The sequence below is a fragment of the Zootoca vivipara genome, chromosome 1 (genome assembly GCF_965207765.1).
Source record: "Zootoca vivipara chromosome 1, rZooViv2.hap1.1, whole genome shotgun sequence".
In the NCBI taxonomy this organism is placed as follows: domain Eukaryota; kingdom Metazoa; phylum Chordata; class Lepidosauria; order Squamata; family Lacertidae; genus Zootoca; species Zootoca vivipara.
Window position 1 is genome coordinate 12,390,199 of NC_142582.1, and position 125,386 is coordinate 12,515,584.

Consider the following 125,386-nt stretch of genomic DNA (forward strand, 5'->3'; position numbering starts at 1 on the left):
AGCTATTTAAATGTGAGTGTTTTAGTAAGGCACTTCTGGCTTCGGTAAACATCATCACAATCATACGGCTTCCAACTTAATAAAAACACAGCAAAACATCACACATTAAAACTTCCCAATACAGGACTGCCTTCACATGTCTTCAGAAAGTTGTTTGTATAGTTTGCACATTGATGGGAGGGCTTTCCACAGGGTGGGCGCCACTGCCGAGAAGGCCCTCTGCCGGCTTCCCCATAACTTCATTTCTCGCAGTGAGGGAACCTCCAGAAGGCCCTCAGAGCTGGACCTCAGTTGTCTGGGCTGGACAATGGGGGGCTGGAGACACTCCTTCAGGGCCGAGGCCATTTAGGGCTTTAAAGGTCAGCATCAACACCTTGAATTGTGCTTGGAAACATACTGGGAGCCAATGTAGACGCTCAGATGACTAGATGACCTTGAAGGGCAATGAAATCCCGTCCCATGTAAGCAATCTCTCTGCCTCTAAATCATATCAGTCACCTACAATATTAGCTTTGATAAGTTACTCAACACTGTGGCGGTATCAGGAATCACCTGAAGGCAGAACTACGCATTGGCACTCCCATCTCAACAAGTAGTCAGTGGATATGAGAAGCAAGTATTTATCTCTATGTACAAAGAAGTCTTAAAAGAATCTGCCTTTAGGCATAACTCTTGAGTGGCAAATACTGATCATATATATATATATAACCATTTATAAAGGAGCAGCACATTTTCTGGTACCTTCTGGTGAAATGTACAGGGCATTAATCCGACAGCAAATGTCGCTCCTCTTGCATTGCACCATAACCTTGGGGAAAAAATATGCAGCCGTTTTGCAAATGTAGCCACTTACCTGCAAGCATAGCTGGTCAGCCTACCTACATAGACACTTGTATATCTCGTTATTTTATTTCTGGTGCATCCATTGCCTTGAGACCTGAGTGCTGATCTTATACGATGGCTCGCTTCCTCTCCCTTTTGTAATCGGGGAAGAGAGCCATTCCTCCGAACCAAGTTAACAGTGTACACATGTCTGTCTTGCCTTTAACCAGTTTGTACCATTCCTGCCTGAAGTGCCTCAGCTAATTCTGGCTTGTATATATAGATATATTAATCATTCAGTTTTCTTGGATGCAAAACCTCTGGATTTAAGAAGAAATTCTTTTAACTGTAGAACTGGTACCACAAGCCTGCTAACAAGTTTAGTGCTTAAAAGCTGTTGTATGAACCATGAAGAGCTTTATAACTAGAACAAGTATTTTAAAACACTCCAGCTAGTTTTATGGTCTCAGTATCCTTACATAATTTTTATCCTATAAAAATTATCTCCTTGCTACTCTTAAGAGAGAAGGCCTTCGGGCAAACAGTACTCTTAATCTCTTGAGATCTAATTTCCAGCTGATTACATGGAATTTAACTTGGTGTGCAAGTGACAAAAATTGAGTTGTTGGTGTACTCTGTGTGTACACCTGTCCCTTGTTAGCTGGATTACTTAACAGGTTGTGCTAGGAGTTACTCCTGATTGCTGAGCAGGGCTTCTTGCTTGCCAGTAGTTGGGGATGTGAAGAGAAGCTACAAGCCCTGTAGGGGCCTTTTTCAATGCAGCCTGGCCTTGAGGGATGCTCTTGTGCCTCTTAATAGCTGTATGCTAGGGAGAATTTTGGCAGAGGTTTTTGCTCTGATGCGATAGAAAAGACGCTTGCCAAATGTTTCGTCGTACCAAGGGCACCACAGTGCTCTTCAAAGCCATGTGTTGGCATGGGTACTTGGAAGCCTGCTGCTTCCAGTCACGATGCTGACAAGAGCTTCTCCTTTATAACAGGTCCAGGTGTTTCTGAATTACCTGGCTTTGCTTCACAGCTTTTATGCTGCAGTTGGGGCAGGGGCAAAGCCACGCCCAGTTCCTAATTAGGTCACAATGGCACTGAATATAAGTTCATCTGTGAAATGGGTGAGTTGACTGCTCTTTGTATTAACTTCATATATGCTGTGTGGGTTATACGTAGTTCAGATACAGAAGTCTTTTTAATTATCTTTTCTATGCGAATCAGTATGTTTGTAGTACTAGATTCTGCAGTGTTGCTTTTGCAATTTGGGTCTCTGATGTTGTTTGCCTTTTTTGCACTTTGGACCGTTTTCTCCAACCCATAAATACCCCCCCCCCTTTTTGGCTTTTTTATTTGGAATTGCTGCTCTTGAATAGCACAAGCCTATTCAAGGAGTTCAGTGTGGTTTACTCCCAGATAAGTCTGCAGGTGTGCATAAGGCTGCTATCCTACGCAGCACTGGGTAGTGAAGGCCTGGACTAGGTGAGTCCTTACGAGGCCACTTAAAGTGGCCTGCCAGTCCCTAGCTTCCTTCCCACTGCAGCACATGGCTGAGAGGAGAGCCTTAAATCTCTGCACCAAGACCAACACTGATGGGGAACGAGTGTGTCTGCATCTACATTTGTGTTTCTGCTCTCTGTACGTGGTGATACATGTGTATGTGCAGAGCATGTACTTCGGCAACAGCCACCGTGTGGCCCTCAAGAGGGTGGGCCCAACCTTAAAAGTGGCCCTCGGCCAAAAAAATATCCGCCTCTGCTTATACAAACTACCCAGGGAGTAAGTCCCATGGAACATCACACACTTCTAAGTAGACATGCATAGTGTTGCACTGTGAAAGGAAATTCTGCGACTGAGTATTTTGTTTAAATGAAAACATCTCTGAACTTTAAGCCACATCCAAAGTAGCATGTGTATGTCTGCCCCCCCCCCTGCTGCCGCCATCACTGCAATTGAACGGCCTTTAGGAAAATGCTCCTCCGAGAACATTTGAATTGCTTTTTATAAGTTTTACAGATTCAGAAAGCAGTTTGGAGAACGATAGCTGCATAAAGACAAATTGGTGGGGGTGTATCTTTTCTCTTATTCCCCCCCTCCCTTTGAACTGTTAGGTATGGGAGGTAGAAAGGGGTGGGGATTTTTTTGATGCCAACCAAGAGGGCCTATCATCCACAACTTTGCATAACTACAGTAGTTCCTTTGGCCCAAAGAGGTACAGTACTTCTTGTCTTAGGTTTCTCAGAAAGCAACCCCTTTTCTCCCACTACTGCATAGCAAACAATTTTTGAAGCTTGGGGAGACGCTTTCAAAAATAAGTTTATGGTGGTTTGAAGCCCTGCTGTTCAAAGGAAGGATGCCTGAGTTCTTAAACATTCCCAGAATAGTTCTTTGGATCCTAGCCTAGGAATCTTTTATTATTATTATTATTATTATTATTATTATTATTATTATTATTATTAACCAAGTTTGAGAATATTGCTTTGCCATTAGATTATATGCCTCAAAATGATTTGTTACCTCCACAAAGAGATGCTATGTATATCTAAGTTCTGATCACAAATTCTGCTCTGGTACCTGTGAACCAATGTCAGAAGTATATGGAAACCATTTTCTGATGATGAAATCACTTTAAGCAAAGTGATGACTTGCTTGCGCACTTGAACCTCAATGTCATTTTATAATGCTAGCATTTCATAAACTTTTCAGTTCTTATGATATGATGTGTGCACTCTGTACTATTGGTACAACAATGCTTTGTCTGCTCGCTGCTATATATGTTATGAACAATTTGAGAACTGTTAGCCACTAAGTAGCCTAAAAAGTTCATTTTGTAATTCATTGATGTTTAATATGATAGATTCTTACTTAGTTTAGTATTAGATTTTTATATCCCTTTTTAGAAAAAAAATATATAGCTAGATCGCAACAGGAATTAGCATTCTCTATAATAACACTATAAAGTTTTCATTTCCTAGAAACTCATGTTTCCATCAATTGCCATCAATTAACATACCTCTGAATATTTTTGCCAATGAACTATGCTTGATAAACACATCTGTACTTTTGAAGCAATGTGGCAAATGGATTCTTTATTCATCCTTACAAGTGTTTGGTATTCTGATACCAGTCTGCGTAATAAGGATTTATGATAGTTCAAATTATCTATAGGAAAACCTTCCTTATGAAGCATCTTGTTTATATACTTGATATAGAGTTTTACAGATCACTTTTATGCATATCTACTTAGAGGGATGCTCCATTAAGTTTAATAGAACTTAATCACAAGTGAGCATCTGTAGGATTTCAGTCTTGGCCCAATTTTACCAAAGGTTTAAATTCAAAATGGCAGCACTTTCCATTTCCCAGATAACGCAAGTCATGTAGAAGCAAATTCTACAGTCTTTCATTAATGTGTGGGGACTGTATGAAAGCCCAGGTACCCTGAGTCCCAGTCCATAGAACTGACAACGTAAGTTTGCACATTCAGACGCACTTTTTAAATAGCAGCTCCTCTTACTGTGCATGGCATACTACTAAAACCAAGTAGCATTTTCATGCATACTACTAAAATCAAGTAGCATTTTCATGCAGAACTGGGAGGCATTTGTAAAGATGGAAAGTCAGAACTACAGCAGCCGTGTGAAGGTGCTGGAGCACACCTTATAAAGCTCTCTCAATTGTAGCCATTATTCCACCAAAATGAGTTGACTGTTCATGTATTTAAGCAAGACACGAGGCTTAATTTAAGGATCGGGGCCCAATTCTGTGCAGCCTTCTATGTAATACAGGCAAGCTTGTTGATGTGACACTTGGAGAATTTGCAACCTTGTCTAAAAGAATTGCTTGTTTTAGAATCTCACTAAAAAGATTCCTTCAGTAGCACCTTAAAGACCAACTAAGTTTATATTTTGGTATGAGCTTTCGTGTGCATGCACACTTCTTCAGATACAGTAGAAACAGAAGCTCATACCAAAATATAAACTTAGTTGGTCTTTAAGGTGCTACTGAAGGAATTTTTTTATTTTGCTTCGACTCAGACCAACACGGCTACCTACCTGTCACTAAAAAGACCTGTCACATTAGGCCTTTGCAACGTGTAATCCGCCAGCCACGTATGGCTGCTTTATTAGGAGCTTGCAAAATTTACTGGTTATGATGCCGGCTTTGTGATAGCAAAAAACCGGGGTGGGAGGAAGTAGTAGCAGGAGCAACAACTGACAAGCCGTAGTGTATAAGTCTTTGCTTTGTTGAGTTTGGACCTGTGTTTTGCTCTTAAACTGGCAATGCTGATAAACCTAATGCGTTTTGTATGAAGAGATAGCTCCACTTCAGTGTGTGGATTCAGAAGTGAAATAAATATATGAGACTACCGTGCAAAACCCTAAAGAGTGAAACCTGATTTAAATTCCCACTTTTCCAGTCAAGAGCATGCCTTAAATTAACTAATTGCATTTGTAACTATCTGTAGCACTAGACTGAATTGCTTGAGCTCAGTTTAAAGCTGAATGTATTGTGCCACCGTTTGGTAATAGGAAACAGGGACTTCATAAATGCCCTGATGCATTATCAAAGTTGGGTCACCCTTTTTCAGCACTTGGGCATGGTCACTTCAGTGCACATACAAACCTACCACGCCCAAAATGTGTTGTTCCTCCTGTGGGTTTTCTGTAGATGGAGTCAATCCATACATGTTTTTCATGGTATGTGCAAATATTTGTCCATCCGTCCCCAACATTGAAAACATTGACGGCTAACATAAACAGGAGATCTGTGTTTACATCTGAAAGGCACAGGTCTCTCGAGGGAAGCAGTTAAACTTCTGAGCCAGTATTGCACAAAGGATGTGTTCCATTATCACAATGAGCTATGGTTTATAGTGAAATGAACAAGCCCAGGCAAGTCTTAGGCTCCCAGCGCCCTCCTTCAGTGCAGTCACAAGTGGGTGATTGGAAGCATTGTGTACAAATCCAGCAAACCAGTTAATCTTAACGATGCTTTGTTTGCAAATAAATCAGCTTCGTAGCACATGGTTTGAAGTTGGCCCGTTTCAAACAAGCCATAGCTTAAGCTCCTCATACTTTGCTGGGTTCAGATGAGATTGTAAACTGCAGTTTATCAAAAATGAACACGGCGGCTTCTGAATTCCTCAGCTGCACCAGAAGGGGAAAGAGCACGGAAGCCCAAGGCTAATTCTTTCTATACTGTCTTTCAATCATAATTTGCAAAAAAATAATAAAACAGTTAAAGTGCCAATACAAAAAGAAAAGCATAAAGCAGGACTAAAATTGCGTCTTAAAAGTTCTGAAAGTAAGAAGGCCTTTGCTTGTTGCCAAATGGACAATAAAGTAGGTGAACCTCTGAGGAGAGCACTCCATAAACAGGGGAGCCTCACTGAGTGCCCACCTCAGATGGCATTGGGCATCTACACAATAGTTGCCAAATACTGCTTTAAAATATTATGTTTAACCTTTCAAGTTCTTCATAAACTTTGTTAACACAGCTGTGTTCTGGGTAAAATGTGGGATGTATTTTTAAAACCCTCTCTCTTATTGCAAATAGTTCCTAAATTTTAAATGTATTGATGTTGATTTCTTTTTCATTTCATCTGTCTGCTTCCAACATTTCTTTAAAATACTAAGCTTATTTATTCTCTTCATTTGTCTCTTTTCTAAAAAACAATCCCTTTAAGTGTTTCAAGGACATCTCTTCTAAGCATCTTTTTTAAAGTAGATATTCACTAAAGTTGTGTGTGTTCATTCTTATAGCTGAAATAATTAAAAGAAATGAATGAACAACCAAAAAAAAAACACTTTTGCCAAACTATAATATCATTCCATTTCATAAACTTGATCATTTTCAATACAAGAATGAATTAAAGATGTATGGTTATTTAGTGGAGCATCCAAGAAAGCCAGGAAAGAGTTGTGGAAGAGATGATCTTGAAACATTTTGATAATAATTTCAATTTTAAAAAGCTGATGTGTAATACCTTTCAATATTTTTCCATTCAATTTAAAGACAATCATTGGCTTGGAAGCAGCAGTGTTCTCATGTGACCAATGGTGTCTTCTACTTGTGTAAGATCCAAGCTCCATTCCACGCCTCCAAATTTCTTCCAGTTCCTCCTCTCTGCAGTCAGCCTTGCGCTGCACCCCACACGGTTGTGTGGAGTCTCTCATGCTCTACTTAACATGGTAGAAGTGACCTGGCTGGGCAGCAGGTCAATCCCAGTAGGCGGTGTAGAATTTGAAACTTGTGGTGATATCAGAGCAGTGTAATTTTGCAAATTTATATTGGGAGTGGGGGAGTTGGTATGAATGTTGATGGAATTGGGCATAGGCACGATCCGTTTGAATGATGTGCACATAACTGTTGGTGAACCTACATGAGATGGTAATGAACACCTTTTTGCACTAGTGGAAAACCGCACATGCGCTTTGACACTGATTTTGGGAGTGAACCGTTCATGTGTTCCGTAACAGGCTTACTTTTACTGTATACATAAACATTCATTTTTAAAGATGTGTATACATTATACAAAATTTTGTACAATCTATTATGTCAAAACATTCATGCTCTCTTTGTACTGTATAGTGATACTTGTCATAAATTATACTGTTTTTATTTGAAAAGTGTCACTCAACTGACCATATGCTGTCGTCTGAATATTATAAACTGTATTTCTACTTTGCTCAAGTGCTTTTGGGTGTCATAATGTACATTTTTTGCCTTCAGTCTTTGCTCAGGTACTTTGTGTTGGAGCATTTTGGTGCTTTTCTTTTTTTCATACGTGGTATTTTGTGTCATGAGGAAATAAAACACCAAAAAGGAAAGAAGTGTGTTAACAGCATTGTTAAACTTTTTAATTTATAAGTTTCTATAGCACACCATAAACAAAGCATCTAGTTGATGAACATGGAACATTCATAAAACAGCATACAAATATTTAATCAGCATTTAGACAGTATAACAGTTTCAAAACTCTGACATTCCCAAGAAATAAATTTCCTCGTATTCGCTAGTGTTAATCTGTTTCCATATCTCCTGTTACTTTTCAAATATGTCTTCTTGCCATCTTTCTTTTTCCAGGGGAAACAAATCTGTTGTGTTGTTGCTTTCTCCTTCTACTCATTCCTTGCAGCAGTCGAGCCAAAAACAGCAAATGTTCTCTGCCCCCTTTCTTTCCCTTCTCACACAGGAATGGTGGGGATGACAGCTTTAATCAGCAAGGCAAGCAATGAAAATAAGGAGCAGGGGAAAACCCACACAGTGTCCTGGTTTACTCTTCTCAGCCCTGTGTATCCCAGTCTCTTCCAGCCATTTCTTGAGGGCCACCTTCTGGTGGTCTGGACAGAAGCAGTAAAGTGTGTCCTCCTTTCCCAGAGGGATGGTGGGATTACATTTACCCTGCCAGCATGGTGATGAAAAATGCTGCCTGGAAGCCACATTGGAACTGATGGGGCGGAAGGCAAGGAGCCCGACAGTAGGTGGCGCCAGAGCCAACGAGAGGCAGAGCCAGCTGATTCTAGCTTTGTCTCCATCCTCCAATATAAGTAGTCCTACAGTGGCAACACAAAGGAGGGGTAAGCTTGACAGGAAGTACGATCATTGGATTAAATGTACAAAAGAAGGCAGGCAGGTGGCTGCTGGCTAAGGACAGACTGAGATTAGTGGGACCGTACTTGCCCTAATGTAGGACACGGGTGGCGCTGTGGTCTAAACCACAGAGCCTAGGGCTTGCTGATCAGAAGGTCAGCAGTTTGAATCCCTGCTACGGGGTAAGCTCCCATGTCAAGTGCAAGTAGATAAATAGGTACCGCTCCAGCGGGAAGGTAAACAGCATTTCCGTGTGCTGCTCTGGTTTGCCAGAAGCGGCTTTGTCATGCTGGCCACATGATCCGGAGGCTGTACGCCGGCTCCCTCAGTAAAGCGAGATAAGCGCTGCATCCCCAGAGTTGTCCGCAACTGGACCTAACAGTCAGGGGTCCCTTTACCTTTACCTTTTTCTTGCCCTAATAGACCAGCCTCCTCTGGGCCCCAACTGAGCATAAGCAGTGGATATCTGCCCCTCTTCTCTCCAGAGGGATGGTGGAGCTACCTGGATCCAGCAAGCAAGGGATGATTTTTGTTCTTGCCCCTATGTGCATCAGGCTTTTTCCAGAGAGCAACTCTATAAACGAGACCCAGGAGTAGGAAGCAGCAGCAGCAGCATCCAAGATGCTACAGCTTCTCAAATGCCCATCCTGGAAGCTGGAGGTTTGGACCTCCCACAGAAGGGATGAAACACTCGCATAGCAAAAGATGAGAGAGAAAAGTCGTACTCTCACCTCTTCCCAAAAGGAAGCTGTTCCATCTGTCCATAGGGAAGAAAATCCATCTCCGGGGAGAATAGGGGAAATGTTTGGTTTTTTCCTTTTAAGCGAGCTCTGGAGACCCTGTGAAACCCAAAAGCTCTGGCCCCACATAGCCACCTGGAGAAAACATAAGGAAGGAAGAAAGGGAGGGAGAAAGGAAGAGGGGAGGGGGACAGAAAGTGGAGAGATGTGGGCGGTTGTTTTACAACTGTACGTAATCATCAAGATCCTCCATCAGCACGTCACCTGAGTGGAAACGAAGAGAATTCAGATTTAATTATACCAGCTTCATTTGACTTAGGAAAATGTTTGGGAGGGGTCCGTATAGATCGTCAACATCATCCCACCCCTTCAAGGAGATCACAAAGGGTAAATTAGGTGGAGAGAGAACGATTGGCCCAAGGTCACCCACAGACTTGACTGGAGATTTGAACCCGGCTCTCCTTGGTTCTAGTCCGAACCTCTAACCAAATGGCCACCGTGGGATTGGTGCTAAAATGTGGACGCATCGGTGATGGGTTGATGTTAGTGGGCATGCGTTTTTATGCACATTTTACCTGAGTGCATACCTTTTTGTACACATTGCGTGGCTAGGAAATGGCACTGCAAAAATTTGGAGAAACTGAATTTCAACTGTGTTTCGTTCCGCATCTTGTTTTGAAAAGTGTGAATTAGATAGATTCGCCTTTAATTGCACACCGAATCTAATTCCTCCCCTATCCGGCTCACACACAATACAACAATAAATGTAGGCAATTTGTGTCTTAAGAGACTGGTTGAAGCTGTGGATAGTGGTCTTTTATAAGTAGATAGTAGTACAGCTTGTAATTATTCTATATCTTTGGTAGTGTTCTCCGTAACTGGAAATAGACATTACCTTTGCATGCAGAGAGACTTTGTACCGCCACAGGCAACTCATTGCAAACTCGAAATTTGTGGAGCTGGTGCCATATTTTTTTCTTTACTTGTTTTTCCTGGAGGGGTGAGGGGAATCCCAAAACAGTCAGAAGTCTTTTTTTTCCCCATCCTGAAAGAAGACTGGTCCTTTATAATATACTTTTTCACAGAAAGCTTAATTTAGTAACTCACCTCCACATCCATTAGTTCTTCTGCATTTCCAAGGATAGAATAAACAAGGAGTATCCCTGCTTCACTGACCCTCAGATTCGGACTATAAATAGCTAACAAAGCTGTTCTTAGAAAGGATCTTCTTTGTTCTTCGTTGAAGAATGTCCCAAACACCTAAAAGGAAAGAAACCAAAATGAAGCAATCTTTGGATTGCTGCATGTTCATTAAATGATCCCTGCTTCTCCCTTCCCTTCCCTTCCCTCTCTCTCTATTATCACAACTTTGACTGTAAGTTCCTTGAGACAGGATGTTGTCTCTTCTGCCCATGATACTGTCAAGGACTGCATTGCAATTATGTCTCTTCACACAATTCTGCAAACAACCCCTTAAGCTGATCCTCGTGTTTCCTGGAGGCAGAGAAAGGTAAAAGAAAGCAACCCACATTTCTCAGGTGGAGCAAGAAATCTATCAAACACTTGAGCGGTTTTGTATTGAAAGGGACTTCTAGCATCGAAGGAACACCTTTACCTCTCCAACTTTCATCATGTTTATGTAAGAGAGCATCTTCTTCTCCTCTTGGTACTTCCTGGACCAGAGTTCTTCGGCATGATTCATGCGTATCCCTGACAGTAAGACACCAGCAGTTAAAAGCTTTATCGTTCCATACATAAAGGTTTGGGGAAGGGATGGGGAACCTGTGCTCCTTCAAGTATTGTTGAGCTACATGTTGCGACTGACCATTGGGCATGCTGGCTGGGGTTCCTGGGGATAGGACTCTTAACAATATCTGGAGAGCCACGGGCTCCCCATCTCTGGTTTAGGGCTTTTCAGACATAATTTATTCTGATGACATTGGAAACATTTTTTAGACTGGAGGAGTTGTATGTTAACGTCCAGCTGGTTCCTTAAAATTCTATTTTTTATTGTATTTTTATGAGCAGTATTCAACAAAGTAGTCTCATTAGAACAAGGATGTCTTGTTGCGCAACAGGACTTCCTCCTCTTTTTCCTGTACGCCCCTTGTGCCCTCTCCAATCTCCTCTGGAGCATTAGGGAAGCCCCCAGAAAGAGATTTAAGGGGCACACAGGTGAGGAAGTCCTATAGTGCAGGCAGAAGACCCTGCAGGAGCACAACTACGTACTTTGATGGAGTACTACGTACTACGTACTGTGCTTACATTTTGTTCCCCACCTTGGGTGCATTTGGTCAAGATTATAAATATTTAAATGAACGAATGGAAATGAATTTAGGCCTTTCTGTTTCCTTTGGGTGATATTCTATCACTTTTTTCTTTTAATGAAGATGTTTGTAAGATCCACCTTGAGAGTTCCCTCCAAGGGAATTTCTCTGGCAACCTCGTGTCTCATTTTGGTATCGGCCTCTGAGGCAAGACTCAAGAAATGAATGTCTTGCATGCTGATCTCCCACCATCTTTGCTCAAAGGGTGGGCTCTCTTACTGGCAAAGGGAGAATATAGCATTGTGAAATACAACTGAACAAGACAACAGCCTCTTTCTTGCTAGTTGAGTCAGCTTTGTGGGAAATGCAACGTTACCAGAGAGTCAACGTAAGACTCGACTGATATTAATGGGAAAACACACTATGAACTGAGACCAGAGGTTCTAATCTTATTTCACTAGCATGTAAAACTAAGATGTTTAATGTATTCCATAATGTTTAAGCACGGAACTGCTGTTGCATCTTTTTCCAGCTTACTTGCCTTTCTGGTGCAGGAGCAGCTCATAGAGACGGAAGATACTCTCCTTGGCATGTCGGCTGACTGCTGGTTGGGGGTCCCCAATACAAATTGCCAGCTCTGCCACATGGTGCCCCAGTTCTGGGAGTTTGCAAGTAGCCTAGCAAGAAGGGAAACCAGCAAGATCTTTGTCCCCACTTCTTTGTCAGATCCTCTCTATCTTTAATGGGTATGCCTATTCTTGAAATCTAAGCCCTTCTCAGGAACTCTTAAAATAATAATTTGCATCTCCAAAATGGGCAGACTAGGTTAGACACATACTTCCAGAGAACATATCCTCCACTCTGTCCTTCGGATGGGATTCTGAGGAGATGGACTTAGGGCCTTCCATGTATTTTGCCAGAACAGCAAATTTCACACAGTTCAAGCCAAAAAAGGAACCCCAATGCACCTATCAACTAGGAATGCCAGAAAGAACTCGGTGGTGTGGATGGGAGCAGAGAGGTAAAAAGGTAAAGGACCCCTGGGACAGATAAGTCCAGTTGAATATGGGGTGAGGCACCCATCTCCACTTTCAGGTAGAGGGAGCCGGTGTTTGTCTACAGACAGCTTTCCGGGTTATATGGCCAGCTGGACTAAACAGCTTCTGGTGCAATGGAACACGGTGACGGAAACCAGAGCGCAAGGAAACGTCATTTACCTTCCCGCCGGAGCAGTACCTATTTATCAACTTGCGCTGGTGTGCTTTCAAACTGCTAGGTTGGCAGGAGCTGGGACAGAGCAACGGGAGCTCACCCCATCGCAGGGATTCGAACCACCGACCTTCTGGTTGACAAGCCCAAGAGGCTCAGTGATTTAGACCCCAGTGCCACCCGCATCCCTGTGAGATACTCAAAGGGACCCAAGAAGAGCATGCTGGTCTCATGCAAACAAGGCCATTCCTAGCTGCCGCCACCCCTTCAATTATTGGCTTTCCCCTCTCCTATTCCTCTCAAATGTAAGGCTAATATACTGAAAATAACATTCAGCTCTCAGTATGAAGCAGCTCTGGAGGGTGGGATAAATCTAAAAATTAGTTGTAGCAACAAAGACCAGCTCTCATGTTTGCTCCCTGGAGCGAAATGGGGCAGTATATGAGGTCACACTTACATCAAAATCTGGCATAAGGACAGCAAAACGTAGGAGCGCAGCACTGCTTTTGATAGCCCGGGTTCTCTCCAGTTTGTATTTCGAGTGTATCCAAAAATGAATGTGCTGTCGGAGGAAGAAACACCTCAGAAATATTGCACTGGTACAATGTATCATGCAACCCTTTTGCTCAAAACAAAGGAAGCAGCAATGATCCATAAACCAAAATCCGCAGGCAGTGGGGTTTTTGTTTTTGTTTTTAGGACCAACCAAAATGGAAGGTTGTGCATCTGACACATGAGTTCTCCAAAGATGAATTGTTCCTCTTCATAGATATGCCTTGGTTCAGGAATGGGCAGAAAGTAGATCAGGATCTACTGTTTTATCTCTGGGCGATTTGTGGTGGACATGCAATGCTTCGAGTCTTGGTTTTGAGGGTGTTTGAGGTAGAATTTGTACTGTTAAAACGGAAAGGGGTGTTGAAATTTTGGGAGGTCGGATAGTTACAATGGAATGGTCTCGGTGGTGGGGTGCACATTTTTATTCTCATTTATGTATGGTTATTACTTTGTCAAAATAAAATAATAAAAATAAATAGAATAGAATAATAAGAAATGACAAACTTTGTTGCCATTCTGTGAAAGCCAAAGCCAGCTGCCTGAGGCTGCTACTTCACTCTGTCTAATGGCAGGGCCAGCTCTGCTAGGGTATAACCCAGGCATCCCCAAACTTCGGCCCTCCAGATGTTTGGACTAGAATTCCCATCTTCCTCGACCACTTGTCCTGTTAGCTAGGGATCATGGGAGTTGTAGGCCAAAACATCTGGAGGGCTGCAGTTTGGGGGATGCCTGGTATAACCTCTCACCTGCACCCTGAAGCTTTACCACCATTTGATTCTGTGAGTGCATAAGTGGCCCTGTGTGCCCAGGAAATAAAACAATGCCTCCCAATAGACTGGAATGGGAGATACTAGTCTCCCAGTTTCTCCCCTGCATCTTTGTTTTGAAACCTGTCTCGGTTCAGTCACTTATTCATGGGCCCAGAAATCACAATATTTTCCCAAACAGCACTGTTGTGAGATAGCTGGCATTCCAGAGCATTCAAACTCTGCCAGTTGGAGGAAAACCTACAATAATGCATGGCAGGTGATTTTGCAGACCAACTGTTGCCTAGTTTGCAATATCTCCCTGCCAGGCCTTCCTTTGCCGCCAAATTTTCTTCGACATACTGTACTTACTTTTAAGATCCTCAACAGATGCTTGGTGGTCGGGTCCTCTGCTAATAATGACCTGAGCAGGATTTCAAGTGTTGCATAAGTTGTTCTATACAGCGCCTGGAAGAAAACGGAAATCGCTGCATGAGAGTTGGATTTTCTCCCCAACAAAGCATGCCTGCAAATGGGCTTCAACCCAGAGCCGTTGAGGTCTGGCTGTCAAAGGGAGAACCTCTCACTAGAAGTGGTTCCACAGATAACATGCAATGTGAGCTATAACCAATACCCTCTTTTCTAGTCTCTCTGTGCCTTGTTGAGGGGCACAGAACTTTGCCCACTGCACCCCGAGGGCAAACTACGAGGGATTCAAATAAGATAAGGAATTTAAAGAAGATTGGACAATGTTTATTTCAAGAGTGTAAATAAGCTTGATGGATGCAATATTGGAATACTGAATGGTTTGGATTATGTAAAATATGCAGGGACGTACGGTACGCAAACTGAACCACGGAAGGAGGAGAAGGGAATACACTGATGTAAGATTGTTTAAAGACGAAAGAATCCCTACCAGAGAGGAATGGCAAAACTGACCGGAAAACTCCGGGACCAAGAAGACAACAAGGATTCATTTACTGGGATATTTTTTTTTTTAAAAAAAAATTACTTAGGAGATCACTGCAAGCAGATGAAAACATCAGCAGCATTTTAATCTCACTTATAACAAATACTATGGACAATATGGACAGATATAAAATACAGATTGATATAATATGCAGTTGAAAATGTTGACATTAGGACCCATGGAGGGGATGGGTGGGGTCGTGAGATTCAGAGTAATCTCTTTATATGGATATGTATTTGGTTTTGTTATAAAATTATATTAGTAAAATGAAATAAAAATGATTTCAAACAAAAAATATTGTTTAAAGGAGTATTTTAAAATGTAAATTAGAAAATTAATAAAATTATTATTAAAAATAATAAGATAAGGAATCAAGTATGTATTTGACATAGTACTGTAGGGGTCACTAGTTCTGGGGGGACACGTGGGTGCAAACGTGAACAGGAGTAACACTTGTGGGAACAACACACACTGCAGCCTATTCTATTGGGTACAATATAATGCTTCTTTCAAGCCTAATTTCAATAAGGGGCCGAGGAGATGACCGTGTGGGTGCCAGGGAATGCCATGCTGGCAACCCCATGGTTCATGGGTTCAACAAGAATTTGCCTACATAAGAACATAAAAAGAACCTGCTGGATCAGGCCAGTGGCCCATCTAGGCCAGTATCCTTGTACTCACTGTGGCCAACCAATTGCCTGTGGGAAACCAGGGAGCAGAATATGAGCACAAGAACACTCTTCCCCTTTCCAGCAGTTGGTATTTAGCAGCATGGCTGCCTCCAGCTGGGGAGGCAGAGCACAGCCGTCACGGCTGGCAGCAGTTGACAGCCCTCTCCTCTGTGAATTTATCCAATCTTCTTTCAAAGACATCCAAGTGGGTGGCCCATCAATGCCTACCTGTTTGGTGGCATCCCTGGTCCCAATGTCCATCGTGAAAACCCCATGCAAAGCCAACCTCAAGACACACGACTCCAGTTCTGGATCAAGTGGAGGCTTGATTTTACTGGTGGGGTGGAGGAAAAAGGATTAGATTATTCACTGCCAGAGTTTCCTAATTCTGGTTCCTCCTGGGACTTGAGAAGCACAAGACTTCAGATCCCAAACGCCAGGGTGAGCACTGAGGGTGGAAGGAGAACAGGCTCCCCTCCTTGGGCTTGGAGACTATATTTCCCAAGGTGTGGAGAAAACAAACGTCTTCTAAGATCTGTGTGGGGAGTCAGTTGCTCCTCTCTGGAGCCTCTCAGAGTACCGGCCTCCCCACTTCTTCTTTCAACCATTTCTGTTTCGAAAGTCTTTGACCTATTATATTCGCTTGTCTGGGCTTCTCCCGGGCCATTTACCGTGTTGCATCTGCTTTCCTAAAATATATATTATTTCCTACCCTCCTTCATCACATATACAATGGTCTCCGCACACACTAATCACTTCTTAGTGGGATCAGGAATCCCTGGTCTGCAAGAGGCATACCTCAAGTTGTAAATGGCCACCATGCAGCACGGTAGAACTGATGTGGGCACAGAGTGAACCGGGAGTTTCTCCATCACCACCTGGAAGAGACCAAGGGCCCAAAGAGAGCAGGTGAATAACCACAGATTTCAATGGGGCACTTTCATCCCAAATGGTTTCGTCTAAGCACTTTCTCATTCACGAGCCCATTACCAGCATGCTCCCATTTTGTCCCCGCACCTCTGTCTTGTCTCACGTTCTGTATTAGTCCAACAGGCAAGCAAAAAACTGCATTCCTTTCTGGCCATTTACCCAAAGCACCCATAAAACATCAGATGCACCCTTTACAAAGAAGGTCCCTAGAATCTCCACCTCCTTTCCCGGAAAAAATCTCCTGCCTGGATCTAAGCCTGCTGTCGAGAATTCCTCATTTCCCTGCTTTCCTGTATGAATCTTAGTAGACTTAAGGATATAGAAACTCTCTCTGTTTCTCATTTTCAATCATCTGATCTTTCATCTCCCTCCCCCTCTTCATCAATGCAGGAATGCTGCTGAATAGCCTTAGAGTCACTGTAGGCTCCCCCTTTTCAATTTTATTTTAATAACTTATACCCCATCTTTCCATCAAATTATTCTCAAGGCAACTTAGAAGCAAAAGGAAATAGTGTACAGCAACCCCCGCCCCAACCCTCTCTCACACACATCATTTTGTCCCCCACCCACCCTTCATTTTCCACCCCTCCTTTCTGGGATGGTGTTCAGAAACATGGCCGTGCTTTGTCTTGTTCTTCTTTGAATAGAAGCTTCTTTTGGGGAATTAAGTCCTGAAGTCTCAGCTAGCTTTGTTTTCCCACCTTCAGAACTTGAGGGCAATGCTTCACTGTCCAAACAAAGACTGGGCCAGCTCTGCCATGCCGATAAACTGTCTTGTCCTCTGTCAGGAATAGAGCCAAGAGCTGCACAGAGGAGAGGTTTCCTAAGCTGCCAACTCAATTTTCCCCAGCCACCTATTACCCCTGAAGGACTTGTTGCTGAAACATGGGTTTCAGACACAGAGACAAATACAAATAGAGAGACAAGGAAGTCCCAAGGAAGCTTAGCAAGGGGGTCCTCTGCATAACACCTTGGGTAAGGAATTACAACTGCATGCTCGTAGGGTGGGGTGTTTTCAAGTGGATTTAGTGACCCTATTCCAAGTGGTTTCATAGTCCTTCCGCACTGGCCAGGTTTATTTCCACAGAACTAACCCCAAATCCAGACCTCGTGCCTCTCATCCGCTGGCTAGCTTACTGGATTTCTGATGCCGCACCTCACTTACCACGACAGCCTCTGTTAAATTGTCTTTGGTGTACAGAAGTTTCAGTTTGTTCCGTCGTTTATGCTGTGTAGCTATGCATAAAGCGGAGATGGCGCTGAGGAAACTGATGTCCCCGTTCTCATCCTGTTTGCTCTGTATGTTGAGAGAGAACCGGGGCTGTTAGGAGAGGGCATTATCGAACCTTTTTTGAAATGTCCTAGGCACCCTTCCTGGTTGGCTCGGAATGAGAACTGAACCGCAGAATTAACCCGCCTATTTCACAACTGCTCAGAGACACTACAGAGCTAGAAAAGTGATGAGCTCAAAAGAGGGTAACTCTGGGATCTCACGTTTCCACCTTGTAGCAAAAACAGCTCATTCCTTTTTTATGATTATAGCTACACAACCATCCACGAGAAAGAAAATAAGTCTGTGTCACGGTGCATTACTTGGGAGGGCAGATCTGCTACCCCTGTGGATCCTGCCACCTGAGGCAGTCACCTCATCTTGGCTTATGGGTGGGCCGGGCCGGTATCTTCCTATGTTTCTGCCCAGTGGAACTCCTACTGTGGTGAGATTTATTTTCTCCTGCATGGTGAACGCCCTACTCTGCCTGGGACTCCTGACCTTCCCACATGGTCTAAGCCTGCCCCTGTCCCTCTGTGCATCTTGGCAAACTCAGGGCTAGGGAAAAGCTCTCTCTTTCACTCGCCCTCCCTCCTGCCCAATATTTCTGGTCACTTCTCACCCAAACCCCCTATTCTCATCCTCTCTGGGTGTGGCTGTTTCATTCCTTCCCTTCTGGGAGAACCTTCAGTAAGGGGAATGTAATATTGTATACTATTTCTTTTTCGCAAGTACTCCTTTCCTGGTTAAGTCCTCAGATCTCGGCTCCGTTTTCTTTCCCAGGAACCTTGTGCACATGCTCCACTACCGAGACCCAAGACCAGGCATGGGCAAACTTGGCCCCCCAGATGTTTTGGGACTACAATTCCCATCATCCCTGACCACTGGTCCTGTTAGCTACGGATAGTGGCTAACAGGATAGTGGGAGTTGTAGTCCCAAAACATCTGGAGGGCTGAGTTTGCCTATGCCTGCCCAAGACTCTACATTACTGGTGATGTGTTTGTGTTCATTTAGCCAAAACGCGCTTGTTTCTGGGCCAGCTCTACCAGACCTGACAACGGCCTGGCTACTAGCATCCAACTTAATTCTCCCAAGCAGCTGCTGTTTGTGAATAACTCACTGCGTGAAGACAGAAATAGGCTTCAGACATCTGTAGAATCACGTTTCCCAAGCAAGCACATTAGTAGTACTATAGAAGTACCATGTGCAGGAAGCATCATGTGCTGAGGGGTTTTGTACCTTGTCTGCCTCCTCCATGCGCTTGAGGATGATGTTGACGGCATCACCATCTAGTTCAATGCTGTCATTCACATCTGACCCGGAAGTAGATGAAAAGACAGTGGAGGTGGATAAGTGGTTGAGGCTTGTTGAGGCTGAATCTAGGAAATGAGAGGGGTAAACAGAGAACAGGAAGGTGTATTAGTATCTCCTACCTTCTTGAAAGAGAGATTTAGCTTCTTCTTGTTTAATAATTTGCACATTCTTGACAACACCCTGAGCCTCTGGCATCTTCATAAAATCCTCCACCTTGCCCACCTTAGGGATGGGTGAATCCATTTCAGTTTCTCTCAGCTTCTCATTTTTCCAATTCTAAATTCAGTTCCCCAAATTTCCACACCAGTTTGCATTTTTTTTCTAAGTCCTCAGGGAAATTCATTAACATTATAGTGCAAATTTATCCTAATACAGTCGTACCTTGGTTCTTGAACAGAATGCTTTTTTGGGAGTCCATTTGAGTTCCGGAACTGTTTGAAAACCAAGACGCGGCTTCCGATTGGCTGCAGGAGCATCCTGCAGCCAATCAGAAGCTGCAGAAGCCGCACCAGATGTTCAGCTTCCGAAAATCGTTTGAAAATCGGAACCCTCACTTCTGGTTTTCGATCGCTTGGGAGCTAAAACGTACAAGTTCCAAGGCGACAATCAAGATATGACTTTAGACACATATTTTTAAAGCAAGTTACTGCAACACAATAGTAACTTGTATCTTATCTCCAATAGTAACTTGTATCTTATCTCCACTAATATATACATTTGTATACACATTTTATCCTAGTACGTGCATTTTTATACACTTTGCTGCAAAATTCAGTGTGAATTTCAAAAGATGGTTGTGTTCCAGTTCACATATTGTTTCAGAAAGTGTGAATTAGGTAATTCCATTTCTCCTCCAACCCTCTCCTCCCGTGCAGAATCCCTCTCAAGAACCCTGGGCACCTCCTCACCTAAAACAGTGGACAAGCTCCTTGTCTCTTGCTTAGTTTCCAGAATCTTACATTCTTGGGACCAGACCTTTTGGGTTCCGCAGCAGCTCCAGAACGTGCTTAATTTATCCCAATTGCTCAGCGAGATAGATTTCTTTCTCCTGGACAGATGGAACTGTTTCAGCTTGGGAAGGGAAGAGAACCCAACTTTGCCCACACTGCTTTCCTTATTGCTACAGAAATGTTCAAACCTCCGGTCCCAGGGCTTGGCTTTCGATGAAGCTTCAGCATCTTGGCTGCCACTTCCTCCTTTCCCCAGATTTTGTTTGGAGTCGCTCTTTGAAAACAGCTTCTGCAGCTTTGACAGCCTAAAACAGAGTGGGAGAAGATAGGGCTGGCACTATCCTCCTGCTCGACACGCCTGGACTGAAATGGGACCACATGTGCTTGCTATCATAGGCAAATAATAATGGCTATCTTTGTGAAGGAAGTGCTTGAAGGTCTAGATCAGGGCAGGGGGAAGCTAATACATTGTTGGACTACAACTCCCATAATCCCTGGTTGTGCTGGCTGGGGATGATGGGAGTTGGAGTCTAAGGATATCTGGAAGACACTGTGGTGGTACTCATGGTTATTGACTATTTGCTATCGCTAGCTATGCTGTGCTGTGCACAGAACCTGCATTGCCTGGGGAGAAAGGAGCTCCCCTCAGACAGCACTAGACAAAGCTGGAAGCAGAAGGCAGAATCAGCTAAGAAATCCAACTTACATTTCCCTCCCTCACACACTCAGTCACACACACACACACTCTGTCTCAATATAGAAAGGTTAGAAGTGGTCACAAAAGGCCAACAAGAGCGTGAAACTTCTCCCCTGCCAAATCACCTTTGCTCACCTGACATGCTCATGAGGCATTGCTGTGCAGGGTGTGTCACAATGACCTTAGCAACCTAGCAACCGCGGCCATTGTTCCTCTGACATTACATTAATTTATATAAGACTCTTACTTTAAGACATTTATGTACTACATATGTGTCGTGCAGCACTTTCTGTCTTTCTCCCTGGTGCCCACAACCACACTTCCGGCCATTTCTTACAGGAATTTAGTGTCCCTCACAAACAACCACAGCCCTGTTTTTCCCCCCAAGTGTTGTTGTATTGCTGTGTGTGTCGCTCAGAAAACAGAAATGACTCCTCTGTGATACATCTTCCTTGAGATAACAGTAAGAGCACATCAACTACACACAGAAACAAACACAAAGCTATGCACGGCAGGTGCACATGAAAATACATCTCCTCCTCAATGTACCACCTGTCCCGTGCTTTTGTTACTAACCTCTGCAAAAGCAACACTGTCTTTAGTGACTTTATTTCCTGTGTGGTGGCTAGCTAGGTAAGAGTGTAAGTCATACGAGCAAACAGGCAGGTCAAATCCTGTATGTCAATTTTGCCAAGAGGACCAAAAAAATAAAAATAAAATAAAATAAAAAATAAACCAGATTTTTGTTATAACTACCCACACTTACCCCCTGGCACTTTTATTTATTTATTTATTTATTTACAGTGGTACCTCTAGTTGCAGACACGATCCGTTCCAGGGTGCCGTTCGTACCCCGAGAAGTCTGCAAATAGAGCACTGCTTCTCCGCAAGCACAAGCCAAATTGTTGAGTTTTACAATTCCATGAAATTTTGTGTGTGGTGACACAACTCTTAAAATGAGAGCAGGGGTGCCAACTTGAATAAAATATTGAGGTGGGGGGTGGGAGGTCATGATCACATGACACCATGCATGCACACCATTTGAATGGCAGTGCCCATCAACTTTTTTTTTGGGGGGGGCAGCCCCTCAAATATTTTATGGGAGGTGTGAAGCCCCCTTGATCCCTAGAAGTTGACTCCATTGCGTGGGAGAAGCTTCCTGGCCTTGCACTGTGGCACAAAGGTATGCTCAATTTTTTTGCCTTCACTCCAGATGCTTCGAGGACTTGGGCTGTGTAAAAAGTAGCCAGTTCTAATACAGTTGTTACCAGTTCTTGTTTTATAGAAAAGAGAGGTGCTGAAACTCACCACAAACCCTTGTTCTCTTATAATGGTCATGGCCCCCACTAGGCTCCTTCAAGTTCCTGTGAAAAAGACACACACACACACACACACACACACACACACGGGACAAGACGCCAAAACAACTCCTAGATACACCTCTGTGCTTGGTTGTACTGTACAATTTTTAATTAAATTTTCTGTTTTACATTTTAGAACTTTCATTTAAGCAACCTTAAAATGTTGTTGTTGTTGTTGTTGTTGTTGTTGTTGTTGTTGTTGTTGTTTATTAATACCCGCCCATCTGGCTGGGTTTCCCCAGCTACTCTCCTTCTCTTTCCATGATTCATTTTGCATAACATAAATCCTTGCATATTTTATATAAACGAAACCGTGGCGTGTGACATTTCTGCCCAGGTCAGGTCATTTCTGCCCAGGGGAAAAAGGTGGCCATTCTCTTCCCAACATCAAGCTTCAGTAATATAAACGTTGATCACGATATGCTACTGACGTTCCTATCCTCCCAGGGCAGAGAAAAGTTGCCTTTTCTCTCTTTCTAGCGCAGGTTTACAGAACTGCGTGAAACGACAGCCTTCACGTGCAGTAGCAGCGCATGCGCGGACAGTCGCCGCCGTCCTCCACGCTTCCGGCGTTCTTCCTTGTTTCAGCCCGGACTATTTTAAGTGCCGGACCGTTTGGTCCTTCGCATTAATACCTCCTTCCAGCCTACTCGCTCTTTGCAGAAACAAGGTTTTCTGGATTTGTTGCTTCCCCCGCCCCAGCTGCAAAAATGTCGGGGTTCAGTCCCGAACTTATCGAGTACCTGGAAGGGAAAATCTCATTCGAGGAGTTTGAGAGGCGCAGGGAAGAGCGCAAAAGCCGAGAAAGGAAGGTGAGATTTGGGTCCATTACCTTCATAGCGCTCTCTTCTCGTGTTTTGGTTGGGGTGGTTTTCTCTTTTTTTGGCGGGATGGACTCCTCGCTTCTATCCCCGAGTCCCCTCCCTGAACATTTTCATTTTCAGAAGGATAGCTGAACCAAGTTAAAACAAGTGTATTTTTGCAGTGTGCCTGAAATGCATTGTAAGGTAAAGGTAAAGGGACCCCTGACCATTAGGTCCAGTCGTGACTGACTCTGGGGTTGCGCGCTCATCTCGCATTATTGGCCGAGGGAGCCGGCGTATAGCTTCCAGGTCATGTGGCCAGCATGACAAAGTCGCTTCTGGCAAACCAGAGCAACACATGGAAACGCCGTTTACCTTCCCGCTGTAGCGGTTCCTATTTATCTACTTGCATTTTGACGTGCTTTCGAACTGCTAGGTTGGCAGGAGCTGGGACCAAGCAACGGGAGCTCACCCCGTCACAGGGATTCGAACCGCCGACCTTCTGATCAGCAAGCCCTAGGCTCAGTGGTTTAACCACAGCGCCACCTGGGTCCTAAATGCATTGTACCCGTCATAATTTTTTAAAATTATCTGCATTACAGATACAAAGTTGCACACTTGTACTTTGGGATAATGACTCCTGTTTTTATACTGGCAATTACAGAGTGGTTTTCAAATCCCACTTCATCTGCTAGGAACACACATTGAAAGGATTAGAAAAATACACTCACTCACAGCTCTGATTGCATTAAGTGACTTGATTACAACCACCTGCTTTTTGCCCAGCTACCCACCCCAATTGGGTGATTTAATTTGAAGTACCTTATTTATCTGACTGCAAGCAAAATGATAGCTGTTGAGTCCTGGCTTTTTAGGATAATGTAACTGAATAGTAGGGAAACCTTGAAAAAAGGCACTGTTTATGATGCTTTGTATTAAGTGCAATACATGGGGTAATGGATTGTGCTGTTTTGTTTGTTGCAACTGAGTCTAGCAGAAAATGAGCCTCCAGTTTTCCCCAGCATAAGTGGTCAATGTAGTTGTAATTTTTAAAGTAGATGAAAAGTGGTAGTTGAACCGGTCTGCTTGCAGGGGCAGGAATGAAAAGTAACTAGATATTCCCCATACAGAGATACATATGAATAGCAATCATTCAATATGCTGAAAAGACAAAATACACAACACACTATCCAGAAGCAAATATAGTATTCTGGGATCAAAAACTTTTGGTTAAGAGGGGAGGCAAGATGCTTACTAATTTATGTGTGTATCCAAGATAATGGACTGGATCTCAAGCATATGGGTTTTGTCTTGTGTGGCAAGTCTCATGTTATTTTTTTCACATGGGTTTAGGCAACTAGCTAGACTAGTGTACACAGTGCTTTTTTCTAAAAAAAATAGGGGTACTTTCATTTTCCTTCTCATGTTGAAATACTGCCCCTCAATGGGGCCAAACTTGGATTCACAAAATGTTTAGGGGTATGCGTCCCTCTGCGTCCCCCCAGAAGAAAAGCACTGAGCGTACAAGTTTTTAATGCTATACAGTGGAGTAGAATAATGTGTGTTTAACAATTTGTAGGGCTACATTCATACAACCGTTTTAAAGACTAGTGATAGGTGAGCTTATATGATTTATTTTGGGGAGCAACCCCCCCCCCAGCAACTATACCATGAAAGAGGTGGAAAAGGGGAATGTGTTTGTCTTACCCATATATATTTCCAGGAAGTAGTTCACTACAAATTTTTGTTCACAATTTTAATGGAACAATTTATTCCAGTGTGTGCAATGTAAACCTTTGATAAACGAGTTTCAGTTTAATTTTGAATAACAGTCCCTGATTCAATTGTACAACAGCAAACCAAAGTCTAATTGCCCAAAATCAGTCCCATCACCCGTGCAGGTAAATTGTTTTGGAACTGCATTCCATATTGACAGTAATGTTATAAAGTTCATATTTTCTCTTCATCACATTTTGCTGATTTTTACAGGACGGAGAAACTGCACTTACTGAAGAAAATGTAGACGATCCGGATGCTCCTTCTACATCTGCACAAGGACCATCTATTGGACCTCAGGGTCACAATGAAGCAGAAGGTACATGTTAAACGAAATATTTAACTCGAAAGATTTAAAGATGCCATACCCACTCAGTGGTAGCTTTTAGGTGTAACATTAAGCATTGTTAAGCAAATTAGTCTGGGTGCAAGCTCTCCCGCTTTGCTTCTCCTTTTCAGGCAAGCAGGAAAACAAACCAAGGAGCAGCTTGCTTAGACTAATGTACCAGTCAGTGCTTATGGTTTATTTATCTCCAAGCAAATCATGATCCAAAGTCAAGGTTTGTTCTTGGCTTCCCTATAATGATTTGTGTGAGAGAAACAATGTTTGCTGGTACATGCTTTGTATACAAAAGGACCCAGGTTCAATCTCTGCTGTTCAGTGTGTAGTAGAGAATACTTCTGCGTGAACCCTTAACCAACAACGCCACAGCATTTGATGCTTCCAGACTATTCACTGATTTTCTTATAAGACTGGAGTGGGGGTAGGTCTTCTTAGGCTTGCTTTCAGGTGCCAAGTTGTCTTCAGCTACTGGTGAAGAAGGTGTTACTTGTTATTGACTATAGCCAAAATGATCCATAGAACCAGATTGTTTGGAGATTGAATCGCAAAAGATCATGCTACTGTACTTTTCCATGTATAATACGCCCCCTATTTTTGGGGACTAAAAATTAAGAAAATGGGGAGAGATTACCTGGAGTTGTTGAGCTTTTTTTGCTGAAGATTGCAGAGATTTGTTGAGCTTTTTTGGGGGGTGGGGATTGCCAAAAATCACCTGCCTGGCTGACACTAACACGCGCCTCCTAACGTCTGTCACCTCGCCGGCAGAAGCAGCCTATTGCCTGCCCCTCGCTGCAGACACATGCTGCAGACCATCTCCGGCTCGCGGCATCAACCAATCCCACGTCCCCCCTAGGCACTACCCTTGTATAAGACGACCCCGTATTTTAAACATAATTTTTCAGTAAAAAAAAACACCCTAGTCTTATACACTGAAAAGTACGGTACGTTTCATGAAATAGATATTTGTTGGGTCAATCACTGTTTCTAGTAATTGGCTTCTCCATTATTTTCACAGACTTAGAAAATATATCGGTGGGCCTACGGATCCCACTGTAATTATTGAAAAGGTCTTAATGGCTCAGGCTGTATACAAACAATATTTTTCAAGCAAAGGGAGCAATTCCTTCCCAACTACTACCCATATTCCTAGTCCTGGCGTGGTAGTTGAAGACCTACACACAAATGCAATGTGGCAATTTCCCCAAATACAGGCACTTCCAATAGCTCCCATGAGTCTGTGGAATTGATGGCAGCAGATTGCAGGAAGTGTCAGTTGCAGTCAATTTGTACAACTTTTTAAAAACAATACAAGAAAATGCTTTTAAATAGGGAAAGATTGCTGAGAGGAGGAGGTAATCTTGCACTGTTTCTCCTTGGAGAACATTGTAACCCTTTCTCTCTCCCAACCAGAAGAGACATCGGATGGAGTCAGTAAATCCGTCCATCGAGTTTTTGCTTCTATGATGGGAGAGAATGAAGAGGAAGAAGAGGATGAGGAAGAAGAGGATGAAGACGAAGAGACCTCTGAACAGCCTACAGCAGGAGATGTTTTTGCCCTGGAGATGGTGCTTAACAGAGAGACGAAGAAAATGATGAAGGCAAGTGTTTTAAGACTGAAGAACCTCTCTAGGGGACTTTGCTATTGCTGAAATGCAGTGGAGAAAGTTACACTTTCAGTGAGAAATGTCCTCAAGAGATGAAAGGGGGCTTCTCATACAACTGTTGTATATATTTTTGTCCTACTGAACATGTACAGTGGTACCTCTACTTACGAATTTAATGCGTTCCGAATGCACATTTGTAAGTCGAAACAATTTGTGAGTCGAATCCCATAGGAATGCATTGGGAGAAAAAAATCGTAAGTCAGAGCAACCCTATCTAAAAATTCGTAAGTAGAAAAAATCCTATCTAAACCGCATTCAAGATGGCGGACAGAGCCCCATTCATAAGTAGAAACATTCGTAAGTAGAGTTATTTGTAAGTAGAGGTACCACTGTATTCTGATAGTCATTTCAGCTCCATTGAATTTGTTGCGTATTCTGAGGGGAATTCTCATTTTTTTTCTGAAGTTACTAATTGTTGCGTATGACTCAGGTGTGGTCAGGCCACAGTATCTAATATTAATTTCCCAGTGGAGATTTTATCATAGGCCTATAACATCTCTCCTGAGCCTGATATGTTCACGATTTAAGAACTGAATGCTGATTGCAGGAGTCTGATTAAGGTGGGGCTGGTGGCGGGGAGAATCACCCTAAATTTTTGTTTCATTTTCTGAGTAATTTATGGCGTCAGACCAAAATACCAGAATTTAATCAATTTAAGGGATACTCTTGGTTCTTGTGCCATTCCTATTAGGAAAAGAATAACTTACATACCATTGCAAGTTGCAGCATAATGCATGCTGAACTCTAGTGTCTAGTGGCCTTATTGAAATAAACAGCTGTTAATTTTTTTACTAGGAAAAACGTCCTCGCAGTAAATTGCCCCGTGCCCTTAGAGGCCTCATGGGTGAAGCGAACATCAGGTTTGCTCGAGGGGAGCATGAAGAAGCCATTCTGATGTGCATGGAAATCATAAGACAAGGTATTGTGATTTGGTGTGTGTGATTGTGTGTGTTGAGTGATGTTTTTGAACTGGCGACAACTTGAAAGGACCAATGAAATAAATTTAATATAGAAAGTGCAATGTATATGAGATACAGTGGTAACTTGGTTTAAGAACAGCTTAGTTTATGAACAACTTGGATTAAGAACGCTGCAAACCTGGAAGTAGGTGTTTCGGTTTGTGAACTTTGCCTTGGAAGCAGAACATGTTCGGATTATGTTTGTAAACCAAGGTACTACTGTACTGTGATTGAGCACCTTTCTTTGTTTAGCATATATTGTATTGGCTTACCTAATCATATTGATTCATTCAGTAGCACCTTAAAGACCAACTAAGTTTTTATTTTGGTATGAGCTTGCATGTGCATGCACACTTCGTCAGATACACTGAAACAGAATCACTGAGTGTTTCAGTGAATCAGTGTTTCAGTGTATCTGACGAAGTGTGCATGCACACGAAAGCTCATACCAAAATAAAAACTTAGTTGGTCTTTAAGGTGCTACTGAAGGAATTTTTTTATTTTGCTTCGACTCAGACCAACACGGCTACCTACCTGTAACTAATTATATTGGTTAGGATCCAAGGAGATCGTCAGTAGCATGCTGTGAGCACCTATAGATAATCTAGGATTTTCAATTTTTTTTTCTGACTATAGCTTCCTATATTTAATTGGATACCTTTCCCAGAGATTGCCTTAAGAAGAAACTGAGTTTAAAACCTCTGGTTGGTGTGTGTGCATGTTTTTTTTTGGGGGGGGGTTCTGCACAACCTTACAATTTTTTAAATTGACTACACAGATTTCTTCTTATGTATGTTCTTCAGTCATATAGGATAAGAAACAGGAACTGACTTAGGTTGTCTTGCCATCTTATAATGCACCAATCAGTAGGCCCACCTGGGAACTACTTATTATTAAAAACATCTTTATCCGACCTTTCAACCATATGGTCTTCAGGTAGTTAACAACACTTATTTGAAACAATATCACAATCTAAACAAAATCTGAAGAAACCGATAACTTTAAAACATTTCAAAAGGAAGCACAAAGCAGCAAATTCAAATGTTGCTCTGAGATAAGGTAAACAAAATATTTTCATCTGGTGCAAAAAAGAAGAAGATATAATAATGTAAGCAAACAGAATTGGGAAATAGTCACCACAGGTAATTTACCACTTTCTGTCAAGGCTGGGCATCCAGAAGAGGAAAGGCTGCAAAACAGCACCTGAGTGTAACAGCACTTAACTCCTCAGGTGATAATCTTAACAATTTGGCAGGTATATATAAGACCAGGCATCCCCAAACTGTGGCCCTTCAGATGTTTTGGCCTACAACTCCCATGATCCCTAGCTAAGAGGACCAGTGGTCAGGGATGATGGGAATTGTAGTCCAAAACATCTGGAGGCCGAAGTTTGGGGATGCCTGTTTAATACCTTCCGATACTTTCTGAGTCTCACACCTTGGCTTACAGGTGAAGACCAGCACGTTGAATCACATTGAGAAACAAATTAGTAGACAAGGAATGCTTGAGCTATGGCAGAATATGCTCAGCCCTGGTTGTATGTGCTAATGTTATACAGAGAGATGAGTTTCTTTAAAATGTTAACGTGTTTCTGTTTTTGATCTGAGCAGCGCCTCTTGCTTATGAACCATTCTCAACTCTTGCCATGATTTATGAAGACCAAGGAGACATGGAGAAATCGTTGCAGTTTGAATTGATTGCTGCTCACTTAAACCCCAGCGACACTGAAGAGTGGGTTAGGCTAGCTGAAATGTCTCTTGAACAGGACAATATTAAGCAGGCTATCTTCTGCTATGGAAAAGGTAAAGTAATGGATTTTTAAGAAATAGAACATCCTTTAGTTGCATTTTCTTTTCTCCTATCTATTGATTGTTTTGCATTACTTACAACAGTAAGTTTATTAGCTGCTAGAATTTGGTTGTTGGCAGTATTGTTGAACCCATTTTCACTGGCAGACTTTGGATGATTCTCCCAATCCCTCTGGAATCAGATTTCGGGTTGTGTGTCTGTGTTTGGGGGGAAAGCACAAGTGGGGTGGGGTGGGGAGCCATGTCTCACAAGCAAGTCCTTTTCCAAGGGGTAAACCACACCCAATGTATTTATATGCAAGCTAATTTAACAGCTTAGCTGGTTTAGCTAAGAAGTAACAAGACTTATCATCAAATCATTCCTCTTGGTGTTCTGATAAAATGACCCATGAGAGCTAATCCTTGATAGCAACTTCATATTTTCAAGAATCTTCCCCAACGTTATACTGTATGCAACAATAATGTCTCACAACAAATATAACTGATCTGTAGAAAAGACTCTAAAACCTGAAATAGGAGACAATGCACGTACTTTTGTAAATCAAGAAAATCTTTAATCAAAATTATTTTAAAAAATAAACTTGACCGTGTTCTAGTGGGTCAGCAGTCTTCTATAAACCTTTATTTCTATTTTTTAAATAAAAAAATACTGCGAGAAAGATGATTACAGTGATGCAAAGAGATGCAATATTACGTGTGTGAGAAAGAAAAACCACCTGCCATAAATTGCACTGGAGCCTAAGAGCGTCTTTTGCTGGATCAGACAAATCTGTCTGCCAAACCTAGAATTCTGTTTCCAATGGAGACAAGTCCAGGTGCCTTTGTGAGCTCCACAGCATTTGATACACAGAGATATAGCACTTCTGAAAATTGGTGTTTCCACTTAGTGTATAATGAAAACAGATTCTTCGGGCTGTAAAAATCTGATCTTGTGCCTGTTTGTCATGGCAGGGTGCTTGTTGTTATTGTTGTTATAACTATTGTTTTGTTGCTTTGGTATTATCATTATTATAACATTATTGAATACTGTATAATAATGCCTCTTCTTATTTTTATAGCTCTGAAGTATGACCCTACCAATGTGCGTTACTTGTGGGAGCGATCGAGCCTCTATGAGCAGCTGGGAGAACATAAACTGGCGATGGATGGCTACAGACGCATTTTAAATCTTCTAACTCCTTTCGATGGGGATCGCTTTATGCATCTGGCTAGGGATATGGCAAAGTAAGCGTTTAGTCAAACATTTTACAGCGTGCCGAGGCGAAATGTTGCATCGCTGCTGCTGTCCCAAGAATGTTTGTGTTCCTTGAGGCAAACAAGGGCGACCCCAGTTTTTGGGATTGAGACACACCAGGAAGGCAGGAAAGAGGTTAAGGAAGAAAATAGCATTTGATAATGTATAAATGACAAGAGGGTGCAAGGGTGTTAGAGCAGAATGATTCTCTTTATTATTTACATGTCAGATATATCGCACAATGGAACCCGAGGATTACATGAGATTCCCTGATTGTCTCTCAGCCAGGCACTGTGACCAGAGTTGGGCCGGCTTAGCTGACTGGGCTGTGTGCCCTAAAACCATGCCCTGATCCTTTGGCGTGGGGACAGTTTTATAGAAATGAGCTTTAAGGGAGATGGCTTTATATAGAAAGCTAATCCCACACAAAAAGAAATGGATATTGCTGGAGTCATAACCATTAGATGGAAATTTGCAGCAACTGGTGAAATGTTAGGGACACAAATGGTAAAGATGGACACATTTTAACATTACTTCCATATACTTTGCATGAACACATGATAGGTGTTATGGACTGGGGGGCATTTGCTTTACGGCTTGCCTAGAAAATTCTCTAATGGCTTTATATGTTTTCTTTTAATTTTTAAAGCAAATTATTACCTGGATTTAACTCTATTACCTTACTGCCGTTTCCCACAGGAGCTATTATGAAGCCAGTGACATCACTGCTGCTATTGAGATAATGGAAGAAGCCTTTGGTAAACACCAGAACCTCGTATCCATGGAAGATGTCAATATAGCTGCCGAGCTGTATATCTCTAACAAACAGTATGACAAAGCCTTGGCCGTAAGCACGTTAAATTAATTTCCTGTAAGGGCTAGCTGTGTTAGGCACATTGGAAGTGGAAAAAATTATATCTGTCCTTGCATTTATACCCCACCTTACTTGTGTCATGGGGTCCAAGGCAGCTAGGTGGCCTCGGTTCAGTATACCTGAAGGAGTGTCTCCACCCCCATCGTTCTGCCCGGACACCGAGGTCCAGTGCCGGGGGGCTTCTGGCGGTTCCCTCGTTGCGAGAAGCCAAGTTGCAGGGAACCAGGCAGAGGGCTCTGTGGAACACCCTCCCATCAGATGTCAAAGAGAAAAACAGCTACCAGATTTTTAGAAGACATCTGAAGGCAGCCCTGTTTAGGGAGGCTTTTAATTTTTAATCGATTATTTTATGCTTCTGCTGGAAGCCGCCCAGAGTGGCTGGGGAAACCCAGCCAGATGGGCGGGGTATAAATAATATATTATTATTATTATTATTATTATTATTATTATTATTATTATTATTGGTGGGCCTCCCAGGTACCAGTCATACAGGTAATGGCCAGACTCATCCTTGCATGGCTCCAGAAAATTGTTGGCCTTGCATTCCTTTTTAGGGTCTTGGATCACACCCACAGCATACCTTTAAAGCACTATTATACAACAGTTGTGGAGAATCCGCAGTGCTATAATTTGTTAAGCATGCTGGGAATTGTAGTTCTGTGAGGTCAGCGCCCATAACAAACTACAGTTCCCAGGATTCTCCGTGATGGTTGAAGCAGTATAATAGTGCTTTATGCATATGATGTGTATGTACCTGACACTCGCCATCCTCCAAGATGCCGGGTAGCAAGCAATACGTTAAACAATTAACGCAATGTGTCCAGAATAAAACCCATTTACTATTGTAACCTCCTGTACTGCCTTAACTCCTGACCGTTACAAGCAGGCTAAACAAATGGTGGTTGCGACGCTTCCAGAATATTCTTGAGCTTTCGTAATTCCGCAGGTGAAGGAGTTGTACAGCAGTCAAGAGGAGTGCTTAACTTTGTGCCCTTGCTGGTGTTGGGAGAAATGTTAAAAAGGGTTGCTAGACCGGAGGTATCTCTCCCAGAAACCCCAAAGGAAAAGAGGCAGGCTCCAAGTGAAAAGACAGGCCTTTATTGACATGCTAATGCACTCTGGGGCAGCCTCAAAAATATGGCAGAAGGCTGCAGAGAACCACATCCCAAGCAGTGTTTCTTATACACTTCCAGATTGCACACATGATTTCTGTTCACCAATCTTAACAGTTGCATCTCCGTGTCATCATCCTGAACCAATCAAAATCATTTGGCTCTTCAGATCAGCCCTCATCATAATACCATGTGATTACATATAATCATTTTTCAATGTCTTCCTTTATTAAGACTCGTGACTAATTTTCCTGTTCATTAAACGTCTCCCTATATCCCTTTTCACCTGTCTACAAAACAATTCCAAGATAAATCACAATGACCATGCCTGGCTGATTCTCTTTTCATGCATACAGTGGCCACCATAGATTATAACAGTTTATTCTTTTCAGAGTTCTGTGGCGGACATTCGCCGCATACACCATCTAAAAGCAGCTAATTCTGTACTGTAAAAGATAGGCAGACGCAGGCCTCTTCAGTTTAGCTAGGCCAGGCAACCCCAAACTTCGGCCCTCCAGATGTTTTGGGCTACAATTCCCACCATCCCTGACCACTGGTCCTGTTAGCTAGGGATCATGGGAGTTGTAGGCCAAAACACCTGGAGGGCCGCAGTTTGGGGGTGCCTGAGCTAGGCGATAGGCTCCAAAGAAAATGGAATTGTCAAAACGATAACAGTTTTACAAAATCTCTATTTTCTCCATCGTTGGCACAGCGTTCTTGGCTGAGCTTAGGGAAGGTTGCGGTCCTTTAGTTATATTGAGCCTGAGCAGGGATCTAAGAACCATCTAAGATGTTCAAGGAAATGCAAGGTAGAAGCCTCCTTACTGCTATGTTTCTCCTGGAATCTCAGGCCTTTGTGGGGGGGCAGAGAAGGGCAAGATTGCATAGCTCTAACATCCAGCTTTTCTTGATTATGTGGTCATTTCAAACAATGACTCCTCCACTTACATTCTGAATTGGTATAGTCCTGTGACAGGACTCTGCCATTGGTTGTCTCTAGCAGTGGTAGGCATCGTGGGGCAGCGCCACGGGGCCATGCTCCCAACAGTGGCATCACTTATCAGAGGGAAGGTGAGGGGCGGGTGGCAACTAGGATAGGGCTGTCTCGTTTATTCCTGGGGGGGGGACCATTCCCCAAGCTCACTATCCTTGTCCAGGCAAATTTCCGGTTGCCTTATTTTAAAAAGTTTCCCCCTGTCCTAAAAATGCTTCCCGCCGCCCCAGGAAAGCTGGGTCTCTTCCCCCCCCCCCCAATGTCAATAATTGCTTTTTGTTTTTTTAGGCCATTACAGATTTTTCAGGAATTGTCCTGGAGAAGAGAGAGGGACCAAACGATTCTTCAGAAAATCAAGGTACACTACTAAGGTTATTGGTTACTTCTGCAGTGAGCTGCACCAGTGGTACATAATCTCCCCAAGTATTCTGGTTTTCTGATGTGACTTGGAAGATAATGTCACTAGATTCTTGGTGGCATTGTGTCGGTTTACATTTTGCCTTTATTTTTAAATGCCTTGGAAATGAACGACTTGGCAACACATCTGTACTGGAGCCAGTGATGCCCCTGGCCACTCTTTCCATCTGCTAGATCAGGCACCCCCAAACTGCGGCCCTCCAGATGTTTTGGCCTACAACACCCATGATCCCTAGCTAACAGGACCAGTGGTTGGGGAAGATGGGAATTGTAGTCTGAAACATCTGGAGGGCCGAAGTCTGGGGGTGCCTGTGCTAGATGAAGCATTGTTATTATTTGAGTGCATATATGGTAGGGGGGATGGAAATTGAATTGCAAGCCCAATTATGTTATTGAGACATCCTGTTTATGGAGCAGTAGACCAGACGCTTATAGCATTTGCAGGAAAGGAACTGTTTGTTTCATTTGGAAATTTTATTTCAAGTGCCTTCAGTGACTTAGCTATCCTTATGGATTCCAGTGTCCTTCAATTTCTAATATTTTCCATTAACTAACTCAGTTGCTGCAAAACAGGTGTCACAGGTTACCAGCTAAATGTGAGATCTGCTCCTGCACTGCCTTCAGATACAAAACCTTGCCTTAAGGAGCAATTGGGATACTGACTTTCAGCTGCCATGGGACCTGATGGTGCAGGATAGATAGGAAATCCAGTTAATAACCATGTTATTAATAACAAATTTCAACTGTTTCTCCCCCTCCTCTCCATCCCGAATCAGTGTTTTAACTGGACTTTGCCCTCTGTTATATACTCTAAGAGCAAAATCATTTTTAAATTGCTTATTTGTTAAAGTGTATACTGTATACTGTTTGGTTGCAGTAAAAGCTCCCAAGTGAAGGATTGGAGTAATCTAGAAATATAACCTGGCTGGAACCCTAAACAGAAGCACTCCATCCAGCAACGTTTTGTAGGTCCCACTTGTAAATGATGCCATGCTGGTTAGGGGGGAAAAAAACCTGCTGTTATCTTCTAGTTTCAGAAAAGGTTACCTGCTCCATACCTGAAGGTGTTCCCATAGACATCACGGTGAAACTTATGGTATGCTTGGTGCACCTGAACATCTTGGAGCCTCTCAATGTAAGTCCAAAAGCGAATGAAGAAAAACAGAGAGGTTTTCTTGGGAGTCAGTGTGATTCCAGTGAAGTTACAGTAAAGACAGGGTTTTTTTTTGTTTCTATAAAAATATGATCTGGGATCCAAGAAGCAGCTTGGGCAAATTGTCCTAACTCTGTGGACAGTTTCTCGTTTTAATGTTTCCTACGGGACCGCCTTTCCCGGTATGACCCGCAGAGGACATTAAGGTCCACAAATAATAACATACTGGAGATCCCGAGTCACAAGGTGGTTAGGCTGGCCTCGACCAGGACCAGGGCCTTCTCAGTACTGGCCCCGACCTGGTGGAACGCTCTGTCTCAGGAGACTAGGGCCCTGCGGGATTTGTCATCTTTTCGTAGGGCCTGCAAGACAGAGCTGTTCCGCTTGGCCTTTGGACTGACGCAGTCTGACCCCGGGGTTACCCTCCCCTAAAGTTTTATCTTATAATGGTTTTATTTTACTTGTAGATTTTTAATTTTAAAATTGAATTTTAACATTGTATTAATCTGCATTTTAATTGAATTGTTTCTTTTATACCTGCGTTGATATTTTTGTTGCTAGCTACCCTGAGCCCGGTCTTGACTGGGAAGGGCAGGGTATAAATAAAATTATTATTATTATTATTATTATTATTATTATTATTATTATAAAGGTTATGCTCTTGCCAAATCACAAATTGTTTTTCTAACTTCCCTCTGCTTTGCCAGCACTTTGTCATGGGGCATTCTGGGGCTGTAACTTTTTTAAAAAGACGAGAGGTCTAAAGTCCATTTGAGCTCATGAATTGGATTTTTAAAAAATGATTTTTAAAGGGATTTTTTTTTTAAGGCGGGAGCCGGGGAGGTTCTGTCCATGAGCTATAATAATGCATAGCCTTTATAGCTTTGTTATGTCAAGGGAGATTAGCATGAGTGTTCTAGAATGGTATACCAGTAAGCGTACAGTCGACATCGGGAATATTTGCACCATATGTGCTATGGCTCATTCCTAGTCCAGCTATACAAGTCTAAGCCATAGAAATGTGGTCAAAGCCTATCCTTCAACCTTTTTCTTTTTTTCTTTTTTAAATATAAAATAATCTTTATTAAATTTTTAAAAAGAAGAATATCATTCCCTGGGAAGAGCATTCCACAGATGGGGGGGCCACTGCAGAGAAGGCCCCGTTCTCATGTTGCCACCCTCCGAACCTCTTGACCTTTGGCCATGATGTCTGGGAGTGAAGGGACCTTGTGTCCAACAACATTTGTGCGGGGGGGGGCATAGGTCCCCTGGCTCAAATCCCCCTCTTCCAGTATCATGGCTTCTTTCTTTGGAAAGGCCTGAAGGATGTATTTCAAAAAAAGTTACACTGGATCGTTTTCGCCACATGGGCATTTTTGTTCTAGAATGGTATACCGGTAAGCGTACAGTCGACATCGGGAATATTTGCACCATATGTGCTATAGCTCATTCCTAGTCCAGCTAGTCAACCTTTTTCTTTTTTTTTCTTTTTTAAATATAAAATAATCTTTATTAAATTTTTAAAAAGAAGAATATCATTCCACCTCTGATCCACTTGTTGTTGTTGGAATCCAGCTATTATTATTATTATTATTATTATTATTATTATTATTATTATTATTATTATTTGAATTTATATACCGCCCTATACTCGGGAGTCTCAGGCAGTTCATAGAATAAAATCAAGATATAAAACCATGAAATACATAATAAAAATAAAAACAACCCAATAGCCCCCTCCCAGCACATTTTAAAAGGGCATAGGATGTAAATCAGGTCAGCCAAAGGCCTGGTTAAAGAGGAATGTTTTTGCCTGGCGCCTAAAGGTGTATAATGAAGGTGCCAGGCAAACTTCCCTGGGAAGAGCATTCCACAGACGGGGGGCCGCTACAGAGAAGGCCCCGTTCTCATTTTGCCACCCTCCGAACCTCTTGACCTTTGGCCATGATGTCTGGGGGTGAAGGGACTTTGTGTCCAACAACATTTGTGGGTGGGCATAGGTCCCCTGGCTCGAATCCCCCTCTTCCAGTATCATGGCTTCCTCTACAAGGGTTCTTGGGAAAGGCCTGAAGGATGTATTTCAAAAAAAGTTACACTGGATCGTTTTCGCCACATGGGCGTTTTTGTCCATCTGATGGGTCGGATCCTGCAGGAATCCATCATCCTGCTTATGGAAAATCTCTGTAGTGTGCATCTTGCCATACCCTAAATCAGGCATAGGCAAACTCTGAGCTCCAGATGTTTTGGGAGTCACCCCTAGCTAACAGGACCAGTGGTCAGGGATGATGGGAGTTGTAGTCCCAAAACATCTGGAGGGCAGAGTTTGCCTATGCCTGCCCTAAATCAGGGCTGTGGAACCTTTGTCTCTTCCGATGTTGTTGGACTCCAGTTCCCATTAGCCCTGCTTTCATGGTAATGGTTAGGAATGATGGGAGTTGTAGTCCTGTAGCATCTGGAGCAACAAAACTTCCCCAGTCCTCCCTTAAGTAGTTAGGGTCCTTTCATGACATTTTTTGAAATTAGTTGGTCTTCAGGGGAATGGGATGCTGCAATACATGGTTTGGATTTAATGTTTTCAATTTGTCCGCGGAGAGATGTATTGACTAAAGCAGGCATCCCCAAACTGCGGCCCTCCAGATGTTTTGGCCTACAACTCCCATGATCCCTACCTAACAGGACCAGTGGTCAGGGATGGTGGGAATTGTAGTCCAAAACATCTGGAGGGCCAAAGTTTGGGGATGCCTGGACTAAAGCAAGATTACTTTACAAAATGTTCTAGAAATTCAGTTAATCGATCATTTCATTATATTTTTTTGCATCTGTTTACGATTAATGTTTTCATTTAAAAATTTTTGTGCTTGATTTTTGTTGTTGTTGTTCTGCCAGCTCCTATTGACCACACTAGTGGAGCAGAACCCTGAGGACATGGGAGATTTGTATCTCGATGTTGCAGAAGCATTCCTTGATGTCGGAGAGTACAATTCTGCACTCCCCCTTCTGAGTTCCCTGGTGTGCTCAGAAAGATACAATTTGGCGGTTGTTTGGCTCCGTCACGCAGGTAACAACGCTGCTGAAATTGCTAGAAAGCTCTTCTGACACACTAGATGGGCTGCATTTCTTAGTGGAAGATAAGGTGGTTGGGGTTTTTTTGGGACCCTAATACTAGGGGTGCTGATTTCAGGGGTGGCAAGCATAGCTGCCAAGTACCACGTTTCCCCCGGGAAACCCCCGTTTTTACTTACCTTTTCCCGGTGGTCCCCCGTATCACTTCGTCTCCCGTTTTTCTCCGTTATTTTCTCCTGCCAGCGGCCATTTTTGTTTTCTGATTTGCCCTTCTATGGGCACCAAAAATGGCCGCCGCCGACACTGGAAGTCGCGTCGACGCACTTCCGGTCATGCGTAGAAGCTACGTTTGAAGCTGGCAGCGACCATTTTTGGTGCCCATAGAAGGGCAAAGCGACACTGGAAGTTACGTCGACACAACTTCCGGTATCACACGGCTGCCGGTCCCGGATTCTGCAGTCCGGGACTTGGAAGGTAAGGTGGCAAGATTCACAGTGAGGCTGAAAGACCCCGACCAGGATAGATTTAAGAGTCTCTTGCAAAAAAGCAATTTCTTTAGGAGCATTCCTTTTAATGCCTTATAATGATTAGATTTTATGTATTTATTAATCCTTATATTTATATGCCACTGGTCCCCTAAAAATGCATCATAGCTGTTTCGAGCAGTATAAAAACATAAAACCAGAAAGTAAAATAATAGAAGCTAAAAAACAAGCTAAGATGTGCAAATCTGATGTATGTTGGGAATGTAAGGAAACAAAAGAAACATTTTTTCATATGTGGTGGGCATGCAAAATAGTTAAAGAGTATTGGGAAAGGATATATAACGAGATGACAAAAATGTTTTTTAAAAAACATTTTCCCCAAAACCAGAGGCATTCCTTTTGGGAATGCTGCAGACGTCAGAAGTACCCATATCTCAGAAAAAAATATTCTTATATGTTTGCTAGCCCAAAATATTCTTATATTTTGCTAGCCCAAAAATGGCGGGTGAGTGAGGACCCCAATAAGGAGGATTGGCAAATTAAAATGATAGAGTATGTAGAACTAGCAGGTCTAACAAAATAAAATAAGAGAGCAAGAAGATCAAGTATATAAAGAGGAGTGGGAAATATTTGTGGAGTATTTGGAAAATAAGTGTAAACAAGTGAAAACAAGCTAGCAGGACTAAGATAAATTCAACAGTGTAATGTAAATAAAGGGAGAATAAGGGGAGAAATTGAATTAAATGGATGCATAAGAATATGCAGGAGTAGTGGGAAAATTAAAAGAACCAGGGAAGGGGAATAAGGGCTGTCGTTGAATGTATTTTCATAAGGGACAATGCTAACAGTGAGAGCGTATATGTGAATGTGGAAATTGCAATACGTAATCATAAATAAACTATAAAAAAGCTAAAGACAGATTAAAAGCAAAATAAAAATAAAACCAAACATCAGTAGTAGTAGTAGTAGTAGTAGTAGTAGTAGTAGTAATTTACTATCTGTACCCCACCCATCTGGCTGGGCTAAGTGGGGCAGCAATTCTTTGCCTTTCTTTCCAGAGTGCTTGAAAGCTTTGGGCTACATCGATCGTGCGGCGGAGAGCTATGGCAAAGTTGTCGACCTCGCCCCTTTGCACCTGGATGCCAGGATATCTCTCTCTACCCTCCAGCAGCAATTGGGCCGGCCTGAGAAAGCCCTGGAAGCACTCGAGCCCATGTATGACCCAGACACCCTGGCACAAGATGCCAACGCCGCTCAGCAAGTAAGCGTTCGCCTGTCCTTTGCCCACCTGCCTGCCTGTCTCTTACTTTATTTATTATTGCATATATCAAGGAAAACTCCCCCATCCCGCCCCCCTCTTCCCCCCTCTCTTCTTCCTAATGTCTCAACAAGCAAGATTGATGTGTAACAATGGAAAAATTATGAGACACTGCATTACCTTTGTAAACCAAGAAAATCCTCGATAAAAAGTTTATTTAAAAAACAAACAAGCGAGATTAAAATCCTGCTGTTTTCATTACAGTACATCTGCTTACAGTGGTCTCCTAAGTAAATTATAAATTTTCCCTAGTAAATAAATCCTTTTAATAGTAGCAAATATTATGAGCTTTGTGGTTTACATTGCTCTTCTGCGTTTAAATTATTTGGAAGATGCTGTGCTGTAATTTTCTTTACCATATGGATAAATACATTTGGCTGTTGCAAGTAAAAAGATCCTTCTCTTTCTGGTCCCTCAGTCATTGGGGGGACGGGGGAGGGGACAGACTTCCTTCTAATGCCAGTAGTCTATTATTAACGTTTGTAAAGTACTAATAAATGGAAGAGAGGACTTTGTGCGATCTAACTTTCTCCATGTGGCGCTCAGGAACTGAAACTGCTGCTTCATCGTTCAACGCTGCTGTACTCTCAAGGCAACACATATGGCTACGTTGATTCCTTGCTCACCATGTTAGCCATGCTGTTAAAGGTAAGCGAATTATTCCATCTCCTCCTTCAAACAGCACACCTAGTCTAAAACACCCCCTGCTAAGTGCATGATATATATATATGGACATGATGACAACTGGGAAATTGCTATTACAGTATTATTTTTAAAAGAACTTGTGCTGTGTTTGGTGACCGCCTTATAGACATTGCCCCTTGTTTGGGCCCAGTTTCTTTGGTTTCATGCAACAGGAACCTGTGGATAATGTTCAGCTGTTGACAGTGCTATCTTGTTCCATTACACCAGTTTTATTTATTTTACATAAACCTTATGTATTCTGCACCAGCAGAAATACTGGCGCTTTTCAGCTTGAGTTTGGAATACTTTCACAAGTTAAAACAACGATGGTCTGTACCTAACCATGAAATTGACTGCAGCAATGGCTATTCCTAGATTCCAATGTGCTCAACATCTACATATTTTGATTCTTCTTGACTGTCTTCCAGGTTGCTATGAACCGAGCTCAGGTGTGTTTAATATCCAGTTCCAAGTCTGGCGAAAGGCACCTTTATCTAATTAAAGTGTCGAGGGATAAAATATCCGATAACGACGATCAGGAAACTACTAACTGTGATGCAAAAGGTAACCAGCAGTGTGTGTTTGTATGTGTTTTCGTTTTTAAAGAAGAGGCTTGTCTTGTCCTAGAAGGCATTTTTGGCGTGATAAAATCTCCTCTTGCCTCCTCCTCCTTGAATGGTAAAGGTAGGGAATCTGACCTCTAGTATATGAGGCCTAGAATATTCCTGTCCTGTAATGTTCTGATTCTGTGTCGTTGTGGAGACCTACATCTCTTAAATTGTGCATCTTTGTCAGGTGTATATTTCTGCTCTTCAATTGCAAGAATGGATAACTACCTGGTAGTTCTGTCAACTGGGTTGGATGCCATTGTGAAGGTTTTCTTCTTAGTGACAAGCACGTTATGGAAACAATTGCCTATAGAGATTATTTCTGCCAACAGCAGGCTTGTCCCCTTCAGATAGTTTTATTTGCAGCTTTTATCGCCTTAGGTTTTATTTTGGTTTTCCACCCTGAGAATTGTCATACTGAAGGATGAGCTCTTGATGTTCAGAATGGATTAAGATATTGCTTATAATTCTATTACAGCAATATTTGTGGTGCTTACAAGCGTGCTGACGAAAGACGACTGGTGGAGCCTCCTTCTGAAGGCAATCTACGCTTTGTGCGATCTTTCTCGCTACAAAGAGGCAGAACTCCTAGTGGACTCTTCGCTGGAATACTATTCGTTCTATGACGACAGGCAGAAGCGTAAAGAACTGGAATACTTTGGTCTCTCGGCTGCAATCCTGGACAAGAATTTCCGAAAAGCTTACAATTACATCAGGTGAGTTGCTCCAAAGGGCTTCATTGGGCTGGAGGTTGACTGCGCAAATAGCACTGCCTGTCTGGCATGCATCTGAACCAGACTCTTGCCTTTAGTGATTAAAGTACGATTCCTTTGGTCTCTGAGTGAGTCTAACTGGTGTTTGCTTCCTCCATAGGATAATGGTCATGGAACACGTCAACAAACCTCAGCTTTGGAATATCTTCAACCAAATCACCATGCACTCGCAGGATGTGCGGCATCACCGTTTCTGCCTTCGATTGATGCTGAAGAACCCCGACAATCATGCGCTCTGTGTCTTGAATGGCCACAATGCCTTCGTGTCTGGTAGCTTTAAGCACGCTCTTGGTAAGAGACCATTAGTATTGCTTGATAAACCTCACAAATGCAACCTCTGATGAAAGTGTTTGATGTTGAACATCTCAACCCTTCCTTTAGAATGCAGTGTTTCTCAAACTTGGTTCCCCAGACATGGTTGGACTACAACTCCCATCATCCATCCCTAGCTAGCAGGACCAGTGGTCAGGGTTGATCGAAGTTCTAGTCCAGGAGTCAGCAAACTTTTTCAGCAGGGGGGCGGTCCACTGTCCCTCTGACCTTGTGGGGGGCCGGACTATATTTTTAAAAAAGAATGAATTCCTATGCCCCACAAATAACACAGAGATGTATTTTAAATAAAAGCACACATTTTACTCATGTAAAAACACGCTGATTCCTGGACTGTCCCACGGGCCGAATTTAGAAGGCGATTGGGCCGGATCTGGCCCCCGGGCCTTAATTTGCCTACCTATTTTCTAGTCCAACAAGAGCTGGGAACCCAGGTTTGAGAATCAATGCTTGAGAGAGTGGGCTTAGATAATGTCCCTAATTAGGACACTGGAAGCTCTGCAGAAGGCTGCATGTCTGTGAATGTGCTCATGAAGCTCTTATCCACTCAGATCTGATGAGCATTGTCAAAACCAATTGCCTGTTAGGCAGATATCTGATAAACAAGACACTGAACCAAAATAGCTTTTGCCATAATTAATCTGTTAGCCTTTTAAAGTGCCACACAAGGCTGCTTGCTTTTGTTGCAACAGACGAGCACAGCTACCCCTCTGAGTCCCGTTTCCCCTATTTTAAGACGTAGTCATAAAATAAGTCATAGCAGGATTTTTAAGCATTCAAGGAATATAAGCCATACCCCAAAAATAAGCCATAGTGATAGGCGCAGCGGCAATGCTGGCCGCGGCAGGAGGAAAAAAATAGGACATCCCCTGAAAATAAGCCCTAGTGTGAATTTTTGAGGAAAAATAAATATAAGACGGTGTCTTATTTTCGGAGAAACACGGTAGAGATGAAAGGTGATGCTGGTTTGCTTTCATCATTTAGCTAAATAATTGTTAATGGACGTAATGTAAAGCAGAGCCTATATGTGTGTGAACATTTGTGAAGAATCTATAGGGAGCTTTTAAAAAGTAAAAAAACCAACAGCAATTTATGGTCAGGAATGAAAAGGAGTTTGCTGTTACTCTTCGTAACTCACGAGCTGTGCAAGTTGAACAGTAAGCAGAATGCAGGCGTCTCCCCGCTTCTGTGTGATCAGCACATGCACTCCCACTGATGACAAGGTGTGTTGTTTTGGGCTCCAAAAGGGGGCAGGTGTGGAGGCAGAATTGGGGGCCGGAAACAGAACCCCTGTGTAAAGTAGAGATTCCACTGCATCTGATGCTTGAAAAAAAGTGTAATCCACATATGTAAGAAATCCATGGGTTGGATTACAGAGCTGTTCCATTCCCTTTGCCACCTCCACCTCCTCCCTAGTAGGAGCCCTGCTGAAAAAGTTCCCCTGAAGGTCAGGGGTTCCTGGTGAATAGGGGGGCAGCCAAAGGCAACTTCAGTGAGCTGTGTTCGTTATGGAAGTATCTGAAAGGCTTTTTGTTAAGCACATGGTTTTAATAAACAGTATTTCAAAGCCATTCGCTGTTTCCTCCTAGGGCAGTACGTACAAGCTTTCCGCAGTAATCCCACCGAGCCTCTCTATAGCCTTTGTATAGGCCTGACTTTCATCCACATGGCCTCTCAGAAGTATGTGTTAAAAAGGCACACGCTTATAGTACAGGTGAGTTTATTTTTTTGGGTTTTTATCCCGCTCTTCCTCTTTTGTAGCACATGGTTGCATAGCATGTTCTCATGCTATGATGGTTTATTGTGTTTTTAATATTCTGTTGGGAGCCGCCAAGAGTGGCTGAGGAAACCCAACCATATGGGTGGGGTATAAATAAATAATAATAATAATAATTGTTATTATTATTTAGCATGTTGAGCGGCAAGGGTTGAAATGGGTCTTATGGTTTCCCCTCATTGGTGTCTGATAAAGCATAAATGCAGCTTACTTTGAAGTCATTATTGATCATTTTGTTAGTTTTACACACACGTATGGCTATTCTCTCTGTTTCAATATTTGGTTTGCTCTGGAGAATATATGGATTAAGTACATCGTGGGCATTTTGTGTTGTTTCACCTCTATACCATTTTTCTACCACAGCTATGAGCACCCAGAATGTATTTTCTGCTGGGATTTAGCAAATAGACTTTTGCAACCATAGGCCTCTTAGCACACAAATTGTACTGGAAGTACTAAAAACCAACCACTGTGGGCTTCATTTTTCCTATCTACATAATAATTTTATTTTGCCTTTTCCCCAATCAAAACCAAAGCAGAATTTTCTTCCCTTACATTGATTTTATAACTCCTATATGCCCTAAAATTAAGGCTGCAGTTCTATTTTCACTTCCTTGGGAATGAATCTCATTGAACGCAGTGGGATTTACTTCCGAGTACAGAATACTTAGGACTGATAGGTACACAGTCTTGAATATGTCAACAGAAACCTAGCTTACTCCATAAAGACTAAGTTAACATATATATAGATAGAATGCAATCCAGCCCCAGTGAAACTTTTTAAGTCCTACTGATTTTTTAGGGGAGACGATTTGATGAATGTGAGCTTAACTCTCCCATTCCAGCTAACAAGAATGAAAACGTCTATGCCTTGACTGGATTGTATTCTACCTTTATACAGCTTGAAAACTATTTACCTCTTTGGATTTTTAGTCTTCTCTGAGTGGAATAGCTGATAGAACAGAATACTGTACATTATATCAAGCTAATGCTGCCCTTTAACTCTGGCCACTAAATCCTCACTCTGAAATCTTGCTGGTATGAGCAAAGGATTCTAAATGTTGCTGTGCAAGTCTGTTCTACTGCTTGTCTGTCACCTTGGTAGAAGAGTGTGTATTTTTCCTTGTGTTTTCTCTAATCCAATTCTGTTTGCTCCGTTGGTCTCTTGCTTTTGGACGTGGCCCACCCTTCTGGATTAAAGTCTGAAATACAGTGATCAATTCCATTTTGGATGTAATTCTTCTAGCAGAATGAGCACTATTCACAGTGCTCATGGGGAACAAGATAGTCACTCTTGGCTTCCTTGGTTACAGGGATATGCTGAGATTCTTAAGAGAAAATGGGCATGTTAAAAAAGAAGGGAGACTGAACTCAATAATAATAATAATAATAATAATAATAATAATAATAATAATAAAATTTATTATTTATACCCCGCCCATCTGGCCGGGTTCCCCCAGCCACTCTGGGCGGCTTCCAACAAAACATTAAAATACAGAAATCCATCAAACATTAAAAGCTTCCCTAAACAGGGCTGCCTTAAGATGCCTTCTAAAGGTCTGGTAATTGTTGTTCTCTTTGACCTCTGGTGGGAGGGCATTCCACAGGGTGGGTGCCACTACTGAGAAGGCCCTCTGCCTGGTTCCCTGTAACTTGGCTTCTCGTAGCGAGGAAACTGCCAGAAGGCCCTTGGCGCTGGACCTCAGTGTCTGGGCAGAATGATGGGGGAGGAGATGCTCCTTCAGGTATACTGGACCGAGGCCGTTTAGGGCTTTAAAGGTCAGCACCAACACTTTGAATTGTGCTCGGAAACGTACTGGGAGCCAATGTAGGTCTTTCAGGACCGGTGTTATGTGGTCTCGGTGGCCGCTCCCAGTCACCAGTCTAGCTGCCACATTCTGGGTTAGTTGTAGTTTCCGGGTCACCTTCAAAGGTAGCCCCATGTAGAGCGCATTGCAGTAGTCCAAGCGAGAGATAACTAGAGCATGCACCACTCTGGCGAGACAGTTTGCAGGCAGGTAGGGTCTCAGCCTGCGTACCAGATGAAGCATTGTCAAGTGAATTTGGCCTGGTAATTATCACTTTGGTTTTAAAGAACTCTTCCATGGGTTTTATTCTCCTACGTCATAAGAAATAACGTCTTGCCGGGTTGGGTTTTTTTTTTTTTTTGCTTTGTTTTCTCAAACAAATTGGGACTGCAAGTACAGTTACGTATTAAGATTTGTGGCAGGATGCAGAGAGAAGAAACATATGTATTGGAATTGCTGCTTTGTAGGTTTTTTCCAAAAGACTCAGTAAGCAAACAAAATGATCAGAATGCAATGTAAGGTGGGATACAGATACAGCAGATAACAATGGGCAGGATCCAGGGTGAGGAGCGGTGGGGGCTTGTGTTTTCTCTTCCTAGGGCCAAAGTCAATCTCCGTTTTTTTCAACTCCACATCCTTGTACTATATGCTAGCATCTGACCAAGTCCTAGTTTTGAGAGTTAGGAGAATGGTGGACTTAAAAAACAGCCATCTTGCTCATCCAGAGAGAATGGCCATGGGAATCCTTTTGACTGCCATTGCAACCTGCTCTTGACTCTTTCAGATTAAAAATGTTGTCCAAGAATTAAATAAATATGGCAATGGCTGGTTTTAAAATTCCACTCTCATTCCAAGTACAGTTGTACCTTGGTTTTGGAACAGCTTAGTTCCCGAACATTTTGGCTCCCGAACGCCGCAAACCCATAAGTGACTGTTTTGGTTTGTGGACTGTTTCTGGAAGCCGAACATCCGACAGGGCTTCCGAATGGCTGCAGGAGCTTCCTGCAGCCAATCAGAAGTCGTGCTTTGGTTTCCAAACACTTTGGAAGTCGAAGAGACTTCTGGAACGGATTCCGTTTGACTTCCAAGGTATGACTGTATTCGAAGCTGGGGCAAGAAACCTTATTGGGGGCAAAGACAGCTCTACATTTGACTTAATGCTTCTTGTTCCTTAGAATTTCTGGTTTTCACACAAGACCTTTCTCCCTCTCCCACCTTGTATACAGGGCTTCTCATTCCTCCAGCAATATCTGAGCCTCCGTGGTTCCTGTCAAGAATCTTTTTACAATTTAGGCCGTGGCCTTCATCAGTTGGGATTGGTACATTTGGCAATTCACTATTACCAGAAGGCACTGGAGCTTCCCCCTCTGGTCCTAGAGGTAATGTATGGAAATCTTAGCCCATTGCAATTGAAACAGACATTTGAACCATGCTTGCAAAGTGCAGGGTTCTCCATTACAGTGGTACCTCGGTTTACAAACACAATTGGTTCCGGAAGTCTGTACTTAACCTGAAGCGAACTTTCCCATTGAAAGTAATGGAAAGTGGATTAATCCATTCCAGACGGGTCCGCGGAGTACTTAAACTGAAAATACTCAAACCAAGGCGTACTTAAACCAAGGTATGACTGTAATGGTTTTAGCATGCTATGCTCCATTTTCTGACATTGTGGAAGGCCAAGGGAGGTAATCCAAAGTGGTACCGCTTTTATTTATTTATTTTTATAATAAATTTTATTCCATTTTCCAATTTATCCAATTAAAATAATAAAAAAACAATCTTTTATACAAGACATCTTAAATTTTCATCTTACATCTTGCTCTGCCGAGCTACGACTTCCCCCCCTCCCTTCATGCGGGTTTCTTGTTGACTCCATTTTTGCAGTTCCTTTTTGACTTTTTTAATCAATTCGTAGGATTTATTTCAATCCTGCAAGTGTTTTTAAAGATCTACAGTTTTTCTCCATATAATCCACATATTTACTCCAGTCTTTTTGAAACCTTGTCTCCCCTTGGTCGCGACTCTTGCAAGTCAACCTAGCGAGTTCAGCATAATCCATCATTTTAATCTGCCACTCCTCAATTGTTGGTAATTCCTGTAGTTTCCATTTTTGGGCTAACAAAGTCCTAGCCGCGGTTGTCGCATACATAAACAATACTTGATCTTCTTTTCTAATCTCTCCTCCTATTATTCCTAACAAAAATGCTTCCGGTTCTTTTGGGAAAGTATATCTAAACATCTTTTTCAACTCATTATACTAAAGTGGTACCGCTTTTAATAACAGGTGTTAAAGATTTGCAAAATAAACAGATTAGAAGCATAAAACATAAGTTTGGGTGGGTAGCTGGAATGTTTCTTGCTGAAAAAGCAGGACAAGTAGTGCAAAACACCAACAGTAAAGCTTTTCTAGGAAGTGTGCTTACGCTCCCCAGGCAGCTAAAAATGCTAACACCGCCAACCCCAAGATACAGCAAGGTTGAGTTTTGTGCCCAAGGGACTCCATTCAAAATCGGTTATCGATAAATTGTACCCCTTGATGCCTTTCATGACTGCGCCTAGTTACCCAATCGTATTTGAAAATTATGACCATACAAAGCAAATGCAGGCAAATTCCAGCTCTATTCCCCCCCCCCCCCCCGGCAGCATTGGCTTTTAAAATGGCAAACCCGCCTCCTAAAATGGCACATAATTCCGATCACTGTTAATTCCTCGTACGTTTATGCAAGACTTAAGACAATACCGCCCTCCACAGACAGGAAATCTACTCTTGTATCCATTGAAAAGTTGACTTTTGCATCTCATGGAAGCTGCCGAGCTTCAGTTTGCATGTTGCACTGCTTTGAGATGAGTAGCCCACTAGTCCCATCTGAGGAGGCCTTTATGTTACTGCTGCTGGAAGGAAAGGAACAGTTGGTGTTTCCTATGAAAAATGGCTTTCCTGTCCTTCCATTTCCCTAGCAGGTTGCTGCTTCCAAACTTCCTTCATCCTCCACACAAAGACTCAGCTCTGTTGTTGGGCTTTAATAATAATAATTAATAAATAACAACAACCGTTTGACCATCTTGACATAAGTTTTTAAAGTCATCTCAGGGTTTGCCCGTGTACCGCTTTATAATTTTTGGAGAAGTGTGACAGATTCAAAATCTGTGTTAAGAGAGCTGCCTACTAGCACTTGCATTCTGAAAGAGGATTTGAGAGCTTTGGCAGGCTGGAATGGCTGTGATGAAACTGCTGTATTATCATGTATGCAATATGTGACAAGTACCCCTTTTGTTGCACTTGTTCAGGCAAGTTGTTTTTCTTCCTTCAACTAGGGAATAGAAGCCGACCAAACAGACTTGCGAAGGGATGTTGCCTTCAATTTATCGCTCATCTACCAGAGCAGTGGAAATATTAGAATGGCTCGGAAAATGCTGTACACGTACGGAATTGTGTGAGGTGAAAGCTAGCATTGAAAAGGAATTGAATGAAATACGATGGATTACTTTCCCTGCTTTTGAGGGGATGGGAACCTGGTAATATGCCGCTGCCTTTCATGGATCTGAGGCTTTGTGACACCTGGCAACCTCTGCTTAAAGATTTCTCCGGATTGGCTGAACGTGAAGCAGCCAAGTAGACGGTGCAGGTTTTTACGAAGAGGATCCCTGCTAAGGATTAAGCAGATCTAAGGCGTGACACTGACCCCAACCTAACAGGAGTTCTGGAATGTGCAGTGTTTTTTAACATACAAATTGTGAACTGAGTAAGTCGCACATCCTAATAGCCAAGCACACAGAACTTGGGACATTTTGCTCAGAATGTACAATTGGGAATGTACAATTGAGTAAATGAAATGTGTTGGATAACTCACCAGCAAAAAGGCTCCTACCTCTTCAGTGGGAATAGATCAGGTGCCTGCTTTCAAGGATATTTAATATACATTAGTCCTCTGTGTCTGGAATACCCCATAATCGATGAACCTAGCGAAACCTTTGGATCCTTTTTCCACGTGCGTGTTTGTCCAACAGTTCATTACTAAGGAGATTCGTAAGTTACTGTATTGTTTGTTTGCACCCATGTGAACTTGTTTGTGAAATCTAACCATTTTTTTGCTTTCTGAAACCGGAGCGAGAGAGAGAGATGGTTTGAACTAAAGCTATACCTGCTCACCTTGAAGTAAGACCCATTGCGACTTATTTCTGAGCAGACATAAACAGGATTGTGCTGTAGGATGCTAACTCTACCAATCCACGCTTGATTGCCAGTATACTGCACAGAAGTGTCGTTCTAGTTACCCTTCAGAAATACAATCAACAAGGCAGCCCTGTATATAGAAGTTTTTTAGTAGTTGATGTTTCATTGTGTTTCAGTTTGCTGGAAGCTGCCCAGAGTGGCTGGGGCAACCCAGTCAGATGAGTGGCAAATAAATATTATTATTAAGGGCATCCACAACCACTCCTGTGCACAGGACTGCAGTCTTAAACTATCCTGTCACAAGCTCTATTCCCTTTACCTTGTCCTTTGCGCATATATATATATATGTATATGTATGTATACTGTATATGCAATCTTATAAATGCATTATTGGCTGCTTGACACTTGTTTTAAAAAGAATGTGGTTCCAGAAAGGAGTTAACGCTTGTTTGATTAAATGTATACATTACTGTCACTACTTATCGTATATGCAACATGTCGTCCTACAGGTGAGCGCACCTCATTTTCGTGTATTACAGCTTAAAGAGGAAGAAGAGGTTGTTCAACAGGGAGAGAAACACAGACTGTTGTAGAAAACAAATAGTATGCTTTAATTTTTAAATACACACACCTCCTCCCTACACACACAGATCAGATTTATATATTACATGGTAGCGGTCAAACAAGAGGAAAGGTACCAGAAGTACAGTACATTGTTGCCCATGATTTAGGGAGGCTCTGAGGCCAGTTTTGCTCGGTACCCAAGCTTCCTTTTGCAGGCCCACGCAACTGTTCCTAGCTGTGTGAATTTGTCACCTGCCCCCTTCCACTTTAACGATTCTAGAATAGAGTAATCACTGTTTGCATAATATTTCATCACCAATGATATACTGGATTGTTTTGTGCCTTTGGGTTTTCCTTACCTAATAATTAATGAGCAGAGCAAGGCACCCGCAACCTCTTGAGACTTAGGGAAGAGGATAAGGTTCAATACATAGCAGGAATGGCCAACATAGTGCTGTTCAGATGTTTTAGGCTACAGCTCCCATTATTCCTGCCCTGTCGTCCATGCTGCCTGAGGCTGATGGGAGTTCGAACCCACCATCCTGATGACATATTTGCTTCCCCCTGCAAGATATAGGTACGGGCTGTTATTGTCAGAGGGAAAGCATTTTCAGCAAGCACTGCATTTTTACAGGAGGAGAAGATGTATGTTGAAGGGTAGCTTTGAGCAAGCACAAGTCCATGGAACGCTGATGAAGGAAGACAGACATTTCGGAAACCAGCATTGGTGCGTTTGAATAATCTACGACACTGCCCCGTTTTAGGATTCAGATCTGCTATTTTTCCAAAAGTCCCCAAGGCTTTTACCTACAGAGAAGCCTATCCTGTAGCAGTTACACCCTCTGGGCTTGTTGTGCATATATTTGGCACAAACTTGCCCCTCACTCCGTGTAGAGATGCAATTGCAGGGATTTAAAGACCCCAGGGGGAAGCATTTAGCAGGCTGGGGAGCTGTAGAAACAGTTTTTTTAATAAAACAGTTTGAAAGTTCCCCAGAGGCATTATAAGAATCAGAAAGTTGAACCCAAAGATTTAGAGGATTCCTAGCTGCCAGTCAAGTTTGTGTGTATATATAATATATACACTTTTTTAAAATGACTTTTTCTTCATCCCTATAGAGCACAGCTAGTTCACACAGGAGTTCTTCCTCTGCTAGCTTCAGGAAGTAGGTGGATGCTCACATATTAGGTCCAGCCTTAGGCTCTGCCTAGGTATAGCACCACTGGCAGCCTGAGAAGTGGTGTTCACAGGTACAGGATTATACCTTGCAGCCTGGAACCTCCTGGAAAAGCAGCCCTTCACTTGTTCAGCTCACTTAGATATTTCCTCTTGATGAACTGCAGGTGGTTCTTGGTCTCCCAGCGCTTCAGGCATGCCTGAGAAGGAAGCTTGGTCAGCCTTCCCTGTAGACACATAGGATGCTTAGTCAGAGCTGCAAGTAACTCACATTAATATTTTCTCTTGCATGTTCTGTAAGGGGAGCAGATCAGCCTTTTAGATTGATAGGGCCAGGTCGTAACTCTTGGCTAAGCCTAAAACACACACAAACCTCTAAGATGAAGGCATCTGCTTACTAGTTTAGTGAATCTATCAGAAAAAAAGTCAGTCCAGCAATAAATATCTGGAAGAGCCAGATAATCTGTTCTTAAGTTCAGAACAGAGGTGAGTTTTGAATGAGGGACTGTCTCATGGAGGATGAAGGCCGAAGGGTTTGAGCAGGCATCCCCAAACTTCGTCCCTCCAGATGTTTTGGACTACAATTCCTATCTTCCCCAACCACTGGTCCTGTTAGCTAGGGATCATGGGAGTTGTAGGCCAAAACATCTGGAGGGCCGCAGTTTGGGGATGCCTGGGTTTGAGGAAGAAAGTTGATAAAAGCTTCAACACCCACAATCCTTTCCATTTGTTATTATTATTCTTCCAATTAAGGTACCAACTTCCTTCCTCATGGATGCTCTATGCCTCTGGAAAGCACATGAAACGAAGAACATTGGCAGCCCACCTCCACATTTAAGAAAGCTTCACCTGTTGGAAAAATAAGGGCTCTCTCACATGAATTCTTCACACTGCCATTTTAAAAATGAACAAATCTTGAGGTCTCTTGGCACAGGCATACAGATTGATTGCAACCATCTTCATAGCGCATACAACTGATTTTTTACAGGCACTCCCAGTGTACTACTGCTCTCAGCAGCAGCACAAACAAGGAAACAAACCATTAGCGAGCCTGTGTCATGACACCTTTTTTGTTTGCGGAAGGCACTCCCTTACTGACCTCTTTCTCATGCTCCTCACATAAGTATTCTCCAAGGTTCTTCGGCCTGTTTTTCACCAGCTCACGCTGCAGACTATCAAACTTTGACTTGAACCAGTGGTGAGCTTCCTCAAGGTTAGCAGTTATCTGCAGCAGGGAAGGCATTCAAACTCAGTTACATTCCAACCTCATGGTCCAGGCATCCTTTGAAACAAATCACCTTGTCAAAAGGTTTGAAATCTTTGAACGTATTTCTGTACAGGCTATCCAGGCATCCCCAAACTGCGGCCCTCCAGATGTTTCGGCCTACAACTCCCATGATCCCTAGCTAACAGGACCAGTGGTTGGGGAAGATGGGAATTGTAGTCCAAAACATCTGGAGGGTCGAAGTCGGGGGATGCCTGGACTAATCCATCAGGTTAATTCATCATGAGGTGCCTTCCTTGTTCCCAGTCATTGGTACAAATCTGATAAGGATCAGACATATATCGTACTCCCCAACAGGATCAGACCCCGTTTTGTATTATTGTATTATTATAAAGCAAAATAAATGCTTATCATCTTTTAAGGATCCCTCTTATTGTACCTACAAAGCTCAGCCTCTTAAATGTCTTGCTTGCAACTTAGTTAACAAAACAATAATATAATCATTTATGAAAGCAAGACCATTAAAGAGGTTTTGTTAAAATCAGAGTGCACATATGTTAGCACTCAAATGCGTAACTAGTATTTTGTAATGTTAAGGTTAGGCATGACTGGGTAAATTTAATATAGTTGTATGTAGAGTAGCCTAGAATACAAGAAATTGTGCACCCATCCTTTGCACAGTAAGGATTTAACTGCAGTGCTGTAATCTGAGGCACAGCTCTTAAGAATGTGTCACCTCCAGCTGATTTGCAACAACATTCATACAAGTGTGTGTATATTTCATGTGAATTCTCCTCGCATGCTCAGAAGTCTATCACATTGAACTCTCTTTTTCTTTGATACGGTGACACCTCTCACTGCTCAGCTGCGATACTGTCGTGTTATACTGACATGACAATTCCTCTCCCCCTCTGCTTCGATACTTACATGTTCCGATTCTTTGCTGGCTTCTTTCAATTTCTGTTCGGTTTCCTCTTTGCATTTCTTCAAGTGCCTGACTGTGTCTTCCAAAGCCTTGAATGTTACGGAAAAGTCAGAATGAAATAGCTTGCCATTCTTCTGCAGAGCAGATGGTTCTTAAGTCTAGATTCTTAACTGATGCCCCACACCCAACCTGGAAAACAGAAGCTCACTTCTATGGACCTCTTTGCTATGGGCTATCTTACGATGTACAGAGCTTGGGGCTGGGGAAGAGAGCCACTGATGGATGCCTGAGCAGCCACTGCCATGGAGACAAATGCCAAAGTGTGTTCAGCAGCCACAACCCTTTAGCTCGGTGGGGCCATGGCACCATTACCTGACACTCTTCCTGAATCCGCTGCCTTTGCTTCTGTTCTGCGACCAGCTGGTTCTCAAGGTTTCTGTTTTCAGTTTCCATCACTTGCTGATTTCTGGCTAGCTGCTGCATCTCGCCTTGCATCTTTGTTAACTCAGCGACAAATTCTTTGATCCTAAGGGACTACAGCATGAAAAGACATCAGATCCCGCGACCCCATGCACGCATTTCAATCTGGTCTCCACTCCCACCTGCTGCACAGAGAAGAGATTCTACCTGCTCGTGGTTTTTCTTCTGGTACTGCTGCTTCATCTCTTCCATTTGCCTCAATTCCGTTTCAATCTCCTGGAAATAAATCACAAAAGCGATAGGGGAACATCCCGAGAAAATGCCTTGCTTCCGTGACAGAATGCAGTTATTATTAAGCGGCGCCTGCCTCTCTCCTGAAGTTTTGTTCTGATGCAATTCAACAACAGGAAGCATAGTTAAATCTCACTGGATTGTGCCCACAAATAGTAAGCCAAGGAGGGAGAGACTATAGCACTGCCCTCCAAAATAAAGCGATGTTGCACAGCTGTTGCCTTGCTTCCCCTCGGACATAAAAACCAGGGCAGGGTGTTGGGCAGCAAAAAGGATCGTGAAGCAAAGGCTGATCTAGGGGACAGTCAACTAAAGTCCCAGTAATTTTAAGTGCTAGCATTGAGGGCCCTAAGCAAATTCCTCGTTGCACCTAGGGCTGGGCAATATCTGGTTTTCAGCTTTGTGATATATCAACAACTAAACATTGTGATATACTGATATATCACAATGTGTGAAATAAGGATGGCGCAATGTAGAGGCATTGGCTGGCTTCACCGTTTTTCCCACATTGTGATTTTTGTAAAACACACACACACATCTTGATTCACAAAAATTATAAAACCAGTATCATGATATAGACTTCAAACTGGTTTGGGGCAATATATCACCCAGCCCTAACACACATCATATTTCGCGATACATTGCCAGGTCAAAAACTATGAAACTAATATCACAATACAGTGGTACCTCGGGTTACAGATGCTTCAGGTTACAGACTCCGCTAACCCAGAAATAGTACCTCAGGTTAAGAACTTTGCTTCAGGATGAGAACAGAAATCGTGTGGTGGCGGTGCGGTGGCAGCGGGAGGCCCCATTAGCTAAAGTGGTACCTCGGGTTAAGAACAGTTTCAGGTTAAGAACGGACCTCCAGAACGAATTAAGTTCTTAAGCCGAGGTACCACTGTACGGCCTTCAAACTGGTTTGGGACGATATATCAATATGGCACCCACCCATAGATGCAACTTATCCTTAAATTTTCCTACTCCCTCAAAATCATTTGACAAGTGGTACCTGGTGAGAGACGCAGGAAACAGTGGTCTGTACTGTAACGATGATCCATGTTCTGTTATTTAATACAGCAATTTTTTAATCCAGTCACAATTGGCCCTATCAAACCACCTTCTATGGATGCGGAGCACACACGTTTTGCCTGTTTCCAAACAGCATGTACAGTGGTACCTCAGTTTAAGGACACAATTGGTTCCGGGGAGCCATTCGCTCCCCAAGCAGTACTTAACGGAGTGCTTCTTCCGCGAATGTGCAAAGCGCCAATAGAGTGCTTCTGCGCATGTGTACGCTGTGCAGTTCGCTTCTGCACACCCGTGCGCCACGAAACCCGGAAGTAAACACTTCTGGGTCCGCTGAGTACTCAAACCACAGCGGACGTAAACCGAGGTATGACTGTATAACTGAAAAAGCCAAACTCCTGCCTCCCTGACAATGATCCAATAGAAAACACCTGACTTGCCAGCTTTTATCTGTGCTGAAAATGCAAAGGAAACTTAATAGATTACATATCAATGCAATTTAGCACTGTATAGCGCTACTCTACTTCTGCAAGAGCCAGTTGGTTTGCAGCTGCAATAGAAACTCAGCTAAGTGGAACACAATGAGCAGGTCCCTTTGAAGTCTCCAATTATCTATCTGGTATCCGGTTGCTACTGAGGAGTGGAGAGGGCAACTTTCAAAATGGTAGATTGCAGGCTGTGTTAAAATCATTTGCATGAAACACACACACACTGCACACCGGCTCACCTTTATCTTGCCTGCATTTTGCGCATTGTTAGTCCTGGCATTGAAGTACTGCGTGATTAATGCTTTCTGTCTCTTCAGCTTCTCCTTCTGACTGGCCAGAGCTGCCTCCTGCTCGGCTACCTTTGCCCGCAGTTCCCTGTTAAGGCGTGACATTTCTCCAGATTTAGTGCAGGCCTCCTCGAGGGCTTTCTTCAGCTACAGGGCACCAAGAAAGGGCAAGTTCATGCTCACTTCAAGAAGAAGAAAAAAGGGTGCTCAACACTCACTTCTAAACAACTGTTCTGCTCCCATAACCCCAAGAGCTTTCCAGATCTTGGTTTACTACCTGAAGGCAATTTGTCCAGGGCTTGTTGGGTTAGGGGGGATATTTTCAGTCCAGGGGCCACATGAGTAGGGACAGAAGCAAACATGGGTGTGGCCAGAGGAAGCGGGACTTGGGTGAAGAGGTGTTGCCTAGGGAGAGTGGCCGGGGGGGGGGGGGGGAAGGGGGCTTGGACAGCCATGTTTGATACCTGGGCCTCAGGTTCATCACTCCTAGCTCTAGGACTATTATTACTTCTTTAGAGTCAGACAAGTCCTTGGGTAAAACTCCAGGCAAGTTAGATCAGGGTTTCCCAAACTTTGGTCTCCAGCTGTTTTTGGACTATAACTCCCATCATCCCTAGCTAGCAGGACCAGTGGTCAGGGATTATGGGAAATGTAGTCCAAAACCAGCTGGAGACCCAAGTTTGAGGAACCCTGAGCTAGATGGACAAAAAGTCTGACTTGGTCTAAAGCTGCTATCTATGTTCCCGTGGTTTTTAGCCAGCTGCAGCCTCATGAAGCAAGCTATGGCTTCGGATTATGATTTTGTTGACAGTCAACAAACCAGTTGTGTGTGAAGACTGCCAAGCAGCCACAGCTTAACAAATGCTCAGCCATGGCTTAAGAAACAACAGTTTAGCATTATGTGCAAACTAGGCTTAAAGGAAGTTAGCAAAAGGGGAAAGGAAAATCAGGACCATGGCACCTGCGCTGAAATTAACTTCTTATAGTAATACTGGTCTCAGCTAAGCACATTAATTTATTGAGAGTTGGAAACTCTTATATATTGGAAAATATTCAGTTTCTTTAATATAAAGAAAATTCATTCTATTTCCTTCCCGGCATGTTTGTATTTTGTAAAAAAAAATAATAATTAAAGGAAGAATAAAAGGAAGAACAATTCTAGGAGAGTTGCAAAGAGAACACACAAAGAAAACCACCAATTTGGGGAAGAAGGTGGAAAGAAGAGTGAAGGAAGAGGTACAACATATTGAGAGAGTGTCAAAAGTTGAATGTGAGGGTGGGGGGGAATGATCCATGATTTAAAGTTGGCTTGGTTGGAAGCCATTAACCATAGTTTTCCAGGTTCATATGTAACAGGAAGCAATGGCTAAGTGCTGAATCCTGGATTGTTCAGCTACTTGCCGAAAGGGAGCCCATACATATCCTGGCTTATGAAGCCAGGATTTTCACCTCAGCATTTACGTGCAACCATGACCACCGAGAAAAACAACTATTCCACCTCCTCACACCTCAGCCGATTCCTTTTGAGCAGCCTTCTTGGTTACTTCCCGTTCACTCTGAAACTGTTTCTTCAGAGTCTCAAGGCGATCTGCATACAACTTTACTTCCACCTTGGTTTCCTCAATTAACTGGTCCCTTTAGCAAGGCAGAGGAAAGTAGATTAACAGGAGGCCACTCACTTTTTCAGGAAAGTAAAGTCTGAAAACATGCAGCTTCCCAAATGTGTGTTTTTTCTTCCCTTTACAATTCATTCCCCACCGAGACTCTGGGTTCCTCAGACAAATTTCAAAGCTGCGGACCCCCCCTCTGCACATTGTAGGCCCTGCCTTGCCAAGCTTATAGCTCAGCAGGTAGCAAGTTTCTACTGCCTTGAAAATCAGATCTGGAATTCAACTGTTCAGATTGGAAAGGCAAAATCTCTTGCCTAGCTAAGTCTTACCTGCATTCTATTAGTTCTTGGCACTCTGCTTCTTTGCTTTCCAGTTCATCTCGAATAAGCATAAGCTGGCTTTGCAGAGCACTGTTGGTCTGCAGAGTCTGCTCTAAATTTTGGGCAAGTTTCTTGTTGTCTGCTTTGGAGGCCTCCAGAATTTTACAAAGAGTTTCCATCTTTTAGGGGGAGAAAACACAGGGTAGCAATGATTCTATTTATGAAACATACAGTTGTGAAGCAACAATTTTATTCAGATGATTAAACAACTTATGCCGCTGTCCCTATGAATCTTAATCTGGGAATGGCTTCATGGATGGGAAAAAACCCAGTAAAACGAATGGTCAGTTGCCAAATACACATTTTGCTCAGACTAATTACACCAATTATTTACAGACAAAAGAACTTTGTTCCTGTTATGCAAGATGCAAACCTTCCAGACAGGCCATCTATGCTGAATGTATTGTTGGTTTTAGTCTATTATAGCCACTGGAAGATGCTGGTTTTTTACCTTAAAGCTGTGTTGAGATTGCAAGGTCATTTTGCTGTGACATTCCTCCAGCTCTGCCTCTAGCATCAGAATTCTTTGCTGGCTTTGGGTCCTGCAAAAGGAAGCAAAGAGACGATGCACGAGAGAACACACAAAGGCAAAGGGCAATAGGGAAGCTTCCTCCATGTTTTCTTCCATCCAAAAAAATTAATTCCACTCTGCTCTTGAGGCATACACAGTTGAAAGACTCCTCGAATATTCTCAGACAATGGTTTGGTTTGCACATAATGCTAAGCCGTGGCTTGCTTAGCAAACCAATATTTTAACCATGAGTTGTCCCACAGACGATCCATCAAACCATAGCTTGTTTCTTCAAAGTTTGCATTGTTTTCCAGCTGCTCCTTCCTCATGCCTTTGTAGTTTGCCGAGCTTCCGAGGTGGGGTGACACACCAAAGGCTATGACCAACACCGTAACACCAAGCCGTGGTTATAGCAAACCATGGTTCATACGTCAGCAACACATCATGGCATCAGACTGTGGTTTCATGGTGCTGAACAAACATGTTAGGCTGCTGGGCAGGGTTCACACATAGCACTAGGTTATGGTTTAATAAATTGTCATTTAGATAAGCAATAGCTTGTACCGCTTTGCTTCCATTTTACATAAAGCATCCATATTAATTACTCCTGGTTTTTCCAATGGCATCAGTACAAACAGCATTCAAGTTAACTGTTCCACCTTTTCTTTTCTTTTTTCTTTTCTTTTCCTTTCCCTTTTCTTTTCTACAAATGTATTGATGGACTGCTAGAAGATCAAACCTATCCATTCTTAAGGAAATCAGCCCTGAGTGCTCCCTGGAAGGACAGATCGTGAAGCTGAGGCTCCAATACTTTGGCCACCTCATGAGAAGAGAAGAATCCTTGGAAAAGACCCTGATGTTGGGAAAGATGGAGGGCACTAGGAGAAGGGGACGACAGAGGACGAGATGGTTGGACAGTGTTCTCGAAGCTACGAACATGAGTTTGACCAAACTGCGGGAGGCAGTGGAAGACAGGAGTGCCTGGCGTGCTATGGTCCATGGGGTCACGAAGAGTCGGACACGACTAAACGACTAAACAACAACAACAAATTGAGAGACCCCTTCCAGGTCCTTTGTCTTTCTTCCATTCATTTTCAGCCTAGTCAATGGTTATCATCATTCCCTCATTTGATCTTGATCTATCTGACATTAAGTAACTCTCTCACAATTTCAACCAACTATGCCGCCAGTTTCTTATTTTTAAATGCAGACCATAAATTACCCAATGTTTCAGGGAAGACCATTCATAAAAAAGCAGATAGTCTGAAATGATTCCCCCCTGAAATGATTCCTTATATTATCTGCAATTATCATCTCCCCCCCTTATATTATCCAACTCAGTGTTTTTTTTTTAAGTTCCCACTAAATGTGTGTTTTGCTTTAAGCTTTGTTCCACCATGTACCTGGAATGCCATACAAAGCAGGCAGCCAAGTTACCTGTCCTTCTTCAGGTCAGCCACCTCGGAATCCTTGCGTCCCAGCTCAGTCTGAATCTTCTCCAGAGCCACCTGCATTTTGTTATGAGAGCCCAACACATTCTCCAACATAGCTGTCACTTTGGCATTGTCTTGCTTCGACTCTTCCAGCTTGCGTCGCAGATTCGTCATCTAAAGTACAAAAGGGGGATGGGAAAGAGCAGGGGGTCTCAATCACGATTATTTGGGACGGTATTGGGACAGAAACGACAGCTCGGTGGGCAGAGGGCCTGCTTTGCTTGCTGAAGGTCCCAGGTTCTGTTCCTGACATTTCCACTTCAAGGATATATCAGGTATCCCTGGCAAGACCATTGAAACACTGGATGGCCAGACAAAGGCCAAACCCTGCCAGACAAAAACAGAGTAGGCAAGATGGACCAGTTGTGTGATTCTGTATAAATGCAGCTTTGCGTGCTCAGCAAATTGCACCTTTACAATCGTACCTTGGATCCCAAACGCCTGGCGAGTCGAACGTTTTGTCCCCCAAATGCCACAAACCTGGAAGTGAGTGTTCCGGTTTGCGAATGTTCTTTGGAACCCAAACGTCCGACGCAACTTCCGCAGCTTCTGATTGGCTGCAGGAGCTTCCTGCAGCCAATCAAGCCGTGATTTGGAGTCAAATGTTTCGGAAGGCAAACGGACTTCCGGAATGGATTCCATTCGACCTCCGAGGGATCACTGTACTTTGGGCTCTGAGAACGTCACCTCAATCTCCTTCATCCCTGATAATAAGCATTTATAAAATGCCTATCCTGAAAACAGCCAAAATCAATGACAATGAGATTGGCATCTGCATGCTGTCTGTTTGTCAAATGTTTCATGGGAAAACATACAAATTGATCAGATTTTCTCCTCCTTCCCCGTTTTATACAGAGAGGTTTAATTTTTAAAAACTGGATTAGACTTATATCCCATTCTTCCTTCAAGAAGCTCCAACAAGCTCGCACAGAGTTTGCCAAGGTATTCTCCCACCCAGACACCAAAAAGGAGACCCACTTGGCTCTAACAACATTGACAGCACCGCTTCCCCTCAAATTATCGTTTGTGCCCCCAATTTTGTACCTTGGTACCACGCCGGGGGAGGGGGGGGGGATCAGACCTCAACGGCCGATTCATTTCATACATTCTTTCCATAGATTTCTATCCTGCCTTTCAAGACATTCTTTTCTCAAGGCAACTCACAACAAATATAAAACAATTTTCAAATAGCAAACATCAATATCTAAACTATTAAAAACTTTTTTCCTAAATAGCAAACATCAATATCTAAACTACAGTATTAAGAACTAACACAAGAGCATCAATGAGACCAGCAAACCAATACAAGGAGTGACAGAATCATAATTTTAAAAAATGATTTAAAACAAAGAGGATCGTTAATCCAGTCCATCTTTTCTCTAAACTGGCCCTGAGTGTGATTGTTTCCTCTTACACCATGTTGATTTTTTACTTTTTAGATGGGGCCAACTGATTCCAATCTCCAATAATGATTCTTTCTCAAAAATAAAACAAGGTTTCTATTTGGGGAATTAGCACTTGAAAGGCATCCGTATCTCAGGACTGGACGGACAGGTGATGCAGAGGAGAAATTCCAAAACACACATTGTGGTAGGTTTGCTGCAACAAAGTTTGGACAAAGCTAAAGCACCCAAACAACATTTGCTACCTTGTGTTTCTCTCTTTCTTCAGTTGCACTTATTTGCCCTTTGAGCTTCTGGTTCTCTCTCAGCGCTTCATCTCGGGTTTTGACGGTCACAGAAAAATCGTCCTCTCTGCAGACAAGGGCAGACTGTGTCTTTTACAAAAACAGAGGAGGGGGGGGAAGAGAAATGTGCTTCTTAAGTGCCAGGAACTGGTTCAAAGAGTACAGAAAAGATTTTCACAGCATTTGGGCATCCTGGTCTTTTCAGCCCTGTAGATAAAAGTACAGGACAAATGGCCTGACCAGGCCCATTTAAAACACTGATAGGGCTGCCACACGCCCAGTAATTTCTGAAAGGCACTGCTTCGTCCTGGATCTTAGACAAGTCAGTCGAAGAATCACATGCCCTGGTTTTTACTTTTTGAAATATGGCAACTCTAAATACTGACTAGCCCATTCTCCTACCTGTGTGCCACAATCGTTGTGAGGGGTTTGACAAGCTATTTGCTCAGAGGTTTTCCAGAAAAAAAGGTAAAGGAAAAGGACCCCTGGATGGTTAAGTCCAGTCAAAGACAACTATGGGGCTGCAGTGCTCATCTCGCTCCATAGGCCAAGGGAGCCGGCGTTTGTCCACGGACAGCTTTCCGGGTCATGTGGCCAGCATGACTAAGCCTCTTCTGGCACAACGGGACACCGTGACGGAAACCAGAGCGCACGGAAATGCCGTTTACTCTCCCGCCGCAGGGAAACCTATTTACCGTATGTACTTGCACTGGCATGCTTTCGAATTGCTAGGTTGGCAGAAGCTGGGACAGAGCAACGGGAGCTCATTCCGTCGCGGGGATTCGAACTGCCGACCTTCTGATCGGCAAGCCCAAGAGGCTCAGTGGTTTAGACCACAGTGCCACCCGCGTCCCAATTTTCCAGGACCTCCATTTCCCCAGTTCATATTAAGATCTAAGGCGCACACAGTACATTACCACCTTTTAACATACGGCCAGGTTTCTCAATTTGGATCGGACCTGGTTTGGGGAGATGGGGGGAGCCCATCCATCAAAACACAGTATTTCGTAAGTAACAATAGGGTAGGTACATCGCTTCCCAAAGCACCGGGGAAACACTGAATGCAGAGGAAACGGGAATTGTGTGCACAGCCTCAGTTATTAGGTCCGGCTACATTTTATGCAAACCTCTCCATCTTCACAATTTTCAGGCTTGGCACTCACCCTCTGAAGATCTGTCCCCTCACTGGCTCTATCCCACTCAGTTTCTAAGTCACTGGTATTTTTTTTAGTGTCCAGCTTTTCTTTCATGGACTTTATAGCCCTGAAGAGAACCCTCGGAGACGCAGGGGGACAATCCCCGCACTCCGAGGCAGCCTCTCTTCCAGGCAGATCTGTCATGAAACGAACTCTGCGCTCAGGGGAGCAGGCAGTAGAAGGTCGCCTACGAAGTCCCTTGGTCTCACAGGCCAGGCATGATCGAAAACGCTCATTGGATTTCTGCGGCCAGCAATTCTCGGATGACTTTCTTTTTTGGAGAGGCATTTTTACTATAGCACTAGCTGCCCGAGCAGGAGAAACGAAACAACTGGAGAAGGCAACGCGAGACAAAAACAAATGCCCCTAATGTCTAGCAACTTAATGGTTGGCGAGGGCTCCATTTGCAAATCCTGCCTCTCAGCCCAACGACGAGTCAATTTATAAGAGTTGTTGCGTCACTGAGGGAGTCTAAAGGAAGCCATTTTAAATCTGCGCTTCTTGGTGGCTGTTTGAAGTTTAAATGCTCAACAACCCCTCCTATTCAAAGATAAATCAACATGTGTTCTCTCTGATGTCACCAAGACATCACCCTGCTCTAATTGTGATGTCATGAGGCCTAACCTCTGAGCTCAAAGTGTGACCCAAACAGGGTAGAACAGCTCACCAATCAGGTTTCTTCCAGTCAAATTAGGGGGAGGAGTTGCACAGACCGGTAAGTAGACCTGAATTCCACTCCTGATTCTGTGTTTTTAAAACTACCTTTACACCTAATGTCTTTTTCATTGTATGTTTGGTTTAAACTCCTTGAGAGCATAGATGCTCTTCTCCTGATCTTGTATCAACACCACTCACCTGATTACAACAACAATGGCTCGTACCTTACAATTTTCCTGGGTCGCATTAACCAAGTCCTATGTGGAGCAGACTCACTGAAATTAATGAACCTAAGTTAGTTGTGCTCATTAGCTTCAATAGGTCTATTGTGAGTAGGACTAGCTTTGAAAATCACCCTCTGTAATCCTTACATAGGGACAAGGTACGTTTGAATGATTAATCTCACACAGAGTTTCTTCTTAAAATTTAACGTACGCACATACATATTAACAGAACGTAAGCGAAAGTGTCTCTACTTTCAGATATTGAGGTTTTCAAAATGGGGGTGGGGGAGGGGGCGCCAGGGACCTACCACTGTCTATGTTTATTTAAATATTATGTATGAACTGAAGATTGTGCAGACATATTGCCTTCATCCTGAGCAGCCACACAGGAACTAAATGTGGGACAGCCTGCCTAGGAGTCGATTTTGTCAAGTCTGCTAATCAAACGCTTTCTTTCCACTTGCTTCCCTTCAAGCCAGCACAAAACCTGAGATAATGATGATGGCGACGACTACAATTTATTATCCACCACTTTGCCCTAAGGTCCCAGGATGGATCGCAACAATTACGACGCGACATTGCACAATGTTTAAAAGCAGTTTTGAGAAACTTAAAATTACAAAAATAACATGCGTCCCACGAATATACATCTGAAGTGCTGGGGGATAATTGTGTACACTTGAAAACATTGGCAGCTTTAAGATAAATTCAACAGTGTATATAAGTTTTGATGGAAGAAACAATGGAATACTGAATGGTTTAGTTTATGTAAAATATGCAGGGATTTATTGCTGTGCAAAATGAACCATGGAAAGAGAAGGGAAGTCATTGATATTTTAAGGTTGTTTAAATAAGTATTCTAAATTGTAAAACAGAAAATTTAATAAAAATCATTTTATACACACACACACTCACACACTCTAAAGTGTGAAACATCTTCTGGGCAGGAGGTTGTGTGTGTGTCAGAACAAGCTAACTTTTGGCGCCACAGCCATCCTGGAGACAGTAGTGCCTCGCATTCAAGTGCTCCAGTCCTCGTGACAACTCTGGGAATCCCCAAGCGAGGCCAAGCCTTCCCTATGGCTTTGGGAGCTATAGAAAGTGATGGACCCTCAATCCATCTCTTTGGCCCAGAGGCAATTGTGCAGGATATGAGAGTGGACTTGGAGCAAGGACAAGGTGGAAAGCCTTCCATCTTTCTTGGCCGAGTTTCTCCCCTTCCCCCTGCAATATTTCTTCACTTACTAGCCGTACCGAGAAATCATATATTCAGGTGAGGCCGAATATAAAGTCCCAGCGTAGGTCGTGCATTTCGAAAGCAGTCAGGCAGGCCTTACAACGGCAGAACGTTTATCTGAACAGCCACCGTTTATTCTTATTCTGATTATTTGTCAGAAAGAATAGAGTCCTTTGCTGTGGATTCTTTGCTGTCCAAAACATGAGGGTGTTAACTGAAAGGCATTGCCATTGTTCCAGTACCTGTTTTAGCTTTGCTTCCATCCTCTGTGTGTTGATCCTAATGGAGGCAAGTTCGGCATTCATCTGAAAAGTGGAGCAATAAAAAGCTGAAACGAGGCTCTTCAAAGACAGCTCATTTCCACCAGCAATTTCTTCTGAGTTCTCTGCATTCCATGCATCCATTAACACCAGAATTTAGGTAGTTTCTTTTGGAAAAACCGAATTATTGTTTTCCAGTCCTAATGCTAGTGCAGAGTAGCTGCAAAACAGAATAACAATACCTGACCTATGCTCCGAAAGCTTGATTAAGACTTATAGCACTCTGCTTCCAAATGCAAGGAAATCCAAAATATTGCTGTTTCACTAATGCAGATACTATGTAAATATGCACCAAGTATAATTGCAGTATTCTACTATCAGTGCAAGGATTTCCACTAGCACAGTGGGACTCCCCACCCCTTCTCCTGAATGCATCCTGCAACCTTCCCAAATCTGCTCCAAATGGTTGGGGGAACCCCTAGAACAGATTTCAGGGGCACACAGAGGGAGGAGGAGGAGGAGGAGGAGAGTGGGAAGCTCTGTTGCGCAAGCAGAGATCTTTGCGCTTTCTGAGTACAGAATCTAATTATGTCATGGCACAAAGAAGATTTTCCCCAGCTTGTCCTTCAACCCAGAAAGACTGGCAACACAGAAAGACTGGCAACCCACGCTGTAGGTCAATATAACTGGTACCTGATTACACTTTGTCTCCAAGGCGGTGTTCAGCTTGCGAAGCCGACTGTTTTCTGAACGTGTGTCCTGGAGAGGCTGCATCTTTTCTTCCAGCTGCTTCACTCTAGTCTGTGATAAACAAAAGACGACACATGTTCCAGAGCCTTCTAAAATACGCACCTGCAATCTGGAAACAGCACTGGCGTTTGCCAAACCTGGAGAAAAAGAGGTCCAATGAAGGCACAATTCGGGTGCTATTTAAATAGAACCCACACTGACCGCTTACAGCTATTTTTCTGTGAGTTTGTGCAGGTGCCTTGTTTTCAACTGAGAAAAGCTATTTTGCGAATGCTCTCCTAAACATACATACGTGAAAGCTAAGACCCATTTAAAGGAATGAGACATGATTCCAAGTGAATGGGGTCTGATGCGATACTTGGCAGCTCCCCATGACCTTGATAATGTGTGCTTCCTAGCTAGGTTCATCCTCCTGGTCATTTATTTCTGTCTCCATCCTCGTCTTCCTGTCTAAATAGTCATATAGACTCCAAATGCAAGGCATCGTTTAAATCAGGCATAGGCAAACTCTGGCCCTCCAGATGTTTTGGACCTACAATTCCCATCATCCCTAGCTAACAGGGCCAGTGGTCAGGGATGATGGGAGTTGTAGTCTCAAAAAATCTGGAGGACTGGAGTTTGCCTATGCCTGGTTTAAATTACCGTAAGACTTTTCCCCTTCCTTCTGCCTCTGTAAAGCCTACCTGTTAATTTCTGATGCTGGGAGATTGGCAGCATGAGGGGGGGGGGATGTATATTATATAAACGTAAAGGTAAAGGGTCCAGGTCCAGTCGTGTCTGACTCTGGGGTTGCGGCGCTTATCTCGCTCTATAGGCCGAGGGAGCCGGCGTTTGTCCGCAGACAGCTTCCGGGTCATGTGGCCAGCATGACAGAGCTGCTTCTGGCAAACCAGAGCAGCGCACGGAAACGCCGTTTAGCTTTCCGCTGGAAGCTGGAAGTACACTTTGATGTACTTTCGAACTGCTAGGTGGGCAGGAGCTGGGACCGAGCAACGGGAGCTCACCCCGTTGCAGGGATTCGAACCGCTGACCTTCTGATCAGCAAGCCCTAGACTCTGCCACCTGGGTCCCTTGTATATATTTATACAAATAACAACAACAACAACAACAACAACACACCCCTAGGGGTTTCATTTTCACCCTCTGCATGCCAAACCAGTGAGGCCAAGTTGTTGATTACTGGGGCCAGGTGTCAGACAGCAATATTCAAGGCCATGTTAAGGATGAATGTGTATATGTTGTCTGGGAGGAAGCAAGATCTGTTTTTCAAAGTGTTACTCAAGAGGTATCAGAAGGAAATGTTTGAAAATTTATGAACAACTATTACAGATAGACAGAAGGGGTTTACTCCAGACTCGACTATTTTGAGGAGAGGTTATAACAATGCATAAAAAGCCATAGCAGAAACTGGTAACTGAACAGGTGATGTGTAGGGAGAAGGGATGAATTTATTTTGAAATGATAGTTGGAAAAAAGTTATTTTTTTGGAAGCAGCAAAGGAGGGAGGAAAACAGAGCAGACATCTGGGGGGGGGGGAAAGCCCAACTTTTGAATTTGTATTGATTTGGTGACAATTTGTTTAAAATTATGGAATATCGATCAAAATAAGTTGGCAAAAGAAAGAAAATCTGGTTGCTTTGTTGTTTATAGGCACACTTGGAACTGAAAAGACAACAACATAGCAGAAGTCCAGTGCAGTCTGGCTGGAGCCAAAATCAAATTTCAGGCTCCCTTTGAAAGCTTCAGGGGTGCCCTGGAGGGAATGTTCCCATTGATCCATCTCCAGATGCTGCTCCAATGTTAAACAAGTATGAAAAACCACAGCAGAAGGACCAGTTTCTCCGTTTCTTACCATAGAAGCACCACCTTGCCGAAAAGTAGTTCACATGGTACTCTTGTAACGCTTTGAAGCAGGGCCAAGGAGCCTCCAGGTGCTGTTTAACACCACTTCCCATCAACCACAGCTGGCATGGCCAATGGGCAGAGATGATGGGAGTTGTAGTCCACCACCATCGAGAGCCACAGCTCCCCCCCCCCCCCGATTAACAAGCTCAAATGCATTCAGCATGATGGAGCCTTCTTTCCTTTTCCTTTCTTAAAAAAATAATAATTTTATCTCGTAACAATACAAAGCTACCTCAGGGGTACAATCTGCCATTTTGCTTGGATGAAGAGCCTTTTTAATCATGCACTTGCGAGTTGCCTCTCTGCAAATTATTGCTGTTTGGGTTTTAATTATTTACTTGTTCAAATCCTGTATTTCCCCTTCATGGATCACTGCCTTGTCGTGGTGAAGGGGCTTGAATAACTCCAAGAAGCTATGAGCTATGTGCCGTGCAGGGCTACCCAAGACGGACAGGCCATAGCCGAGAATTTAGACTAAATGTGACCCACCTGGAGAAGGAACTGGCAAACCACTCCAGTATTTTGCCAAGAAAACTCCATGGACATAAAAAAGGAGAAGCTTTGAGAAGAAAGTGAGAGTTTCCAAGGCATGCTCGGGTTCATGGGGTCATGGAGAGTCGAACACGACTAAGACAACTGAACAACAACAACAACATCCTGTATTTCATTCTGTGAACCACCCTGTGATCTTATGAAGAAGGGCAACATATAAATTTTAATAATAATAATCATTCATACTAAACAGTGCCATTTTTCTAGAAAAAGAGGTGCTGGAACTCAACCTGAACACCACCCTTGTTCTCTTAGAATGGCGATGGTGCCCACCTGAGAGGTGCCGGAACCGAGTTCCGGTGAGTTCTGGCTGAAAAAAAGCCCTGATAAAGGTACAAAAGGCTGGGAACTAAAACGAAACAGCCAAGTGGCCCTCAGCAATAAAACCACAGTTGGCCCCAGGACTTTGCTGCTCTTCTGCGTAGTCTTCACTCAGCAGCCTTTCAAGAGACAAAAGGATGGCTCCATGATCAGCACTACCACAACTCGGGCTGTGTTAACACCAAAAGACTAAAGCTCTAGTATTCTGATGCATTCTACTCTTGGGTCCTTTTAAGCTGGGTGGGAGCGGGGCTGAGACAGTTGTTCATCCCCACCCAGGAAACAGCAGCACTGAAAAGAGCAAAGGTCTATCAGCGGGGAAGAACAGAGAAGGCAAACAGCCAGTGGCCGGCCTTACTCCACAAGGCTGACATACCTCAAGTTTCCCTTTCTCGTAAGCCAGTTTATTTTTGGTGTCCGCCAGCTCTTCCAGAACTTGCTGTACTTGCTGTTGGGCATGCTGGGGGGAAACAAAAGCAGATGTCATTCTCATTCACTCACACACACACACTCAAAAAGCATCTTGTCTTTGCTTAGCCAGGCCCAGTATTTTTCTCTCTCCTTGAATGGAAGAACAAAAACATGTGTTTCAGGAGCTTTCAGTTGTGTATGTAAGTAGCCAAAAGGAGGAGAGATACAGCGATCACACTCTCCGACTCAATCAATAGGAATGTTGAGCCTCAGTATGACTTGACTCTCCAGGGGATTTCTTTTTTTTTTAAAAATATTTTTATTAATTTTCCAATTAAAACCAATTATATCACATTCAATATTTCAAATTATACACATATATATATCAATCAAACCGAATGTTATGCCAAATCATCTAAAGAATTTTTTATTTGGGTTCCCATGCTTCAAGAAATTGGGAATTCCTCGCCACTGTCCACTGCCGTCTTTTTTCTAAAGTTCAAATCGTCCTCCAAGTTCATAATAATCCAGATCTTCCCCTTACAGTCACATAGATGTATTCCACTTTCATCCGATTGTTTCCCAGCTGCTGAGATAAATATCAAACAAAGTTTCACAGATGTTCTTTCTCCTGTGTGAGTTAATCAGTCCAGCCTCCCCATAAATCTTCTTAATGGAGCTCCCTGTTGCGTCGAAGCAGCTCGAAGTAGCGCCATCTTAAAAAGCTCAAATCACTTTCGTTTTCTCTCATAGCCATGAAGATTTACGATCATTATAGAATTTACAGCTTTTTCAGGCAGGAGACCCAAACATCAAACCATAAACTCTTGGTAAATTAATGGATCTCCTTGCCCTATAGCTGAACTTAGCTTCAGGTCGCTGCTCCAATTTAAAGTGCGTCACAGCTCATAAATCCTCCGAACGCGTCCAGAACTTCTTCCGTCCGACTAGGGGGGGGCTTTTCTCATCGGCAACTCCACATCTTTAAAAAATATGCTCAGTAACAACAATTATAAAGTTCAACTCACACAGTCTTTTGCTTCTCTTTCACTCCAAACAAGCCAGGACATCGCGTCCGGGAAGGTACGAGGCAACAATATGAAGAAAAAAAAATAAAAACTCACTTCCCTTATCGCTCCGTCCCCATCAATCCTTCTTCCAGATGCAGTACAGTCTTTTGACTCCTCTCCCTCAGCAGCATAAATTTCTCAGCAGTAAACAGCGCTTCTTCCCCTCCTTCTGAAGTATGTCCATAGATTTAAGCCTAATTATCTTCTTTAACCATGGAAATCCCCGCCATGCAGATTAGCGTCCGGGAGTCCTGGCCCTCGTAAGTGCTCAGCCCAAGCTCCCCCCACTCCAAAAACAGTCGGAGTGGGTCTGGGGGCATCGCGGGCCAGCGGCCCCTCTCCGTAACCCCCGGAGAGGGTAGGGGGTTGCCATTTACTCCCCTAGCAACCGCCAAATTCCTTACGAAGGTCAGAGAGATGGAAAACAGGTCCGCCATTCCTGCAGGCGGAAACCGGAGACTCTCCAGGGGATTTCAAGGTCAGGAAGCCTTTTTGAAATATAGGCAGGAGGAAACCAGAACATACAGTCTGCGCAATAGGGAGGTCAAACACATGGGGTGGAGAGCCAAACGGCCCATTCAAGAGAAGCCCAGGGATTTATTTCCACCAGAAATGTTGATTCCACTTGAATGCAACAGTGGACTATCTGCTCCACCTCTTAACAACATAAAGCCCCCTGTTTTGTTTTCATGCTACAGCCACTGATGTCTGCATTGCTCATTTAGAAGGAATGGGAGAAGAGGCCGGGGCTGTGGTGTGCAACAGCAGCAACCATTACTGGGTCGTTCCCTTTCCCTTTCTAAAAGGGAATCCGTTTCCTAACTGTAGCATTGTTCAATAATTTGTGTGCAGGCTGGTCAAGAGCCATCTAAAGGACCACTGGTAAGAGCCCTCAGATCTCAGGTTCTGATTCTCTTGCTGGACAGATGGAGAAACCAAGATCTTCACTGTGGTATAGCATCATGGTGGGACACTTGAAATAAGAGAAGCAAGTCAAATGAAACAGGACATTTGCCTTAGCTCAGGAGTAGGCAGTGTGGGGTGTGCCTTGCAGATGTTGTGGAACTACAATTCCCATCAACCCCAGCCAGTATGGTCAATGGTCAGGGATGATGGGAGTTGTAGTCCAACATCATCTGGGGCCACAACATTGGCTATCCCCCCCTCAACTAATTAAAGATGTATTGAACATGGATATTAAAGACTGATTTCCCAAAGAAACTGCAAAACTCTTAGCATTTTGGTTCTGTGTCGCTTATTATTTGTTCTTTTTACAGATTACTTTTTTTTAAAGGGAGAACCTCGTTCTAATATTATGAAATTATTTCTGCCGAGACTGAAAATTACATGTTGGTGTTCCAAGGCAGCTTCCCGCTCCATTAATTTCTTGTTTTCTTCTTCCAACACCTTCACGGTATCTTTGAGAGGACCGATTTCCAACTTGAAAAAGAAGAAGGGAAATTGCCATTATTATTTGCTTGCTTCTTTATTTCACCAGGCAAATTCAAGGCAGCTCACAAAAAAAGTCTTATCTACTCACACTGGCGTGCTTTTGAACTGCTAGATTGGCAGGAGCTGGGACAGAGCAACGAGAGCTCACCCCGTGGCAGGGATTCGAACTGCCAACCTTCTGATCGGCAAGCCCAAGAGGCTCAGTGGTTTAGACCACAGCGCCACCCGCCTCCCAGCTGCTGGTACACCACCAACAAAGGCTGTTGATGCCCCAAGCCAAGTGAGGCCTCATATGGCTTTGAATTCATTTTAACTTCACTTATTCTGACTGAATTCATTTAGAAGAACCGTACTGGATCCAGAACCGACCAGCTACAATCCACTTAATTCTGATGCATCCCCAATACCAACAGAGTGTAAACCTGTCTTGTCGGCAGCCGTGGTATGAATGACCATCGTACCTTGTGTTCTGTTAGTTCCGCTTCCAATCTTTTGTTCTCTTCCGTTATTTCATGTATTGTTTTCTGCATCTGCCACCAAGGATTAAAAAAACAGCTCCATCATCAATCTCACCAAAGAAAGAACCAAGCTGTTCTATTTTACCTCCCTGGGTATTTGAGAGAGAGAAAATAAACTTACTAAACCCCAGCCTGCCAGCTTCTAACTTTGTACCGGCACTGCTCCTTATGTTTCGTTTTATCCCACTATTGATCTTCACATGTGATCCATTTGCCTGCACTTCCTCCCTGGAGGACAACGGGCTCCCCTTGAACTTTTACAAAATAATCTCAAATTGGTGAAATTAAATATGTTGCCCTCCCATCAAGGGTTCTTTACCAATATGCCTTGCAGACCCAAAAAGGTTAGCAAGAAAAATTGTCATGTGCACACCATACATTCCACAACCAAATGCACACAGTAACCTAACTCTACTGGCTAATACAGAATGCTTATTTCCAGCATAATTTAAGGCGGAGGTGTGTGTGTTTGGGGGGGGGGGGAATGACCCTGCGGGGTTGTCAGGGAAGGCCTCTGCAGACACATCTATGGGTCCCATGTGGGCAATCAATAGCTCATGTAATTTAAAAAAAATTAAAAGCAACTTTTCTTTTTTTAAAGATACTAATGGAGAAATCTTCCTAACCCTTCAAAACAGCTATGATGAAAGGGTATTGTAAGGGGAGAAAGTACAGAGAACCGCCCCCTTGCATCAGAAGTAGCTCCTCCCCAAGCAGCGATGGAAGCGAGGGCTCTGAGGAGGCTAGTGAGTAAGTGGAGAGAGAGGGCCAGGGCTCCAGCAGCATGGGAGAGCCCCGGCAACACAGGACGGAGGAAAGAAAGGGGGAGAAGGGAGAAAATGAAAGCATGGAGCGTAGACCCTTTCCTCCGGTTCCGGAATTATGGAGGAGAAAGAAAGGGAGGAGATTCACTGTCCCAAGACTCCTATGTTGGAGAAGATCACGTGGGGGGCAGTGCCGGATTCTGCATCGGAATGAGCAGACATGTTTTACACACCTGTCTCACTGTAAATAGACTGCACTAATAAAAACTGTTTAAAGACAAGCATGCGGAACATCGTTACTCTAGAGTAGTCGCAAGAACCCCTGACAGGTATATTTGGCAAAAAGCTACTTTTTAGTTAAGAAAGGACAGTAACAAGGAAAGGTATATTAATGGCCAGCAACAGAGACATTTGTGCAAATGAAACACACGGTTCATGTATCTTTAATGACCTGTCAAATTCATGTCGATCTTCTTTTCCCAGGGGTGGGGCAACTCCCAGATACCATTGACAGTTCATAACCTGATATGTATGCTAAATATACCAGTTCTCTGTGCTGCTTTCAGCGACAGGCTGCACAAAATTGAGTTCGTACAGAAATGTCCCCCTCTCTGTTATAAACCATAGCACTCTGTGGTACACTAAGCGGTACATCTTGGTCCTTGTAGGCTGCTGTTGGGGGAAGGCCACACATTTCTCTGAAGAGTGTTTAATGCCTAAACTGACATTTAATATAATGGCTTGTCTCCAACCAAGAGTGGGCCCACAATATTAAACAGACCTAAGTCAGGCATGCCCATTAAATTCAGTGGATTTACTCTGGGTAGACCTTAACACTAGGATGCAACCCAATATTTTAAAAATAAGAACATGGGAAATGTGTGTGTGGTACCTGTTCCTCCAGCCTCTCCTTCTCCTTCAGCAGAGAGTCCCTCTCCTGCAGAGCTGCCTCCAGTTCGCTTCCGATCCTGGCAACGGTGGACTCCAGGAGCTCCTTTTGAGCGGTTGTGGTCTCCTGGAGTTCGGATGCTTCATGCCCGCAGGCAGCGCGTTCTGCACGCAAGGCTTCTCTGAGGAGCAAAGCAGCAAGTACAAATCCATTACAAACCTTTGGAGGTGACCTGGAAACCAGGCAGAGGGCCTTCTCGGTAGGGACGCCCTCCCATAAGATGTCAAGGAGATAAATAATGACACAACTTTTAGAAGACATCTGAAGGTAGCCCAGGATCGGGAAGTTTTTAATGTTTGACGTTTTATTGTGCTTTTCATATTCTGTTGGGAGCCGCCCAGAGTGGCTGGGGTATATGATTGGCAGAAGAAGCTCATAGAATTTATGGAACTGTCTGAGTTGACCGGGAGACTCCGGGATCGGATTGAAGTAGCAGTGGAAGAAGATTGGAAGAAATTTAAAATTTTATTTAAAGAACAAGCGTATAATAGATTAGAACCAATGGAAGTGAGGGAGATACAAAGAGGTTGTAGAGAATATAATGGTATGAAATAAGTATTGTTAGAAGATAATTATAATTTAATTAAGAGGTAAGATATAGATTGAGTGTAAAAGGATAGAGAAATAAGGTAATATTAAAGTAATAATTAGAGGTTATATAAGATTTAGAGTTTACTAAGTATGATATGTAAAGAAACGCAGAAGGAGGTGGAATGAGGAAGTCAATAGATTAGAAATAAGGGTTATAAGTTAGAATTTTTGTTTTTGTATTTCTTGTATTTTGTATTTTTTGTGTTTTGTATTTTTGTATGTTTTTGTTGTTTGTTAAAAAAAAATCTCTAAATTTATTATTATTTATACCCTAAGGGTGGGGTATAAATAATAATAATAATAATAATAATTATTATTATTACTTCTGCGACCTTCAAAAGCAGCCAAAGGCCTCACATTTCGGACAGCAGGTATATGCCACAGAATGAGACGCCTTACATCTAAGACTGAAGTAGAGCTTGTATTAAGATGTTTAAAAAAAGAGAGGAGGGGATATGGCATAAAAGGAAGCCAGGCCACACATAGGAAAGGAAAGCAATACTTTAGCTCTCACATCTCTCTCTGGAGCCGAGCGTTTTCATTCTGCACAATCTGCAGTTCCGCCGTAATACTGGCCCGGGCAGCATCCAGAATCAAGTCCTGCTCTTGCAGCTTCTGACTGATTTTATCCTGCTCCACCTAAAAAGGAAAGGAGGAATTATGAAGGCGCATATAATGATAAAATGAATCCCCAACATTTTCAGCCTGAAAATCTTGGCCGTGAAGAGCTGGAAGAGCTTGCTCATTGCTTTGCAGGCATTTTCCCACCTGGCCTGAGAGGGCAGGGCCCAGACTGACTCCAGCTACAAAAGCTGCAGCTGGTGAAGAGGGCCAGAACACCGTGGCTGCTTCTTAGTGGAGACCCAGGCTATTGAGCTTGAGCTTCCACAGCTGTTGCCTGTAGCAACAGCAGCAGATTATGTTCTATGCTTTTAATTTTTTATTCTCTTGCTAATTACCACATTTTTCCATGTATAACACACCCACGTGTATAAGGCTACCCCTATTTTTGGGGACTCCAATTTAAGAAAATAGGGGGAGTTGGCCCAGAGTTGTTGAGCTTTGGGGGGGGGGGGATTTGCCACCAATCACACACCAAACCGCCACTGACAAGCTCCTGCTCACGGCTGCAACCAATCACCCGTCCCCAGTATGCACTATCCGTGTATAAGACGGATTATTTTACAGTCAAAAAACCTCGTCTTATACATGGAAAAGTATGGTATGCTGTCTCAAACATGCATTTTATACATGCATTTTATATTGGATTTCCTTCAGTAATGGTTTCTTTTGATATGTTTAGGGCTGTTTTGGTTTTTTTTTTGTGTGTGCAAACTCTGCTGTGTTAAAAGTGCATTCTGTAGCTGACCTCCTTTGCAATGTTTTATTTTGAAATATTCAAGATAATATTTTAGTTTCCTGTTAATTACATTGCTTTGAATGTATACTTTGCACTTGACTTTCTTCAGTAATGTTTCATTCTGGACTTTGTTTGATGTTTTAATGAGTTGTAAACCACTTTGAGATTTTCTTCTTCTTAAAAATAAAGCGGTTTAGAAGTGAAACGAATAGCAGTAATAACAACAACAATAATAAACAAGAGCTGACTACCGTGTTACACATTTAACATTCATTTACTATGCCTTTATATCCAGTTCTGTTTCTAAAACAGAAGGGCTGGTCTTAGAAAGGACATTTTCAGCATGGCTCCCTCCTGCGATTGTGAGAGCAAATCACTGTGGTTCAAAATCACCTGGTGCAAAAGGACCTCTGGAGCTTACAATCCTACAGACCAACGTTTCCTAAACTTGGGTCTCCAGCTATCGTTGGACTACAGCTCCCATCAGCCCTAGCTAGCAGCACCAGTGGTCAGGGATGATGGGAATCACAGTCCAAAAACAGCCGGAGACCCAAGATTGGGAAAACCTGCTACAGGCTTAGGGCAGAAGTGGGCAACCTTTTTTCGATTGGAGGGATTCATTCTCTCTTGGCTGATCCTCTGGGAGCCACATGCTAATCAGGGGTCGGCAAGGCTTACCAAGCATGGTAAGATCCTCCGTGGGCCGGACCAGTGCAGCGCAACGCCGGAAATTGCCCCTGCGCATGCCCAGATGCTGGAAATCGCGCCTGCGCAGAAATGATTTTCAGCGTCTGGGCATGCGCAGAAGCAATTTCCGGAGCCGTGGAAGAGAGTCCCCGCGCCACGCTGTGTCAGTTTAGCGCAGCGCGCAGGGACTCACCAAATGGGCAGCTTGGTTCGGAGGTGGCTCGTGGACCAGTTAAACAGCCTCCGTGGGCTGCTTCTGGCCCATGGGCCGCAGGTTGGTATCCCTGTGCTAAGTGTTGAGTGGGGTCAAAATGGCCATAGCCACTTCCCTCACTCAAGTCATCGTCCTCACACAGACAAATGCAGAAGCAGGCTAGCTTTTCCGGAAACCTAATTGCTCTCTCTCTCTGAACATCTTCATGGAGGCTGAAGCTGGAGACGATTACGTTTTCTCTCCCTAGGCGCAACCTCTCTAAACACCCCGTGCCACAATTATGCTTAAAAAAAGCCAAGCTGATTCTAATACAAAGCTTTCCCCTCCAAAGTTAAAACCTGCACAGGTGAGGGCAATTCTATGGGCTGGATGGAGAAGTCACACAAACCACCGGTTCTCCACCTGGGTGAATAAATTGTGGGTAACTATCTGGAACAGACCCCTTTCCATATGCACAAAACAGGGAACGGCAGGTTCTTCTGATCCTGCTATATCCGTGTTTCTCAAACATGGGTCCCCAGCTGTTGTCGGACTACAACTCCCATCATCCCCAACCACTGGTTCTGCTAGCTAGGGATGATGGGAGTTGTAGTCTGACAACTTCAGGCAACCTAAGTTTGAGGAAACACCGCGTTACACGAAGCCCACTTCACATATTACAAAATGTTAGTGGGTACAAAAGTCTGTTGGGGGGGACAACGACAGAGGAGAATGGGCTTGCCTCCCACAATTCTTTGTTCCTGCCTTTGTAACGCGCTCAGAGATCGAACCCAACCCAGATAACCCTGTCGTCAACCTAAGGAAATGGTGAATGGCATACACATTGCAGATTAATAGGACGGTTTCTGAAATGTGCGTGAAAATGGCTCCAAACCTTCAGGGCGGCCTGGTGATCCGAGATGAGTTGAGCGTTCCCCATGGTAACGCTTCGAAGGGTGTCGTTCATTTCTGCACACTGTTGGGTCAGCTGCTCATTAAGCACCTTGAGGAGGGACACAAGAAGTCTCTATCAATTCATTATTCCCAGCTTTCTTCCTTAAGGGGGGAAATTCTATGGGCCTTAGGTCACTAGGTCGTACAGCCAATGCCAGGCAGGATTCAACTTCTTCTGATTTTGTCCCCATCCTCCTCGCTGCCGAGTTCAACAAGGGCAAAACTGGGACTAAATAGGAGGTTGTAGGGGTAGCACCACATTTGCCCTCAAGGAAAAACCTCAACCAGACATTCCTGGGGGACTGTTCCCCAGCCTCTACCGTGTTTGTAGTTCTACAGCACCCATATTCCACACATATACAAAATGGCACATGCAAAATTTATCCAGACCTTGGCAAAGCAATCTCTCTTTTCTGCTACATACAGTGGTGCCTCGCTAGACGAATTTAATTCGTTCTAGCGAATCCCATAGGAATGCATTGAATTTTTTTGAATTTTTTCTCATAGGAACACATTAATTGAATTTCAATGCATTCCTATGGGAAACTGCGATTCGCTAGACGAATTTTTTGTAAAACGAATTCATCTAGCGAGGCAACCTCCACTAGAAAAAACCTTTCGTTAAGCGGAAATTTCGTTAAGCAGGACATTCGTTAAGCGAGGCACCACTGTATACCATATTTTTCGTCTATAAGAGGCCCTCATATATAAGACACCCCCTATTTTGGGGGACTCTGATTTAGGAAAATGGGGGAAGATCTATCCATGTATAAGACGCCCCCAAATTTGGGACATTATTTTTAAGGGAAAAAACCTAGTCTTATACACGGGAAAATACGGTAATTTTGAACCAAGTCCTTTAAAAAAAAGTCCTTAAAAAAAATAGGGACCCAGGTGGCGCTGTGGTTAAACCACTGAGCCTAGGGCTTGCTGATCAGAAGGTTGGCGGTTTGAATCCCTGTGACGGGGTGAGCTCCCGTTGCTTGGTCCCAGCTCCTGCCAACCTAGCAGTTCGAAAGCACGTCAAAGTGCAAGTAGATAAATAGGAACCGCTACAGCGGGAAGGTAAACGGCGTTTCCGTGCGCTGCTCTGGTTTGCCATAAGCGGCTTTGTCATGCTGGCCACATGACCTGGAAGCTGTACGCCGGCTCCCTCGGCCAATAATGCGAGATGAGCGCGCAACCCCAGAGTCGGTCACGACTGGACCTATTGGTCAGGGGTCCCTTTACCTTTACCTTACCTTAAAAAAATAAAACAAAATCCCATTACTTGCACTTTTTCTGCCACCTCTCGCAAAGAGGCTATTTCTGATCGCAGCTGCGTGTTCTCCTCATGTTCCCTGCTCAGAGACAGTCGTGCAGTCTAAAGGAAAAGAAGAGGAAAGAAAGGACTCCCTAGGGGGAAACGTTTCAAACAGGCAAAGCATTGCAGGCAGTTCAACCAGGTGTGTCAATGCATCTGGTTTTTCCATCTCATTTTTCATGTAATGGGGCAGTCCAGTTAAAATTAGTACAGCTCTTGAATTATTAGCCTCATGCCCTTGCTGTATCAGCTGCACTTACCTGAACTGTAGATATACTGTATATAGGGTCAAGACATTTAAAAAAAGGAGGGGGGGGCGAATCCTGCCAAATTCCCGTTTTTAAACTTACTTTCCCTTCTTCGCTGAGCCTGGAGATGGTATTCTCTCGGGATTCTAGAACAGAACCCACAGAAAGAAAGCGTCACCAGATTTTGAAGCTATTAATCAAAATGTTAACCATCATCACTTAGATGTTGTTGGGTTTTGTTTTTTTCCTCCGAATCAAAATACCAAATATAGAACTCTGCTACAGAAACTGCTGCGCCAAGCTCCTCTTTTCCTAGAATACTGTTTTGGACCGACAAGCAAGGACAAATATTAGATAGATGACTTTTCTTATGGTAAACCTAAGAAAGGATTAGCTGCTGAAACCTTATGCAGGCTTGTTTGCAAATACATTCCATTGGACCCAGAGGGAATTCCTTCTGAGTAAGATCTACAGGGCTGGGCTGTGGACTGATAACGCTGTCACACAAGCCAAAGCGGTAGTTTGTCTTTCATTTTTCGAAAAAATAGGTCTTTAAACTCATAAAATGTACCCGGTGAGACTAATTCTGTTGCGTTCTCTGATAGTACTGCGGTTTATCATGTGGAAGATTACCTGGCCCTGCTAAGTGTTTATGAAAATCCGCCGATGAAACCGATCATCTGTAATTTTTGTTGTTGAAATGTCCAAATAACTATGCAGCCAGCAAAGAAACAATTCCCTCAAAGCTCAATCAACTCTCTTTTCAGCATCTCCAACAGTCACTACAACATCCTTAGCAGTCGGGGGCGTAGCCACTTGCTATGTTTTGTGTCATCTCTAAATATATTTGTTCTCATTCAATTTGCCAATGCCTATCCCACTATTATTGCAGTGACTTCACTCCAATGTTAATGTTTGGTGCTGACCTTTAAAGCCCTCAACACCCTCGGTCCAGTATACCTGAAGGAGCGTCTCCACCCCCCATCATTCAGCCTGGACACTGAGGTCCAGCTCCGAGGGCCTTCTGGCGGTTCCCTCCCTGCAAGAAGTGAGGGAACCAGGCAGAGGGCCTTCTCTGTAGTGGCGCCTGCCCTGTGGAACGCCCTCCCACCAGATGTCAAGGAAATAAACAACTACTGTATCTGACATTTAGAAGACATCTGGAGGCAGCCCTGTTTGGGGAAGTTTTTTAATGTCTGATGTTTTAATGTATTTTTAATCTTTTGTTGGAAGCCGCCCAGAGTGGCTGGAGAAACCCAGCCAGGTGGGCAGGGTATAAATAATAAATTTATTATTATTAACATTTATAGGCTCCAAACGTTTAGGCTCCAGACCTGCTAAGACATAACTTCCTATTTCGTCAAGCAGGCTGGAAAGGCCCATTCTTAAGACCTGAGCTGGTCTCACAGTCCTGGGGAACAGGCAGTTGCAGATTTAATACCACAGGCAGAGCTTGCACACTGCAATGCTTTTCAGCGAGTCACTTCACACATTAAACTGCCAATTATTACAGGTGCAGCGCATGGAGTGTGGACTGGTCTCAAGGCATGAAAAAGACCCAAAACGACTTGCATACCTAGATCCAATTTAAGCCGTGCACACTGCTGTTCCAGCTGAAGAGCCCTCTCTTCCTCCCTTTGCAGCCTCTCCCGAGATATCTCAATATCTTGGCGGAGGCTGTTACAGTCCTGCTGCAGAATGTGAACCTGTAATGGCATCCAAATAATGCATTCAGTATTTTCTTTAAAAAAAAAAAAATAACCACCAACAAAGGCTTTCATTGAGCTAGACAGCTGAAGAATGAAAAACCTATAGCTGTACCGTTTGCAACCCGAAAAGTTTTATTTTTAAAATTTTATTTATTTGGTTTTTCAAATTTCAGTTTTACAGTCACATATCCAACATACAACAACAACAACAACAACAACAAACAGGATTCCAAAGTATCTCCTGGACTTCCCTCCTCCCCTTTGTGGGTCCTATTGTTAGCTATTCCCTCCTGCATCTTTTATGATAATCCAAATCTTTTACATCTCCATTATGTCCAAAATTTACCATTAAACTACAAGTGTTATTCCAATCCTGCTAACAATTCTAACTGTTTACAATGGTCTTAAGTTATAAATTTCCCCCATTCTTTATTAAAATTTTGGTCTTCCTGATTTCTGATTCTTCTGGTCGTTTTTGCCATTTCGGCAACCAAAAAGTTTAAAGTTGTTTTTAATATTATTTTTTTATGCTGTAACCTGCCCTGGGACCTTATGGTGAAGGGCAGGTAATAAATCACCACACACTCTTAATCTCCCCTCCCAAACACACCCTTAAGGCTCAGGGAGAGAACACTGGGAATCTTGGGTTGTGATTCAGTGTCAGAGGCCATCTTTCACATGCAAAAGACCCCTAGCAACTTCAAAAAGGGCTGGAAAAGAACCTTGCATGAACCTGCAAAGCGTGCCTACCAGTATAGACTACTGATACTACTGCTACTAATTTATTATTTATACCCCACCCATCTTGGTTACAGGGAAGCAGGCAGAGTAGCTACAGTGAGAAGAAGCCTACCAAGTTCCAATCCCACAGTAGTCACATTGCAGCATCTATGCAGCTGATAGATGTGAGGTTACAGGGAACCAGGCAGAGGGCCTTCTCAGTGGTGGCGCCCGCCCTGTGGAACATCCTCCCATCAGATGTCAAGGAAATAGACAACTATCTGTCTTTTAGAAGACATCTGAAGGCAGCCTTGTGTAGGGAAGTTTTTAATGTTTGATGTTTTATTCGTGTTTTTAATATTCTGTTGGGAGCCGCCCAGAGTGGCTGGGGAAACCCAGCCAGATGGGCAGGGTATAAATAAATTTATTCTTATTATTATTAATCCGTTTACTGGTATGCAAGAATGTATATACCGGTATATTCTTGCCTGCACAGCAGGGGATGGTCATGCAGTAGGTCTGGAGAAAAGTTGTAGACCTTCCTTTTTAAAATATGTATTATTATTATTATTATTATTATTATGCCAAATAATTGCTGTATTATTATATTATTATTAAATAAATTTTTACACCTCCCCATACCTGCAAGTCACAGGGCGGTTCACTACATAGAATCACAATATTAAAAATGCAAAATACGTAATAAAAAACAAGAAGAATCCAATAATCCCCCCACAGCACATTTTAAAAGGGCATTTGATGTCAATCAGCCAAAGGTTTGGTTAAAGGTTTGGTTAAAGAGGAACTTTTTTTTGCCTGGCACCTAAATCAAGGCCCCAGCCAAGCCTCCCTGCAGGAGGAGGAGGAGGAGCATTGTGATATTTAAATGTGCTGCGGAAGGGGAGACTGTTGGTTTGCTTCTATTCTTACTATATCTTATGTATTTTATAAGATTTTATACATAAAACCACCCTGAGATCTACAGGCATAGGGCAGCATGCAAATTTAATTGATCAATTAATATGAATAGTATGCTGTAGTAACTTTTTGAACTACAGTAGTCTGTCGATAGCCTGCAAAACTGTATTGTTCTGGTGAAATCCTAAAACGAGAACGGACGCTTCACCCACCTGCTTCCTTTCGTTTTCCACCGTGGCTTCCATTTCATGCATCCGATAAAGCAAGACTGCTTGGGATTCTTCCAAGGACTGGCGCATGCCGGACTCCTTGGACAGCTTCTCTGTCAGCTGCAAGCGACAAAGCAGGCATTTGGAAAACCAGTTCTGTTTCAAACCAGGGTTACGAGAGTGAGAGACCTCTAAACTTCTCTTTCTAGGCTAAGCAACTTGCTTGGCACTGGGAGGGAGCACTGGAAACGCGAGCCTGAGGGCCACGCTGCATGCAATCGTCAAACAGAATCCGTTCCGGATGTCTGTTCGAATCAGAAGCAGCAGAAGTTGCGCCGGATGTTTGGGTTCCAAAGAACGTTTGCAAACCGGAACACTCACTTCCGGGTTTGCGGCGTTCGGGAACCAAAACATTTGAGTCGCAAGGCGTTTGGGATCCGAGGTACGGCTGTATTTGCCTATCGCAATGTAGACGACGGCAGAACACTCTTAGCAAAAATTCTACACCTGCCCATAGCTTGAAACAGTTTTATCTCAAATATACAAAACACGCGCTGGCCTTCAAAACGGATGCAACCTCTCCACGCAGTGGGGCACCTCATGGAGAATTTTCTGAGCATCGCCAGCAGATTTATTTCCTTGTTTCAACTGCCATGCCTTCTTGAATTGTTAGGGAGCTCATCTTCTTCATTCCCCATCCCCCCATGGTAACCCAAATACCCTTCTGCCCTTACCTCTTGCAGTTTACGGTTCATCTTATTTTTCGCTGCCCTCAACTCATCTGCAGCAACGGTTACATCTCTCTGCAAAAACCAACAGCAGTGCATGGGTGGGCTGGATGTGCAAATGTTTTTGTTTTTCCCCAAAGCTGGGCTCTTTGTAACACATCCCAATTGCTCTTCAACTGATCTGCGTTTCCAACAAACTTTTCTGTCACTTGATGTGGCAGTAAACAACTTTCGCAGAACTCCGAGCCTGGTGTCTGAAGCCACACCATCAGACAGCTTAGAAACGGGGAATGCAGTTATCAAATGACATTTCCCTCTACCCCCAAGTTTGTAAAATATATGTAAGTCTGAGTATAAGTTTATCATAATACATATGTTTAACATTAAGGGCAATTCCTGAAGGAGCGTCTCCACCCCCGTCGTTCAGCCTGGACACTGAGGTCCAGTGCCGAGGGTCTTCTGTTGGTTCCCTCGCTGCAAGAGGCCAAGTTACAGGGAACCAGGCAGAGGGACTTCTCGGTAGTGGCACCCGCTCTGTGGAACGCCCTCCCACCAGATGTCAAAGAGAAAAACAACTACCAGACTTTTAGAAGACATCTGAAGGCAGCCCTGTTTAGGGAAGCTTTTAATGTTTGACAGTCTATTGTATTTTAATATTTTGTTGGAAGCCGCCCAGAGTGGCTGAGATAACCCAGTCAGATGGGCGGGGTATAAATAATAAATTATTATTATTATTATTCCCTCACGCCCCTGCCCCCCAATTTGGAACTAGAACAAAGTCTAGCTCCCTGGAAAATAAAATAGGATTAATAATTGGGACTGGTGTCGTGTGATAGAGGACCAAACCAAGAATGCTGATTAAGAGAGGAAGCCTACCTGCAATTTCTAGTAACAGCTAGCACATTTGCAAAGCTAAGCAGGGTCTGGTATGGTTGCAATACTGGATGGGAGACCGCATGTTGAGATTCCTGCATTGCAGGAAGTTGGACTAGATCAGGCATCCCCAAACTGAGGGCCTCCAGATGTTTTGGTCTACAACTCCCATGATCCCTAGCTAAGAGGACCAGTGGTGAGAGATGATGGGAATTGTAGTCCAAAACATCTGGAGGTCCGAAGTTTGGGGGTGCCTGGACTAGATGATCCTTGGGCTCTCTTCCAACTGTAGAATGCTATGATGCTACTTTTTTTAGTTAAATAAATTGTTTAAATTGTTATTAAGGAAATGATTATTTTCCCCCTTCCGATAAAGTACAGCAGAAAAGTTGTCCAAATATAAACAGTTAACTTATTAAACCTCACAATAATTTCATAATTATTTGTCTATGTATTTCTAACAGCATAGCCAAATCAGTAATTTTTGATATAACTGTCAAAGCTACTCTGAAAATTCATTATTCCAAAATTGAAACCTTCATCTAGTTGTAAATATTAAGATTATACCAGCAAGAATAAGTCTTTCAGTAAAAAAAAATAAAAAAATCAAGGCTTACTGACTAGCAATTTAAATCATGATCTAAATCGATTTGATTTGATTTAAATCAAATCCACCCTGGTTAACAGACTAGATCAGGCTTCCTCAACCTCGGCCCCCCAGATGTTTTTGGCCTACAACTCCCATGATCCCTGGCTAGCAGGACCAATGGTCAGGGATGATGGGAATTGTAGTCAAAAAATCTGAAGGGCTGAGGTTGAGGAAGCCTGGACTAGATCATCACAAGCTTCAGTACCTTCGTGGCAGTTGCAATTTCCAGAGCAGCGCTCAGCTTTTGAACCTGGCCTCTGGCTTTTTCCTCCTCTTCCCGGGACTCCCTCAGCTGCTGGCACAGCACTCTTCCCTCCATCTGAAGCACCTTCACTTCTCCGATGTGCTCCTCCTGTATTGCGTTCAGGCGCTGCTCTAAATTGGCTGCAAGACAGCAAGGCAGAAACAGAGGCACATTGCACCGAGCCCGGCTTCTCAGGCTTCCGAGAGCAGACACCACGTTGCCGGTTTCTTTGCCCGATTTGAAATGTGAAGTATGCTTCAATGCCACACCCAAAAATGGTTCAGAGCAAAGGTGGGGGACTGGTGGTCTGCAGTTTGGAACCAGCCAGTGGGAGTGGCCGCCGAGACCATAGAACACCGGTCCTGAAAGACCTACATTGGCTTCCAGTACACTTTCGAGCACAATTCAAGTCTTGGTGCTGACCTTTAACGCCCTAAACGGCCTCGGCCCAGGATACCTGAAGGAGCGTCTCCTCCTCAAAGGGCCTTCTGGCGGTTCCCTCCCTGAGCGACATGAGGTTACAGGGAACCAGGCAGAGGGCCTTCTCGGTAGTGGCGCCCGCCCTGTGAAACACCCTCCCATCAGATGTCAAGGAAATAAACAACTATCTGACTTTTAGAAGACATCTGAAGGCAGCCCTGTTTAGGGAAGCTTCTAATGTTTAATAAATTATTGTATTTTAATATTTCTGTTGGAAGCCGTCCAGAGTGGCTGGGGAAACCCAGCTAGATGGGCGGTGTATAAACAATTTATTTATTATTATTATTAAAACTCAGAAATATGTTAGGTGCCAAATGGCTCCTTAAACCAGGGTTACAGTCGCTAAAACGTAAAGAGAGATGCATTTTAAATAAAAGCACACATTCTACTCATGTAAAAACACCATGCAGGCCCCACAAATAACCCAGAGGTGTATTTTAAATAAAAGGGCACATTCTACTCATGTAAAAACACGCTGATTCCCGGACCGTCCGCGGGCCGGATTTAGAAGGCGATTGGGCCGGATCCAGCCCCCGGGCCTTAGTTTGCCTACCCACGAATCTAACGCCATTGCATGCACCAGCCTTTGGTTCCCACCCCCTACAGTTACCTGCATGCTTTGGGTTGAGCTCTTTTTCCGTCTGCAGCCGGAACATACTCAGCTTCATGGTCTGCACAACGCTTTCGAGCCGGCACATCCGATTCACGAGACTTTCGCACGTCTGCCACAGCGTGTCCTTTGCTCCGCCAAATGCCGTTCTGGCACGGACGGGGCTGATGGTCTGGTGGCCTTCAGAGGTCTCCGAGGGTTTCGAAGGGAAGAGTTCCATGCTGGAAGAAACAAGATGCTCATTTGTTGCTGCAATTCCACATGTGCATATATCCTCGGTATTATGCGCACATTATCTGCATGCGTGGCTGCAAACTGGAACACAGCTGAGAGGCAAAACCCATTTCTCACTGCAAATTGTGCAGGGAATATACCTCCTTCCCTTTTTGCCATACAAATAAGCTGTGGGAAATCCCATAGATGGAAACTACAGTTACTCATCACCCCTGAAACATGGGTGTTTCAAGTAAAACAATAGAAATACTTAACTAACTGACCAATCAGGTTGGTTCTCCCCCCCAACAAAAGTCCTGTCCCTCCCCAACAAAAATCCTGGCTATGCCCATGCCCTGAAAGAAGATAATCTACTCTCACCAAGAGGGAATCCATGGAAGATGAACATGCACAGAGAGTTCCCTCATTTGGATGCAAAGCTCAACTTCAGTTTAGCATCACAGGCAAAAGTGTCACAGGCTCAAATGCTTCCTCGCCATCACCTCCCACTTCCAGCACAGCCGCAAAGAGGAGATCAGAGGCTTTCTCCTGTTTTTAATTACAGCAGTTTATTATTATATCCAAACATGGTAAAACTGTGGTTAGCCTCAGCTATGGTTTCTTGAAACAAGCCAACTTCCACCTCCAGGTATACGTGGATTCCAACTCCCATCAGCACCAGGCAGCATGGCCAATGGCCAGGGATGATGGGAGTTGTAGTCCAGCAACATTGGTAGGGCACCACCACTGCGCTAGGGCAAGTTCCCAAACTTGGGTCTCCAGCCATTTTTGGACTACAATTGCCATCATCCCTGACCCGTGGTCCTACTAGCTAGGGATGATGGGAGTTGTAGTCCAAAAAACAGCTGGAGACTCAAGTTTGGGAAACCCTGCATTAGCGTTTCTCAAACTTGTATCCCCAACTGTTGCTGGACTACAACTCCCATCATCCCTAGTTAGCAGGAGCACAGGTGGCCACACTTGCCAATGATCAATTAAGCAAGGGCATTTGATTAGCAGCCCCTGTCTGCTACTTAGCCTCTTAATTCTTATGGAAATAGTAAGGGTGTATTTACTTTTTCACACATGAATTCTCCATCTTGGCTTTATTTCTGTTAAATAAACCATGACATGGTATGATACAGGCATCCCCAAACTGCGGCCCTCCAGATGTTTTGGCCTACAACTCCCATGATCCCTAGCTAAGAGGACCAGTGGTCAGGGATGATGGGAATTGTAGTCCAAAACATCTGGCGGGCCGAAGTTTGGGGATGTCTGGTATAATATGTCATGTGTTGTTGTTCATCTGAGGTTGCATTTACCTAATTTTAAGACCTGCTAAGGAACAAATGATTGCCATTATGTCCCAATATGTAAACCCACAGAATTCAAAGAGGGTGCACTTTCTTTTCCCCCATGACTATAAATAAAAAAGTCTTATCTTTATGCCAATACCTCATTCACTTCGGTGCCCTTCACCTGCAACGAAACTCAACTACGTCGACTCAAAACAATACAGTATTGATTCAGAAGACTGATTAAAATCCGAATACATCAACTTCTTAATAACTTGGGTGCTGGTAGCAAAGGCCAGTCAGATGTTCAGAGAGAGAGAGAAGATCACACAAATAAAGGAAAATGCAGAAAGAAGGTTGCAGTCCTGTGTTTACATCCCTGGAAATAACAGTGGAACTTACTTCCATGTAAACATTCATACATTTGTGGTTCAAAGCATTTATTTTGACTATACCTTTGTCCATCAATGCCCAGCGTATGCAGTTCCTTCAAAAGCGCATTTGTCTGCTCTTCAACTACTTTCATCCTCTGGTTCAGCACCACAAAGGTTTCAGGAGCTGTTGAATGGACACTCACTGGGAAGATTATTGGCCTTGCCATCATAGGACTCAGCATTCAACATCCAACTGCAAACATAATAAAAGCCATAGATATCCAGCAGTTATGAGGCATTAAAACCTCTTGCTCAGTCAATGGAAAGAGAGAAAAGCTGAACATCAAAAAAGAGAACAGAGTCAAAGAGTTTACTCCATCTCTAATAGGGCCCAGAGGAATATCTATGCCATGGCTTACCCTTAAGAATCCTGGGAATTTTGAATTTGGCGAAGATGCTAAAAATTCTCTATTTAAAATCCCAGTCTCCGCTCTCACAAAACGCATGGTCTCGCCAAACACTAGAACTGATTGGCAGTAGACGGAGCATAATAAACCAAAGAAAAGACTTCTTCCGACAACACGCAATTAATTTAAATCAGTGGCTGCGATTTGGAACACCTGCCTCAGAAACAGCACACCTCCCATTTATCGGAGGAATGGGACAGGCTTGGTGGCAGACTCTTCCTGCTGACAGCTCCCCCCCCCCTCCTTTCAATCCCAGGTGTTTCCACTGGAAAGGACCAGTTAAGGAGGTGGCAATGCCTCTAAGTGAGTGAGAGAGAGAGAGACACTCCTAAAGTCAAAGCAGACAATACAGCTGAAACATCCTTGGTGTTCAAAGGCAGCTTCACACTTTCCTTACAAAACAGATCCCAGGGAGAAACAACTGAGTGGAAGTCAGCTGCTATCACCTTGATGCTTTTGCATTTAAGGTTCCAGGGTCACCTGGTTGGCCCCTGTTTGCAGGCAGAAGCGATATCAGGAAGAAACATCACGGACAGAATAACTGCCACACACAGGAAGAATAAGGTTATAGATTGTGTGCCGCACTTGTGGTTTCATAAATCATTTGATGCGTCAATAAGAATGGAAGTTGTTAATACTGCAGTTGTTGTATAAGGGATTGTTATCTCGACTGGAGTGTAATTGAAATTAGTAAGATTAAAGCAGCGATATCGTTTTCAATCCATCCCAGCGGTATCATTTCCCCCTGTGTTCTTCCTCCTTCCAACCATTCCCTGCACCCGAGACTCCAACCCACCCACCCCTCTCTCTCCCTAGTGACCCTCTCTATTCTTTTGGTGTATATAATAATTTCATTTCAAAAAAATACTATTAATCTAAACTTTAAAACATGGGTGTAGCTAAGATTTATGTGGGGGTGGGGGCTGGGGCAGAACCGTGCTACCTGCAACAATATTGGTCAGTTAAGTATTTTTATTTAGTTACTTGATTGGGGAGGGGGTGCAGCTGCCCCCTGACCCCCACCCCCCCTTAGCTACGCCCATGCTTACAAAACCGATATTGCCAAGATGCAAAAACAACAAAACCGTCACTTAAGAACTGCAAGTGCTTGCCGTTTTCAAATCCACAAGACTTGCTGCAAAAGGCCAATACAGATGATAACAAAACAGATATACCCACCTTTCCCTAATCCCCACCACTTAATTAAATCACCCTTATTATTATTATTATTACCCCCTAAGCAGCGCACCCAGTGTGCTGGTGCCTGGCTATTTTGCGTCCCAGGCGAGGCTAACTTACTTGCACACACCCCAACCTGGAAGGGGGTAAAAATTAAAAAAAATTGCTAACTTCCATTTCCAAAAAAATTAGAAGCGATAAGATTCTTGGAAATATAAAAGCAAAACATCACCAGAGCTGGGTTTTTTTAAGAGAGAGCAAAAGCTAATCTGTATAGAAACAGTGCCCCTCAACGGTCAATAGACGACAACTGCGTCCGAGTTGGCCTAATTGATGGATTACTGATTATTGATCGCACCGGCCCCGAAATGTGCAGCTGATCCTCCTTTTCCTCGCCTCGCCCTGCCCACTCCGGGTCCACTTCCCTCCTTCTTTGCAACTTACCTCTCTTCCTACTAGAGGCGGCGGGAAGCGCCCCGGCTCTCTCTCTTCCCCGGCTACCTCCGGAGCGCAGCGGCCGCGGACTCCTCCTCCTCTCCGCCCCGCGCTGCTGCGCGCGGAATATGTTTCCATGGAGCTCCTCCCCGGCTTCAAACCGACATGCTTTGCCCCAAAGGGGCGGACACTTTCGCTGCATTATGGGACTTGAAGTCCCTTTACCAACGTAGCAGGATCTTAAAGGGGGTACTGTAAAGGGGAAAGCTGCGCGCAGGATCAAGTTCAATGCAGAGAAGCGCACCAGGATGGGTCGTTTCTGGGTTTGCGCGGGGTTTTTTTTGGTTTTTTGTCGCTGCAGTTCTAGCTGGATTTCAGAAAGTGTTTCTCTGGAACTCAACAGCTGAAGGTCTCCCACGGTAAATATGTGGTAGGCTCATACAACAAAAACCTAGAAACCCAATGGATATTATGGCTCACACCAGGCATAGCCAAACTCGGGCCTCCAGATTTTTGGGACTACAAATCCCATCATCCCTAGCTAACAGGACCAGTGGTCAGGGATGATGGGAATTGTAGTCTCAAAACATCTGGAGGCCCGAGTTTGGCTATGCTTGGCTCACACTATACCCATATAGCCGAATAGTTCTCTCCCCCCCCCCCCCGCATAATAAGTAACAATGTGGGAAATTATACCAAAACCAGGACGAATCAAGATATACACTTCTGGGTGACCAAAGAATCAGAATAATTGTTGGTAAAGGATTGGGTCTCCTCCTCCTCCTGGGTCAGAAAATGAGGTACTGTATTTAGATTTCGGTCTGTTAGCAGTACGGTATTGTGCAGGCATCCCCAAACTAGGCCCTCCAGATGTTTTGAGACTACAATTCCCATCATCCCTGACCACTGGTCTTGTTGGCTAGGGGTGATGGGAGTTGTAGTCCCAAAACATCTGGAGGGCCAAGTTTGGGGGTGCCTGGTATTGTGATTCCTATACCTACGGGACCACCTCTCCTGGTATGCCCTGCGGAGGACCTTATGGTCCACAAATAACAACATTCTGGATATTCCGAGCCATAAGGTGGTTAGATTGGTCTCAACTAGGGCCAGGGCCTTTTCAGTATTGGCCCCGACTTGGTGGAACGCTCTTTCACAAGGAGACCAGGGCTCTGTGGGATTTGTCATCTTTCCGCAGGGCCTGCATGACAGAGCTGTTCACCTGGCCTTTGGGTTGGATTCAGTCTGACCCCTGTGTTTTCCTCCCTCATGGGTTTGATTTATGGACTACTTAAAATGAGGCTGCATTTTAAATTTTAAAATTGTATTTTAATCTGTATTTTAATTAATTATTTTCTTTTCTTTTATGTCTTATTGTAATTTTATTGGTGTTAGCTGCCCTGAGCCTGGTTTTGACTGGGGAGGACAGGGTATAAATAAAAATTTATTATTATTATTATTATTATTATTATTATTATTATTACGTATTATTATTATTAAAACAGGAAGGGATAGAAAGAGTACTACAGGTGTAATTAAGACAGGCGACACAAACAAAGGGGTTTGGTACTGTGTTATATTAGGGTGTTCTATATTAATGCAGGTAGTAATAAAATTGATTGCTCCTAAAATGGAGGACACTCCAGCTAAATGAAGTGAGAAAATGCTTAGATCCACGGATGCTCCTGCGTGGGTAAGATTTCCAGCCAATGGGGGGTATATGGTTCAGCCCTGGCTTTTGGCTGAAGGCAGCTTGCATACGCTTTAATCTTGCTTGCTTTTGGTGTGAGCTGCTACAATACCCAAGAGAGAGAGAGTGCCCTTCTTTGAGGCTGGGATTGCTCAGTTGGTAGAGGATGAGACTGTTCATCTCAGGGTTGTGAGTTCGAGAGCCACATTGGCTAAAAGATTCCTGCGTTGCAGGGGGTTGGACTATAGATGGCCCTTCCAACTCTACACTTCTATGGTTCTATATTTTAAAAAGCTTTAAAAACAAACACATTTTTGGGGGGGGAATTGTATTTGCCATAGCTCACTGTCGCCATCTAGTGTCACGTTTGTATACCGTATTGCGCTTGACAACACTCTTTAAATGTTTTACTGCAGCTGTGGGAAAGCTCATTCCCACAACTCAAAAAAGATGCAGAAACATCACAAACAAAAAGGTTGTCACACACAAGGATACAGTTTGAGCGCCTCACTTGACACATTATTTAATGCGTCAATACAAATGGAAGTTGTCAATATTGCAGCTGTTGTTTAAGGGATTGTTATTGTGACTGGAGTGTAATTGAAATTAAGCAGATTCTGGAATGCAGAAATAAAGTAAATCATCAAATCATCAATTCTAGCACATGGGGGGGCACCTAAATTATATACTGTAATTTGGTGTTTGAATGATTGGCATTAGTAATTGTAATATAATTTGTCATTGTTATAATGAGGCTATTATTAGAATGCAATTGAAAACCAATTAAAATATTATCAAAAAATATATACTGTATTATCGAAAAAGGCACAACGGGATTGTGATTTTTTTACACATCTCCCATCATGTTTCCCGTTTTTATCTCCTCTTTCTTTTAGCAATCAGTTCAGGCTTAATCCCAGTATTAGGGTTGTCACCTGTCCTGTATAATACACGATTGTCCTGCATTTCCATGTAAAATGCTACATCTTGTAGTGTTCTAGTTTTGTCCTGTATTTCAGGTCCCCTGCCTCTCTCTCTCTCTCTCTCTCTCTCTCTCTCTCTCTGCCAAGTTAGGGATCCTCTCAAAATGCATGCGTTTGAAAGGGCATGTATTTGAGCTCTGGGTAGCCAAGCACAGGCAGATTAGCAAATTCATGTGTTATCTGACTGTTGTCTGACAACCCTTCAAATAGTGGTGGGCAACCTGTAGCCCTGCAGGTGCTACTTGACTACAGCTCCTATCACAGAACATCCAAGTCTCCCTATTTTCCAGGGACAGTCCTGGATTCACAGAAGCCGTCCCAGTTTCTGATCTGATCCCAGAATGTCCCGCTTTTCCTTAGGACGTCCGAACATCGGAGAAATGTTGGAGGGGTATGGCGTTATGGGATCTCTAAGACAAGGAGATAAGAAAGTGTACAACCTTTTGAAGAAATCTGAATGCAGGGAAGTTTTTAAAAAATGTGTACAACCTTCTGCAGAAATCTGAACGCAGGGAAGTTTTAAGAAATGTTTTATTATGTTTATATATATGTTTGAAGCCACCCAGAGTGGCTGGGGGCAACCAAGTCAGATGGGTGGGGTATAAATAAAGTTGTTGTTGTTGTTGTTGTTGTTGTTGTTGTTGTTGTTTATTAAATAGGAAGTCCCTATTTTCATAGGGACCCAAGGGTATACCGTGTTTCCCCTTTTTTAATCCGTAGTCAGAAAGTAAGCCATAGCAGGCTTTTAAAGCATTTGTTCAATATTAAACACCCCCTGAAAATAAGCCATGCCTTCACGCAGCAGCGCCGCTCGCCTTGAGGCAGCGGGACCCAGCAGCAGCGCTGTCCTTGTCCTCCCGCTGCTGTTGCTGTTGCTGCTGCTGCTGGGCCAGGCGGAGGCGAGGCCGCTGCTCGCCCCTGGGGGCTGCATGGCCCAAGGCTGAGCGGCGGCGGGAGGCCCGCGGGCGCTTCTGCACGGCTGGAGTGACGGGCGGCGGCGGGAGCGCTGCTGGCCCCTTCCGCGCCGCCTGAGCGTCGTGGGCTGCATGGCCCAAGGCAGAGCGGTGTTGCGCCACCAGGGCAACAGGCGGCGGCGGGAGCACTGCTGGCCCCTTCTGCGCCGCCAGAGCACCCGGCGAGGAGGCCTGCCTCCCCAGCGCCCGGTACCGGCGGCTGCAGAGCGGAGCGCTCTGCCGCGCCGAGCGCTCGGAGCGCCCTGCAGCGCCTTGCAGAGCGCCGAACGCTCAGAGCGCCGCAGCAGCCTGGCCTCTTCCTGCCTGCCACCCCACCGCCCGGAACCGGCAAGGAGGAGGAGAAAGGGGCGCCTGGGAAGGAGTCGGGAGGGCCCTTGCTGCATGATCCATGGGCACCCGGCTCCTTCCAAACGCAGTGAACGCCGCGCCTCGCTTTGAGCAAGAGGCATGAAAGGGACGCAGCGGCGAGGGTGATGGCTGCGCGGGCGGCGGCTGCGTCACGTCTCCCAGCGGCCGTGGGGGCTCTCGGTGCTGCCTTGCCCGGGCCCCGCATTCCCCGGAGGCCGGCCTCATGCGGTGGGTGGAAGGCGCGCGGGTGGCCTGCCTAAGGCCGGGCGGGATCCCTCAGCCCTCCTCATCCTCATGCGTTTATTTCGCGAAACAAGCCCCCCCCCCCAAAATAAAGCAGCAGGAACCTCGGAGCGGTTGGCAGGGGGTGGGGTGGGAGAAAGATTTAAAAAACCACAACAAAGGCATCACCGGGCGGAGCGCCGAGCCAGCGGCCTGGCCTCTTCCTGGCCATGCCGAGGAGGCCTGCCGCCCCACTGCCCGGAACCATAGGTACCATAAAAACATAATAAAATTAAGACATCCCCTGAAAATAAGACACCATGTGATTTTTTGAGGGGGGAAAAGTTATAAGACGGTGTCTTAAAAAGGGGGAAACACGGTAGGTGGTATGCAAATTCAATTAATAATAATAATAATAATTCAGAGAAATGTTGGAGGGTATGCGATCATTCCCAAGACATTTTTGGCACCTGAGGGGAACCACAAAATGGTGTGTCCCCCTCCTCAAGAGATCAGGAACGAGAGGGGGAAGAAATATCTATCATGGGATCTGCTGCCCCTGTGGATTCTGCCACCTGAGGCGGTAGCCTCACCTTGCCTCATGTGTGGGCTGGCCCTGTTCCTAGCCATGCTGGTTGGAGGTCATCCCTGCACTGCTCACTTGCAGTCACTGCAACACTGTTGTGAGCAGGAGCTGTGCCTTCCGAAAAAGCCAACCCTCCATTTCAGGAGAAAGAGACAGAAGACGTCTCCTTATTGACATACATTCACCTCCTTTGCTGCTGGTCTCTCTTGAGGATATAACATGTTCCTGGTCAAACCGAGCACAGTGGTACCTCAGGTTACGAACTTAATTCGTTCAAGAGGTCCATTCTTAACCCGAGGCGCACTTTCACTAATGGGGCCTCCCACTGCCACTGCACCCCCGTGCTCATCCTGGGGCAAAGTTCGCAACCCAGAGCAACTACTTCTGGGTTAGCAGAGTTTGTAACCCGAAGCGTTTGTAACCGGAGGCATATGTAACCCAAGGTACCACTGTACTGTGAATGTTAAGAGTTGAAAATTATTTTTCAATGTGGATCTTTACATATGCTCTCTAGATGGCAGGAGAGAGCAATCGGAACTGGGAGGAAAAGCTACAAATTACAATAGGCTGACTATATTTCTCCATGTATCACCTATGGTAGCTTGACATTAATAGGAGGGAGTGGAATGTCAATACAGATTCAGGTGAAATCCCAGGGTAGGCTAAGCAACTCCTCCAAAGGCCCAGGCGAACAGATTCCCAGAGTCAGGGCACAATCACCCAGAAGGGGGGGTGTTGGGGAGGGCGGAGTATAAATAAAAAATATTATTATTATTATTATTATTATTATTATTATTATTATTATTCTGTAGATCAGCCCCCCCCCCCACCTGCTGCCTTTCTGTTGTGCAGTCTGGGGCTTATGGGATTTGTGGTCCCCAACACCTGGAGGGCACCCAGTTGGGGAAGGCTGGCTTAGTTTTCCAAAAATATATAGGAAGGAAAACAGGTCTGGCCCGGACTGAACTCAAGTCCCCATCAGCACAGGAGAAGGTCGCTGCCCAGTTCAAAAAGGGTGAGGGTATGTGCTTTGCTGAACAGGAATTGTGGTGCGTTTGTGTTTTGACCTGAATGAGCACCTAAGCCCTGTCCTTGCGAGATCAAATGGCAGCGCTCAAGAACCACATCTAGAACACAAGGACCACTGGACACCTGTGGAATGCGATGACATCATACAGCATCAGTTTAGAAAGAAGGGCCAATCTTTTTCTTCAACTGTACTCCGTCAGAGTTCTTGTCCAGGTAGGTCATGGTACTGAGCTTGAGATGGAAAGGGGGGCAGACCTGCGTCTGTGGGGAGGGGGTGCCACAACCTAGGGACTGTCCTCTGCTGGGCCACCCTGCCGAGCTTCTGAGGACAGTGGAACTGCCAAGAGGGCTCCCTCTGCTGATCTCAACACCTGAGAGTGTCTGTAGGGAAGGAGGCTGTCTGTCAGATATTTGGGACCCGAGTCATTTCAGACTTTGAACACTAGTGTGAGCACCTTGAATTTGACTCAGAAACAAATTAGCAATGGCAACCACTGCATCCATTTTAACACAGGGGTGTTAAGAGTTGTAAATAGAACCCTAGCCAGCAATCATTTCCTTTTTTTCTGAAATGATTCTGTATTCATTTTAAAATAAGTGCCTGAGAGTCTGGCACTTTAATTTTATATTTTTGTATCAGCACATATTTTGTATTTCCCCCATGGATGTTCTACTTTTGACAAACAGTTTGCTTTTACTGGAAGGGATTCTCATTCCCCCTTTAATCATACAGTCCTTTGTATTCAAATGATATAATGCTGACTTTTTATGCCCTTTCCAAATAAGTGTGTGTGTGTGTGTGTGTGTGTGTACATTTGCAAACACACATCTGGAGGGTGGGGTGCCAAACTGGGTCTTTGACCCAGGTGACAGAAAGCCTTGTTTTGGCCCTGCTTTGTTATATCAGAATGCCTGTATCCAAGTAGGTGCCAAACTCTCAGGCACATGTTTTCCTATTTTTAAGTGACTGCAGAATCATTAATATAGGTTATAATTTTATAACGTTTTACTGTAAATAGCTTTTTCATAGCATTTTTTTTCTATAACTGTAGAGACTATGGAGCCAAGACGGAGGAAGGTCTACGACCCAGTTGTGGAAGTAAGTAGAATTACTTATTTGGTCCCATATCTCCCTCCACTGTCAGAATTATGTTAAGCCCCCCCCCCAGCTCTTAATTATATAAAATGCACAAATAAAACACACCAAGGACCAGAAACTACCGGTAATTGGTTGCCACGGCAGTCATGCTAGAATTGGGGTTACATGTTTGGACTGTCTTGCCCCAGTTAGCAACCTGACCACTGAATTCTGCACCGTCTGCTGTTTCTGATCTGTCTTCAAAGGTAGCCCCATACATATAGCATTGCAGTAATCCAGCCGAGAGACTGCCAGAGTGGGCAGTGTAGTTGTTCATTGGAAACGGGATCCTTCAGAAGGGAAGCAAATGAGGGGGTATAGCTCAGTGGAGAGCATTTGACTGCAGAAGGGAAGCAAATGCACTCCCAACTCACAGCCCTGCAATTTAAATTTGCTCTCACCAATTACAGCAATTTATAGGACTCTTAGAGGCGTGAGGCTGCACTTGGGGGGGGAATGTTTTTTTAAAAACCCAAAATGCTTCTGAGCACATTGATTTTGTAAAAGTGCCCCCTGCTGTATTCCCTCTATTTCCCCAGCCTTAGAATAAATGGGACCCACAATATGGAGACATTACACCTGTCTTTAAATGCAAGGAAGCTTTAAAGACTTTTCTTGGCAATTGCTGTAACTGCTCATGTACGCAAAGCCTGACACATCTGAATTGGCAATGTGGTGCCTATTTGGTCATGTTGTCCAGGTGGTGTTTGTCTGTTTCTGTGGAATAAATTGAGATAAGCGTTTTTAAAACAAACAAACAAACAAACAAACTCGAAGCTGGTGCTTCTTTTAAGTCTTGGGAATTTCACATGCTGCTATGAGGGTTTGGCCTGATGGATGTTTTTTACTTAGCAGCTAGGACTAGTTATCATAAACTTGTGCCGGAGCTGTACTGTTTCAGACTTCAGGTAGGATCTGCCATAAAAACCACTAGATTTCAAGGAGAAGGGTCCTACTCTAGCCTTTTCCCTGACATAGTAGCTTTCTAAGTGCAGAGGCTGATGGATTTAAATCATATATCCGGACTCACAAACTTCTAGCTGTGAGCACCAATAAACAGATGAAGTTCCGCTTCAGAGGTTTTGAAGTAATTCTTCTTTTATTTTAATAAACTAAACATGTTTCTCCAAAAATAAGACACCGTCTTATATTTATTTTTCCTCAAAAAAACAACAACCACGGTGGCTTATTTTGAGGGGATGTCTTACTTTTTTTTAATTAAGTATGGTACAGTTTAACCTACAAGGTTAAACTGCCTATCACTATGGCTTATTTTCGGAGAAGCACAGTAACTATAATATACAGACTGTGTGAGTTTCAGTCATCTAACATAAGTAAGAACGCATCTTTACCTCAGAACACACTCTCCAGAACTGACAGGAATGACAGTTACCAAGGAAGACTCCTCCCTCCCCCCCCCCCATCTCCACTGAATGAGGAGATTGACAGAAAAGGAGGGATGAAAATACTAATGGAGGCTGTATGGGGCTGAAGTAGTGCAGCTCAGGCACAAGTCGACCTGGCTTCATAATGAATGAATAGCGGGATGATCATATGAGTTCGTACTTCCACTCCTATGGTATTTATCTGGCGTTAACAAAATGCTCTAGCCCTAAGGCAAAATGGCAAAAAAAGACAATCACGGGAATATGTAATCAGCGCAAAAACAAAACTATACCGTGATAAATCCCTGAAACGAGATATTGATAAAGTGAATAATAAAACTAAACTAATAATTGTTCAAAAAACCAAAATTTGCTTAAATCTCCCAAAAGAAACCTTGATATAGAAAAAAAAAAACATAAATTTCTCAAAGAAACCTCTAAATAAAGTAAACCTTGACGAGGTGCCGGCTGAGTGACTCGTTTCACTGGAAAATCTCTCATCTGTTTCCTCGGAAGGAAAATATTTAGGGGCTGAGGTTTTCTTATCAAAAACTAGACAGGAACTGTAGACTCTGAAAAGAACTGAAAGTTACACCACAGTCTGGGGTAAAATTCCCCAAAATAAGACTCTAATTTTGTTTAAACCAAAGGTTAGCTAATCCTATGAGACAGTTCAAATAATGACTATCATAGCTATTTGAAAAAGATTAGGTAGAGGGCTGTAAAAGCTCTCCTAGTTGTGATGTTATAACGCCATTGCTAAGACTGCTCTAGGAGAGCAACTAGGAGAGCTTTTACAGCCTAAATATTTTTAAGCAAATTTTGTTGTTGTTTTTGAACAATTATTAGTTTAGTTTTATTATTATTCACTTTATCAATATCTCGTTTCAGGGATTTATCACGGTATAGTTTTGTTTTTGCGCTGTCCCTAAGGCAGGCGGCTCCTTCCACTTTGAGCTATTCCCAGAGAATTGGAGGTACTGACTACTGTTGTGCCTGCTTCATGAATTGTGAAGTTGGAAGGGACCATGAGGGTCTTATAGTCCAACCCAGCAGCATAGCTAACCACTTGGGTGCCTGGTGCGGGGGCGTGTCATGCAGCCGGGGTGGGGCGAGCGCGAGCCACCCATGGGGGCAGGGCAATCTGCTGGTGGGGCCGGGACAATCGGCCCATGGGGCCGGGGCGAGCCTCTCCTATGCTTGGACCTTCTATGTCCAATTAAGCACACCACGAGTCACTCCTCCTCCTCAGCCGCCCTACAGCTTGGGGGGAGGCAGCAGGCAAACCTTTTGGGTAGCGGAGCCTGAGCACGCCCAGTGTGCCGCCTGGGATTTGTCACCCCTCTTAGTGGTGGCACCCAGGGCGTAGCGCCCCTACCGCACCCCCCGTCGCTACGCCCCTGCCGAGAAGCATTTGCTATAGAGTCCAGAAGAGCTGAATGTTGATTAAAAAAACCTGTTAATTCCTCATATTTTCTATAACAGGTGAAAAGACAGTTAAGATATCAAGTGTCTCCATCAAGATTCCCCCACCAGCCACACATGTAAGTTTTCCTGCTTTTGAAACAAAATATAAAAAAAATCCTTCCAGTAGCACCTTAGAGACCAACTAAGTTTGTCATTGGTATGAGCTTTCGCGTGCATGCACACTTCTTCAGATACACTGAAACAGAAGTCACCAGACGCTTATATATAGTGAGAGGGTGGGGAGGGGTATTACTCTGAAGGGTGGTGAGCATGGGTGATTGATTGGCTGATAGGTGTGGTAAACCTGCTGACGACTGTTAATGGCTGCAATTGGTCTTACAGGAAAAAGCAAGGGGTGAGATGGCCAAAAATAAACCATTTTATTATTATTATTAATGAGTAAGGCCATCCAAACTGCAGGGTCTGGCATGCCTTGGGATAGAAGTGTATTTTAAGAATTAGCTCTGCTCTGCTCTGAAAATCATTTATTTAAAGTTATGACCCATTCTGGTGGTAGCAATAGGATAAAAGATGTAAAATGTCCAAATAAAATCAGATTTCAGAGACCTGGAACATGTCCAATGATAATCCTACTCTCCCTGTTTTCCTTCACTTTACTGCAGTCACCCCAAGCTGTCTCAAGTTAAAAGTTGTAAGTTGTTCCGGCTGCATAGCTTTAGGTTATTCTATGTTTGGGGGCTATTTACAGTTACCATCTTTCCATATTTTTGCTCTCAAATGGTAATAATTCAGAAACCAAACAGGTTATATTAAATGTAGCCAGGGTGATTCCCTCCATTATCGGCTAAATCATTCCATACTTGTGAATAATTCAAGCCTTTTCTGCCATTTCGCTTCAGACTCTCCCAAAGTCAGCTTTAGTTATTCCGAATGCACTTGGACTCTCTTCAGAATTTCCATCAATGTAAGAAGCCCAAAACTGATCATTGGGATTTCTGCATTTTATTTCAGGTGAGTATTTTTATTTCAGTGCCTTTGGCTTTGTCCCAAAGACTGCACTCTGTGCATAGAGAGCCCTCTGCCCAGCCAGATCCAGTGCGCCCAGAACACCAAGTCAAGCCGTGTCTCAGCACAAAGGCGCCACGTGGGGCTTCCTGGAGCGAAGAGCAGGAGTTGCTTTGCTCCTCCTCTGGTCCTGCTGCACTTGAGTCAGGGTTTCACTTAAGGCTCAGGCACACTTCCCCGGAGCGAAACCACTCTTTAGCACTCAGATTGTTTATATTTAGCAGGAGAAAGAACCACATTCATTTTCCTTCTTTACTTTCAGGAAAGAAAATTTCCTTGAAGGCTGATGGGCCTTGAAGTTGCCTATCAGCGGTTAGCACCTGCATAGCGAACTGTGCTAGATAGTGGATCAATTAACATTATGAATGCTATGCTAATAATAAAAATGCGGGTGGATTCATTCTGAGTCATGTCCATGCTTGCCTTTCAGATTTCTTCCGAAGGAAGATCAAGTAAAGAAAAAGCAACAAAGGGAAAAAATAAAGATCTTGTAAAAATTGAACCCCTTCCGTCGTCCTTCCACTCGGGTTACATGCTCTCCTTCCTGCCCCCCCCCATTCACAAATAATTTGTAATGCCCTTTAAATGTTTTGGGTTTAGATTTTGAAAAATTATTTTTAAAGATTTTTGAGCGTTCAACATTTTACAGCATATTTTCCGTTGGTATTTGTTTTCTGTATTGTTTAAACCAGATCAAAATGTAAGTGTATAGATAGAGATTTTAAGTATTTCTTGCTACAATTATGTTGACAAATTGATGTTACTGTAAAGCCATACATTCTGTTAAGTCTTGTTTAATTGAAGCACTAGAATATTTTTGAAGTGCACATGGCTTGTTGTGTATTTTAAGTGATTCACCTTTTTTAACCCAAGATTCACCAAGATGTACTTTAATTCAGGGCATTATAAAGTTAAACATTTTTGGAAAAATCTTCATATTTAAAACACTGTAACCCTTTTGACAAATAAACTAAATATAATGAAATACCCATGCTGCTCATGTAATTACAGTTCATGTGGAGTTTTTCATTTGTAAGTTTTAAACCAGTCTTTGTTTTACAGGCTTGTGTGTGTGTGTAGACTATGGAAACTAATTGTAATTTATAATTTTCTATGTCATATAATTCCAACTGCCTTCTCAAACCAACAATATAATGTATATTGCCACATTGTCTGGTGAAAAGGTTAAAGTACTTCATTTCTTCCACTTTTAGATGCAAATCCATTTTTATTTCTTTTAATCAAAAGTTACTCATCTATTTTTACATCATTTGTTTTCCTGACCAGTATTTAAAAGCCAAAAGGATACTCTAAACAATGGCCAGTGACTTATTTTAGAAAGTGTCCCAAGCTACGTGCCTAACACTACATTGCATACTGAAATAAATACAAAGGTATACTGGTAAAACAATCAAGCAAACAAACATTTGCCAAGTTCAGTTCATTCTGTGCAGGATAGAGCATCTGCCATGTTATCTCTGCAGAGCTTTTACTGGTCCATCATATTGTTACATTTCTCCAACCAGTCTTATCTGACCTCGGTCTCCTTCAGTTCCTTTACATTCTTCTCTCTCTATGCCCTGTCAGTAACTGTACCATAAGAAAAGCATGCAATAAGCAATGATACAAGAAGCAGATCTTTAGCATGGTTAATTACTGTAATTCTAATAAGCACAAATAACTGGTATTTCCAATTGATGTTCTAAACTTCCCTGGGGAGAGTCTACCTATTGCAGAAGGCGAGCAAGGAATAGGTGGGAACAAGACCCTCTGCATTTTCTTCCTTTCGGGTTGGCCTTCCGCTAGGCTGTGTCAGGCTGCACCATTTCTCCCAATGCCTTTCAGGTTGCCTTGCCAGCAGTGGCGGAGGAAGGGGGCAGTGGGGGCGGTTCGCCCCGGGTGTCATCCCTGGGGGGGGGGTGACATTCGGCGCACCATTGCCCTGCGCTCCCGGCTGGAGGAGGCAGGCAGGCAGGGGAGAGGACGGGAAGGTGGCAGACGAGGAAACAACGGAGAGGGCGGGAAGGGGAAAGGAAGGAAGTGGGATCGGTGGGTGTGCCTTTCATTCTGCCTGAAAGACGATCGCTTACAGCTGGACTACCAAGTGGATTTAAAGGGTCACTTCAGGGGCGGCACTGCAAACGCAAAAGGGATCTTGCAGTATGTTGACGCAGACCTGCTGGATTTAATAACACTCAGATAATCTGATTGAAGCCGCCTAAAGGTTAATATTTTCTATATTCAAGGCAGATTAATTGCCTAAGCACAAAGGACACGTACTGAAAATTGGAATTTCATACTCCCTTGTAAGAAATTGTGGCACTACATAACTACAGGTGCCTGCACCATTGTAACATCTCTCATATATATATATATATATATATATATATATATATATATATATATATATATATGATTGATTTATTACGGTTCTTGACCAGCACACATAAATATGCAATACATAAAACAATAAAAGGAAAACAGTAATAATCTAAAAATAGGCAATAAATATAGGTTTTAACAATTGTTTAAAGAAAACTGATTAAAAGGAGTGTTACTACTTAGGGAGGTAGACTACAGCAATTAATAACACTGGGTATATATCACACACACACACACAAACAAACAAACAAACAAACACCACTCCCAAGAATGCAGTTTATTGGGCAAGTCTAGACTTGTCAGCTCAAAAGGAAGTCCCATTTCCCCCCATCTACTTCTTTTTCCCCAATGACTCAACAAATGAAACCAATTTGTAAAAATGTTAAGAGAGACATTGCATATATTTCTGTAAATCAAGAAAACCTTTAATAATAATAATAATAAGGAAGTCCCATTGGGTTGGGGACCTGGAAGGAGAGAAGCAAAAGCTCCCTCAACTCAGGACCCAAACCCTGGAACGCAAAGGAGGAGAGGTGGGGTGTGACGGAAGCGGCACTAAAAGGGGAATAAAATAGTTGCTGCCTTTCTATCTGAGCTGGCTCCCTGCCTGTTACGTTATGTGCGGGGAAACCGTGGGGTTCCTCTCTGTGTAAAGTCTTCACAATGTGCCTGCGGGTATTCATGGGTTTCTTTTCCTGAGTAATGGGCTGTGTTTTTGAAGTGAACAAATCAACAGGATGACTCTTTCCTCCTCCTCCTCCTCCTCCTCCTCCTCCTCCTCCTCCTCCTCCTCCTCCTCCTCTCTCTCTCTCTCTTTCTCTCTCTCTCTCTCTCTCTGTCCCTCCTGCATTTCACATCTTCCCACTTAACTTTCAATCCTTTCTCACGTGGAAAGCCACTTTTGGGAAGCGATTTTGCCAATCACTCCCTCTCAGCCTGACCTACCTTACAGGGGTGTTGTGAGGATAAAATGGAGCAGGGGAGAAAGTGGCGTACAACTTACTTTGGGGTTCCCCCCCTTAAAAAATGTCAGCAACTCTGGGAAACGGGGGGGGGGGGCGGAGGGACCTTTGCACCACGGCATTGGGTGGGCTTACAATGGCCCTGAGTCTGTCCCAGCCTAGGAGAAACAGGAAGTTCCAACTGGCTGATCCAGACATCCCCTTTTATGTCCACTCTAGGGATGTTGTACTTGACTGCTCTTGTGTTTCACATCCCACAGAAAATAACATCTGGTAAGAATTTCGGAAAATCAGCAAATTGTCCAACAACAGAGCCAGGAAGTGCCTTTTCAATAATTTTACTTCTTGAACTATGGGAACCCTACTTTATGGCCTGCATCTGATCACCTGCTGTGGGGGGGGGGGGGGAAGGTGCTGGTTTAGACACAGGTGTAGCCAGGATTTATGTTACAAGGGGCAGGACAGATTCCCTGTGCCAAAGGCCCAATTTGATGGGCACATGCCGGACCTCACATTTCTTCCTGTAAGCAAAAAGTACTCTCTCATACAAACGCAAACACAAATGTAACCGCTTTGTCCTGGGTACCAAGCAGTTGCCAAGGCTTGAACTACAGTCGTACCTTGGAAGTTGAACGGAATCCGTTCCAGAAGTCCATTTGACTTCCAAAACATTCAAAAACCAAATCGCAGGTTCAGAGCGAAATCAGAAGCCGCCGAAGCCCTGTCAGATGTTCTACTTTCAAAAGTAGTTCACAAACCGGAACAGTCGCTTCTGGGTTTGCGATGTTTGGGAGCCAAAACGTTCGGGAACGAAGCTGTTCGAAAACCAAGGTATGACATTGTATTTCTTATAAAAATTGATACATTCTGCTCTGCAAAGCTCACAACTTAAGTTTTCAATCCAAGTGGTTTAGAAACATTGCTTACTCAACTTTTAAAAATAAAAGGATAGAATAAAGAGGTTTTATACATTTTTTTTAAAGCATGATATACAAATATATCATAAGCATAAATGTATCTAATAAACAATTAGATTTCTTGGTTGGCAAATGCACAAGTTGGCTCTAGTGCTTCTGCTGATTAGATTTGCGAACTTCCTAAAGTCACGCTTGAAATTACAAAATGTGTTCTAGAGTGGGAAGACTTGCCTGAATGTTATACCGTATGTACATTTCATTTTCACTCCATGGAAAGTAGTTGGCAGAGTCAATATGTTGACGTTTTAGAATAGTCTATTTCATGGGGAAACCATCACGTTCCCCTTATTTAAAGAACATTTGAATTAAATACCATTAAAGAGCATTTGAATTCAGAATGAAATGCAAACAAAATTCATGTTGTCCGTGGATTGTCAAACTCAGGTCACAAGGGAAGCAGACAGAAATGCTTCGGCTACCATATTTTGAGGCTGGCCTGCCATCTATCTAACTGGGAAACACTGGCCTGCGAGTGCTCCAGTTGGAGAACAGCCTTTACCAAAGGTGTCATGGGCTTTGAAGAAACTCGATCTCAGGATTGGCAAATCCACACCATGATCAACTCCTGCCTGGAAACCAATGTCCCCACTGTGGAAGGACGTGTGGATCCAGAATTGGCCTCCACAGTCACTTACGGACCCATTGTTAAAACCGTGTTTATGGAAGACAATCTTACTTGGCTACGTGTGATCGCCAAAGAGAGAGAGAAAGAAAGAAAGAAAGAAAGAAAGAAAGAAAGAAAGAAAGAAAGAAAGAAAGAAAGAAAGAGAGAGACAAAGCTTTCAGCTCCATCAATTAGTACCAAGGCTGATGAGAGCTGTGGGCATTAGATTCCACTAAAGTAGTTCTGGACACCCCTTGGCATTTCACCCTGTCTCGGGCTTTGCATAATCCGATAACCAATCTGCTGTATTCCGATTAATTAAATTATCTGGTATTTCTGGTTTGAAACGGCTGGGATTTATTCGAGATGCATCTGGACTTTGTGATTTGTGGTTTGGGAGATAGGCAGCAGGGAACATTTGTGGCAGGGAAGAGGGAGGTGGGGGAGAGATCAGAAGGTTGGGCTATATTTATGACGCTCTTTCTCAACAGTGTTTCAATAGCTGCATGCCCAAGGATTAACAATAAAACATAAAAATGGAAGGATGTTGTATTTGCTTTATGCTGCTGCTGATGTATGAATGATAATATGCAGCAATCCCTTGGCATGAGAAATGCTCTTTAAAATTTTACACACACACGTACATATTGAAAGCCACTCAGAGGATTATAGATAATAAGCAGCTATTTGTATTGTGTCTGAAGCTAGCATTTATCTTTTGCTGATAGAGGCACTCTGACTAGGCAGGCTGTCACCTCTGGCACCATCAGATGTTTCTAGTCTTTAAGAGCAGCCCGTAGAAGAGCACATTGCAGTAGTCAATCTGCATAATTACCAAGGCAAGGTCTCCGCTCTCCAAGTAGGAACTCAGCCATATTAAACCGACACAAAGTTGGGCTTTGCAGGCATGTCCAACAGGTAGATTGTGATTCCAACATACCACCGAACCTCCGACTCTGCCCATGCAATGAGGGAATAATAGAAGACTATATACACTGTTTCTTTTACTGTTCCCTATATGACCCTGTAAGATCCAGGCTTCTCCTTTCAATCCCAATGACCATCTTACGGGACATCGATCGCTTGAAGTTTTTACTGGTGGACGCCAACCCCTTGGTTTCACGTGACGTAGCTATCTATATTTTACAGGCCCTTAAACTCAGGGCCACTTTCCTGGCCAACCAGCCAGGCCCTAGTCCTATGTAAATTCCAGTTATATTTTTACCCAACACACATTCCTTTCGCCTTCACCCAACCAGTTGCATTTACCTGGTTTTTATATTTAATGTTCTAATTGTATTTGTTGTAGTTTTATTGTTGTGTGACAGTTGCCTGCCTGTACTTGTGCTATGGCCATACGGCTAATGCAATAAATGATGATATTGATTGATTGTGATCTACCGGTAGATCATTGGACGTCTGCAGTAGATCACTGGTATATCATTGGCTCCCCCCAAAGAAGCTGAACAACTGTGGCTCCCCTAAAAAAAGCTCAACATTTTACCTCCTCCCCCCCAAAAAAGCTCAACAACTTTGACCTGAACCCCAAAAGAGGGAGTTTTAACTCTGTTAGTAGATCGCAGTCTCTTAGGAGTTGGCCACCCCTGGAATAGAGGACATGAAAGTATACAGACACAGCACTAACTATTAAAATGTTTAGGATATCTTCTGAAACACCAGGGAGCTTGCAGGGAGGCAAACCAAGGAGCTTCACCCTATATGGCTAGGATTCTCCAGCTTTTGGAGGAAGCAGGCTTACCGTACTTGGGGATCTTGAAAGCACATATGCACCCCAATTACATGCAGTGATTATTGTGGAAGTGAAAATAAAGAGCAGTAGTTCTCTCATAGTTATGGTAGCTATAGCTACATTTTTATGTAACTACTGAGGCAGAATAAAGATGCAGTTTCAGACATAGCTTGTATCAGACTGCTTGTCTCTCTTCCAATATTTATCCTTTTAGTAATCGACATCAATTTCAGTGGGTCTATGCACAGGAGAGCTAGCACTGATTTGTCTATCATCCCTGATCATTGGCCATGTTGCCAGAGCTGAAGAGAGAGTAGAATTACAAGAATGATTGAGTTGGCTCACCCTGCATTAGTTTAGAGACCAGGACTAATAACACGTGTGAGTTGATAGTCTAAAATATTTGTCTAATTCTAAATTTGTGGAAAGATGTTTACCTCACCTTGGGAAGAACTAGGCCAGGGGTGGCCAACTCCCAAGATCAACTCAGAAAGTTAAAAACTGGCAGTGATCTACCCCCTCTTGGGGGGTTCAGGTCGAGGTTGTTGAGCTTTTTAGGGAGGAGGAAAGCCCTGTTTTTTGGGGTTCAGTTCAAAGTTGTTGACCTTCTTTTAGGGAGGAGGAAGCCACATTTTTGGGGATGCAGGGCAAAAATGTTGAGCTTTTTTTTAGGGGAGCTGCTTTGGGGGGAGCCAGTGATCTACCAGTGATCTACCACAGATGCCCAGTGATCTACCGGTAGATCACGATCTACCTGTTGGACGTGCCTGAACTAGGCAATCGGACTTGCTGTTCTCTCCCAGTCTCCCTGAGAAGCTAAATGTGTAAAAACAAAAGCTCACCTAGCTCTTGCACAATATTATTATAGTTTAGGAACTTTTACCAGTGTAGCTAAGCCCAATTTTACTGCCTGTGTTTTTGGACATGTATGGAAAAACACATGAACCTGAACTTTGGAGAGTTTTAGTTACAGGTACCGTAGGTAGCTGTGTTGGTCTGGAGTAGTTGAAACAAAATTAAAAAATTCCTTCCAGTAGCACCTTAGAGACCAACTAAGTTTGTCATTGGTATGAGCTTTCGTGTGCATGCACACTTCTTCAGATACACACAATTGGAGAGTTTGTAAGTAAACCATTTTTAGCTTACCAAACATGTGGTCTTTTGTATGCCAAGGGAAGAGCGAAGCATTGGAACTCACAAGGGCATATTTTAAAGGTCTAAACGCCTATATTTCCATGCTGTATTTAGCTGCATATTTTTCCTCACCAATGAAGAATCACAGGCCCAAAAGAGACCCTTATATATCATCAAATCTCAACCCCCTCCAATTCTATAATAGTGTATGAATGCCACAAAAAATGTCAAATACCATAAGGTGCCCTACCGTACTGCCCACACTCAAACCTACCGCAGTATGGCGCACTGGCTAGAATATTGAACTAAGACTCGGGAGACCCGGGTTCAAATCCCCACTTGGCCATGAAGCCCACTAGGTGCCCTTGGGCAGGTCACCGCTTCTCAGCCTGAAGTGCCTCGCAGGGTTGTTGTGAGGGTGAAATGTAGCAGAGGGTGTACACCACCCTGAGTGGATTGGCGGAAAGGCAGGATATAAATGAATAAACAAAAGAGTACACATTGGACCAACAAAAGGGTAGAATGGAATAAACTGGCATACATAGCTGAGTAGGTAGAGCATGTTACAGGAAGGTAGCCGTGTTGGTTTGCCGCAGTCGATTTTTTTTTTAAAAAAATCCTTCCAATAGCACCTTAGAGACCACTAAGTTTGTCATTGGTATGAGTTTCGTGTGCCTGCACACTTCTTCAGATACACGAAAGCTCATACCAATGACAAACTTAGTTGGTCTCTAAGGTGCTACTGGAATGAATTTTTGTTTTTTGTTTTGGTAGAGCATGGGACTCTTAATCTCAGGGTCATGGATTCGAGCGCCACATTGGGGGGGATCTGCATTGCAGGGGGTTGGACTAGATGACCCTCGTGGTCCCAACTCTATAATTCTATGATACAGTACATCAATCAGGCAGCAGAATCATAATACGAGCCTCTATAGCCAGTGACATTCCAAGCAAACGTCTTATTTACAGTATTTATGTTTGAGTGTTTTTAAAGGTATAGCTAATGGACCCCTGGATGGTTCAGTCCAGTCGAATTCGACTTTGGGTATAAAGCCCTTAACAACTTGAGGACCCGTTGAGCTGTGAGATTGTGCTCCATACAACCGCTTCAGAATCTATGCTGCCCCCCCCCCGTGCCACCTAACACCCCTGCCACATTTCTAAGGACACTGCCGTTTCATGTGGCAGCATCTATCCTGTGGAACTCCCTGCCTTGTGATTACCAAGGAGGCTGCTGGTACATTCTTTCTTAGTGCCGTTTCTATCGTTTTAACCTGCTTTTGTTTTGGTAGAGCACTTAGAAGAGTTTCCCCTGCCACATAACGGAGTCTTGATTTTATGAAAGGAATAAATAAGAATTAGCCGACGCGCACAACCCAAAATAAAGGAACCGGCTTTGGGTGAGCGTCTGCGGAAGGAGCAGAGAACAGGTGTTTCCACTCACTACACCACACCCCTCTCTTGCACCTCCCTCTTGTGGGACCAGCCAGCAGCAGCTTCTCTCTCGTCTGTTGGCCGCCTTGCTTGCTGGGTCCCTTTTGGCCAGCCTGAGAGCGGAGCCCATCTCTGCACGCATTGAAAGGGGCGAGAGTGGAACCAGAGATACCTAAGCAATATAAAGCTAGATAAGATAGAATCGAGGGCGTTGCAAGGAAAGAGGCTAGAAGCGGGAGGCGACTGCGCAGTGGGTGGGTGGGGTCAGGTCGGTGCATTGTAAGGGAGGGGACGCGCAACATCCCACGCTACACAGGGTCGCTGCTGCTGCTGCTGCAAGGATCTCTGGTGAGTGCAAAGTCAATGGGGGGAGTGCAAAGAGAAAGGAAGGGCAGGGAGGGGGCTTTGCAAGAGAGGGGGGAGTCCAAGATGAGAAGCCCAGGGCACGGGTCGGGGGCAGCCAAGCAAACGTTCCGAAAGGGAAGAATGAAAGTCAGCTCTTTTTTAATGGGGGAAGTGAAAGAAACTTCCTCTCCAGAATTGAATGCAAAGTTTCAAGGAAGGAGGTGGTGCGCTGTAGGGGATACTCTTCCAAAGGAGGCGTCCGGAGGAGGGTGTGTTAGGGTCCCTCTTCCTGGCTCCCCCACGTGGGCTGAGATCCCCCCCCCCCCGCGCACTTTTCCAGAGTTTCTGTTGCTGCTGCTATCTGGATTTCCGGTGAGACAGTCAATGGGGTATCTGCAAACAGAAAGAGGAGGGGGGGGGGGCTTTGCAAAGAGAGGGTGGAGTCCAGGATGGGAGGCCAGGCACGACTCTTGCCTTCCTTGCATGGTGGGGTTCAGGAGGGAGTTTCCCCTCTTTTACTGTGGAAGCAGGGGCTGGTGGCCCCCACGCATGCAGAGCCATCCCCTCCAGCAGGAAAATCCCTGCAGGGACAGAGATTTCCCCTCCTGCGCATAAAAAGAGGAGGAATATGCCGACAGGGCCTGCCCAAAACATTTCGGCCCAGTCCCTGCCACCTGCCCCCTGCTTAGTGAGTTGGAGGTGGTGTTGTGGAGGAAATGTTGCTTTCTCTGGAAAAAGTAGAAAAGCAGACTTCTAAACACAACTCCAGGCCACGCCACACAGAAACCCCCGCACAACGAAAAAAGACAAAAACCAGGTTGTAGTGTTTGGTGCCCTCTGGAAATTTCAAGAGGTCACTAGTTCTTTTTTAAAAAAATTTTTTTAACAATATTTATTTAAGTTTTAAAATACAAACATATAGGCCTACGAACAAACCAAAAACACAAATCATGAAATACAAATACTGTACAAACATACCTACCAAAAAGAAAAAAGAAGAAAAAGCAACACTTTAAAATTAACTTCCCATCATTTGCATATTGTTTCCCTTAAACATTATACATAACTTGCTATTCCTCAAATAAAAATTGAAAATAAAAATAATTCACTCTTTTATATATATATATCCCCTTGTGTATATCAATCCAAGCAAGTCACCAACTCAGATGTTATACCTTTTTTTTCAAATATCTTCCACATATTCCCACTCAGCTTTGGATCTTTGTTTTGAAATATTTCTGATTGCTGCCGTCATCCTTGCTAGATTCATAAACTCCACTAATTTAATCTGACATTCTTGAACTGTTGGGATTTTCTCCCCTTTCCAATTCTGAGCTATCAACATCCTGGCTGCTGCACATGCATACAAAAAAATATTTTTCCTATCATCCGGGATATTATCGGGAGTCATGCTTAAAAGGAAAGCCTCTGGTTTTCCCCTCAAATGTCACTTTCAGCATCTTTTCCCAATTTTTCATAGATTTCACTCCAAAACCTTAAAACCTTTGTACATTTCCACCAGCAGTGGAAATAACTGCCCGGCTTTTCATGGCACTTCCGATAATCGGGGATGATTGTGTGAGCTGTGCATTGCCCGCACCCTGCCTGCCCAATGCACATAGTTACACCCTCAGTTATTAGGTTCAAATCCCAGCTTCCCCGGAAACTACCATGATCACCTTGAGACAATTGCAAGGTCCCATCTTAACCTACCTCGCAGGATTGTTGTGGAGGGAAAATGTGGAAGGGAAGGGACCACGCACAGCCTCTTCAACAGATCAGTGGAATGAAAGGGAATTATTGCTATAAGACAGCTGTAGCCCCTGTCAGGGGGGAAAAGGCAGGATGATGATGATGGAAATTGCAAAATCCTTGCAAGAGCTCTGAGACTCTCTTCTTCCTCCCTCCCAGGAATCTAAAGCTCGTTTTAGCATCTGAGTTCCTCCAGAAGGATTTGAGAGACTGACCCTACAAACCTAGCAGGGATGGAAGGTGGAAGATGGACGGTTGACCTGGTCCGTCTGTCTTCTGCGTCCCTCCCCACAACCTCTGACCGGTCTCTCCCAGGACCCTCAGAGAGATCTGGTGAGTACCAGGTGGGCAAAGGAAAACTCCCAGGCGAGTGGAAAGGACGGATTGGGGGTGAAGTTCCCTGCGTAACCAAAACATGTTGGTATCTGAAGAAGTGTGCGTGCACACGAAAGCTTATACCAAGAACAAGCTTAGTTGGTCTCTGAGGTGCTACTGGACATTTTACTTTTTTTGTGTATATATTTCAAAACATGTTTATCAGCCTTCAAGTGACCCTCAGATGGTTTTCTACTGCAAAAATATGAATAAAAGAAAGCAGTTTTTAACATGATGCAGAGCTTTCCAAACTTTTCATGTTGGTGAAACAGTTTTTACTCATGCCTCATTTTGCGACACGGTAATTCAGTTTTACTAGCAAACTGTGACACTCACGTTGGAAAGCTCAGACGTAATGCATAGTTAATCTCTGGACCTCCCTCCCCAGGAGATCCCTCGCCTTCTCAAATAGGGGATAAACCACTTGAATTCATGGAGTGTGGAAAGTGCTTCAGTCAGTTTACAAACGTTACTCACACAGGGGTGCGGCAAGAGCTTCACTAATAATTGGAACCTTTGAAGACACCAGCGAGTGTTGTTGTTATAATCTGACAGAATTTCCTTTCCTAAAAACTTGGAACATAGACAGGAAGAGGTGGAAAGTCTGTTAAAATAAGAGATGTGCTAAATGGGCTTGTGTGTTTGGTACGTTTCTTGTCTACCTTGAAAGCCTAACAAGATTTTCTTTCCCTCGCCATGCAGGTGATGGAGAAGACAGTCGGAACTCTAGAGGGCCACCTGTAGTTTCATTGGGAGTAAAGAAGATAGCTTTCAAATGTGTGGAATGTGGATTTTGCTTCCATCATCGTTCATACCTAAGGGTACATCAACGGATTCACAGAGGAGAGAAGCCTTTTGAATGTATGGAATGTGGAAAATGTTTTAGGCTGAAGGAACTCCTTACTTCGCACCAACGAACTCACACTGGGGAGAAGCCATTTAAATGTATGGAGTGTGGAAAGAGCTTCGCTAATAGGGCAAATTGCAGAAGACACAAACTTACTCACACAGGTGAAAAATCATTTAAATGTATGGAGTGTGGAAAGAGCTTTAATCGGAGTGAACACCTTACTTTACATAATCAAACTCACACTGGGGAGGAGCCATTTAAATGTATGGAGTGTGGAAAGAGCTTCACTTGTAGGGCAAATTGCAGAAGACACGAACTTACTCACACAGGTGAAAAATCATTTAAATGTATGGAGTGTGGAAAGAGCTTTAATCGGAGTGAACACCTTACTTTACATCATCGAACTCACACTGGGGAGAAGCCATTTAAATGTATGGAGTGTGGAAAGAGCTTCAGTTATAACCGCACACTTACTTTACATCATCGAACCCACACTGGGGAGAAGCCATTTAAATGTATGGAGTGTGGAAAGAGCTTCACTTGTAGGGCAAATTGCAGAAGACACAAACTTACTCACACAGGGGAGAAACCATTTAAATGTATGGAGTGTGGAAAGGGCTTTAGGGATGGGCCAGGACTTACTAAACATCTACAAACTCATAAAGGGGAAAATCAAGTTTAAATGTATGGAGTTTGTGTGGTGGTCTGGTGTTTGTATGTAGGCAGACGTATTTGTAGGCACTAGTGCACAAGCGGTCATGCTAGATAATATGGAGAGGGTGTGAATCTGGGGTCTTGGTGGTGAGTGAGCTGAGTTTTGATGCCCCCTTTTCACTGCCCAAATGATGGACCTACCTTGTCCTTTCAATCGGCACCACTGTTGAGATACAAGGGCTCACTACCTGAACTTTGCATAATCCTTTGAATACAATTTTTATAATACGATTTTCCAGCTGAATGAAAAGGTTTCTGTACTAAAAAATCATTTGGCATTTTATAACTCATCGGCTGCATTTTCCATAACACTGGAACACTGACCATGCCCTGTGCGCTTTGAGTGAGCTTTGAATGTTATATTGTTAGTCAATAGACCATGATTAGACCATTTTTACGAGATACAGTACCTTGCTTTATCTTGTAATCTGTTTGACCTCTTTTCTTCCTTCCTGCCTACCCTTTATTCAAATAAAGTTTCACAGTTTGATGATTGGAGTGTGTTTGTGATTGGTATCCCCCTGGGCTTAGGTTGCTTTGGGTTTCACAGTCTTGGGAGTTCCAAGTCCACAAGAGGTAAAGTCAGGAATTTCCTCTCTTTTTCGGGAGAAGGTGCAAACGGGAGGGAGACGCTTTTAGCCTCTGCAAAAATGCAAAGGGATTGGCTGGAGGCATAAGGGGTGCTGCTCCCGGACCCCCCCAATCTGACCATGTTTTGTTCACCCCATTTCCCACCATTTTTTCTAGGGCTCTCAGTGAACCTCAAGTGCTTGGTGACAGAACCTACTTGGCAGGAAAGCACTGCAGGGCTGTTGTTCAGTGTTGGGGCCAGGAATAGAGATGTGAAGGCCCGGGAAAACGCCAGGAAAATTCGGGTAAAAAACGGTTTTTCCCCATTTTTTTCCTGAAGCCTTGTTTCCCCCCCCCAAAAAAAAAATTGAAAAAAATAAAACATAGATTATGGAATGTTTTATTTTAACATGATGAATAAAATATTTTAAGATAAGGGGTTCAAATATTTTATATATCATTTCTAAAAAAATATGTATGGTATCAGATTATTCTAATTTCTGTGAGGGCAAGCAAGTCCTAGGTTACAAACTGAACTCTTCCAATGCAAGAACAAGATACATTTCTTCCTTTAGGGGGTGCTGTTGTCACCAGAAAAGAAAAAGGTTTCAGTTTTGTTTTTGCATGCGTGTGGTATGCATTTTTCTGTTCCTCTTCACTAGGCCTCAAAGCACTGGAAGAAAATATTTAAAGGATCAGCAGCACTCATTTGGTACTTGCACAACATGGTGTGTGTATCTATCTTTGTGCAAAATAGGGACTGTGGAACATCCCCATTTTAGCTGGTACCTCTTCTATATCAGGTTACTCCCCACAACCACCGATACTTTCAGTCCCTGAGGAAGCTGCAGTCTAGAGGTCTAATAGCAGCCTAAATAAACCGCTATACCAAGAGTATAAAAAGCAACTTCTATTTAGGTCAAATCAAAACTTTTGAAGGTGCGATCCTAATTTGAGCTAGATATTCAGTGACAATATTTGGCAAAGGACTCTCGTTTTTAAAAAGCACCCTTATGGATTTTGCAATATAGAAAAATTCCTTCAGTAGCACCTTAAAGACCAACTAAGTTTTTATTTGGGTACCCAAATAAAAACTTAGTTGGTCTTTAAGGTGCTACTGAAGGGATTTTTCTATTTTGCTTCGACTCAGACCAACACGGCTACCTACCTGTAACTAGGATTTTGCAATGAATTCTGTCAGTTGAAACAAGGTTCATCATTTGGCTTTCAGTAAAGAGCAAATTGATCTCCGTTTCTTTCCCCCGTTTTGTTTGAGAAGGTGCCATTCAGTCGAAAGAGATGGTGCCAACAGAAATATAACACATTAAAGTTGCAGAAGGTTCCCCCCTTCTGCTTTTGTTTTTTTAATGTGGTTCACCCAGACAGCAGCATATCTGATCAAAGCACATGGTGCTAAGAAAAGAGAGAGTTGTGATGTATTTTGTGTAACAGGGTTTTACTATTGCCTCTTAAGGACTGGAAAAGTATATATTTCCAGTTCTGCCTTAAGTTGCAGAACCCATCTGGATTAAAGGAACAACAAAGAACAACAACAACAACAACAACTTATCATTTATACCCCGCTCATCTGACTGGGTGGCTCCCAACAGAAATTAAAAACACGATAAAACATCAAACATTAAAAATACAGGGCTGCCTTCAGATATCTTCTAAAAGTCAGATAGTTGCTTATTTCCTTGACTTCCACAGGAAGGGCACCACTACTGAGAAGGCCCTCTGCCTGTTTCCATGTAACCTCAGTTCTCACAGGGAGGGAACAGCCAGAAGGCCCTCGGAGCTGGACCTCAGTGTCTGGGCTGAATGATAGGGGTGGAGATGCTCCTTCAGGTATACTGGGCCGAGGCCGTTTAGGGCTTCAAAGGTCAGCACCAACACTTTGAATTGTGCTCGGAAATGTACTGGGAGCCAATGTAGGTCTTTCAGGACCAGTGTTATATGGTCTCGGCAACCAGTCACCAGTCTAGCTGCCGCATTCTGGATTAATTGTAGTTTCTGGGTCACCTTCAAAGGTCGCCCCACCTCTAATGCAAATATTTCACTATCTCCTCCTGTTTGCTGGTTGTCTAAATGTACCTGGGTGTCTATGTTTATGAGACATCTGATGCGGCCTGTATGGCAGATCCCTAGTTCTAGGGTTTCCCTCACCGTTCTGTTAGCTTCTTCCATACAGGTTGCTAAAGTGGAGTTTTTTCCCTCTCCAGTGATCTGAACTGCTCATCCCACTTCTGTATGGAGCTTGTCAGCTACAGCAGCCATTTGAGAATCAGAACCAGAATGTGGGGGCTGGACATCTTTATCTGTTTTGTTGGTCTGCACCATAATTTCGGTTTCAGAGGTCAGTGGAACATCAGCGTCAGAAGAGGTGGCTACAAGCTTAATCTGTGGGAATGTTCAGGGAGGCAGGAGAGGATATATTGTTTAATGATATCCTTCCTAACTTGCATTAGCAAGTTCAGTGTCTTAGCAGAGTTTAAACATGCCCGTTTAAACGCACAGCGCTTTGCTTGTTGCAGGTTCGTCTAAACCTCTCTACTATATATAAGATTCCTGGTAAGATTCCTTCTTGTCCCTCTTAAAAAGAATATACACGACAATCTTATTAAAGTGAATATAAAAGTAGTTTACTCACATTCATTCAGTTCACACTTAGATCCCTGAAGGCAGACTTAGGTTACAAAGGTATATATATATGTGTGGAACTATCCCATAAGGGAATCAGTCCCAAGTGACTGCAGACAGGAAGTCACTTCTGCTTACACATGGAAAAGACAAAATGGAGAAGAGAGGAGCAAAAGAAGATGGTGTGCTCCTCTTCCCCAGGTTAGGCCACACACACACTCTAGACACATGCAGAGGAAGTTTGTCCCAGCTCAGGAGGAAACAGGAAGTTTTATTCTGGCAGGTACAAAGCTTCTCCTAGCATGTCCATTCTAGGAATGTTGTACTTGACTGCTATGTGTTTCACATCCCACATAATCTTTGTTCCCAGAAGATCTGGGGAACCAGGCTGCCGCTGCTGTGAGCACTGGAAGGAAGACGGCTCCTTGCTGCAAGGCCCATTTCCACCTGGTCTAGGAGGCGGGGCCCAGACTCACCTTGAACAGCCAAAAGAGGCTCCTGGGAGGCCACTGAGACATTGCTGGAACAACTCTTGTGTTGCGGCAACAGTTCTAATTTTGGTTCCTCTGTTTTATTTCTGTCGGGTTGGGGTTGGATAAATGTTTAGTTGGGTTTAGTTTAATTTAGGTATAACTGCAAACTGTTTATTATTGTTGCTATTGTTGGTTTCTATTGATTTATTGGTTTGTTTCTTTGCCTGCATAAGATATTCTAGGTTTTTTTATTGTTTGATGCTTTCTCATGTTTTTATATATGCTGTAAGCTGCCCAGAGTGGCTGGGGAAACCCAGTCAGATGGGTGGGATATAAATAAATAAATAAATAAATAATAAAATAATAAAATATTATAATAATTATTAGATGTAGTACCCTGCTGCAGAAGCAGTCAGAGGCAGTTTCCAAAGTTAGGAAGCACCACAAAAAGTTATTTTGTTGGGGGGGGGGAGTGAAACTTAGCCTCAATTCTAGACTGCAACTTCCTCGTGTGTGTGCACCCCTTTCCATTGCTCACTTTTATTTGAGGATACCCAAATAACAAAGTGCCATTCTGCTCGTTTCCGTTTGGGAACGGGAGTTAGTGAAGATAACATCAGAGACTATTATGATATGTCTGTTCTGTTTCTCAGGCAAGCGAAAATAAAGGTCACACCGAAAAGTATTTTTAGTACTCCTGGTATGGAAAAGACATGGCAGGCTCAAAATAGAGCAGCAGAAAAATGTTGCTGTTTCTCTCCCATAAGCATAACTGAATCAAGAGACCAGGCAGTTGGGTGGGGAAAACTCAACAAACAGTGTTTCGGAATAGGGTTTCAGAAAACCCAGACATCATTCCTTTCCAAACACCCCAAAAAAGTAGACTTCAGCCTAACCATGGCATGCCCAGTTTCTGTCATAATATTACAAAGAAAACACATTCAGAGGACCAAGAGTAACCCACTGGAAGGTTGACCCAGTAGAAACAGGCCAGCCATGCATTACAGATGTTCACCGAGCCCATAGGATCACAAAATTACCCAAGTCACATTTCGATTTAATACTGTGGTTAGCTTCTTAGGTTATAAAACGTGTAGCAAGCAGGTGCATTTTGATGTATATGTCATAAGAAGAATTAGCAGACCTATTTGCCTGAGGCAACCTTCCAACAATATGTGCAGTACTAGAGACTCAGAATTCCTAAATTTGGGATGCAGTGGCATAGCGTCGGAAGCAGGCGGGTGGGACCCTGGGCAGAAAATTGAGAGGAACCCAGGCCCATGGTGAGCGGGCATGGAGGGAGGTGGGCAAGGGGCAACCCCAGCCCGGCGTTCCTCTCCACTGGCATTAGGGTGATTCATCTGCCAATAACTGTGTCGGCTGGCTAGGCTCCCTCCTGCGCGGGCAGGCAGGCAGTGCAGTGGAGCCCCACTTGGCTCCAGTGAAAGGGCACTCCGCCGGCGTCAGCAGCTTGCCTGCCCCAGGCACCAACAACCCACGCTATGCTACTGTTGGAATGCCCAGATTCCTATCATATGGCTGGTTCCCCGATACTCTTAAGGCCACGTTGAAAACAGGTCAGCTCTATATTGTTACACATTACTGGCTGAATCTAAAGCATAGATCTATCTATGAAAGATGAGTTAATGACTTGGGAGTGGCAGATCAAGTGCCATGAATCAAATGTCATGAATCCAATAACGGGAAGATGTGTGTACCTGTGCGTACATGTGAAGACACCTTCTGATGTTAGGATGTTAAGATGCTAGAGGAGTGTGAACAAACTCTAGGAAAGGAAGGTGTTATGATCTGTGGAGCTAGATCTGTAGAGGAAACTTTATATTCCCTATTCAAATGGATTCTTAGCTCACTCAAGAGATGCAGTCCCCCTAATGATAAAAGTTTCGATATCCAGAAATGGATAGTAGAGTTCTTACACTGAAGGACATCATTACTGCAACTTGCCCTAGGGTGCCTCAAGGGATCATGAAAGGTCAGAAAGCTGTTGTAATAATGTGATGTATCAGAGCTTCCCATTAATAGTATGGAGGATTTAAAAGCTCCCTCATGCTGAAGACATTCTGTCCCAGGAAGGAGGAGAACATAGCTTCTTGCATTCTCTGTATGCTGATAATATATGAAGTGGCACATCCTTGAACTCTTCAGTGAAACTGGCTCCTCTGAAGTCATTATATTAAACAAGTGTTAGGGTGCTGTCTGTGTGTGTGTGTGTGTGTGTGTGTGTGTGAGAGAGAGAGAGAGAGAGAGAGAGAGAGAGAGAGAGAGGCCAGGACTGTAATCCTAGTACAAAGCTGCCTTGGAAATGTGAAATGTGGGTTATACATTTATCAAATAAGTATTGTGAAAATTGTGCATACCACATTACAACGTACCCCCCATTAATGTTCTCTATTCAGATGAAAAAGGCTGCAATCCTGTGGGAATGTTCAGGGATGCAGGAGAGGATATATTGTTTGATGATATCCTTCCTAATTTGCGTTAGCAAGTTCTATATCTTAGCAGAGTAACATCCCCCTTTAAACGCACAATGGTTTGCTTGTTGCAGGCTCGTCTGAGCCTCTCTATATAAGATTCCTGGTAAGATCCCTTCTTGTCCCTCTTAAAAGGAATAGACATGACAGTCTTATTAAAGTCAATATAAAAGTAGTTTACTCACAGTCATTCAGTTCACAGTTGGATCCCTGGAGGCAGACTTAGGTTGCAAAACTATATATACACGCGGAACTATACCATAAGGGAGTTAGTTCCTAAGTGACTGCGGACAGGCAGCCACTTCTGCTAACACATGGAACATCCCACAAATCCTATATGTATTTCCATTGAAGTCTTATTGAACTCAATGGGTCCTGTTTCTGAGTTTATAGGGCGACTGTTTATAGGACTCGGGCATCAAATACAGACGGGAGGAGTTTACAAATTAAATAATACCACGCTTCTCATTCTGCATGCTAATTTAATTTATAGCTCTGCAAGAGACTGCAGTTTGGTTTTGATATATACATACAAAATGTCAGAAGACACAATTGTAAATCTGCCATATCATGAGTAATTTGGTCCCGAGTGCCTGTGAAAACAAGAATGTGACAAAAAGGAAGTGCAGAGCCATTCTTATAAAAGGTAACAAAGCTTCAGTTTCTATTTGTGTGTATTCTCATTCAGGAAATATATTTAGCCTGTGCTCTTGAACCATCTTGCTCATAAGTGTTTGAAATTGTCAAGTTGCTTCCATCTTTCTTTTATGAAACTCTGGCTTATGTGACAGCCAGCTGTGTCCCTCATAACTCTGATAACTGCTGAACAGCTGAGAAGCAGCCCTGATGTAGAGGAAGGAGAGGGAGGGAGGCCTGCTCACAAGGCTGACCGTTGCCAGCTTAGTGAAACAGCAACCGATCCGCGTGCAATTTGCAACTTTTTTCCCTTGGGATGAGTAGGAATCCACACCCCTTCTGCATTTGTAAGAAGTTGATTATTCATTGCAGCAGTGCCTACATACCCTCCAACGTGTTGCAGCAGAAAACCAGGACGCCCATCTTCTGGAGGCACTGTGGTCTAAAGCACTGAGCCTCTTGGGCTTGCCAATCAGAAGGTCGATTGTTTGAATCCCCACTACGGGGTGAGCTCCCTTTGCTCTGTTCCAGCTCCTGCCAACCTTGCAGTTCGAAAGCACGCCAGCGCAAGTAGATAAATAGGTACAGCTGTGGCGGAAACATAATCGGCGTTTCCGTGCGCTCTGGTTTTCCCTCACGGTGTCCCGTTGCGCCAGAAGAGGTTTAGTACTGCTGGCCACATAACCTGAAAAGCTGTCTGTGGACAAACGCTGGCTCCCTTGGCCTGAAAGCGAGATGAGCGCAGCAACCTCATAGTCACCTTTGACTGGACTTAACTGTCCAGGGGTCCTTTAACTTTTTTCCTTTTTTCTTTTTACTATATATCTCCATATGCCTTTGAATAATAGTTCCATATGTCTCCCCTCAACAAAGCTAGGTCTTGAAAGTTGTTGCCTGCATGCAATCTTTCTGCAACACACTTTGGGAAAGAAAACCCCAGGGCGTTAGGAAGTAATTGGACTGCTGTCATTCTTAACTTTTCCTTCTATCTTGACTGAATGCTTGGAAAGGGTGACCAGTGCCAGACTTCAGCCCAGTAACACTGTATTAAGCTGCGAAACAGGTGCATGTCTTTGCCATTGTGTAGTGACTAGGTGGGGATGTCTTTACCTGATCAGCTGCAGGGGTTTTTCAAATTTCAGCAGTGCACCTCCCTCTCTTGCCTTCTGTTCTGCTCAATTCTTTTATTGAAAAGCCATTCCCTCGCCTGAGTAACGGACAGGTGGTGTAAAAGTAAGCTTGGCACCCGGTGTGGCGAAGTCGGTCATGCTGCCCTAAATCTGCCTCGAATTGAGATGTTCTCAGTTCGAATTGAAGCTGGTTTGTGAGGAGGGGGAAACACATCAAAACACAGTATTTCACAATGAACTACAGCAGGCATGTCAAACATGCGGCCCTCCAGATGTTTTGGACTACAATTCCCATCTTCCCCAACCACTGGTCCTGCTAGCTAGGGATCATGGGAGTTGTAGGCCAAAACATCTGGAGGGCCGCATGTTTGACATGCCTGAACTACAGGATCGATGTGCTGCTACCTTTTATGTAAACAGCTTCCCAAACCATCACACTGGATGCAGAGTAAGTGCAAATGTGTACACAGCCCATGTCCACTAGCTCTATCACACTGAAGAAGAAGAAGAGAAGAGTTTGGATTTGATATCCCGCTTTATCACTACCCGAAGGAGTCTCAAATCTCCTTTTCCCTTCCTCCCCCACAACAAACACTCTGTGAGGTGAGTGGGGCAGAGAGACTTCAGAGAAGTGTGACTAGCCCAAGGTCACCCAGCAGCTGCGTGTGGAGGAGCGGAGACAAGAACCCGGTTCCCTAGATTACGAGTCCACCGCTCTTAACCACTACACCACACTGGCTCTCTGCTGTGTATTCCACTTCCAATGAAATAATTTATACTGGTAAGTCAAGCCAGCTATGACAGGAAACGACCTATGATATATGTAAGAGCTTTCTGACCCACAGCAAAAAGAAAACCCCACTAGTGTAGCCCATCGGCATAGCCAGAATTTATGGAGCGAAGGGACAGGACACTGGGAAACTTCCAGTCGTTTCTAGACAGGCCCTGAAGGTGCGCCCTCTCAGGGAAAAATGCTGGAAACTATGAGAAGCTTCCAGAACCAAGTCACACTTGGTCAGTTTGTGGAAGCCACGGCTACCGTTCAGTCATGTCACCAGCTGCTAGAATGCGCCACGACATCATCCCAGTGACCTCAGCGAGCATTTCAATTTCAAATATTCTGATTATGTCTACTTTTAGTTAAGTATTTTAATTTATTTACTTGATTTAGGGGAGGCAGCTGCCCCCCCCCAGCCCGCCGACTGGCTACACCCATGGTGGCGTCTTCTTTTTCCAGCAATCACTAGCTAGTTGCCTTGTTTCTTTTCCAGAAAAACAACAACAACAGGAGGGAAAGTTTTCTTGAGATGGCCCTTCCTTGATCTGATGATGCTTACAGTCTGATCCATATGCACCAGCAGTAGCACAGGAATTGCTAATGAGTAAGCTCCCCTATCTGCCACTTTGAGTGGCATAACGGGGTCCATATTTGTGAAGCTCGTGGCAGAAGAGCTGCCATTCTGTTGCTTTAAAGAGCAAGTTGAAAGAAACACTTTCTCGTAAGTGAATCTTCATTCCCAGTTTCAAGTTAACTCTTAAAGTGGGGGGGGGGGTAAGGCTTTTTCTTCTCCCCCCAACATTTTTTGCTGTCTTCCTGGTTTTATTGTTTTTATAAGAAATAAACTCTTTGTCAATTTCCCAAACTTTGGGTGGGGAGGGGAATTTGTGTCCCCCCCCCCATGTTGTCCTTACAGTCATACCTCGGAAGTCAAATGGAATCCATTCCAGGAGTCCGTTCAACTTCCAAAACGTTTGGAAACCAAGGCGCGGGTTCCTATTGGCTGCAGTAAGCACCTGCAGCCAATCGGAACCCACGGAACCCACACCGGACGTTTGGGTTCCAAAGAACGTTCGCAAACCGGAACACTCACTTCTGGGTTTGCGGTGTTCAGGAGCCAAAATGTTCGATTCACAAGGCGCTTGACTTCCGAGGTATGGCTGTATTTTTGCCTGTTTCCTGTAGCGTGTATGGCAGACACTGGTTGGCCACCAAAACTATCCTGGCAAAAGCAGCCAGCACAGACACACCTCTAGTTATAAGGACACATCAGTATGGGTAGAAATAGTCCATTTCTAAGCTATTTATCATGTACATCATCCGTGAACATCAGCTGTAGGATCCACATGGCAATCTGAGAAATAAGATCTGCAGCGGGTATGAATCAGTATTTGATTATCCATACCGTAGAACTCTATCTCAGACTATATCAATTATCGTACGTACAGAGCAGATGGCAGCATCTTATTTGAATGTACTTGAATAATCATA

At 43.6% G+C, this 125,386-nt stretch overlaps 5 protein-coding genes and 1 long non-coding RNA gene across 9 annotated transcripts; 4 read left to right on the forward strand and 2 right to left on the reverse strand.

Moving 5' to 3' along the window:
- Positions 1-7,750: 7,750 nt before the first annotated feature.
- Positions 7,751-20,134, reverse strand: LOC132593035 (maestro heat-like repeat-containing protein family member 7). Its single transcript, XM_088653032.1, has 13 exons — positions 20,005-20,134; positions 19,022-19,161; positions 17,677-17,808; positions 16,380-16,459; positions 15,810-15,915; positions 14,313-14,408; positions 13,097-13,201; positions 11,972-12,107; positions 10,779-10,873; positions 10,271-10,423; positions 10,059-10,155; positions 9,155-9,298; positions 7,751-8,386 (listed from the first exon to the last, which is right to left on the reverse strand). Exons 2-12 carry the CDS (start codon positions 19,037-19,039, stop codon positions 9,243-9,245), a joined length of 1,074 nt encoding a protein of 357 aa, XP_088509158.1. The 5' UTR covers positions 19,040-19,161; positions 20,005-20,134; the 3' UTR covers positions 7,751-8,386; positions 9,155-9,242.
- Positions 20,135-22,704: 2,570 nt separating this feature from the next.
- Positions 22,705-50,736, forward strand: GTF3C3 (general transcription factor IIIC subunit 3). Its single transcript, XM_035136563.3, has 18 exons — positions 22,705-22,916; positions 24,897-25,002; positions 26,437-26,624; positions 27,486-27,609; positions 29,260-29,451; positions 30,516-30,681; positions 31,391-31,538; positions 33,960-34,029; positions 35,120-35,223; positions 38,128-38,299; positions 39,848-40,050; positions 40,654-40,755; positions 41,220-41,355; positions 41,878-42,115; positions 42,273-42,463; positions 44,092-44,216; positions 47,314-47,466; positions 49,403-50,736. The coding sequence occupies exons 1-18, from the start codon at positions 22,815-22,817 to the stop codon at positions 49,523-49,525; spliced, it is 2,643 nt and encodes an 880-aa protein (XP_034992454.2). The 5' UTR covers positions 22,705-22,814; the 3' UTR covers positions 49,526-50,736.
- A 110-nt stretch (positions 50,737-50,846) lies between these two features.
- On the reverse strand, positions 50,847-91,171 carry CCDC150 (coiled-coil domain containing 150). 2 transcript variants are annotated; one of them, XM_088653137.1, is made up of 29 exons: positions 91,062-91,171; positions 89,053-89,224; positions 87,090-87,310; positions 85,961-86,139; positions 84,240-84,308; positions 83,509-83,625; positions 81,526-81,655; positions 80,052-80,095; positions 79,669-79,761; positions 78,340-78,447; positions 75,719-75,843; positions 74,557-74,734; positions 72,844-72,912; positions 72,278-72,370; positions 69,826-69,909; positions 66,615-66,722; positions 65,904-65,966; positions 62,309-62,437; positions 60,605-60,774; positions 59,108-59,198; positions 58,606-58,775; positions 58,175-58,301; positions 56,619-56,813; positions 54,779-54,847; positions 54,524-54,685; positions 54,154-54,240; positions 53,101-53,226; positions 52,090-52,228; positions 50,847-51,389 (listed from the first exon to the last, which is right to left on the reverse strand). In XM_088653137.1, the coding sequence occupies exons 2-28, from the start codon at positions 89,211-89,213 to the stop codon at positions 52,124-52,126; spliced, it is 3,273 nt and encodes a 1,090-aa protein (XP_088509263.1). In that variant the 5' UTR covers positions 89,214-89,224; positions 91,062-91,171; the 3' UTR covers positions 50,847-51,389; positions 52,090-52,123. The 2 variants fall into 2 exon arrangements, with proteins under 2 accessions (XP_088509263.1, XP_060137482.1); XM_060281499.2 differs by having other exon boundaries at positions 50,847-52,228.
- Positions 91,172-91,237: 66 nt separating this feature from the next.
- Positions 91,238-94,349, forward strand: LOC148687475 (uncharacterized). Its single transcript, XR_015946233.1, has 2 exons — positions 91,238-91,471; positions 94,083-94,349. It is a non-coding gene; the product is annotated as an uncharacterized LOC148687475 (long non-coding RNA).
- A 683-nt stretch (positions 94,350-95,032) lies between these two features.
- On the forward strand, positions 95,033-102,884 carry LOC148687476 (uncharacterized). Its single transcript, XM_088653249.1, has 6 exons — positions 95,033-95,272; positions 96,894-97,094; positions 97,934-97,980; positions 100,890-100,948; positions 101,732-101,843; positions 102,328-102,884. Exons 1-5 carry the CDS (start codon positions 95,170-95,172, stop codon positions 101,751-101,753), a joined length of 432 nt encoding a protein of 143 aa, XP_088509375.1. The 5' UTR covers positions 95,033-95,169; the 3' UTR covers positions 101,754-101,843; positions 102,328-102,884.
- An 8,314-nt stretch (positions 102,885-111,198) lies between these two features.
- On the forward strand, positions 111,199-119,153 carry LOC148687477 (uncharacterized). 3 transcript variants are annotated; one of them, XR_015946258.1, is made up of 6 exons: positions 111,199-111,488; positions 113,397-113,570; positions 114,315-114,623; positions 115,924-116,051; positions 117,969-118,102; positions 118,757-119,153. XR_015946258.1 is itself a non-coding variant. In XM_088653361.1 (5 exons), exons 2-5 carry the CDS (start codon positions 113,471-113,473, stop codon positions 118,787-118,789), a joined length of 570 nt encoding a protein of 189 aa, XP_088509487.1. In that variant the 5' UTR covers positions 111,199-111,488; positions 113,397-113,470; the 3' UTR covers positions 118,790-119,153. The 3 variants fall into 3 exon arrangements, 2 of the variants coding, with proteins under 2 accessions (XP_088509487.1, XP_088509461.1); XM_088653361.1 differs by lacking the exon at positions 117,969-118,102; XM_088653335.1 differs by lacking the exons at positions 115,924-116,051; positions 117,969-118,102; positions 118,757-119,153 and having other exon boundaries at positions 114,315-115,669.
- Positions 119,154-125,386: the final 6,233 nt, after the last annotated feature.

Coding starts and splice junctions, on each gene's coding strand:
- CCDC150 (XM_088653137.1), bottom strand. CDS start 89,213: ATGCTGAGTCCTATGATGGCAAGGCCAATAATCTTCCCAGTGAGTGTC. Junction 65,967..66,614: donor TGGAGACAAAGTGTAATCAG/GTACCAGTTATA, acceptor TCCACTTTTCAG/ATGAATGCCGAACTTGCCTC. Junction 53,227..54,153: donor CCAGCAAAGAATCGGAACAT/GTAAGTATCGAA, acceptor TCCCTGCTGCAG/ATAACTGCTAACCTTGAGGA.
- LOC148687476 (XM_088653249.1), top strand. CDS start 95,170: ATGGCTGCGCGGGCGGCGGCTGCGTCACGTCTCCCAGCGGCCGTGGGG. Junction 97,095..97,933: donor CCGTCAGAGTTCTTGTCCAG/GTAGGTCATGGT, acceptor CTATAACTGTAG/AGACTATGGAGCCAAGACGG. Junction 100,949..101,731: donor TTCCCCCACCAGCCACACAT/GTAAGTTTTCCT, acceptor ATTTCGCTTCAG/ACTCTCCCAAAGTCAGCTTT.
- GTF3C3 (XM_035136563.3), top strand. CDS start 22,815: ATGTCGGGGTTCAGTCCCGAACTTATCGAGTACCTGGAAGGGAAAATC. Junction 41,356..41,877: donor TACTAACTGTGATGCAAAAG/GTAACCAGCAGT, acceptor ATTCTATTACAG/CAATATTTGTGGTGCTTACA. Junction 42,116..42,272: donor AAAGCTTACAATTACATCAG/GTGAGTTGCTCC, acceptor CTTCCTCCATAG/GATAATGGTCATGGAACACG.
- LOC132593035 (XM_088653032.1), bottom strand. Junction 16,460..17,676: donor ATTTAACAGAGGCTGTCGTG/GTAAGTGAGGTG, acceptor GGTCTCTTCCAG/GTGGTGATGGAGAAACTCCC. Junction 10,874..11,971: donor GCTGCTCCTGCACCAGAAAG/GCAAGTAAGCTG, acceptor TCTTACTGTCAG/GGATACGCATGAATCATGCC.
- LOC148687477 (XM_088653335.1), top strand. CDS start 113,471: ATGGAAGGTGGAAGATGGACGGTTGACCTGGTCCGTCTGTCTTCTGCG. Junction 113,571..114,314: donor AGGACCCTCAGAGAGATCTG/GTGAGTACCAGG, acceptor CTCGCCATGCAG/GTGATGGAGAAGACAGTCGG.